The sequence below is a fragment of the Ovis canadensis genome, chromosome 2 (genome assembly GCF_042477335.2).
Source record: "Ovis canadensis isolate MfBH-ARS-UI-01 breed Bighorn chromosome 2, ARS-UI_OviCan_v2, whole genome shotgun sequence".
Lineage (NCBI taxonomy): Eukaryota > Metazoa > Chordata > Mammalia > Artiodactyla > Bovidae > Ovis > Ovis canadensis.
In genome coordinates this window covers 140,755,474-140,886,201 of record NC_091246.1, presented here as the reverse complement: position 1 = coordinate 140,886,201, position 130,728 = coordinate 140,755,474, and the positions used below count along the sequence as shown (strand labels likewise).

General features: G+C 42.2%; 1 protein-coding gene and 1 non-coding gene across 5 annotated transcripts; one reads left to right on the top strand and one right to left on the bottom strand.

Moving 5' to 3' along the window:
* The first annotated feature begins 13,873 nt into the window (after window positions 1-13,873).
* LOC138434833 (U6 spliceosomal RNA) lies at window positions 13,874-13,975 on the top strand. The gene has a single exon (XR_011254910.1). It is a non-coding gene; the product is annotated as a U6 spliceosomal RNA (small nuclear RNA).
* Window positions 13,976-19,138: 5,163 nt separating this feature from the next.
* WIPF1 (WAS/WASL interacting protein family member 1) lies at window positions 19,139-130,437 on the bottom strand. 4 transcript variants are annotated; one of them, XM_069577149.1, is made up of 9 exons: window positions 130,202-130,437; window positions 48,775-48,862; window positions 44,904-45,033; window positions 38,102-38,284; window positions 34,372-35,142; window positions 30,040-30,255; window positions 29,226-29,339; window positions 22,163-22,214; window positions 19,139-21,736 (listed from the first exon to the last, which is right to left on the bottom strand). In XM_069577149.1, exons 2-9 carry the CDS (start codon window positions 48,823-48,825, stop codon window positions 21,670-21,672), a joined length of 1,584 nt encoding a protein of 527 aa, XP_069433250.1. In that variant the 5' UTR covers window positions 48,826-48,862; window positions 130,202-130,437; the 3' UTR covers window positions 19,139-21,669. The 4 variants fall into 4 exon arrangements, with proteins under 4 accessions (XP_069433250.1, XP_069433249.1, XP_069433251.1 ...); XM_069577148.1 differs by lacking the exon at window positions 130,202-130,437 and adding an exon at window positions 101,022-101,565; XM_069577150.1 differs by lacking the exon at window positions 130,202-130,437 and adding an exon at window positions 60,947-61,168.
* Between the last annotated feature and the right edge of the window lie 291 nt (window positions 130,438-130,728).

Sequence of the window (130,728 nt, the reverse complement as noted above, 5' to 3'; positions counted from 1 at the left end):
AGTTGTGGTGCACAGGGTTCTCATTGCAGTGGCTTCTCTTGCTGCAGAGCGCGAGCCCTCCCAGGCTCCAGTAGTGGGAGCACACAAGCTTAGTTGCCCCTTGGAATGTAGAATCTTCCCAGACCAGGGAGGGAACGAGTGTCCCCTGCATTGCAAGGCAGATTCTTAACCCCTGGACCACCAGGGAAGCCCTAATCTTATATTTCTAAAGCCTTCTGCTTGTTGAATTTAAAAATTCTGTATTAAGAGAATAAGTGTTTTGACTCTCATGTCTTGTTAGTGAATTGTGATTTTTATCATCTGGAAATAGCCATCTTTCTTTTTAATTGTAATGGCATATAGCTGGATTTTTAAAAATCCAGATCAAAACTTGGTTTTTTAATATGGGAACTTAACTCATTCACATTTTGTATTACTAATATTTAATATTTAATTTAATTTAATATTTAATTTAATTTAATATTTAATTTAATTTAATATTTAAATATAGTCATATTATCTTGGCTTATGTTTTCTTTTTTTTTTTTCTGTTTCTTCTTGCTGTCTTTTATTAGACTGATCAAGTTTTCTCATGGTTATACATGTTTTTAAAATCAGCATCTAGAATTAATCCATCTTTATGTCTTCCCATTAAATAAGAAATTTTTACTGACTTCCTCCTTCTACCTCTACATGTATAAGTGATTTTACCAAATTAATTTTATTCTAGTCAAGTTTTACTGTTGGTTTTGACTCAGTTTTTTTCTCTTTTATCTCACAGCGTCTGTTTCTTTGGACTATCTTTTGTCATTGTTGTTTTGTTTGAGTGCCTTTTTGAGTACTGTAATTATTTTAGAGATAGCATGATTGTGGCAAAACTTCTGAATCCTTGTATGTTAAAAATGTCTCCAATTTTGCTCTCATATTTGATTGTGAGTTTGCCTTTATAGATTTCTAGGTATGAAATAATTTTCTTTCAGAATTTAGCACCCAAGATTGCTGATGCTAATCTGCCTCTTCTCTGATTATAAGTAACAGAAACTGGCTCTGGCTAATCTGTGTAAAAAACATTTTATTGGCAGGTTATTGGGCAGCTCACAGAATTACCTTGAAGGCTGAAAATCAGGCTTGGAAAACCAGCAGGATCCAAGGGGACGACAAACAAGGATACTCTGTAGGAACAGTCTGGTTAGGTCATTGCTGCCAGTCTTTGTGGTCACTCCAAATTCAGGTCCTGGATGGAACAGTTAGCACTCAAATTGCCAAGCCTGAAAGCAGAGTTATCTGCCAGGCACCCAGTAAACACACGTGAGGGGCAGAAAAATGGCTGGAAAGATGTCTATAGCCTAACGCTTGGAACTGATAAACATGTTCCTTTAAATGGCAAAGAGACTTTGCAAATATGATTAAGTTGGACAATTTGAGAAAGGGTGATTAGCCTGTATTACCCAGGTGGGCCCAAATTACATGATTCCTAAAAAGTAGAGAAGCTCTCCCAGCTGTGATCAGAGGGAGACGTGACTAACACAGAGGGGTCAGAGAGACGCAGTGTTACTGTCTTCGAGGATGGGGGAAGGGGGCCATGAACTAAGGTATGTGGTGGCTGTTGGTAGCTGGAAAACGCAAAAACCAAAGTCTCCCCTAATCTCCAGAAAGGAATGCTGGCACCTTGAGTTTAGTCCTGGACTTTTGATCTACAGAACAGTAAAGTAACAAATTTGTGCTGTTGGAAGCCACTGTGGAAATTCACATAGCAATTTCCTATTTCCTATTTACCAGTGCTATGTGAATTTCTTCTTTAAAAACGCTTTGCACCTGTCATTGTAAGAAAACTGGAGTGCAAGGGAACATGATCTTATGTGTTCACTTCACCATCTTGATCCAACTGATGCCTGTTACTTAGGCTGATTATTCTGAACCTGGGGCTCAGGCAGAATCTGAAGGACTAGAAAGTTCCCTGAAGGGTGGGCCGTGTGGTCAAGTCTCAGCAGGGAGGCACAGGAGGAAGCCAATGGAATACAGGGTTTAGGAGGACCCAGGTGGTGGTCAGGTAAGCCCCCTAACAGGAAAAGACAGAACAGACCTGAGTTCAAACCCCAGTTTTGCCCTTTCCAACCAGGTAAACTTAGGCAAGTTTCACCTCTATGAGCTTCCGTTTTTTCATTTTATAATGGGGTTAACACCATCTATCAGACAAGGTTGCTCAAAGGATTAAATGAGTCAATATTGGCAATATGCTTATCACAGGCTTGGCAGTGCTGGGTATTTACTGAGTGCCTTTACATGGATTAATCTTGTTTAATCCCAACTTTTAAACCTATTACATAGATCAGGAAACTGAGGAATAGGGAATTTAAGTAAGCCGCTTAAGGCTGTAATCATAAAGTGGCAGAGGAGGGATTTTGAACCTGGGCAATCTGGCCATCACGTCTGCGCACACACACACAATCTGCTGCAGATTACCCTATCGGGCTGAGTGCTCTCCTTTGCCTTTCAAAATTTCCTGTGTGGTTTTGGTGGAGGGAGCCAGATTGATTTTAGGAACTAGAAAAGGATTGAGTCAGCAAGAGAGGATTAAGTGGCCCCAGTAACAGGCAAGCTGAAGCTGGTGGACCTTGTAGGTTATTGTTTAGAATCCAAGTTTGTTGGTTTATTTGCTTTTATCATGCACTTATTTTGTGGAGTTAACACTTGTGTGTCAGTAACGTGTACATATCTTAAAGGCACAGCTCAATGAATTTTCACATGTGTTTACACCTGAGTATTTACTATCTGGATCAAGCCAAAGAATGTTTCTAGCTCCCTTGAAGGCTCCCTTGGGCCCCCTCCCAATTGGTACCTGGCCAAGGTAACTATTGTACTAAACTCTATCATTTTGGGTCACTTTTAGTCCGTTTTTGAGCTTTGTATAATCGAATATAGGGTTTGTGTTCTGTCATGTCTGGCTTCTTTTACTCATCTTATTTATTTATTTTGATGAAGAATCAGATACTTAGAATCTGTGAGCAGATGACCACATTCCATGAGCAGGTAGTTAAGGTCTCTGAGTGTGACCCCAGGGGCTCTGTATACAGTATAGCCTTTTGTGCATCTCAGCAGCTAGCTATGGGGGATGGGAAAGAAAAGGGAAACGCCCAGGCAGGGCCACCATTCGCTCCTGAAGGCTCTCAAGGTACCCTGAGCTCGAGGGTGGACGTTCTGGGTATACTGTGTGTGTGAAGTGAATGTTAGCTCCGTTTTTCTTTCTGGGATTCCCCTTTGAGGTGGGACAGCTGCCTGAGTTTGGTTGAGGGTAGAGCGTCCTTTGCCTTTTTGCAGCTGTGGTGGTGCAGTGGAAATCTCTGGCTTGTTCTATACACTTGGGTGCAAGTCATGTCCATGCCTGACTCCAGCCTCTGGGAACCCATTTTCTCAGGGTAGGGGCATAGCTATCTTCCCTGTGAAACGCTTCCTTCCATGTCCTCCCTCTTGAGGATAATTCCAGCTTCTTTTCTGGAAGAGCCAAGAATTCTCAACCATAAAGGAGCTCTTAAAGTTCTTCCGCCTAAAGCATGAGAGAGTCCTGAGCTTCGGAATAAAAAGCCAGGTTTCCTTCCAGAGAGGAAAGGAAGGGAGAAGTCGTTTTTCCCTTCTATCTAGTAAGTCTCCAACAGAGGTGGGAACAGGGTATAAGTGACTACTCCAGTAACCTCTCCTGTCCCACAGTGCTGGGTTCCAGATCTGCTCTCTGCAAACCACGGGGGAAACCAGGCAAAATCGCACTCGAATCATCTCTGCCCCAGGTTTTTCAGCTACAAAATGATGGTGATACCAACCTTGCAAAAATATTTTCATTGGTAAATGAAACTAGCTATTTGTAAAGCTCCATATTTAGAGTCCTAATAAATGTATTATTATTATTATTATTCTACAGGAGGAATCACCTGCTTGCATGGAAGCAGGAATAGCTGAATTGGGCGGCCTGGACTGCTGAGAAGCAAAGCACTTTGTCAGGTAGGTGGAAAGCAGGCTGGGGCTTCTCTGTCTCCTTTATGTTTCTGAGCAGGTAAGTGGCATGACTCAGCAGGTACTGGGAGGTACTATGTGTTCTCAACATAGTACCCAAACCTGACCAATAATAGAATTTCATGGAGAGTTTAAAAACATTCCTACCTCAGCCACTAACTTTCTTTAGCCGCTACTCTGGTTAAGGATCTGATTCAATAGGGCTTCAGGACATGGAGAAAAAAAAAATCCTAGGTGATTCTGATGACCAGTAAGGTTTAGAGACTTGTTCTGGAATATATTCCTGCCCAAAAGTCCGATGGTTTGAAACATTTCCATATTGTTTGAGAGGGGGAGTATAAAATTAGAACTGGGGGTGTCCTAAGTCATCTTAACCACTGTGAAGGAATAACTTTTGTGGAACTGTCTAGATTACATGAACCTTATCACATACATTGTAAAGCCTGCGTCTTGATTTCTGTGACAAAATTTTCATCAAGGTAAAGGAGCAAAGCTCACCAGTACCTTGTTCAAGTAATAGTACGATGCTCCATCCCAAGCACTAACCAAACTGTTCCTTTAACTGGGAATCGTTATTACATTAAATTAAAATGATTAGGCATGCTTTTCTCTTCTTCGTAGCCCCTCCTTAGCTTCTGTTATTGAAGGCATATTAATAACTACCCCTCTAGGATGCAACCTCTGAGCATTCTGATGAGAAAGAACATGAGATGATGGGCCCTTAGGACTGTGAGCTGAGAATGGCCATTAGAATCCTAACATTAAGTCAGCCCGTGGAGAGAATGGGAATTAGAATTCTGATGGGAGATGGCTTGAGGGGATCAACCAAATCTAAGATTCTAGTAGTGATTTATTACATATTACTGTAATTGAAACCTTAATTTTGCAATTTATAATTGAGTTTGGGAGTATTGAAAATTTAGAGAGAGGGAAGAGATGAGAAAGGCTTGGGGAAGCCAGAGGACGTGAGCACAACACAAGCCCAGGTAGAAGATGAAGAGGATGGAGACAGAGAGTAAGAAGGTTGTTAAGGGAGAACAATACCCAAGATAACAATTGTCTCCTTCAGCCGTGTATGGTCCTTGCTGGACAATTCAACGTTTATGGTCCTTGCTGGACAATTCCCACCCCAACGTTTCCCTGCCACTGGTTACTATTTCACCCTGGTAAAAGGGAGAACTAAACTAGTTTCTTGAGGTAGTCTCAAGATGACTTAAGTAGAAGTCTAGGAGATGGCTTAGATTATAGCCGAGAAAATACATACATGTATCAGATCCCAGCTTTGTCCTGTATTACGTAGATGCTTCACTGGGGGCCGAGCTCACGGAACTTTTGCGAACAATCTGGAGTTTAGAGGGTGTCTTCCTCACTCATTTTTGGGAGTTTGAGTCCTGTCTGTGCTGTTTATCGTGTGTGTGTTGCATTTGTTTTTTTGAATTGAGTTCCTGTTGGAGCAAAATTGGCTTATTGCTGTGAAGAGGTTTGATTTTTGGTTTTGCTGCACTTAGAGAAAACAAATGAAACCTAAGAATTAAGCTTCTTGGTTCTAGGTGAACTAGATTTATCTTATACCTTCTCAGAATGAAGAGGCTTTACTGCTAGGGAATAAGTGACTATAAATCCTCCTAGCTTGTCATTCCCCCAACTTTAACCTCCACCCCTACTCCCACTGGGTTATTTTGAGGCATTTGAAGTAAATCTCGGATGTCATTTCATTTCTGCTGTAAGTATTTCAGCATGTGTCTCTAAAAGATATGGATTCTTTTTAAAAACGTAACTTTGGTTTGGATTAAGTGACTAGCAAAGTAAAGAGGTATACTTGCAAAACAAAACATAGCAACAATACCTTAATAGTACTCAAAAGTATTGATAAAGATTCCTTGATATGATCAAATATCTAATCAGGTTTAATTTCCTCCATTTTTTGATTTTGCTGATTAGTTCGCTGAGATGTTGCTGAACAAATTCTTTTATTCCCTGTACATCCTGTAAGCTGGATATTAGCTCTAGAAGTTTAATCTGACTTGGCTTGATTTTTTTGGCAAGACACTTTGTAGGTTATATAATTCCAAGCTTATATAATTCCACTGGAAAGCATATGATGGTAGCAGGCATTGACTAGGAGATTGTTCATTTTTGACTGCCCCTCAACTTAACTATCAAGCTGTACGCACCTTGGTCATACCTCATATACATACCCTCTCCTTTGTACTATTTTAACTGATTAGGAAATGGTTACTTGGTTGTAAGCTTGTCTCACAGAAGGTTCCATTAACCTTCAATATATGTAAGTAACCTTTTCTCAATTCCCACCTGTGGTGATATTGCTAGTTGTCTGTTCAACTACCATCTGTCTCACCTGTTTAATGCACAGACAGAGCTTACTTCCTGTTAAAGAGTCTGGCCACTTTTTCCAAAGTGCGTGGTTTCTGGGAAACTCTTTCCTTCTTTATGAGGATTATTGTCATCTTTGGTTTTTTATATGAGGTGTGAGGTTGTTATTTGGTGTTCAGTGGCCATCTTCTGACCATAGGGAATAAGCTTAAGGATTAACACCAATGTGTCCAGGACGATGGGATGGAAATGTGGGCAACCTTGCAAATGCCATGCCTCCAGACTTCTTATGTGAGATTATATAAAAGGTGTATTTAAACCATTTTCAGTTGATCATTTGCAGCTATAAATAACACACCAAGTATATGCAAATAAATTTCTTTTGTGTTTCTGTTCACTATTTAAAGCCCCGATATAGGGGGGAAAACCCCTATAAACTTTGATCTTGAGTCAAAGTCTTTGTTAACCACACTAATAGAGCTAAAATGATGATACAGATAGCACAAATCATTGAATCATCAAAATTAACTTGTTTTGATGTCATATTTTAAATAAAATCAGTTTTTGATTATATACAAATTGAAAAAGCACATAGCAACTTAAAAGTAGAGATAAAGGGCTAAACCTTCTGTGTTGGTGGTAAGAATTGGAGTTGAAATATTTTCCCAAGTCTCATCCTCAAAGCACATAACCAAGAGTTGACTTTGAATGTTGGCAACAAAGGGAAACTTTTCTCCTATTAACATTATGCTGGACATAATATTCGTATTAAGTGGGAGAATTGGAATTTCTGAATCCCCTCCTTTGCAAGAAGACAATTTCCAGCATTCAAATTGAATGCACAAAGTTAGCAGGCAGTGATGAGGATTTAATTTTTTTAAAAAGGTATGATGTTTGAAATCTAAGAAGCAGCTATAGAACTGAAAAAAGCAAAGGATAGCTGATGATCTGTCTTGTGCTTGTTCCTGGTTCTATTTTTTTTAATTGATAAATAACATGATGCTCCTGCTTGTATTTTGCATTCCCAGACTGTTAGAAGCGAAGTTTTATTGTTTTTCGGTCAGTTGTAGATTGCACCTTTGTCCTTGCGAACAAGGTGGTGACAGTGAGTGGTGTCATGAAACCCTTGGTAACAAACCTCCTTTGTGCTGTGTGAGGAAGCCCTGGCTCATAAGTGGATGACATCAGCAGGCTTCCCACCCATTCCTATGGATCCCTCAAAGTACAGAGACTCATTGTTGATAACTTTCACTCTGAACAGCTGCCGGTCTCACTGGCTTCATTCACTGTGAAGATGGTGATCATACCTCCCAGAATTCAAATAATCTGATTTCAGACCATGTGTCAGGCCATCTGCCCTTGGGTCTGTTTAGGAAAATATGATCACCTTAATTATGGCGCAACCCCTTCCAACTTCTCTGCCTGCTTGGAGGTTTTCCTCACACGTCTCATTGTTTTGGACACGTCTCAGGTGGTGTCCCTTCTCCTTTGCTAAATAAGCAGAATTACCTATGTGTTCAGTGGAAGCATCCTCCCATAGGGATCCTGCCTAGAAGGCATTTCAACATGGTCAATACTTATATACAGTAAGGCAGAGCCTACCTCCCTAGGAAAAACTACCTGATCAGAATTCTGAGTAAGTTAAATGTCCATTAGCACAATAAAATTCAAAGCCTTTAAAACTGCATAATGTGATGCATTTAAGCAGGTGAGCATAGCTTATCTTGGAAAAGTCACTGAAAGGAAGAAGGCAGGGTCAGGGTTCAGCTTTGGAGATAGGTAAGAGCAAAGAGCAACATTTGAGCCCACTGGGGGCAGGCTCGCTGGTTACAAGTGGTGGATCAGGCAGCAGTGCCTGGTGGATGGGCCAGGCACATGAAATGCGCTCAGGAGATACTTGCCAAACTGCATTGACACATAACTTTTACTTGAATCTACTGTTTGCTACCCCGGATACATGCACTTGCAACCATCTTTCTGGTTCCGAGTCTCAAAGCAGTCTGAAATGCCATAAAGAATGTTTGTACTTAAGGATAATTTTTCATGGAGGTAGGACTTTGATCTTCTGAAAATTTTTAAATCTGATTATGTAGCCAGAATATTAGAAATAAAGTTTAGAAGAGGACAGACAGTTCTTGGATATAAGGAGATTGGTAATGGCTTGGGACAGGTGAATAGATATATTTATCTGGTTCTGTGAGCCTTACCCCTTTTTATAACTTCCAGGTATTTTATAGACACATTTTTCTATTCAGTAGTCAAGCTGTAAACAGACTGAATCTTGATAGTCATGTTTCTAAAAAAGGAGGGGAAAAGAGAAAAAAGAATCACTGCCATCATTATCCTAATGGAAATACCTTTTTTGTCTTTGGAAGCACTGGCCCAAAGCTGTGGACCATCACTGGGCCTTCACTCCACTTTCAATCCATCCTGACTCTGGGCTTCCTGTAGGTCTGTCCCTCATATGTAACTGTGGTACTCTCAGAGGAAACTCTACCCATTGTTTCCTTAACTGAATCCCATGGTTTTTTTTTTTTTTTACATAAAATTGTAGGTGCCCAGTAGCTATTTGTTGGGTAAGTAAAACAACAAGTGGTGTTTAGCAATATTGGTGAGTGGTGTAGCTTTTCCTTCACGCTCACAAGTTCCCTGGGCCCAGGATTGAATCTCGCCCACCTAGATGTCTCAGCATACATATGGACACACTAAGTGTTTATGTCTGAGTAAGCAGAGCACGGACCGCGTTCACGAACACCATGGGAGACTGCGCTGTTAACTTTACCCCCGTCACCAGTGTTGCCTACTGAGCAACAGAAATGTTCTCCCAGGTCCTCTCAGGATCTCGCAGGTTCATGGTAATAGGTGGGAAAGGACCAGAGAGGTTTTTAAGCCAAACTCTTCCTTTTATTGGAAAAGCCCCTGATGCTGGAAAAGACTGAAGGAAAAAGAAGGGGATGGCAGAGATTGAGAGGGTTGGATGGCCTCACCGGCTCAGCAGACATCAGTCTGAGCAAACTGTGGGAGACAGTGGAGGACAGAGGAACCTGGCATGCTGTGGTCCACAGGGCCGCAAAGAGTCAGACACGACTTAGAGACCAAACAACAACTTCATTTTATAAGTGAAAAAAACTGGGTCTGGAGAGGTGGAGCAACTTACGCAAGAATCATATATAGCTAGTCTTTGGCAAAACCAGGAAGAATCTGAGTCTCCTTGAAAGTCATTTTTCTTCCAGAAATATTTTAAAGCTTTATGTTAAAGATCCTCATTTTATAGCTATATATATGCCATCAAATAGTTATAATCAATTACTCCTCAAGGAAACTCTAAAAGCTTTTAGCTAATTATTTCCCATTTGACACATTTCAGGATGTCAAATAGTTCTTACATCAAGATAAAATACATGACAAGTTGCAAAGAAGAGCCATAAAAAGATAGAAAACTTTAAAGGAGTTATCCAAAAAACTGGTAACATGACTCCAATCCTTTGGGTACATTCAAGGTAAAAGGATGGGCCTCTGAGGAGGGCTTAATAAATAGTACCTATCTTCCTCACCTGATTCTGAACAAATTGAGAAACAACAGGAAAGGTAGCAGACAGAGGTCAAAATATCACCTTTTTTACTGAAAGAAGCTGAGTGGAAAGCAGAACTTAGCATAGCAGCCAAGTGGGCTGTTAACTGAACCCCACCTTCTGGGGTTCAGGACCACCTTCTGGGCAGAACCAGTAATGCCCGAGGGCAGGACCATTGCTAAGAGGAAGAAGGGCCAGGCTAAGCTTTCCCAGTGAGTGAATAGTGTTGGAAAGTGGTGCCAGGAAGATTCCAGGATGTTACAGCTGGTGCTGGATTCAGCTATTCCCCATAATAAAACGGGGATTGCAGATGGGGAAGGAAAATATGCGATGAGGTTTCTCTGGAGGAAGATAATCTGAAAGCCCCTCCCACTGCAAAGTTGCTTTTTCCTGGAAAAGGCTTCTTTCACAGAGCTTTACATACACCTCGTGCAGCTTGGAGGGTGCTGGTGGCTGGGGTTTGGCTCCCGCTTGTAAACTGAAAAGGAAAGAATTCTAACAGCGGGAACAAAGGAGAAGTGGCTGGACTGAGTGGGCCAGTGTTGGCAGAGAGAGAAGTAGGAGGAGCGAGGCGGGGTGGTGAGGATGAAGAGAGGGAGGGAGACAAGAAACTGTGTTACTGTCCAATAGGGCCACCTAGAGGGGCTTTCAGGCTTTTGAAGGGATAAGCTGGAGTTTTGACCCAGAGCTAAGGAAGTTTTAGCTGATCTAGGAGAAGGCAATGGCACCCCACTCCAGTACTCTCGCCTGGAAAATCCCATGGACAGAGGAGCCTGGTCGGCTGCAGTCCATGCGGTCGCTGAGGGTCGGACACGACTGAGCGACTTCACTTTCACTTTTCACTTTCCTGCATTGGAGAAGGAAATGGCAACCCACTCCAGTGTTCTTGCCTGGAGAATCCCAGGGATGGGGGAGCCTGGTGGGCTGCCGTCTATGGGGTTGCACAGAGTCGCACACGACTGAAGCAACTTAGCGGCAGGGAAGCTCAGGTGAGAAAAGGATGGTGGGTATCTGAAGCTCCCCTTGAGAGCTCCCCACACCACAAAGAGGCAACTTTCAATACACTAGCTTAGCCCCCAAATAGAAAAGCCAGTTAATTAAGAACCCTCACCCCCATCCTCCTTTACTTCTTCCTTTTCCCACTTTGACCCTAAAACAACCATATTTAATGAAATGGGGCAGATAATTGGAAACAGTAGGTAGAAAAAAGGAAAAGATGGACCTTGCCCCTGTCCCTGGCTTCCTGACTGCCTGATGCCCCAGAGAATAAAGGGAAAAGTTTCGCTTTTAAATCTGATTCCGGGATTTGGTTATTACACAGGATTGGTTCTTCTCACTTATTAATTGAGACTGTCAGAGACTTAAAGTGGCTGTAGGACTTGTTACCTAGGAGTGATTTAAAACCAGTCCTAGCATAGGGTTATGGAGGTCTTCATCCAGGGGCAGGGAAAGTACATTCCTTCACTGGAAAATTTTAAAAGTGACAATGGAAATAAAAAAAGTTGCTTTCTCCTTTGAGAAGATTAGTTTCTCCTTCAGACTGAACAGCCTGTTGACCTTACTTTGTTGGTTTTTATTTCTCTTGCCCACCAGCACGGGATTGTGGGTGGTGTCTCTACATTTACCAGGGCGTCCCTGGTGGCTCAGACGGTGAAGCGTCTGAATGCAATGCTGGAAACCTGGGTTGATCCCTGGGTCAGGAAGATCCCCTGGAGAAGGCAATGGCGCCCCACTCCAGTACTCTTGCCTGGAAAATCCCATGGACGGAGGAGCCTGGTAGGCTACAGTCCATGGGGTCGCAGAGAGTCAGAAACTGCTGAGAGACTTCACTTTCCTTTCCTTTCCTACATTTGAAAAAATGCTGCCTAAACCAGTATTTGGGACACTGAGAACCCTGGAAACTCCAGCTAACCAAGGGCCCCCTCCTACTGATGGCACGTACCGCATCTTCCCCAGGTGGCAGGGCACACGCGCGGCAACATGGGGCTACTTCTCTAATGAGTTATGAACTCAAGCAGGAAAATGACCAACGTGTTAGTCAGTAACAGTGGTCTTTCCATGCTCTCTTCTCTTCAGAGCACTCTGCCGGCAAATAGCACTGCTAATTAAATCTGTTGGTGAGTAAACTCAGTCCTGCCCAAAGTCTGGAAGAGGAGGCCAGCTTGAGTTTTTACCACGATCTTCCAACACCCTTTGTTATTTGATCAGAATAGTTTCCCTCTAAGATATTAATGATTCCTAGGATTGCTTTAAAAAGTTTCTTTATTATACATGAAGTGATTGAAAACTGCCAATCATGAATCTGGCAATCCCCTCTCATGAGCTTAAAGACTGTTCTGATTACAATAATTACATTTTTATGAATATCCTACCTAGACAGTAACAATTTTACTGTGTCAGACTATACCACACAAAGATACATCAATTTCATCTGCAAGGAAAAATAGATCCTAATAGCTCAGTTATATTTATATGATAGTCAAACATCAAGATGCAATGTAAGTACTTCAACTGAAAGAATTCTGATCATTATTTAACCTTGAGATGGTGATTAAGGGTAAAGGCTTGTCAGCTTTCATGAATTATTTTTTTCATGATTTTTGCTGTTTTGATTTGATTTTTAAAACTCTGTAATTTAACACTTTTAACATTTGGATTCTACCCCCACCCTCCATGATATGTGGACAAGGCAACAGCAATAAAAGATTAATAGTTATGATTGATGGTCAGAGGATTAGGTAATTGTAAGACGTAATTATGTTTCAGGAACAACAGTGCCATGCCACCTGGTTTTCTTCTTGCCTAAGTTTCTTCAACCATGATGCAAATAATGGACACAGTGTTCAGGTTTGATGCTATAAATACATATTATTTTAATGTAAGGAAAAAACTGTTCCATTATTACAGACAGTCAACAGTGCTGGTCGAAGTGTACTCTGAGAACCAGTAGCATCAAGGGTCACCTAGAAGTCAGTTAGAAATGTAAATTCTCCCGCCCCAGATTTGTTGCGTCAGAATCTTTGGCTGTGGGGCACAGGACTCTGTCTTAACAAGTTCTCCAGGTGATTCTCTGAGGTTCAAGAACTGCTGCTTTAGCATCTTGTAGCTGTTTCCTTTGACTACAGTGAAACACTGCCAGGTATGGAGGGGTGATCCCAGCAGCACCGACAGTGTTCCCTGTTAACTGTGGCCATGTCCATTCCAGGGGAACGTAAGTGAACAAGCTCTTCTGGTCAAATTCCTCTTAAGTGGGTTTTTTCTTCTCTTCAAATCCCCAGATGTCACAAACCATAGGTTCTTCCTGTTACCACTTGTTAGTTCATCCTCCCTGGTAGAGGTATGTTTGTGATCCCTTTCTTACGTCAAAAGCTTTCCGCCACCCTGAACCTCTGCTGATCCTTTTCCCTTTGTTACAAAAATTTAACACCCAACATGATGCTCTTTATATTTCTTATGGCAGTAGCTGCACTATATATTTTTATAGCACTGTTAGTCAAAACTATTTACCAGAACGCACCAGAAAATGCTATGCGGAAAGGCCACACACTGTAAGCACACTTAATTCAAGAAAACACCGAAGAACATGCTTAGTATGAATGCTGATGCAAACTCACCAGGACTGTGCAGGGATGTCAGTAACAGTTTTTCTTTGACTGAGAGATTAAGGAAATGTATTGCAGAGTTTGGTAATAGATGACAGAGGGGGAGGGAGGAAGGGAAAGAGTTTGAGAGAGAGAGAATTTTGTAATAAAAAAGTATTTCCAACACTAATAGTATTCTAATGAATCAACATGCGTGGGGCAGTGTTAAATGGAATAAATGAGTATGACGAAAGTGAATGGCATCTTATGGTTTAATCTTCATATTACTTTATAAAAATACATTCTTATATATATGAGTGTATGCTTTTAAAGACCCAAATCTAAATCCTGAATGTGCATCAGAATGACCCTGAAGCTTGTCAGAACTACAGATTTCCATGCTTGCTATGGCAGCACAAATACTAATATTCAAGCCTACAGAGAAAATTAGCATAGCCCCTGTGCAAGGATGCCATGAAGATTCATGAAGCATTCCATATTTTTAAAAAAATTTTCTGGGTTCCAAGAGACTTTTATTTTGGTCGCCTGGAGTCCAGGAGTCTGTGTATAAAAACCAGTCTAGGTGATTCTAGTGCAGGTGCTCCTTAACTTTCATTTTGAGAAACATTGCAAAGCTCACTCAGAAAGAGGGAAACCTTTTGATTTGTGATTGCGAGGCAGTAAGGCTCAACCAGTGTCACAGTATCTTTGGATCCCCGTGATGCATTAAGTTAAGCTCTTGACTAGCACATGCTTTCTGTCTAGTTCTAGAGTTATTTGTGCACTTGCCTCCACCCCCAAAAAACTGTAAGCTCCCTGAGACACAGGAATTATGTGGTATACTGACATTTGTATCTTCAGCTAGACTCACACCCTGCCTTCTCCTTATTGAGAAGATGCTCAATAATTTGTCAAATGAAGGAAGACACTAAGGGTTAAAATGCAATTCAATAAGTGTGATTGAAACGGATCCTTCCACCCCCAGCTTTTGAGACCTTCGAGTCAGGTCTCTGTGTCTCAGCCGTGCATTTGTTATGTGGGAGGTCAGTTTCTTCTTCCTTCCTAGGGCTGCTTTGGGGTAAAATGATGTGATGTATGTGAAAATTCTTTGAAATTGCAGAGCCCCTTGCTTCAGGTTTTTGGAGTATGACTGTCTTTTTTTCCCTCTAAACTTCATTTTTCCTGTGAACGAGCGCAACTAATATGACTGAGACAAAGAACACAGCATTCACTTCTGGCAATTATGGGAAAGCAAATCCTATTATTTGAAATTTGAAAGAACCACCTGGCTTTTCCAACTTCAATACTAAAAATTGTAATATAAATAGAATAACTACCTCACAAATAATGGGGAATACAAAGGAAGGGAAATATGCTGGGGAGCAAATGAACTATTCACACTGGTGTTTGATTCTGAGACGGGACTTTCAGAATCTGAGTGTAATGAAGTGATCTCTGAACTTTAGTGGCTCCCCTAAGATCACCTTAAAAGGAAACAGTTGTCCGATAAGATAAGCTGAAAAGTACAAGTATGTAACATCTCTTTCAAAACCTTAAGATAGAGATTATGATTACTCCTCAAGCTATAAAGAACCAAAGAGTTGAAAGAAACTAGGCATGGCACCCCACTCCAGTGCTCTGGCCTGCCCTATATATGAGGTCTTGATTCTATGATTTCAAATTGAATCTAATAATTTTTTTGATTACTGAAGCAACAGGAATTTCCATTTCCCAGGCCTGTGAAGTATGATGGACTGACAGCACATGAAGTGACCCCTGTCTAGAGTCTGCTTTACATTTCTGATACAGAAATTCTGCTATAATAATGTATAGTTGTTAATCCCCTTCTGGTCAGTTTGGTTCCAGTTAATTTGGGATTATTATATAAATATCTACTTCTGCTAATAGTGGCTACCACTTATTGAGTACTTAGAATAAGTCAGGCTAAGTATATGGTCTCATTTAATGCATTTATTAATATTATAAGATAGTTTCTCACTTTCTAGATAAGGAAACTGAACCTTAGAGCAATTAAGTGACTTGAAGGAAGAGATGAAAGCAGATTTTCCTAATCTCTTAACCATTATACTATATTAAGGTGTGTATACAAACACACAGCAGATAATTTAAAAAGCTGTCAAAGCTGGAGACAAGATGGCAGGTAGAAGGACTTGAGTTCACCTTCTCTCATGATAACACCAAAGTCACAACTGGCTGCTGAACCACCACTGACAAAAAAAGATTCAAACCTACCAATAAAGACATTCCACCCCAAAGAAGCCACAACAAGATGGTAGGGGGGTACTTTTGTGATATAGTCAAATCCCATATTTGCCAAGTGGGTGATCTACAAACTGTAAAATAATTATATTGCTGAGGATCTCCCACAGGAGTGAGAGTTCTGAGTGTCAGGCTCCCCAGCCTAGAGGTCTGGCACTGGAAAGAGGAGCCCCAGGAGCGCTTGGCTTTGAAATAGGCTAGGCTTGAGTGCACAAGCTCCACAGGACTGAGAGAAACAGAGATTCTACTTAGAGGGCTCACACAAGCTTTCACTCTGGGACCCGGGGCAAAGCAATGACCCCATAGAAGCCTGGACCAGACCTACTTGTGAGTCTCCTGAGGAGGCAGCAGTCAGCTGTGGTTTTCTGCGGAGGCAAGGACACTGGTGGCAGATGTGCCAGGGAATGCTCATCTGCATGAACTCTCCTGGAGGTTGCCATTTTGGCACTGAGATCTGGTCCCACCCAACAGCCTGCAGGCTCCAATGCTGGGACACCTCAGGCTAAACAACCAACAAGGCTGGAACACAGCCCCACCCATCAGCAGACAGGCTGCCTGAAGTCATCCTGAGCCAACAGCTGCCAATAAACACACCCCTTAACATGGCCCTGCCCATCAGAGTGACAAGACCCCGTTCCACCCACCAGTGGACAGGCACCAGTCCCTCCCACCAGGAAGCTCGCACAAGCCCCTGGACCAAATTCACCCATTAGAGGGCAGACTCCACAACTAAAAAGAATGACAATTCTGTAGCATGAAGAATGGAGACCACAAACACAGAAAGTTAGGCAAAATGACACAGTAGAGAAATATGTTCTAGATGAAGGAACAAGATAAAACCCCAGAAGAACTCTAAGTGAAGTGGAAACAGGCAATCTACCTGAAAAAGAATTCAGAGTATTGACAGTAAAGATAACCCAAGATCTCGGAAAAAGAAGGGAGGCACAGACTAAGAGGACACAAGAAATGTTTAATGAAGGGCTAGAAGATTTAAAGAACAAATACAATAACTGAAATGAAAATTATATTGGAAGGAATCAATAACAGGATAAATGAGCAGAAGAATGAATAAGTGAGCTGGAAGATCGGTGGAAATCACAGCAGGTGAACAAAATAACGAAAAAAGACTGAAAAAAAGTGAGGACAATCTAAGAGACGTCTGGGACAACATTAAATTCAGCAATATTCACATTATGGGGGCCCCAGGAAGAGAAGAGAAACAGAAAGGGCCTGAGAAAATATTTGAAAAAGATAATAGTCAAAAACTTCCCTAACATGAGAAAGGAAATAGTCACTCAAGTCCAGGAAGCCCTGAGAGTTCCATATGGGATAAACCCAAGGAGGAATATACTGAGACACATATTAATCAAATTGACCAAAGTTAAAGACAAAGAAAATATTAAAAGCAACAAAGGAAAAGCAAAAGATAATAGACAAAGTAATCTCCATAAGGTTATCAGCTGATTTCCCAGCAGAAATTCTGCAGGCCAGAAGGGAGTGGCTAGATATATTTAAAGTGATGAAAGGGAAAAACCTACAGTCAAGAATACTCTGCCTATCAAGACCCTTGTACGGATTTGACAGAGAAAATCAAAAACTTTACAAATAAGCAAAAGCTAAGAGAATTCAGCACCATCAAACCAGCTTCACAACAAATGCTGCAGAAACTTCTCTAAAAACCTTGCTGGTATCAAGTGTTTATAAAGACATGGAGCAAGAGGATGTCACATGCAGTGCAGCACAGTAGAAATGAGCGCAACACCTATTAAAACTGATCAGTCAATTCTATTCCTACACACTTATGGACACTAGCAAAATTCTTGCCCATGTACACCAGCAGACGAAAATACAGTTTATAATAGCATTATTTGTAACAAATAAAAAGACAAAAACAACCTGAAATTTCCATTAACAGTGAAATAAATAAACAAAATGTGATATAATTTTAGCGTGGACTACCAAATAGCTGTGGACAGCAAGTAGCATGAACAAGTCTCAGTAATGCTGAGGGGGGATAAAGTACATCCCTGAAAAATATATTCCAGCAGTCAGGAAAAGATGAAATTTTGAAAACTGAGGAGTAAGTTAGACAAAGAGAAGAAAGGACATTGCAGTCATGGAGACAAGGAACAGCAAGAGCCATTTAGGAACTGCAGATGCATGACACCTCCACTGACGCATGTGTCCCTGACACGGAATTCTGATATACCTGAATTCACTTCTGGATACTTTTGAACCATGAGAAATTCTATAAGTGAATTAACGGCTTCTTTGGAATAGTTGTAGGAGAAGAGTGAGGTTGGAAAGTCAATAAAAGATAAAGCAGTTAGAAAAGAAATAGAGATGATTACAATTAATTCCTCTCTAGGAACCTAGGTGGGGGAAATTAAATCTTGTGGTTCTGCCTGCCCTCCAGTAGCATCCTAAAGAGGAACAGAGCAAAGGTCAATGTCAGTCATGTTTCGGTGTCAAGATTACCAAGATTAAAGGTAGCTACACTAACCTGGGGGCTTCCCTAGTGGCTCAGATGGTAAAGAATCCACCTGCAATGCAGGAGACCCGGATTCGATCCCTGGGTTGGGAAGATCCTCTGGAGGAGGAAATGGCAACCCACTCCAGTATTCTTGCATGGAGAATTCCATGGACAGAAGAGCCCGTACAGTCCATGGGACCGCAAAGAGTTGGATACGACTGCATGACTAACACACACACACTAACCTGAAGATTGGAAGCTATACTAACCTGGAGATTGAAGAGAGATTTTTAAAGTCAAAGACATCTAAAGCTTTTCTCTGTGCTTTTTCCACCTCAAGCACTTAAGTTATCATGTCTGAGATCACAATGGGAATGATCAATGGTGTTTTTAAAAGAAAATATGTGTGTCCAGAAAGAAAGGTTACTATAGTAACTTAGTACTCAAGTTATTGAAGCTATAAACTCAGAAACTCAGTTTTTACGACTACTTAAATTCAGTTTGTAAATCTTGCTTCTTTTTTCCCCTAAGAAATAGCATAACTGTCCAAAAACAAACAAAAACCAAACAAACAAAACCCCTATTGGGCTTCCTAAATTTCCACTGGCCTTTCCTTATTTATCAGTGTCAGTGATAATCTTTGTAATTACATCTTCCATTCCTTCCACCACCCATTATTTACCTCAGAGTAGAGGCGTTTGCCTCAGGTAAACAGACAACAAATTTTGACTAAGATGCAAGTTCTCAGGAAATACAAGGAGCTTAGAAAGTGGATTGCATTAAATATTTACTTACTCTATGGACCTTCTTCTTTTTTCAGTTTGTCCTTCTTTACCAGAGTATAAAGCAGAAATCAGACACTTGTTTTTTCACTTATATTTACATAGACAGTACTTAAAATAAAACCCACCAGATGACAGTCTTACCATTCTGCTTTTATTTATTGTCTGGCTAATTTACAAAGACGCAGATATCTAGGGTAGGTTCTACCCCACCATATAAGCGATCCTGATGACACAGGTATCAAAATGTGCATGTTTATATAGTGCAGTGGTATGAAAAACATTTTCTTGAAAACATTTACAGTCCCTCACTATAAATAGGGAGAAATTAATTTCATCATGCCAGAAAATTCGGGGCACTTTAACAGTCATCACATTTCTGCTACTAAAATAACAAAATTGGTATTACAAGTTAAAATATAAAGGCCTAACAGTTTTTACAAATATGCAAATAATCTGCTACTTAGACATAAAAAGTCAATTTCTCTCAAATCACCAAGTAAGGCACCATTGGATTAAACATTTTTCTTGGTTTTTACTAAATAAAATGCATACCGAAATAAATACTGAACACTGAACTTTAATACTGTAATACATTTTCATATAAAATGACATGTAAATGTTAAAATACTGTATTGCATCTTGAATACATTTATCTGGAAATTTTATGGGAAAAAAACATACGTAACCTCTGGTTTCAGGAAAGGACATATTAATTTCTGTTCTCTGCTATAGTTAAAGATTTTAGCATAGAATTTACTCATTTGGACACAATTAGGTTTCTAAATTTCAAAGAAAGGGTATACATGTATTAATGGAATATTCACTTAAAAATACATTTAAAAACATCTCTATCCTGGATGAATAGCAACTCTGAGCTGTGACCCTGTTTCACACTTTAGGATGGTACCTGCAAAGTTGGAATATATAGAGAAACTGGCTATTCTTACTATCCCTTACAAAATTCAGACCCATTTGTTTGGAGTCAGACTTTTCTCTGCCGTATTTGCTAGGAGAGTTCAACTCCATCTTTTCTGAAGTGGGTCAACACGCTTTTATCATAGGGATTTTTACCAACTATTGATATCTGATCAGAGAATTCAAAATAAAATGATGCCATATTATCAAAATATTAGAGATTAAAAGCTTTTTTCTGAAAATACTTTACCAAGTTTGTTACACCTTGATTTTTGTTATTCCTTGATTTTCTTTGGGGAAAGGGCCCCAAGTGAATGTATGAAAGACAAACGGAATGGCAGAGGAGAAGTGGGGAAAAACCCAAGTTTTCTAATGTATTAATAAGCCCAGGACTTTGGCAAGGAAAGTTATAAAAATACAATATACTCAAATGGGCAACTTCATAATTTATTAGACATCCCATTTATTAGAATTCTAAGTTCTTTTGATTTTATAAAAATGAAACAATTATTCTATAAATATGAATGCTTCTTTCAAATTTTTCTTTGGATTGATTTCTTGTTAGCATCTCCTAGGAATACATGAACAATACACTGAAACCATGATACAAAGTTTAGGTAGATATACATATACATATATAGCTGTGAACTTTTAAAAAATAAGTAATGGTAATTTTAAACATAATCAACTATATAAAACATCTAAATGGAAATAATTTTTTCCAAGTCTATAGCTAGATTTAAAAGTCCCAGTAAAGTTTTGTAAACAAAATCATACAAAAAAGGCAAGGCTGGCTCATCCCTATGGTCCTCTGGGGGATCTTTATTTGCATAGATCCAAGGCAAATGATTCTCCCAGATAGATTCAAAACAAGTTCCCTCCAATTTCCAGCAGCAATCTCTTTCTCTCAACCCCATAAGCATCAGATTTCGAATTTTAGAGTTTTGCCCATCAATTAAAATCTGTTCCCTTCTTCCACACTTCTGATTTGCTACCTTCCCCTGACTTTCCCCCACAGCTATGGAACCTATGAGCCTCCTGCCCTAAGAAACAAGTTGGGCTGGAGAGGAGTGAAGCCACTTGAAATGCACAAGGCAGGAGGCCAATCAACAGGTGAGCTCAAGGAAGCTGGTTCTCAGCTAGAGAGCCCTAACTGGCTTTCAGTTTCTTTTCAATGGCTTTTATTCCACATGACTGTAAACCCTTTTAGATCAATTTCTGACCTTGGTACTGTGACGCAACACTTGTATACATATTTCTAGGGAAGAGGGAAAATAAGGGAGCAAAATCTAAGGAAAACGATTTGCCAAACAAGGGTCCTAACTTTATTTTTAGCTACCTCTTGAATTGCTATAGCTCATCTGGCCTTTTCTGTTTTTGAAACAAGAGGTGTTTGCACCAGGCTCCATCTTACAGATCTGCACTGTCTAACATGGTAGCCACCAACCATGTGTGGCTACTGAGCACTTGAAATGTGACACATCCAAATGGAGATGTGTTTCAAGTGTAAAGTACACACTGGAGTTTGAAGACTTAGTACCAAAAAATATATATATATAAAATATTTCATTAAAATTGTTATACTGACTGCAAGTTGAAATGATATTTTGGATATTAGGGTTAAATAAAATATATTAAAATTAATTTCACCTATTTTCCTGTTTTATGTTGCTACTAGAAATTTTAAAACTGTATATCTGGTTCACATTATATTTCTATTGAACAGCTCTGTCCCAGGGCTTACCTCAGACTGCCCAAGACTGGACATCTTGTAACTGCAAATATTTTATGTGAGCAACTTGTTTAGGTGGTCTGTGGTTCACAGAAACAGACAGGAGGCCAAACATGCAAAAAAGGCATGGAAACAAACAACTCTCAGGGACCTTAATATTGTGGTTTATAGCAAAAAAGCAGTGAACGTTTGAATTTGGTTGGTTGAAAGCTGGGACACAATTTCATCGCTGCCTACTTGTCACAAAAGCGTGTTGATCCCCAAAGCAGCCAACAGGCTGTAGCTGAAGCAAGCAATAGCTTTAAGGATATACACAATATAAAAAGCGAGGTGCATACCTTTACTGCATACGCACCCTACACACACACATTTCCACATCACCTCGCTTCTTCCCTATTGCCACTAGGAAAGGAACAAGGGAGGACAGAGGAGGAGGGTGCGTGACTTGGACAGCAATGACAGAAGGAGCTCTGGGGCTTGAGTGCAGAAGAGCAGGCGAGGATCACCTCGGGATGGGAGGCAGGGGTGGAGCACCCCTCTCTCTTCGGTTAGATCCACCTTGATGAAAAATTAGACAAAATACAAACTTTGGTTAGGAAACTTATGTTGGCACTGTAAAACTCAAGAATGGCTGCAAAAGTACCCACTATCCACTGCTTACCCATGATCAAGGCTGTAAACAACGAGCGCACATGCGTGAGAAATGAAAGGGAGAAGCGGGTAAGGACCTGGACAAATTTTACTAGAGAAGGAGGACCTGCCACTAAACTTGTGGGAAGTTAAAGTTCTTTAAAAATTACTTTTTTTTTCCTCATCACAAACTTAGTATATGTAATTATACATATATATATTATAGATTGAGAAAATATGGATGAGAAAAACAAAACAAAAATTCATTAATGCTTGTACCACCTGGAGAGAACCTATAATGTTATGTGTATATCTGTTCTTTTTCCTTCCAAAAGCAGGATCATTTGAACATTTTTCAGTCATTCTTTATAAATACAATTATTAATGACATATTGCATTTTATTATAGAAGTATACTATAGTTAATCTAATCAGTTCCCTTTTGTTGGACATTCAGTTATCTTCTCCATTTCTAAATACTGCTTTTTTGATAGCAGCCGTCCTAATGAATGTAAAGTGTATTTCACTGTACTTTGATTTGTGTTTTCTTAACGGTTAGTGGTGGGATGACGCCACGATGGTGGAGTAGACAGACGTGTGCTCATCTTCTCCTGCCAAGAGCTCCAAAATTACAACTCGCTGCTGAATAACCACTGACAGGAGAATGTTGGATCCCCCCCAAAAAAGTTACTTCAGTATTCTTGCCATGATAACCCCATGAACAGTATGAAAAGGCAAAAAGATAGGACACTGAAAGATGAACTCCCCAGGTCTGTAGGTGCCCGATATGCTACTGGAGATCAGTGGAGAAATAACTCCAGAAAGAATGAAGGGATGGAGCCAAAGCAAAAGCAACACCCAGCTGTGGATGTGATTGATGATGGAAATACAGTCCGATGCTGTCAAGAGCAATATTGCATAGGAACGTGGAATGTTAGGTCCATGAATCAAGGTAAATTGGAAATGGTCAAACAAGAGATGGCAAGAGTGAACGTCAACATTTTAGGAATCAGTGAACTAAAATGGACTGGAATGGGTGAATTTAACTCAGGTGACCATTATATCTACTACTGTGGGCAAGAATCCCTTAGAAGAAATGGAATAGCCATCATAGTCAACAAGAGAGTCTGAAATGCAGTATTTGGATGCAATCTCAAATATGACAGAATGATCTCTGTTCATTTCCAAGGCAAACCATTCAATATCACAGTAATCCAAGTCTATACTCCAACCAGTAATGCTGAAGAAGCTGAAGTTGAACAGCTCTACGAAGACATACAAGATTTTCTAGAATTCACAGCTCTATGAAGACCTACAAGACTTTCTAGAATTAACACCCAAAAAAGATGTCCTTTTCATTATAGGGGACTAGAATGCAAAAGTAGGAAGTCAAGAGATACCTGGAGTAACAGGCAAATTTGTCCTTGGAGTATAAAACGAAGCAGGGCAAAGACTAATAGAGTTTTGCCAAGAGAATGCACTGGTCATAGCAAACACCCTCTTTCAACAACACAAGAGAAGACTCTACACATGGACATCACCAGATGGTCAATACTGAAATCAGACTGATTATATTCTTTGCAGCAAAAGATGGAGAAGCTCTATACAGTCAGCAGAAACAAGACCGGGACCTGACTGTGGCTCAGATTATGAACTCCTTATTGCCAAATTCAGACTTAAATTGAAGAAAGTAGGGAAAACCACTAGACCATTCAGTTATGACCTAAATCAAATCCCTTACAATTATACAGTGGAAGTGACAAATAGATTCAAGAGATTAGATATGATAGAATGCCTGAAGAACTATGGATGAGGTTCGTGACGTTGTACAGAAGGCAGTGATCAAGACCATCACCAAGAAAAAGAAATGCAAAAAGGCAAAAGGTTGTTTGAGGAGGCCTTACAAATAGCTGAGAAAAGAAGAGCAAAAGGCAAAGGAGAAAAGGAACAATATACCCATCTGAATGCAAAGTTCCAAAGAATAGCAAGGAGAGATAGGAAAGTCTTCATAAGTAAGCAATGCAAAGAAATAGAGGAAAAACTATAGAATGGGAAAGACTAGAGAGCTCTTCAAGAAAATTAGAGATACCAAGGGAACATTTCATGCAAAGATGGGCTCAATAAAGGACAGAAATGGTATGGACCTAACAGAAGCAGAGGATATTAACAAGACATGGCAAGAATACACAGAAGAACTGTACAAAAAAGATCTTCATGACCCAGATAACCATGATGGTGTGATCACTCATCTATAGCCAGACATCCTGGTATGTGAAGTCAAGTGGGCCTTAGGAAGCATCACTGTGAACAAAGCTAGTGGAGGTGATGGAATTCCAGTTGAGCTATTTCAAATCCTAAAAGATGATGCTGTGAAAGTGCTGCATTCAATATGCCAGCAAATTTGGAATACTCAGTAGTGACCACAGGACTGGAAAAGGTCAGTTTTCATTCCAATCCCAAAGAAAGGCAATGCCAAAGAATGCTCAAATGCGCAAATGCACTCATTTCACATGCTAGTAAAGTAATGCTCAAAATTCTCCAAGCCAGGCTTCAGCAATATACGAACTGTGAACTTCCAGATGTTCAAGCTGGATTTTTTTTTTTTTTTCAAGCTGGATTTAGATGTTCAACCAGAGATCAAATTTCCAACAGCCACTGGATCATAGAATAAGCAAGAGAGTTCCAGAAAAACATCTATTTCTGCTTAATTGACTATGCCTAAGCCTTTGACTGTGTGGATCATAACAACTCTGGAAAATTCTGAAAGAGATGGGAATACCTGACTACCTGACCTGCATCCTGGGAAATCTGTGTGCAGGTCAAGAAGCAACAGTTAGAACTGGACATGGAATAACAGACTGGTTCCAAATTGGGAAAGGAGTATGTCAAAGCTGTATATAGTTATCCTGCTTATTTAACTTATATGCAGAATACATCATGAGAAATGCTGGGTTGGATGAAGCACAGGCTGGAATCAAGAGTGCCGGGAGAAATATCAATAACCGCAGATACGCAGATGACACCACCTTTATGGCAGAAAATGAAGAACTAAGAGCCTCTTGATGAATGTGAAAGAGGAGAGTGAAAAAGTTGGCGTAAAACTCAACATTCAGAAAAGTAAGATCATGGCATCTGGTCCTATCACTTCATGGCAAATAGATGGGGAAATCACAGAAACAGTGAGAGACTTTATTTTGGGGGGCTCCAAAGTCACTGCAGATGGTAACTGCAGCCATGAAATTAAAAGATGTTTGCTCCTTGGAAGAAAAGCTATGACCAACCTATATAGCAAATAAAAAAGCAGAGATATTACTTTGCCAACAAAGGTCTGTCTAGTCAAAGCTATGATTTTTCCAGTAGTCATGTATGGATGTGAGAGTTGGACTATAAAGAAAGCTGACCACCGAAGAATTGATGCTTTGAACTGTGGTGTTGGAGAAGACTCTTGAGAGTCCCTTGGACTGCAAGGAGATCAAATCAATCAATCCTAAAGGAAATCAGTCCTGAATATTTATTGGAAGGACTGATGTTAAAGCTGGAACTCCAATAGTTTGGCCACCTGATGCGAAGAATTGACTCACTGGAAAAGACCCTGATGCTGGGAAAGATTGAAGTCAGGAGGAGAAGGGGACGACAGAGGATGAGATGGTTGGTTGGCATCACTGACTCTATGGACATGAGTTTGGGTAAGCTCCGGGAGTTGGTGATGGACAGGGAAGCCTGGCATGCTGCAGTCCATGGGGTCACAAAGAGTCGGACGCAACTGAGAGACTGAACTGAACTGAATGATTAGTGATGTTGAACATCTTTTCATGTGCTTATTAGCAATCTGTATATCTTCTTTCAAGAAATATCTATTCAAATATTCAACTCATTTTAAAAATTGGGGTTTGTTGTTGAGGTGTAGGAATTCTTTATATATTCTAGACATTAATCTTTTATCAGTATATGATTTGCAAATATTTTATCTAATTTCATGGGTTGTCTCTTCTCTGTCTTGATGGTGTTGTTTTATTTATTTATTTATTTATTGATGGTGTTGTTTTAAAAACTATGCATATCTGTGGCCTATTAGCACACCATAACTTGGTTTAAAATCCATTCAGAACTAAAAAGTTCATTTGTCCCATGCACATTTTTGAGGATCTTACAGGTGTCAGGCATATAGCCAGGTGCTCAGATGCTGTGAGAAGGTCAATCAGGGACTCGTGTCAACTAGGTAGGTCTGCTGCGGCCACTGTTTTTAGACTCAGGTGGGCTGGCACTGACAGATTCCTCAGCAGGCAGCTATTTTTCTGACAGAAACCAAAATAGCCCACTGAGGGATTTCTGAGTTAGGACAAATCTCTGACCAAGGGGAGGAGTTACAGGAAAACACTGGCAGTCCATTACCTCACCTCTTCCTCTTTCTATCCCAATCAGGTCTTTTTTTTGGGCAGGGACCTGAAGAAAGACTGCCTAGATGTAAGCCAGCCATCTGTCACGAAGCCCTGACCATCAATTGAAAACACCACAAATGGTTAGCACATCGAGGGCTGGCCTTGTGCAGAGCTGCAAGTAGGTTGTGCTATTTAGGGCTGTCTGGGTGCCCTACCAGGGCAGCTCTGCTTGGAGGCAGAGGCAGGTTCAGGAGCAGGGTAAAACCACTCCACGGCACTTTGTGTTAGAGATATGATCAGTTATATTATAAAATATTAAACATGCTTAATGCTAGAAATATTAAAGGTACAAGAACATTTTTTTGAAAAATTGGTGAAATTAATTCACCAGTTTAAGACATATTTTTAAATGCCTGCTGTATTTCAAGCTCTGTGCCACTTGCGGAAGATGCAGTAGTGAGCAGGGACATAGTTCCAGTCCTCAAGTTGCAGATAGTCATGAAGACAGGAGGCTGGGGGAAGGAATGTGTTCAGCTATTAAATTAAAAATCTAGAGGGGCTGGAGAGGATGGTTCTGTTACTGACTTAAATATATAAATAGCACAGATAAGGTGGGGTGAGGAGAGAGCAAACTCAATATTTGTCACACGTGAAGACTTTTTTGCCAAAAATTTCAATCACCAACTCCTGCATGATAATTTGATTACAGTTATGCCTCTTTTATTAGGCATTATCTAGAATTCAGTATTCCACATTACTTTTTATAGGACTTAAACTGGTCTTTTCAGTAAAATATTCTGTTTACTTTTGGCATTTTTTCTTAGGGAAAATTTTCTAATTCTTTGAGTTCTTCAACAGAGGCACAAGACAGAATTTGTCCATTTTTAATAACCCACTAGACGTATCTAGCGGGGAAGGCAATGGCACCCCACTCCAGTACTCTTGCCTGGAAAATCCCATGGATGAAGAAGCCTGGTAGGCTGCAGTCCATGGGGTTGCTGAGAGTCGGACACAACTGAGAGACTTCACTTTCACTTTTCACTTTCATGCATTGGAGAAGGAAATGGCAACCCACTCCAGTGTTCTTGCCTGGAGAATCCCAGGGACGGGGGAGCCTGGTGGGCTGCCATCTATGGGGTCACACAGAGTCGGACATGACTGAAGCAACTTAGCAGCAGCAGCAGCAGCAGCAGCAGCAGCAGCAGCAGCAGCAGACATATCTGGTGTTGTCTGGTGATACCTAGCACAGCTCTGTCCCTAGCTCCTCCTTTGACCCAAGACTGCCACCTATCATCTCCCCAAAGTCAGTGATTTTGCTTCTAACCAACCTTGACTTCAGCTGATACTAATCTGCTCTAAGGCTGGGAACCAACCAAACCAAAATTAAGAACTATGTATTAAGAAAGAGTCAGTAGGCTCAGAGTATGTGAAGGAGTTCTGCTGGACAGTAAGCACAAGGCTAGGGATACATGACAGCTGTTTGACATGCTCACACACTTTTTCTCCACACATTTGTGGCTTGGGAGTTTGGTTCTGAAGTTAACATTGTTATAAGACAGAGCCCCATCAAAGATATATGTATATTTCATGCTAATTCTTCCTTAGCGGTATACATTTTTTGTTAAAAAAAATCTAAATGTCCAATAATGGTAAACTAAATTATTATATGCTGAGTTAATGGAATCCTGTAAAATAAAAACCACAGGATAAAATAGGGAAGTATTTACTTAGCTGCTACTAAGTCACTTCAGTTGTGTCCGACTCTGTGCAACTCCATAGACGGCAGCCCACCAGGCTCCCCCGTCCCTGGGATTCTCCAGGCAAGAACACTGGAGTGGGTTGCCATTTCCTTCTCCAATGCAGGAAAGTGAAAAATGAAAGTGAAGTCGCTCAGTCGTATCCGACTCTTAGCAACCCCATGGACTGCAGCCTACCAGGCTCCTCCATCCATGGGATTTTCCAGGCAAGAGTACTGGAGTGGGGTGCCATTGCTTCCATCACTCAAAACCCATATTCTATAATATAATCAGAATTAGATAGATAAAAATTAAAGAGAACCTGGTAAAATGAAAATATCTGTTATGTACAGAGATTATAGGCATACTTAAAATTTTCATGTAATACTCTGTAAATTTATATTTAAAAGATTAAAATAGTTACAGTGAGTTTTTTAAATAACTAACGAGACATTCTGCCAGTCTCAAAACTAGTAGGAATAGAAGAGATTCTAATTGTGCCATATTTAGGAAGATCAAAATGGGGAAAGATTGTCCAAATAAGCAAAATAATAAAATTTAACCTACTGGCAAACTAAAGGTATTTTGAACTTATAATGACACATTAAAATAATCACTTCTCATATGCATTCTGGATGTCTCCATTTTCCTCAGTGAATGTAGAAAAGTTTACTAGAATTTAAATGGTTCCAAATCCAGGAGTAATTTCTCTGAAATCTCCCCACTTCAGACCAGAGACCTGGATTTCCTACACAATCCTCAGTTGCGTATGACCCAGGCTACTCAAGTATGAAGCCATCTAAAAGCCCTTGTAGAAATACTCACTCCGGCTTTCATTTCTCGCCAGTTTACTGGGATAACTTTTGGTTGTTGGTACATATGGCTCTGGAGGTGGCAAATCAGAAATCGGATGGAAGTAGAATCTGCTTTCCCACTCATCTGAGGGAGAGAAACAAACAGTATCTTCAGTAACAGACAATCTGCTCTGAAGACTAATATAATGAAAGACACAGAATGAAATAGAACAGCAGAGATCACATCTGGTTTTACATCTAGAAGTTTAGAGAAAACCCCAAAATGCTACCAATGTCACTGATTACCACAGTGATAAAATGTACTGGTCTGCAAATCAAACCAAAGACAGATCCAAGTGACTTTAACTAGAGTGACTAGGACTCAGCCAGTTCCTCTCAGGAGATGGGGGCTGGGGTTTGGGATACTTTTCTTAATTATTCCTCCACCAGTGGAAGCAGTAACTGATAACAATGGTAGGGATAAGCCGCTCAATACCTGCAGGCCATTAGGCCTCAAACCCACAGCAAACTGTTCAGAAAGGTAGGTAATAAGAAAGCAAGCTACAAAAATGGTTCTTTTCAGAATTCTAGAATCTTTGGAAAGTTAACCAAAATGAGACTCAGACAAGGAACAGAGAATAATGATCTGCCTTTTTGCAAGAAAAAGGTGATTACTGTTTTTCATTTGAAATCATAGTGGGCCCTAGAATGCTTAGATTAGTGCTGTGCAATGTGGTAACAATGGAGGTCACACAAACAAGAAATGTTCATGCAAACATACAAACACACCTGCCACTCAACTGCTGCCCCATTATAGCTTCCCAGGAGCTGGGACCACATCTTACCTTCACATGGAGAATCTTGGAAGCCATTTCTAATTGATGTTGATGGTGGAGGTGGGGGAGGTGCCCCAGTGCCAGGCCTTTCGGGAGGAAGAGGAGGCCGGGGCCCACTTCTGGGACTAGAATCTATTCCACTCCTGGACGGCAACTGAGGGGTGGCAGGCAGGGCCCGAGATGTGCTGCCATTTCTGTTCATTGGAGGAGGTGGTGGGAGAGGGCCTGGAGCCAAAGAAAAATGACATTTAGTGCTATACCTTACATACTATGTTACTATTATCATCAACATGCAGTTACTGAGTGCCTGCTGGATACATGCCCCTTTACTTGAGAAAATAGAGAAATGGTGGAGACTTCCTAGGAGCTTCAGCCAAGAAATGAGGCACATATAAACACAAAAATGCACAAATGTACACACATGTGGAACAAATGCACACTGACGGCTAACTGGCTATTTGGCTTTGAGTCAGTATTGAGATTGGAGATGATGTAGTTGAGAACAGGTAGTCATTTGTTTATACTGACAACTGTGTACTTTAAAAACATTTAAAATTCCTTATAAACAGCTATTGAACTAGTTTCTGTGACATACTACTTATTAAGTAAATGTTTTAAAAACAAGATAGTTATGAACTTATTTTAGGTCTCCAGAGGAATTAACTTTTTAAATGCAGAGTATTATTGCTAATTATACAAGCATGTTTCTGTGATGCTTATGATCTATTTCCAGACAGAAGAGGGATCAGGAAACCAAATATCAGTCATCCTGAGATGAGCAGGAGTTCCTTCTCGGTTCTTCCTCTTAATCTGGGGAGGCAGATTAACACAGTGAGTGACAGTCAGCTAATCAATGTGCATGGTTATCAATGCTACTGCAGGACACTGACCCCACACAGGCTGATTATCCTATGGAACTTGATTTCCTGTCTACAAAAGAGCACCTTTCTCACTGCACTGTTGCCAGAAATAGTCAAAACGCATATAAAAGGAACTTGAGCATTTCTCATGCAAATCAAAATGGCCTTAGTAGTTATGCCTGATTTTCAGCACTGTGTTCCACTAGCATGATGCTGACATTTTATGTAAACACAACATCTTATGGTGCTATAAGTATAAATATCTTTTGTTAACTACAGAGTCAAAATCCAACTAGAGGACCTTATACTGAATGACCCACCCATGGAAGATATTCCTGCCTGGAAGTCTTGGCTCAGATCCTTAATGGAGGTGGGAGGCACACCCAGCCCTGGTTCATCTCAAGGAGTCTTCAGTGCCCCACCTGGCAGGGTTTATTTATTGCCCCATCTGCTTCTCAAAGCTGGAGTCCCAGTCAGTATAAACAGATTCATTGTGGGAAGAAGTGGCTCATATGCTGTGGGTTTAAAAGCAGTGGTAGTACTACCTCATACTGTCACTACGTGCAAACTAGACTTCCAATACTATGGGGCCTGGTACTGCGCAACCTCAGCAACCCCAGTATCTCTCTTTAAAAGTAACTGTTCATGTTCCTAACTGCCCAACCTTTTAGCCCCTAGCTACAAACCTAGGCGAGCATAACAGAAAAGAAAACAGATTTCTATTTCCTGTTGGCAGCATAATAAAAATGATCACTGACTCTTGGGAGTTCCTTGGACTGCAAGGAGATCCAACCAGTCCATCCTAAAGGAAATCAGTCCTGAATATTCATTGGAAGACTGATGCTGAAGCCGCAACTCCAATACTTTGGCCACCTGAGGTGAAGAACTGACTCATCTGAAAAGACCCTGATGCTGGGAAAGACTGAAGGCAGGAGGAGAAGGGGACGTCAGAGGACGAGACGGTTGGATGGCATCACTGACTCAATGGACATGAGTTTGAATAAACTCCAGGAGTTGGAGATGGACAGGAAGGCTTGATGTGCTGCAGTCGATGGGGTCGCAAAGAGTCAGACAAGACTGAGCAACTGAACTGAACTACATGCAGGGAAATAAGAAAACTACTCTATACATTTGTCTCATTTAATTCTGATGATAACCCTGAGGAGTGTCAGGATAGCAGGCAAGGCCTCAGAGATACTGGAAGATTAAAGACCTCAAGTCAGGAGGCTAGTGAGTGGAAGAATAGGATATGACTCCATTCTGTCAAATTCTAAAGCACTCCCTTAACAATGAAGCCAAACCTCCTCTGACAATATAGATGGCCCTTGACGACTTCTCATAGGTTCCCCGTGGAAACGTAAATTGGTGGGAATTTTTAGAGGCCTATTTGGCAATACCTATGAAATCCATAGTTTGCTACGCGTATCCATTGTCCTAGAAATTCCATTCCTAGAAATTTTTCCAAAAGAAATACACAGAGGTGTGCACACATATTTAGCTCTAAGAATGTATCCCTGCATTATCTGCAATAGCAAAACTCTAGAGATGGCCTGTATGATCACATGACTAATAAATAAGCCAAGGTACTCATGTGGGATTTAATATTATGCAGCCATTAAAAGTCAGGTTGTAAAAGAACAGTTAATAATATCAAGAAAATGTTAGTGAGATATTGTTAAAGAAAATTAGCCAACAATGTATGTAGTGTGATACTGATTTTGCAAACTTTTATATACATGCATTTAAAAAAGACAGGGTATCTAAAAAATGTTACATCTAAATGTTGGTGATGGCAGAATTATAGATGATTTTTATTTCCTTTTATTCTTTTATGCATTTCTATAATAAATAGGTATGACTTATGTAATTGAAAGAAACAACAAATATATATCACTGCCTATCCTACTTTGGGGAATATTTAATCTGTTGATTCAGTCATTTGGTAGAAGAAAATAGCTCCTCAACCATGTTGGGGGTTTTGGATAATGAGAAAACAACACACTTCATTCATCTGACTGTTGTTCTTATTTGTTCACTGAAGCATCTGTAATGAGATGACACAGTGTCTAGATTGAATAGACTAGCCACTTTTTGTATCTGTAGCTGACTCTCCCTGGCAAAGTGGTTTGAAGGAGTGGTTCTCAAACTTTGTGACACCTTACAGTCACTGGGGAGCTCCCTCATATCCTGGTGCCCAGTTTTCAACCCAGACAAATGAAACAAGAAACCCTGGGGGTACAAACCCAGGTATCATCAATTTTAAAGCTCACCAGGTGATTCCAGTATGTGGTCAAGTTTGAGGATTACTGGTGAAAAAATGGTGTTTATTAGGTTCTTGACGTCAGAGCATGAAAAGTCAGCTTCTCACAGAGAAAAAGGTACCCCATTTCCAAATGGTTAAATTTAAAAATGAGATAATTCTTTTGAATCTGTCAATAACCAACAGAAAACAAAAAAGCACCTATCACAAGTAGGAGAGAGATACAAACTCCTCATATACTGTGAAGGTTCTGCCCTTAGATCCAGGTTTCTCCACCCTGGGTGTGGGCACAGATGGACTTCAGTAGGTCCTCAACCTATGAAACAGCAGGCAAATTGAGTTTATGCTTATGAGCATTTTTATGGAGAGAAGGCGGCCTTATAGGCCTTATACCTTTATCTAACTCTCCAAGGGATCTCTGTGCCCAAGATATGAACAGATAGCAAAATGGACTCTGCTGCTGCTGCTGCTGCTGCTAAGTCGCTTCAGTGGTGTCCGACTCTGTGCGACCCCAGAGACAGCAGCCCACCAGGCTCCCCCATCCCTGAGATTCTCCGGGCAAGAATACTGGAGTGGGTTGCCATTTCCTTCTCCAATGCATCAAAGTGAAAAGTGAAAGAGAAGTCGCTCAGGTGTGTCCGACTCCTAGCGACCTCATGGACTGCAGCCCACCAGGCTCCTCCGTCCATGGGATTTTCCAGGCAAGAGTACTGGAGTGGGGTGCCATTGCCTTCTCCAAAAATGGACTCTACTATGTGTCTTTACTGAGCATGGAAGTGGCCTCAAAGCTTGACCAATGAAGAGATGTACTACAGAAGTTCACTTGCTCTTAAACAACTGCCCTTCTTGGAATAATGGGCCCTCCTGCTGGAGATGGGAATTTAGTTCCCATTAAGACAGCAGAAATTCCCTTCCAGGAGAGGAGGCAGAACCTCAGATGGAAGGTGAGTTGCCTATTCTTAATTTAACTCACTTGGGATCATTTCACTTCATTAGTTACTCAGTCACCTCACTTAAAACATGGACAGAAATATTGGCCTGCGCCTCAGAGGTTTAGGGGAGGTCAAGAGAAAATCACATGGACTATGTGTCTTCAAAGGTCAGAGCAGTCTGAGGGTTCACTGAAGCCCTTGTCGGGCGCCCCTCCCCTGAGCTTGCTGGTGACGTGTGGGCTGGCTGGGAGGCAGGGGAGCGGCTCACCGCGGTCGGGTCTGGCCATACCTGATCTGCCCGGTGGGTCCCTCACCGGAGGAGGGGGTCTCTCAGCGGGCGGGGGCGGAAGAGGGCCTGACCGTCCTGGTGAAGGTAAGGGAGGCGCCGACGATGACAGGGACAAGTTCCTCTGCGGGAGCCTCGGGATTTCGTCGCCACTGCCGCTGGACACGGGGGGCAGCGGGGGAGGGCCCGGCCGGCTGGGGGGCGGAGGCGGCGGGGCCTGCGAGGAGGAGGAAGGCCGCGGGGTGGACGGCACCGGGGGCTTGCTGTTCTGAGGGGGAGGCGGCGGCACAGACTCCCTGTGGATGGAGGGCCTGTTGCCCACCGGAGGAGGCGGAGGAGGGGGCTTGTCATCCAAGGCCCTGCTCGGAGTAGGAGGCAGGGGAGGCCTAGTGGAGAAAGGCGTGGAGGAGCCTGAGGGGGTGTGACGGATGGAGCCTCCTCCGAAAGCAGCACCGCGGTTTCCGGGGAAAGGGGGAGGGGTCAGCCCAGGACTGGGCTGCCGGGGAGCCCCCGGCACTAGGGGGGTCCCCCGGTTGTGCAGACTTGACTGACTGGGTCTTGGAGTATTAGGCACTGGAGGGGGGATGATATCAGGCTTTGCGCCCACTTCGGGTCTCGGGGGAGGCATTCGGTTCCTCTGAGGATCTGGGGGTCCGCTTCTGTGGCCTGCAGGAGGCACAGGGAACCTCCCTGGGCCGCTTGGGGGTGTGAAAGGTTTGGCGGATGTGGCTCTTCCTCCTGGTGGCAAGATTGGGGGTCGGCTTCCTCCAGAATCTGAAGAACAGGAAAAAAGCCGGAAAGTTAGGAACCTGAAAGGAAATCAGAGAATTAGAGTATATTGCCAGCTACTGGAAGCCCTTTCCCAGATGCTGTAAACTATAGGCAACTATGATTTATATAAATGGGGCTTCAGTGTGTCCTTCCTGGAGGCAGAGGAATAGGTCACAGCTCTCTGTTTTTCTTCTAGTCCCAGATTCTACAACCCATCAACTTTCAAAGGGATTCTGGAGCACTCTCTGGGAATTCTGGATGGACAAAAACCAGGATGATGTTGGTAAGAGTTCTGGAGAGATCACTGTTCATTACAAGAGGTCAAGAACAGAATGGGACTGCTATTGGTGGTTTCTGCTAAGGATTTTCTTTTCTCCCCATCACTATCCCAGTCCCCCAACCCTGTATCTCATGTTTGAAAAATAATTTAGCCATCTTAGGTGAAGTTATCCCAATATAAGTTTCTATATGGGAAGGCTTACCTAGCCCATTTGTTAAAGAAATGTGCAAGAGAGGATGGGAAAAATATAATGGAAAAATTATGGCTGAAATAAGAAACTGTAAAGGAAAAAAGCTGTTAAAGTTTAATTGAAAGAGCTGACACCAGGAAGTGGTCTTAATCTGGAAACAAGTAGGCAATTATACAGTTTTTTCCCTAGTAGGTCGTTCCACTTCAATAATATAGGACAGAACCACCCTACTACATAATTAATGTTCGACTGCTTTGGTTCAGCAAAGGGCAGAACTAAAGAGGAACCAAAGTTATGGAAAAATTCAAATCACTACTGCAGAGTCTCTTGCAACCCAAACTCATTCTTCAAAAAATGCTTAGCCTGGAAACTCCTACCAGTTTAAACATGCACCAATTATTTATTGAGTACCTGCTATACTATAAACCAACCATTATTCTAGATGCTAGAGGCAGAGGAGTAAACAAAATAGAAACAATCCAGTTCTCTTGTAGTTTATGTTCTTACGGAGATGAACAAAAACCCGGTAAACATAAATATTTTCAGATCATTATAAGTACTAAAAATAAACTAAAATAGGCTGATGACATGAAGAGTGCTAGAGAGGCCAGGATAGGTGGACATGGCTGGGGATGGCTCCTCTGGGGATGTGACATTTGAGCTAAGGCCAGCCATGGAAAGGAGGAAGAGAGGTGCTTCAGTTGGAGTGTCAGCAGGTACAGAGACCCTGAGGTGGAAGTAAGCTTAAGTTAAAAAACCAAGGCTCATATGCCAGGGACACAGTGAGCACAGAGGAGAACACTGTCAAATGCAGCCTGAGTGGTCAGCAGAAGCCGGGTGATTAAGAGCCTTGTAGGCCAAAAGGAGTTCAGATTTCACCCAGAAGTCCAATGAGAAACATTTGGCTGGATTTATACAATGGAGTAATGTGAACTCTAGAGAGAATTTTTTGTTTTGACTTTAGCACTAGAAATTAGCTATATTTTCCTTGGCTGTGTGGTATGTTTCTATGTCACCAACTTGTGATAAGTTTTATCTTCAAAGTTTGGATGAAAGTGAAAAAAAGTGAAAGTCGCTCGGTTGTGTCAGACTCTTTGCAACCCATGGACTATACAGTCCAGGGAATTCTCCAGGCCAGAATACAGGAGTGGGTAGCCTTTCCCTTCTCCGAGCGATATTCCCAACCCAGGGATTGAATCCAGGTCTCCCACATTGCAGGTGGATTCTTTACCAGCTGGGCAACAAGGGAAGCCCAAGAATACCAGAGAGAGTGGGTAGCCTATCCTTTCTCCAGCGGATCTTCCCGACCCAGAAATTGAACCAGGGTCTCCTGCACTGCAGGTGGATTCTTTACCCACTGAGCTACCAGGGAAGCCCTAAAGGTACAGTTATTATCCATAGCTACATCTACATGTAGGACCCAATATGCAAATTGTATGCTGTGAAAGTATATACTTCTGGTACACCATTTTGTGCATTAACTTCAATTCCATCTTCATTTAATTATTTTACTTCCAGTTGTCTCTGGCCTAAATTTCCTCACTTACTATTAGAGTACTGAACGTATGCATATGTCTGCTGCCTCAAAACCTTTCAGTAGGTTTTAAATATACAAATTCTAAATGCAGGCCTAGCAAGATAAAATCTCTTATATTAGTGAGTCTCCCTCTAGATTTTGACAATCCAAAACTAACATAGTCAGCTAACTCTGAGGATTCAGTGCCTTTATCTTCATGTGAATGTGAGAATTTCCCAGTGACATTTTAAAAGACCATGGAATTAAAAATAAAATTCTTCTAGCACAGTAAACATTAAAAAATAAAATTTCATGGAAAACTTTCTTGAGTTTCTGTCACAATCAGGGAAGAGCCTCACGCACTCTGTAAGGTTTTTAATTTAGGCATGACCAGGTTCAGTTTTCTTTCTGCCATTCTGTTCACAGACATTACTATAGGACCCATTTCCATGGCTTCCTGCAGAGAATACTAGAATCGCTGGCCCTGAAATGGCAAATGTCTGCCAGGCAAAATGCCCTTCTAGATTTTTGTGAGATATGTAATTATATTCTATAAGACATGCTCCACTGTGTGTTTGAAAAGAGACTCACAAGTATTTACTCCACTAGACAGCTAGGTCAGACTACCTCACAAAGAAAGCTGAATCTGCCATGTCACCAGACAGAGTTTCCATGATTTTTCTCTCATTTGCTCCTTCCTTTTCTTTCCAATCTAGCTCACCCTTTAGAAAAGTACAAAAAAGTACAAGTTTCCCCAAGGACACTGGGCAAATATTTAACAGCTAGATGGAGCTGTCTGATCCTGATTTAAAAAGAAAAAACGATGCTAAATAGAGTCCCTCTTATAAAACGGTGTTAGCGTTTCAAGCAATCTAAAATGTTTTAAAGGGCATAGTGCCTTAGAGGGGATGCCAAATCTCAAACCGCCAGATTGTGCCTTAGTCTTCGGTTACTAAGGGAAGAAAATGCTCTTTACCATTCTCCCTGTTGGCTGTGGATCTCAGCTTCGGCATTCCAGCCTGGAACAGTCCTCCCAAACCGGGTGGTCCACCTCCTCCAAAACTTCCACCACCTCCGCCGCCGCCACCTCCGCCGTAGCCGCCGCCACCTCCGCCATAGCTGCCGCCGCCACCACCACCACCAGCAGCTCCTTTAGGTTCTGTAGAAGGAAGAAGACACATTCTTTTCACATGTATGAAGACACTGCCGGAGAACTTCACCAGTCCTGGCCCAGGTAAACAATAATGATACAGCAGGAAGCTGGCTGACCCTAAGCCCATGGTGGACAACTGCGATTTCATTAGAGGGTAGGATTTTAAGGACTCACCCTATCTCTAGCCAGAAAAGCAGAAGAGGGTTCTTTCTACTCCAGGGCTATCTCAAGCCCTGTGGTGGAAGAATTGGTAATAGATAATGTCTTTCCTCCACGTGGCTCACTGCCATATGAATTAATAATATCTATTTGCTCTGTATCAGAAGATTTGGCAAATAAAAGTATCTTAAAAGAAAGAATGTGTTAAGGGAGGAGAAGATGCAATAAAAGGTGAGAAGAAAGGAACAGGTAAAAATAGAAGAAAGTAAAATATCCCATAATTCTGCTTCATGGAAATACCTGCTGTTTTTGTATATTTTTTCCCCTGCCAGTTTTTTCACTGGATATACTTTTTTTCTTAAAATTAAGACCAAATTCACTACATAGTTTTTAGTCTGCTTTTTTCACTCAATATTGTTAGCATTTCCCATGTTATTAAATATTCTCTGAAAGCATGAGTTTAAAGGATTGCATTGTGTTTTAGAACATGAATGTGCTGTAATTTATTTAACCATTTACTTATTTGATGGCCTTTCAGGTTGATTTCAATTTTTTAATATCATAAAAAGCAACAGTAGACTTTAACATTTTAAAAATTCTTTGCAACTTGAGACAATGTAAAGATTGTTTTAGTTTGCATTTGTTGCCAAAAAAAAAAATTGTGAAAGATTCTGAAATGGGCAGACCAACAAAAAGGGAAAAGAAGAAGAAAGAAAAGGATTACCAAGTATCCAGTTAGCCTTCTGGGTCATTTCCCATTGCCTTTGAGGTAGTCTATAACTCTGTAAGTTGTAGAAAACTGAAAATAATGCGTATTTGTCCACAGAAATGCATATTAGCTGTGTTCAGTGTAATTCAACTGATTATTGACCTATTTTACACCTATTTGCAAATTCATTTCAACACTCACCTGCCTGAATACGTGTGGTACTTATAATTCTCCTTTGAATTGATAATATCATATTGGTTCCCTCATTAAATTAATGAGCTATATAAAATATTTGATATGTTTATTTTATATCCATATTAGAGCCATGATTTTACCCTCTTTAAAAAACTATCTCTTACCAATTTATGTATGTATGTTTTATGAGGCTAAGTACTGTTTAAAGTTCTACCCCTGGAAAACTTTGTTGAGTCTTTGATAAATATTACATGATATCTACAAAATAATCTGAGAGAACTGACACTTTTATGATATTTAGACTTTATGGAAACACACTATGTTTTCCCATGTGTTCTGATTCATTCAGTAAAACTTTATAATTTTCGTAATGAGAGTCACCCATACTTCTTTCAGGGTTACTTCATATACATTTTTGTTGAAATGATGAATGTTTTTGCTACTGTAGTTTGGATATGGTTATTATTGGCATCAGGAAATTTCATTTGATATCTAATAAATCACTTTGCATTTTCAAAATTAAAACTTATTAATTTTTTACCTTGGATTTTCTGAGCTTCTCTGGTGGCTCAAATGGTAAAGATTCTGCCTGCAATGCAGGAGACCTGGGTTCAATCCCTGGATCAAGAAGACCTCCTGGAGAAGGGAATGGCAACCCACTCCAGTATTCTTACCTGGAGAATCCCAGGGACAGAGAAGTCTGGTGGGCACAGTCCATGGGGTCACAAAGAGTCAGACACAGCTGAGTGACTACCACTTTCACTTTGGCTTTTCTAATAGACAAATGGTTTGCAGATCATAAAGGTTTTACCTCCTCTTTTCTAACAGTTGTATATCTTATTTCTCTTTTACATAAGAAATTACTTTGATGACTGAGTTTCCATAATAATGTTATTAATGTTTCATTAATTTAAAGATGATTTATTTTAAAATAATTATAAAGAATAAATATACATTATATATTTATCTTAAAAGTAAATTATTAATGTCACTAGTACTGTAAAACTGAGTAAATAATATTTTGCTTTTAATGAGAATTACTGTAATGTTTCAAAGTTACATATTCACTGTTGGTTTGAAATAACTTTTTTTCTTCTAAATATTCATAGTTAGCAAGGATCATTCTACTCTGGGTTTTTAAGACTATTTTTATAGCATGGAATTTTATCAAATGCCTATTTAGGATTTACTGAGATGGGAATACCAGACCACCTGACCTGCCTCTTGAGAAACCTATGTGCAGGTCAGGAAGCAACAGTTAGAACTGCACATGGAACAACAGACTGGTTCCAAATAGGAAAAGGAGTAACGTCAAGGCTGCATATTGTCACCCTGCTTATTTAACTTACATGCAGAGTACATCATGAGAAATGCTGGGCTGGAAGAAGTACAAGCTGGAATCAAGATTGCCGGGAGAAATATCAATCTTCCTCAGATATGCAGATGACACCACCCTTATGGCAGAAAGTGAAGAGGAACTAAAAAGCCTCTTGATGAAAGTGAAAGTGGAGAGTGAAAAAGTTGGCTTAAAGCTCAACATTCAGAAAACGAAGATCATGGCATCGGGTCCCATCACTTCATGGGAAATAGATGGGGAAACAGTGGAAACAGTGTCAGACTTTATTTTTCTGTGCTCCAAAATCACTGCAGATGGTGACTGCAGCCATGAAATTAAAAGATGGTAACCCCTTAGAAGAAAAGTTATGACCAACCTAGATAGCATATTCAAAAGCAGAGACATTACTTTGCTGACTTTGCCGACTAAGTCAAGGCTATGGTTTTTCCTGTGGTCATGTATGGATGTGAGAGTTGGACTGTGAAGAAGGCTGAGCACCAAAGAATTGATGCTTTTGAACTGTGGTGTTGGAGAAGACTCTTGAGAGTCCCTTGGACTGCAAGGAGATCCAACCAGTCCATTCTAAAGGAGATCAGTCCTGGGTGTTCTTTGGAAGGATGCTAAAGCTGAAACTCCAGTACTTTGGCCACCTCACGTGAAGAGTTGACTCATTGGAAAAGACTCTGATGCTGGGAGGGATTGGGGGCAGGAGGAAGAGGGAACAACAGAGGATGAGATGGCTGGATGGCATCACTGACTCGATAGACGTGAGTTTGAGTGAACTCCGGGAGATGGTGATGGACAGGGAGGCCTGGTGTGCTGTGATTCATGGGGTTGCAAAGAGTCGGACACAACTGAGCAACTGAACTGAACTGAGATCATTATATAGTTTTCCTTATTTGGTATGATGGATATATAGGCTTTCTAACATTAAAAATGAGATAAACCCTGGTCTTGGTAAATTATAAAATTATTACTTTTAATACGGTATACTACTGAACTAGAGTCTTTGGGTTTTTTAGTCAATGATCATATGTGGCCTTTCATCTATGATCATAAGTGGTCTATACGTAGTAAGGTTTCTTAACCTTGGAACTACTGACATTTTGGGTCAGATAATTCTTTGTTGTGGGTTCTCTGTTGTTATTCTCTGTAAATGTTTACAGCATCCCTGGCCTCTGCCCACTAGATGTCAGTAGGAACCCCTCCCTCAAGTTGTAATAACTAAAGATGCCATTAGGCATTGCTACATGTCCCCTGAGACATTGATACACAGCTGCCTTTGTCATGTTTTGATATTAGGATCATGTTAGTCTCATTACACCTATCAGGTAGCTTTCCTGTCTATGTTTAGGGATGATTTATATAGTGTTTGAATTAGCTATGTCTTAAAATCTGAATTTTCTGATAAAAATTATCTGGCTCTAAAGCTTTGTAGAGAAAAAGTAATTTGATAAAGTTTTCAACTTTTCCCTTGTTCATTGAGGCTTCATGAGTGATTTCTGGTAAATCTGTACTTTTCTTAAAAAATTTATTTAAGATTTCAAAATGTTTTAGCATATAACTTCATTGTAGCTTCCTTAATTTTAGAAAATCTGCTTTGAATCATTTATTTAATCTGCTTTCTGAGTTCTGTTTTATTCACTGATGTTTTCTTTTTTTCTAGATTAGATTTATTGTAAGTCTGTGTTGGCTCTGTACCTTTTCTAGGTGTAAGACTTTCTGGGATACTAATGGGAACTCTGCTAATAGAACAAACAATCTGATAATGAGCTCTCAAGAATTACTTCACATAATAAAATATATCAAATTAGAATAAGTTTCTAGAAGTGTGCGTAAAATTGCTTCCATATAAAATTTAAAATTTTTACTAATTTTAATTATTGCCAGTAATATGAATAATGTCCTTGTCATTCAAATGTCATTCACTGATGAAGGATACATTTTGGAATACTACAGTTCATAGGACACCTTTACCTGGAATTGAACAGTCAAAGAGAATGATGTACTGTTCTAACAGACATCATACATTAGCGTTCTTAACTTGGAGCATTTGTGCTGCTTTAAGATAGGGAAACTAAACTAGTTGAGGTTAGCTAACTGGCTCCAGGTCACTTTGCTAGCATTAAATTAAATTGCTGACCTTGAGGACAAGGCTGACCTCAACATGCATAACCATGGTCAACATTTTAACATAGAGCCCAGGGAGGTTCTACCTGCAAACAATACAAAACCATGGATGAACTTTGCCACTTGTGAAGTGCTTGAGACAACAGTATTAGTGTCTAACTAAGTTCATGGACAACAAGGGCATGCATTGGTTGCATCTGGTGTCCACAAAGCACAGTGCATTCTTAAACATCACTCAGCAGCTGAAAGGGAGAACCAACACTTATTTCCATTTTAATGAGAGAAGTGTATCTTGAAGAATATAATGAATTTCCACTAGTGGATTCAGAACTAGGCCCCAGACTGTCCATTCTCCTTCAACATCTAGGGAATTCACGTCTCCAGAGTCTGCGCTCCCTCTCATAGTGAGAGAACCATTGGGCTCTGTTCTGGAGGTTGGCAGTTTGCAGACGGAGTTCCTCTAGCCCCACAGCAGGCACCACGATTCAATGGCATTGGATGTAGGCTCCCCAGACAGAACTGCCCAGGCTGGGCAAGCCCCTGGGAGAACCTCGTGACAAAGATAAGGAACACTAAGGGACTGATTATATAATAACCATACCATTTTGTGAGCATTTTGACCCATTATAGATAAGAGTGTTGAAAGTCAAAGACCCCCTAGTTCCACTGAGGTGTGGTACATTCTGATATGTACCACCCTGCCCAGTAACAGAGCAGCACTCAAAAGCCTTTGTCATGACACTCCTCTTTCTACCTTCTTCCCACACCAGTGTTCTCACCTAACTCTCATCTTTCTCTTCTACCCATTAGGACTCCCTGGTAGCTCAGCTGGTAAATAATCTGCCTGCAATGCAGGAAGACCCCAGTTCAATTCCCAGGTTGAGAAGATCTGCTGGAGAAGGGGTAGGCTACCCACTCCAGTTTTCTTGGGCTTCCCTGGTGGCTCAGCTGGTAAAGAATCCACCTGCAGTGCGGGAGACCTGGGTTTGATCCTGGGGTTGGGAAGATCCCCCAGAGGAGGGAACAGCTACCCAATCCAGTATTCTGGCCTGGAGAGTTCCCTGGACTGTACAGTCCATGGGGTTGCAGAGAGTCAGACAGGACTGAGTGACTTTCACTTTCACATCTCATAATTCTCATCTTTCTCTTCTACTCATTAGACACTTTTCCTAGAAACTCTTCCTAAAGCTCTTCTAATCCTCCAGTCGGCTAAAATCCTACATCATTATTCCCTTGTCTACAAAGCTCCCTCTGGTGATTTTTGGGCAGTCTATTTTCTGTTGAGTCCAAGTGGGATCCATAGTCTAGGACAAATTCTGGGCATAGCTGGCTGGCAATGGAAATGTCTAGGAGTGCAAGGAGATAGTCTTGAGGCCTGATAATTAACTTCTGGTAGATTCTAGTCATCTGTAATGTTTCATTCTGTTGTAAATGTTAATAAGTAGCCCTGTATGGTAGGTGCTTGTTTGTTTATACATATCCTATCTTGTTCCAGAAAGTAGCTTGGATTTATGATGGATATAAGCAAAGTTGTGATCTCATTTCCTCTCTCTCCAACCTCCTAATAATCATATCTGTACACGTGAATTATACATTCCGGGCAACATAACACTCTCAAGCATTGTCTCATTTGATGCTCACAACAAACATGTGTGGGCAGTGAAACAGCTATTATCTCCATTTTACAAATGGAGACAAAAGGTTGAAGATGGTCAGCGCTTAAATCTACATCCTTTGATTCCAAGACTAGGGCTCTTTACATATTTCATGCTGCCTTTTGCTCTCTGGTAAGACAAGGGGTTAATTTCCAGAAAGTGTTGTAAAGTGTTGTGAATAATTCAGAGAATCACTGCTGTATGTGTCTTGGACAAAGAATTATTATACTGGCTTCCTGCAGCATTAGAGGGAACCCAGGCCAGAGCCATGGCCTACAATGAATGATACAGTCCCTTATTCTGCTAGCTTCACAGCTGTTGTTAACCAGAAAAAAAAAAAAAAAACAAAACCACACACAAAACTTTTTTGGTGGGAAGGGTAGGGTTGATTGTTAGGTCATAAACCACTATCTCCGTGGAAAATAACTTTTTTTTACTTACTGTCCAATATTGGTGCACTTCTGTCATTGGTGACTGTCTTCTTTAGTTTCTTTCCTTTGCTGATGTCAGAGAGCAGAGCATTTCTCCCAGCCTGCTCTGACTTACTCAAGGAAGGCTTTTCTGTATTGGCCTGAAAGGAAACCATGCAAACACGTATTCATCTTCTGAATTAACATCATGTACTACAGCACTCAATGGGAACAGCTAGAGTATTGGAAGCTTGTTATTAAGGTTCTTGGCAATAGGCTGTAAATTCTCCACAAGTTTTAGACCCGATGTCATTCTTTTTAAGATCCAGACATTTGGGAGCAGATGCAGCAATAAATTACATTCATTTTTCACGCAGGAAGAGTCAGTCCCTGATCAAAGTCTCTGAAAATTCAGACCACAATCTGGCAGTAACTGACAGAGCCAGGGTTGGGTGGCTAGAGACGAGAAGAGAATTTTAAGTCTGAGAGGAATCTGCAGGATACTGTGAGGCTTCATCCTCTAGAATGTTCTCTGAAGAATATATTCTCTTTCTTGTCTTTTGGAACTAAGCTGGTTTAAGGGGACAAGTGCCTTTAGTAAAAAGGGTCAGCTGTATTTTTTAATGCACCAAAATTTTAGAAAATAATTCCCTCTGGTTTCATTGCCAGATAATTTTTTCTTTTTAATTTAAGGCAGATTGGAGGTATAATACATATAGTTTTTACATTTTAGGTATAGTAAAATTGCTCTTTTAGTGTAAAGTCCTGTGAATTCTGCAAACATATACAATCGTGTAGCCATCAAGATCCACAACATTTCCTTTACCTCCCAAACTCCCTTCACATTCTTCTGGCCTAAGGGGTTCCTCATGTGTAATCCCTTTTTACAAATTATTTGTTTGTTAATTCTTTTCCACTATGGTTTATTACAGGATATTAAATATAGTTAACTGAATCCTTTTGAAAGCTTACCTCACAGAGGCTGCACAGTAGACAAAGGTGCTACTTTAAAACCTTTGGGTATTTTCTATGATTTCAGAATTTTTGGGAAAGCTCCTTACTGTGAAATTACGATCTTGTTTTTCCAGAATTCTTTTGAGGAGCAGGGACAATAAGAGCCCAGCAAATGGACTCAGAAGTAGGCGTGTGCCTGTGTCTGTCACACTTGGAAACTGGCTTGGTCTAGCCTGGTCCAGGCAGAGTCGTCTTCCCCAAACCCAGAGGTGCTTCTGGCAGGCCTGAGAGTCCTTCGAGGGACTCTGAAAGGCTCTGACTTCAGACATGCCAGGAAAGGCCACAGGGAGTAAACCTGGGCAAGTGTAGCTTGATACCTGACCCAGCTGTTTATTATAGTTAGAGGCAGAGGGAGAGCTCAGAAAACCCTGAAGCAGGTTAAACAGAAATCTCTGTGTTAAGCTGAAAGGGTCTTAAAATAATTAAGGTATTACTTGCTCATGATAATAACAGCTAACGTTTGCATAGCTTTTACTGTGGATCAGGAATCGTTTTTAGCATTTTCTGTATATTAGTTCATTCAGTCCTCATCAACTCTGTGAGTTTATAGAGTTAAGGAAACTAAGGCACAGGGAAGTTAAATCATCGCTTGGGTCACCCAGCTCGTAAGAGAAGGAGCTCAGATTAAAAGCCTGGCAGCCTGGCTCCAGAGCCCAAGACCTGACAGAAGGATGAACATGGGGTCCCGAATGCCTCTTCCCCAAATTGGGAAGATATTAAAGAGTGCAAACTTGCAACTAAAAGATGACTAAGCTCTGGAGATCTAACTGTAAGCCATAGTTATTAAAGTTAACAACGCTGCATTATGCACTTCAAAGCTGTTAAGAGACCAGAACTTAAATGTTCTCACCACAAAAAAGAAATAATAATTATGTAATAGAGGCATTAGCTAAAACAACAGTGGCAGTTATATTGTAATACATAACTGTATCGACTCAACATGCTGTACACCTTAAACTTACACAATGTTATATGTCAATTATATCTCAGTTGAAAAAAATAGATAAAATGCCCTTTGCCTACTGACCTCCATCCAACCCTCCTCTGAAGCAAGCCTGTTAAGAGCTTCTCGGCAGTCAGTTCCAGAAAGGCTCTTTGCATATACAGTTCACTTTTGCTAATGGGATCACCCTCTATTGCTGAAACTTGTTTTTATAACTTAACCATGCCTTGGACATCTTGGAAAGAGCTTTCTGAATTACCTATTGTCTTGAACCTAAAGATAAAAAACCTGAGGCCTAAAGAGGGTTAATCGGAGAAGGCAATGGCACCCCACTCCAGTACTCTTGCCTGGCAAATCCCGTGGATGGAGGAGCCTGGTAGGCTGCAGTCCATGGGGTCACTAGGAGTCGGACATGACTGAGCGACTTCACTTTCACTTTTCACTTTCATGCATTGGAGAAGGAAATGGCAACCCACTCCAGTGTTCTTGCCTGGAGAATCCCAGGGATGGGGGAACCTGCTGGGTTGCCGTCTCTGGGGTCACACAGAGTTGGACACGACTGAAGTGACTTAGCAGCAGCAGCAAAGAGGGTTAATAACATGTCCATGTTGGTTTTCTTCATGGTTTTGGGTCAGCAACCCTCCTTGGCCTCCTGTTCTGCCTCAAATTTTATTGATAACTCACTATTAAACCTTGAGTGTGCTAGTTATAATTTTTCAAATACACATTAAAATAAACACATGAGCATTTTTTTTTTTTAAATCAAGGCATGAACTACCCAGCAGTAGTACACAACTATAGTTTTCGGGAAATAAAAGCTAGTTCTTCTATGTTCACCAGATCAGAGCTTTTCAAACTCATTTTAGGGAAGGGTGAATTTTTAAGAAAAAAATTTCCAATCCATCATGGACCGATATTTTGTAAAATAACAATGAATTATTAAACAAAAGAATTAGTTTTAAAAAGATACACAAAATACAATCTTAGAAGAAATAGACACAACACCATTATCAGATTGCTCTAAATTACTCTAAATTTCTGTCTTTATTTTGAGGGGACTGTAACCAGGAGTTGGAGGATTACACTTGGAATAGCAATGAGCTAATTAATGGTCTGTTCTCCCAACTAGGGTCCAGCCTGAGACGGGCTAGAAAGAAGCCTGGAAGCCTGGGCAAAAGACTCTCTCTGAGCTTCAGTTTCCCCGAGTGAAGAGTGAAGGCATCGCATGCTAGGGGGTACTTCTGGGAGCCTTTCCGATGACTGCATGGAGGGCTGATTGGAAGAGGCTTCCTGGAAGAGGGTGCACTAACTTCCAGGACATGTCCATCATGGGGCGGACGGGCCCAGAGAATACATTCCTTCGGAAAGTACGCATGGAAACGTGAGGATGGACTTAAAGGGCAAAATAAGGGTGTGGGGGAGGATGGCATGGGAGATGGGGCTTATTTGTCCAAAACAGAGTGGGAAGAAAGATGGGGAGAGGCAGAGAAAAAGAAATGAGTGAATCTGGAGGACACATTAATGGATGCATTTTCAGATAGATGGGCAGACCTGGGTTTCTGGACTATCCTGCCCAGATGGTAAAGGCCGGAAGCTGAGTCCATTTGAATGGAAAAAGGGCAAACTGGGCATAATTGGTCCTGTGAACCTGTCCTGGGCCAGCATGTTTGAATGAATAGGATATGTCTCCCTTGACAGACGAGGTGGAGCAAACCTAACTAATCCACATTCTGCATGTGTTCTATGCATTGTATGAGACTTCAGACTACAAAACATTTTTTCTGCTGTATCTCAGCATCTGGCTTACTCCAGCACCTGGAGGGCTTACCATATCATTCATATTTAAGCCAGAACATAAACCCACTGAAAACTAACACATGAGTGCCAGGTTTGAGTCTGTTTAGCTTGCTTCACGCATGGATCATAGATGGGGAGAGCCACTCACCAGAGCAAACGTGGGCGGTGGCGGGGGCGCTGGAGGGGGTGGGACGGGCATCTTGAACAGTTAGCTTTCAACAGTCTGGCTGACAAATCTGTAAAACAAAACAGAGAGAAACAAAGCACCGTCACATGTTGGATGTCTCAATAATTCTCTGCCCTAATCTTCCTTCCCCTTTCACCTCAAAGGGACAGTCTGAGTTTCTATAAGAGGCGGGATTCCTTTACAACGTGGCTAGGATGTTACTCTTCTGGAAGGATGCAGCCGGAGAAGATTCTCAGCCAGAGTGCCCGGAGATACTGCGAGCAAAGTGCAGTGCCACAGGCTGCTTAATCTCACCACCACCAAAGCAGGTCGGGGAAGGCTCCTGGCCTGCAGCCCGAGGAAGCCGGGAGGTTATCAGGGAACAATAGTAGTGCATCCCAGCCAAGACTGACTTTCAAGTGGCTCCTCTCCCTCACTTGTCTCCCTGGTGCAGTCCTCTCCTGGGCTTGCCCACTCGGTGCCCCGCAGCGTTTCTTCTCCGTCAAGAGATTCCTGACATCTGTCTAGGTCTGGGTGGCTGCGCAGGAATGTAAAGATAAATCTATTTCTATTCTTGCCCTTGAAGTTCATCCAGTCCTCCAGGGAAAGGAGATGGGGACAAGGTAAGATGGGCAAGGAGGCCAGGTTCCTACCTCTGTACTACTTGGCACTTCCTTACAGGAGCCAGAGGGAAAAAGAGAGGAGGACTCCAACCACTGACTTGCAGCTGTTTACTAGAAACAGGGTTCCTTAGAAAGGCTTTCTGCAGAGTGTGATGCTCAGGGGACAGAGGGAAGGCCAGACTCCAGGCTGTAGGACAGTACAGAGAAGCCATGGTGGGCCGCACCAGTAAAGGGGCAGCCTGGTCAATGTCAGGAGCTAAGCAAAGGGAAGGAAGTGCCCCAAGAGTGATGCTAACCACCAATCCTGGCTTGTTTTCCCCCAGTCCTCAGAGTCCTGTCCCTGGGACAGATGCCCCACCCCTCAGCCACTTTCACACCCTCAGCATCCCAGCTTCTCCCACCTAGACCTTGCTACTTCTGGATCAGCAGGGCTCCTGGATCAGTCTCAGACCATCACCATGAGAAACATCACATCTCAGCCCCGCTGCCCACACTGAATTTTTTTCAGCATTTTGACAAGATCCCTGGGTGATTCATATGCATTAATGTTTGAGAAGCCTGGTCACGGAGCCTTAAACCAAGAGAGCAGCCTGAGACACTGACCACCTGAATAACACTGTTCTTATGTAATGTGTGTCCTGAATTTTAAACAGCGGAATTATCTTTCTTTTATTTTCTCTGAATTGCAGAAAACAGTTTCTTAGAATTTAAAGTATTAATTTAGCTCAATCACTAAAAGTTGAGGGAAACTTACACCTTGAATCAAATATAGATAGCCCTTGAACAATGAGTTTGAACTTCACGGATCCACTTAGAGATGGATGTTTTTCCACAGTAAACATTGCAGTGCGACACCATCTATGGGTGACTGAATCAAAAGATGCAGAATCGGTACAGGGGACCCGTGGATTTGAGGAGCAACTGTGCATGGAGTATCGGTGCCTCTAACCTCCATATCGATGGTTCAAGGGTCAGCTGTACTTTCTATTGAAGTTCTGCTGGATGGCTTGCTTTCTGTGATGTTAACAGAATGGAAAAGCTAACAGGACATGACTAGACTTGTCAAAGCTTCTGGAAGATAGGAATCAAGACAGTTCTGTTTTGAGTGCCTTCTATAAAGTGAAAGTTAGAAACCTCTAGAACAGCAGCAGCTGCTCTCATTTATTGACAGTCAACTGGATAATAAAGGGCACTTTATTTCCATCATCTCAAACACATTTTACAGGGAAGGATGCTGGGACTCAAAAATTAATAACTCATTGAAATGATGTGAAAGTCATTTACATCAAGTCCTTTTGATCTCTGCTCTTTTTAGATAAGCATTTTCAGGCAGGTGAAGGGCTCACTAGTATTACAGCTCACCTTAAACTCGGTCAGAATCTGGTTTTCAAAAAGAGCTTGTCTTAGACAGGGGTCTGTCCCTTACTGTCCCTTACTTCTCTTGACAGAGAAGAAATACTGTGGGCCCCAAGTGGGCAAGCCCAGGAGAGGACTGCGCCACAGAGACAAGTGAGGGAGAGGAGCCACTTGAATGTCAGTCTTGGCTGGGCTGCACTATCCCTTACTTTGATCTTTCCTGGGTAACACCAGTCACCCACAGGGCTGCATGGGCATTGTAAACAGAGTTGGGGGCCTGCATTTGGAGGCTATGAAGGGGGTGCTCCAACTGCAGAGTTGTGTTCCAGGACCAGGAGGAAGAACGAGGGTCTGAAACTGGATTCAGGCCCAACTAACTCAAAGATGCTGCGGCCAAAGCAATGGTATTAACAGAGCTGGAGGAGGCGGCTCATCAAGGAAGAGGGTGGCCGGGTCCACCCAGAGGGTGCGAGAGACAGGTTCCACGGGACAGACCATCCATGAGCTCGGTGGATGAAAGGCCCCTTTATGCTCCAGTTCATCGTGTTGGATTCTGTGCTCACTGACTAGCCTGCCATCTTGTTATCCTAAGACGGAGGAAGAAGTGAATTCTAATCACCACCAGGAACCTCTTCTGGGTTTGGTTCTCATGAGTCAGTTTCTGGTTGCAAAGATCAAATTGAACTTCCGTCCTGTACACCTTAGGGGCCAGGTGATGGAGCAGGGGCGTTCTCAGGAGACTGCCACCCTGCAAGGCCTCTTTAACTCTCTTACAGTTTTCTGTTGCTATTGTGGTTCTCTCTGTGCATTAACTGGCTTATAAATAAACCTCTGGACCACAGAGCCGGGCTTTCCCCTGCCCCCGACCACCTCACATAAACAACAGGGCGAGGATCTGCGGGTGAGCGCGCTTACCTTTCCCAGGCTCAGTTCTCCTTTCTCTCCACTGCTGCAGCTCCCACTGCCCCCCTGCCTCACTCTCCTCCAGAAAAACTACTCCTATGCCTGCCTCCATGCTGAAAGCTGATTCCAGAGGCTGCCATGGTTTCCTGGCTCCTTGCTAGCTGAACAGCTGCTGGTCTGGACTTGTCCAGGCTGGGCCTTGAGGGAGGTTTGTGAGAAGCCCCGGACTCTAAACCTGCCACCCCAGCACATGGGTCAAAGAAGATCAATCTCATGTCCCGCATGCCAGGCCCTTGCTGGATCCCCTTCTTGGCTGTCTTTTCCACCCCACTGTGAATACCAGGTCTCCCCAATACATGGGACATAGTCTCACTGATTATGTGAAAGTGAAAGTGAAGTCACTTAGTCATGTCCAACTCTTTGTGACCCCATGGACTATAGCCCACCCGGCTCCTCCGTCCACGGGATTCTCCAGGCAAGAATACTGGAGTGGGTTGCCATTTCCTTCTCCAGGGCATCTTCCCGACCCAGGGATTGAACCCAGGTCTCCTGCATTGCAGGCAGACGCTTTAACCTCTGAGCCACCAGGGGCTGGCCACTGATTATGTGGGGGGAGTGAAAGAATCAGGTATCACACACACAAGCCATATGCTGGCCACTGAAACAGCTCCCAGCATCAGCCCTGACCACCCTGGAGCCTGGGTAAAGAACCAGTCCCACAGCAGAGGGGCAGGCCAGCTTTTAGTCTGGGCGCTTAGTTTCTTGACTTCACCAGAGAAGTAGAGTCCAAGGCCGCAGGAAAGCCATGTCAGAACCAAGACTGGGCCTGATGGAAGGGCCTCAGTAGCAGCCTAAATCCTAACAGGCAGGCCTTCCTAGCCTGGATCTCCATACCCACAAGGTCTGTGGACAGAATTCAGGGGTTCATGAATGTGGATGAAAAAAGGGACATACTTATTTCTCCTAAATTCTAACTACAATTTAGCATTTCCTTCAATTATAAATGTAGGCCACAAACCACACCTGAAACCTTTTCACCAACAGTTTTTCACTTGATATTTTCACATCATAGTATGCTTGTTGCAGATCTCTTTGGAAGCTGGGGCAATGATCTGCTCCTAGGCCTTGCTGTACCTATTGCACTGCAACTGGTTTCCTTGGTAATCCTCTGTATTTTGTTTTACGCATTTAACAGCAGTCAGGGAAGAAGTTAGAGTTTGGGGGCTTTACCAGATGCCAGTGTGGCCTACGGATGAAAACAGTTAGAATCTCTGTGAGAACATGAGTCCTGGGTCAGGAGAACATAATTGTTAATTTCTGCTCTGTTGCTAATAACCTGGGATAAGACTAAGCTCTCTGTTAAATGGGGTTGTGGAAAGGATGAAGTGAACCAGTACAGCAGGGCTGGGCAGAGTAAGCAGTCAGCAGATAGGTCCAGAGCTGTGGTCCCTGAGGTGAGCACAGGTCCTGCTGGTGTGAGAGCCACTCAAGCACCTGGCAGAGGGTGGCCAGGCTTGGAGACTGAGCTGAGGCCCTGGCTCTGCCCAGAGTCCTGTGTGGGTGTGGCTGCCCCCGTGGGAATGAGGCAGCCTGAGGGCTTGGCCTCCTGCATTTCCATCTTCCCTCAGGAGATGGAATCCCACAGGAAAGGCAGCTCAGTTCCCTGGGTGGGAGGGGCTCTAGAAGAGAAAGAGTGAGTAGGACAAGGGCTCCCAAAGTGTGGGCTGTGAGCTCTCGCATGGGAACCAGGCTCCCTGGAGTTGGAGGACCAATTTAATGATCCTTGCTCTCCCACCCTCTCCAGGCACTGAACTTTTAACAATATACACTTTTGAGAATTAGCTGCTTTTACAGAATCATTTCCCTGTTTTTGTGTGTGTGTGTGTGTGTGTTTTGGCTGCCTCGAGGCATGTGGGATCTCAATTCCCTGACCAGGGATTGAACCTGTGTCCCCTGTAATGGAAGCACTGAATCTTAACCACTGGACCTCCAAGGAAGTCCCTCATTTCACTGATTTTAGTTGTTGTTGTTTGTTTTAAAATTAAGACAATATATTTAGTCCACAAATGATAAATTTAAAGTTTAATATAAAAATAGTCCTTCTATGTTGTAAACATTCAACGCAGCAAACAATACTCTTCATAGTAAAACAATCTATTAAAGAAGAAAATGCTTGAATAAATTAATCCATACGAACATAATTAATTTTCAACAAAGTGATCAAAGCAACTTGATGGGGAGGTCTTTTGAAGGTCTTTTCAATAAATGGTACTGGAACAACTGGATGCGCGTATAAAGGTCTCAGGGCTTCCCTGATGGCTCAAGTGGTAAAGAATCCCCTGCAATGCAGGAGATGGAGGAGATGCGGGCTCGATCCCTGGGTCAGGAAGATCCCCTGGAGCAGGAAATGGCAACCCACTCCAGCGTTCTTGCCTGGGAAATCCCATGGACAGGGCAGCCTGGCGGGCTACAGATCACAAAGAGTTGGACATGACTGAGCATGTGATGGCTTCTGACGTCTCATTTCACTGTTTAAGTAACATTGATCACAGGGAGAAAACCCAGACTTTTCTGTAATGTTCACCTTGTGTGCTGAATTTTATGTGCACAAAGAAAACCACACGGATGGAAATGGGTTTTTTGTTTTCACACACAGTGTTATGGGTTGTTTTATATGTTGAAGCTCTAACCCCTAGTACCTCAGAATATGACTATACTTGGAGAGAGGGCCTTTAAAGAGGTAACTAAGAGGCCCCCATTAGTCTGGGCCCTCATCTAATATGACTAGGGTCCTTGTGAGAAGAGGAAGAAACACTGGGGATGCGTGAGCACAGAGAAAAGGCCGTGTGAGGACATGGGGAGAAGGTGGCCATCTGCAAGCTTAGAAGAGAGCCCCTGGGAGACACCAAACCTGCCGACACCTTGATCTTTGACTTCCAACCTCCAGAAATGTGAGATAAGAAAAGTCTGCTGTTTGAGACACCCAGTCTGAAGTACTTTGTTATGGCAGCCCTAGTAAATGAATAAACACAGTTTTAACAATACGTGTTACCTATCATGTCTGTTATCCACTGTGGAAATTAGAACAGTTTTTGAATAAAATCTGTCCATTGATTTCTCACCCAAACCATCTCTGGATTGTCTGTCAAAAGTTAAAGAAATTAAAAATCAACCTGAACCCTAGGGTATGTGATTGATTACCAAAGTTTTATATGGTCGCTGAATGAATGAGTGATTCAAATTTTGGACCTCCCTTGGTGGTCCATTAGCTAAGAATCCACCTGCCAATGTAGCTGACACAGACTTGATCCCTGGTCTTAGAACTAAGATCCCACATGCTGCACAGTGTGGCCAAAGAACACTTAAAAAAACTGTAAGTCTGAAAAACTGAAATTTTAGGTGGAAACTACTGAGGTGAAAGGAGAGATCTATCAATAAACCTTTTATAAAGGAATTGACTCTGAGGGTTGAGAGAACAGAGTAGAATATTTTATATAAATTATTTCAAAATCCACTAATTCGTTCTTCATTGTCACCAACGCAAATACACACAGTACACATCAATATTTAGAAATTCTGGAATTTCCTAGTTCTGTGGAGAAATGAATGGTTTTGATGGTTTTACTACAGTTCTACTAGGTCAGCATCATGGTTGAACTCACAGTGAACAGCATCACACACTGACCCTAGATAACCAGGGCAGCTTGTGGCCCCAAGCCATTTGCTGTGTAATATTGGTTATGGGGGACACCTGTGAGAACGAGTGACTTGTTCCCCACCGTACAGCCGCATATTCCCCCAACAGCATGGACAACTAGTCACTCACCCAGAGCCCGGAGGTCAGTCCAGAGCTGCCCCAGGAAACTGAGGCTTTCTTCTTCAGTGTGTTCAACTAAGAAAGCAGAATCATCTCTGAATGTGAAATGACCAGGAGAATTGACGAGTTACTTAAATAAACTGTTTCTTAGTTTCTTGCAACCAACGTCAAGTTCATTCCAGATGATGCCACACGAGGCCCATTTTACAGAACAACAGGAAGAGGGGAGAGATTTCCAGCGCTATCCAGTGAAATAACCCAAAGAAGGCCAGCCTCTAATTCTGAGGATGTGTGTGTGTGTGAATCGGCCAAGTTCTAGCAAAGAAGATAAGAAGCAGGTTTATTCAGTTACGTTTTATCACCTTTTTGGGCTATTCAAAATTAAAAAGCATTTTGCTATGCAAATCTTGCCAAAAGTCACCCTTGAATACTATTCTGTAAAATGAATGAGAAAAAAGTAAACTTTTTTTTTTCCCCAAAAAGATTGAATTCATCATTGTGGAGGGGGGCAGGGACAGGGAGTAGACATAATAGATATAATAGAATTGAAAAGATGCTAAGGTCCAAATGTTCTCTTGCCTTCATTACTTTCTATTCTGTATCTTATTTTTGTTTACATTCATTGACATTTTATTTTATATATATGTTCTTAACTCATCTTCATGTATGTATTTCTTGTGTGCTCTTGACTTCTTCAGGTTAGACTTTGAGAATTTTTTTCCTGCTTCCAAAATGATAATGCTACTTACCACTTATCTACTTATTAATTTAGAAAACAATAGATAGGGACTTCCCTGGTGGTGCAGTGGATAGGAATCTGCCTGCCATTTATATATCATTTATATAAAATGCAGGGAGCATGGGTTTGATTCCGGGTCCAGGAAAATTCCACATGCCTTGGAGCAACTAAGCTCACATGCCACAACTACAGAGCCCACGTGCGAGGGCCCACGAGCAGCAATTACTGAGCCTGTGTGCCACAACCACTGAAACCCGTGTGCCTAGAGCCTGTGTCCTGGAACAAGAGAAGCCACTGCAACTAGCGAGAGCCCAAGCAAAGCAATGAATACCCAGACCAGCCAGAAAGAAAGAAAGAAAATAATAGGGAACACTAAAATACAAAGATGAAAATAAAACAGGACACTTGTGTTTAACCACTGAACAAAGCATTTGATGATAATTAAATTTTAGCTGAAAAGGGTTGGAGTTAATAATATTCAGAGATAATTCTTGTCAACATTTTGATATATATTTTCCAGTGTTTATACACACGCACACGTACACCTCTTTGTATCTATATAAATACACACATGCATAACTGTTTCACCAAACAGTAACAGAAGGAAATTTATAATACATATAACTCAGTAGTGTTTTAATAAGGCCCTTAAATTCATAGAGTTACCACAGCCATAAAAAAAAAGTGCAAAGGCACTCATTATAAAGGTAATAAATCCACTCCAAGTTACACTGTAAAAATAAAATCATTTAGCAAAAACCCAAATTGCTGCCAATTATTGTTTTATGATTCCAACTCAGGATTATTTTTGGTTCTATTCTTTGGAGACTCCTCCATGAGGCAAACTTGGTTGGATGTGTTGAAGATCTGAAAACCATCAGAACTAATTAAGATGAAGTCGGCTTTGTTCTTCAACTTCCTGTAAAAATGCTCAACAGGAAAATTGATGCTCACAGCAAACCACAGCCATCCTGTTTCTGTCGCACAGTCGTTCACAGCTGCAGTCGCCCGTAGTTTCTATTTTCTGACACCAGGCCCAGTGCCCCACCCCCAAGCATGGCGTGTCCTTTTGGCCATTTTAGAAACGTTTAATATCTTTGCATAAAGTTTGTTTCTAGTATTGTGACTCTTCCTCTCCTCAGTTCAAGCTCTGAGGGCTGCAGGCAATGAGGCAATCAATAGAGGAGGAGAAACAAAAAAGGCTGCTCAACCAAAGAGGAAGCCAGAGGTACAGAAAAGAAACAAGCGTTCCTTTATAAGCAAAGCAACTGCCTCACCTAGTTCATGATCATTGTTTTTCTCAATCTGAGCTGAATGTGGCACCCACGCTTACTGTACATGGGACCCTTCATTTCTCAGAACGTACTTGCTCTTTTCTCAGCTGGGCATCAATTAAGGCAATAGCTTAAGTGACTGTTGCTTACGGGTTGTGTTCTCAGTGGTAAGGGTTTGTGTCTCTGTGGTACTTGGAGGGTCCTTGGCTATTTCAGAAACACATTTTTTACAGTTCTCTTAGATAAAGAATTGATAATTCGGGGAGTAGAGGGAAGGCATTTTTCAGAGAAGACATTCTGAAGCATCTACGTCATTATGATTAGTTGGGAGCTTGGGCACAAACTCAGTTTTGCTATAAGAATAACTGCTGGGGAAAATAAAGGTTTCTATGAAGTGAAATTATTTTTAGAATACACAGTCCTACATGTTTAATTACATGAAAAGTCAGCATAAATTCACAGATAGCTAAACCCTCTCAAAAATGAGAAAAATGAAGGTAAGTTGAATGACCCACCTGTCCTTGTTTAACTGAGAAAAGAAGGTAAATCTTTTCTACTTTATTCACTTAATTAAAAAGTACTGATTTTCCTCCCACAACTTCCCATCTCTAACAAGTACTTTTTTTGTGTCTTTTTTTTTTTAGTACTCTCTTTAAGGGGCTCAAATTTCAAAGTTAAATCCTCAGCACCACATTTAGTTTTACCAAATCTGCCCCTTCCTATTCCCTACTACACACACATACACACACACACACACACACACTCACACATACACACACACACGCACAACACACAGCATATACGTCAGCATACTCAACATATTTTATTAACTTAATCATTGAAAGTATAGCCTTGTATATATATATATATATATACACACATATATATATGTATGTATATATAAGCAGAAGCGTCACCAAATTTACTTTTAAAAAGGTCAAAAGACTTTAGAAAGGAAATGGTCTTACTTGAGATTATTCACTTAAAGTTATTTACTATCGCTGTGACATTTTAAAACAAAGCATTTGTACAATCCCAGATTCTCAGGATTAGAAAAGGACATCTCGTGGCCTCTAAACTGTACTTATGAAAAAAGCTCTTGAAATTACAGTTAATTGTTAGTGGCCTTGGGCAAACTGCTCAGCCTAAGTCCAGTTCCCACAATAAAATGGGGAGAAGGGTACCTACTTAATAGGACCATTGAGGAATTAAATGAGGTGATTGCTGTCAGCCATTTTTTTAAAAAATAAAATAACCAGAAGTCAAGAACCTAACAAATAGTGAGTGCTCAATAAACATTATCTTTTCCTCTATTTAACCATGAGAAAGAGAAATCACGAGTTGATTTAAAGCCTAGCCCACATGTGCATACCCATGTGATTTCTGCATTACAAAAAAATGGCAAAGGGAGGTGTGTATAAAGTGCATTTAAAATTTCTCAGAAAAGGATACTAAGGCATTTCTTACTCTAGTATTCTTTTCTCCAGTCTTAATTTTCAGAACTGAGGGTTGCCAAATTACAGACAGAGGTATTTAGTACTTATGATAGTCCAAGGGAAATGTTCTTTTCAACAAGAGGTAAATAAGTGACAATTTGGAAAAACAAAAATGAGTCAAACCTTAAGCCAGAAGTGGATCAAAATTTAAATAGCCAGAAACTCCCAACAAAATGACGTGTTTACGAAATGCTAAGCAGACTTCAAAGAGTGTAAACCTTGAAAGGTCCAGGAATTAGGTAGCTCACTTCCTTTTACATTTTAGCACAGGTCGGGGAACCTCTAGCTTATAGGGCATATCTAGAACTTGATTTCAATAAATGATCAGAGTGAAATTGCTGCTGGACCCCAGGGAAAATTCTTCACCCTGGGGAATTCTCTGAATACTGCTGTTCATCCAGAATATGCATGATATTAAGGGTTTAGTGCTAAATCGCTCCAGTCATGTCTCACTCTTTGCGACCCCCCTGGTGGACTGTATAGCCCACCAGGCTCCTTTGCCCATGGAATATTCCAGGCAAGAATACTGAAGCAGGTTGCTATTTCCTTCTCCAGGGGATCTTCCCAACCCAGGCATCGAACCCTTGTCTCTTACATCCCCTGCAATGGCAAGCAAGTTCTTTACTGCTTCCTAGCGCCACCTGGGAAGTCCCTCAAAGTTCAGACATTAAGAGTAGTTGAAGAGCTGTGAGAAATGAACCAATGGATGAAGTTTTCGAAAAGCATTAGGAAACCTGACTCTGATTTTAGATAGATCATTTAAGTGCTTTAGATTATACAAGGGAGAATTTTGACTAAATGTTATTCTAGTTCAGAAACAACATAACTTTATGAAGTTAATGCATAAGATTAGACCCACAATCCAAGTGACCAGAAAGGGTATGGTTTCCACCCTAATGGTCCTCAAAGTCTTTTTCAAGCTTCTCATCTTCCTCTCTCACTATCCTGACTTACTTTCTCCTGCTTCCTCACTTTCTCTCAACCAAGCTATCCTACTTTTTTTAATAAGAATCTTCCTGCAGCCTTTTCTTCATTTTACTACTTGTCCACTTTCTACTGTACACATTAGTTATGCCATTGAATTATTTAAAAGAACTTATTGACCAAAGTTTTATGTACCCTCTTAACTTTTTAAAGCTTTATTTTATACTTCTTCCTGGGGTAAAAGGAATATAAATCAAGTTGCTTTCTCATATATGCTCCAAAGGAAAAAAAGCATTTTTTTTTAAAATACAAAGTTTCCTTAATTCTGCTCTGTAGATATTTGAGTACACTGCTTGGAATATGAAAATTACAATGCTTTGTGTCACAATATTAATTGTATTAAATGTAACTGTTTATAGTGAATGCTGCAGAATTTGATCAGCAATAATTAATTGTGCACTACACTGTATGGATGTTAAGCAGAATGGTTCTAAAAGGCAAACTGTCTTTGTCCTAAAAAACTACTTAGAAATAACTTGGGATTTGAACTTAAGTAACAGGTCTACAGCAACAGACTGGCAAGAGCTGAGTTCCAAGGTACTTTCCTTTGAAGTTTCCAGTGACTCCTTTTGCTTTAAAAGCACTTACTGTTGCTGGCCAAAGTGAGAGTTCAAAGGTAATCATGTGGACAAACTGTACCATCCACTGAAAGGGTACAGTTAGCGACATAAATGCCATTTTAACTGGGAGAAAAAAATTACTGTGGATCCACACTTGTCCAGTGGTCAGGAAAAATTCTGCTGAAAATCTCGCTTACATGTTTGTTCAAAGCCTAAGTTCTAAATTGCCCACAGTCACCACAGTGGTGAAACTAGTCTCATGAGCAACAGGAGGACCACACAGTGCTCTACTGAAAAATTACACAATATTATCTCAGCATACAGTGGTCCACTAAAAGCCGCTTAGTCCTCCCCACTAACTGAATAAAGGAAATACACGGAATTTGAATATAATTTTCTTACCGTTAAGGGATATTGGAGGAAGGCATGATCAGGGACACAAGCAGGCAGGGATCAAACGAGGAATGAGAGAGAAAACCATTGCTGTGAAAGCCATCGTCTTCTAACACAAACAAGGGGTCATTTCTGGACCGCCATTTTGGACAAGCTCTGGCCTCTTGTTAAATGTGACATACTGAGTCAGAGGCAGACGTCCTTCTGTGGTTATTCACTTCCTGTCTGATTAATCTGTTGCTTGTTCCTTCCTCCTTTTCTGCAGAAAAAGGAGCTAGATTGGTTTTACTTAAGAAGCAAGCAAGAAAAAAACCCCTAAATTTGGAAAATTTAATGTTTCTCCTTCTCACCAGGTGTAACATACCTTTTGGTACAGGGACAAGAGGAGATAGCAACTTGAGCTGGTTAACAGCTCAACTTTATTCTAGACACCTCCACAAAAATAACTGCTCATGGAATGTGAGACTCTTTCAGGAAATTTCATTTTAAAGTATCACTCTTGATATTGATGATAACATTTAGGATTAAGGAAAAGAGTCACTCAAGATCTAAAAGCTCCAAATGACACTGATAAATAAGGTAAGTGATTCTTCCTCATCTACAGAGCAGTCAAGTGTGCAGGAAGTAAGTTACAAATGCCGGTGAAGAAAGCCAGTCAGGTGTATGAAGGCAAATGAGTTTTTGAAATGTGATTCTGGTGCCCAAGCCAGAATACATGATATACAGGCTCACATTTTATTGTGCTTTGCAGATATTGCATTTTTTTTTTAAACAAATTGAAGGTCTGTGGCAACCCTGAGATGAGCAAGTCTATTGGTGCCATTTTTCCTTCAGCATTTGCTCACCTTGTGCCTCTGCTTCACATTTTGATAATTCAAGCAATATTCCAAACTTTTTCATTATTATTATATTTGTTATGGTGATCTGTGATTACGGATCTTTGACATCACTACCACAATACCTTGACGGCTCAGACGAAGGTTACCACTTGAATGAAGTTTTTCCAAACTGAGGTATAGTTGGTTTACAAGAGCAATAAAGTAGTTATTAATTTAGGTATGTATGTATATTAACATTTTTTGCTTTTTAATTATTAGTTTTTGTTCTGTTTTGTTTTTAAAATTTTTGTGCACTTTTTTAGACATGAGGCTATTGCACACTTCATAAACTATAGCAGAGTATATGCACTGGAAAACCAAAAAAATTGGTGTGGTTTGCTTTACTGCAATATTTGCTTTATCTTGGTAGCTTGGAGTAGAATTTGCAGTGTCTCCACAGTATGCCTGTACAGGTCAAGTCAGGTGAAGATCAGAGTTTTCCACACCAAAATATTTTGTTTCCATCCTCCACACTTAAATGGGGTGACAATACTCTCCCAGAAGATGCTTAACAGAAAAGCAGTGATGATGAGCAGAAGGAAGAAAGTCAGATTCCTCATTATTAAAGGACTCTGAGAGGTGGGTAGGCAATGGAATATGCATAGAAAATACTATACCAAAACTTGAGGAATGTATAAAAATCTGAAAATGCTCTCAACTTTTTCTCAGTCTGTCTGAATTTATCTATTCAGACATTTTTGTGGCACATGCTGTGTAGCTCTGAGAAAACAGTATCAGCTGAAAAAATGAGAAAGAGGCATATTTTGGAAACTAACATCATTGTAAAATTTGACTCTGGGGTCCTGATTCTGCTGGGTTCAGAGGAAGAAGGTATGAAAAGATCATAAGCTGCCTAATATTCCATTATACATAAAATGATGGGACTGGGTGGATCAGGGGGCTGTTGGAAACGTGTGGAGGCATTTTCCGCTGGGTGGGTTGGAAAGGGGTGAGGAAGATTTGTAGGATTCATGGGTGGAGCCAGGAATATGAAGTTTCCTGTGATGCTTAGGACAGTGTCACTCCCAATACCCGAAGTACTCCTAAAGTGGAGTACTGGGATAGTTGACTAAGTACTAAGTACTGGAAGTTAACTAAGGTTCTTTTAACTCTCAATTCTTTAAGATAGGCTGCACAAGGAGTTTTGTGATGCCAAGTTATGGCAGAATTCTTATAAGTGGAGGTGGTATAGTTGCTAAGTCGTGTATGACTCCTGCGACCCCATGGACTGTAGCTTGCCAGCCTCCTCTGTCCATGGGATTTCCCAGGCAAGAACAGCACAGTTGGTTTTACCACTGAGTCAGTGGGGATTCCCACTCCTAGAAATGGAACTTCCTAGGATTAGTGATCTGGACTCTTCTATTTTGCCCAGTGCCACTGGAAGGCACAGACTTTATTCATCTCACCTAATGTAGGATCTGGAGTCCAAGAGACACTTAATACATGAAAAAATACACACAGACCTGGGGCTGGACAAGAGGGGGAGGCCTGCAGTTATTATCTCCTTCGCCCTCCACTAACCTTGGAAAAACAGAAAACTTGATCAACTACTAAGTAAATGCCTGAATGACTCTTTGGGGAAGTCTAACTATAGTTGGGTCTAAAAAGAGAACATAGGTAATATGGTGATTTTTGCTATGTGTTTACAGAATTACTTTTTAGTTCTCTAATAAGTAATGCCCCTCAAACACACACACACACGCCCCCCACCCCCAGGAAATGATAGATCATGACTATCCCCATCCATTAGGAAAAACTCAACAAGAAGGGAGTCTGTCACTTAGAAGTCTGGGGCCCATGACACATTCAAGGGAGTAGTTGTCTAGGGTTTGCGTCTATTCCACCTTTAATGAGAACTTGTAAGCACAGTCAACTTTGGACACATTTATGAGGTGTCTACTATGCACCACAGGACATAAATCAGATAATGTTCCTCCCTGTTTAAAACCATCTGATGGTTTCTCATTTCACTTTAAAAATCCAAGCTCTGCCTAGCCCACAAGGACTCACAAAATCTGCCCACCCACCTGCCCCCAGCTCTCTGACCTCATTTCAAGTAAACTGTCTTGCTAATTACCTTCCAGCCCTTTCTATTCCTTAAATGCACAGGCTCATTTGCTTCCTGGGTCTGACACTTGTAAGCCCTCTTACCTTACTCCTTCCTGGTTCCTTCTCATTCTCCATTTGTCAGCAAAAATGCCCCCTCTCGTGTCCCATCTCTGCTCCTGTTTCCTTTATCCATTGCACTTGTCACCATCTGGTGTTTTTTTCATTTATTTAATTACTTACTTACTTGCACATCTCTCCCCACTAGAATTCAAGTTCCATAGGACCTTGTTTCCTGTTGTTGCCTTAGTATCTAGAATAGTACCTGGTGGGTGTCAATGAATGTTATTTGTTGAATGAAAGAGAAAATAATTAAAAATAGTACCACAACATAACATTCCTTTAAAAGCCTGAGACTGTTTCCCCTAAAGCAGTGACTGAGAAAAGTTAAGGACAGACTTGAAGCCCCTTCTTGGGAAGGCTTAGGCTAAAGGGAAATCTTCCAGGGAAAGGATACCAGAGACCAGCAGGGAGCCCTTTAGCTCACTGAGGGGCTTGGCAATGCAGGCAGAGTCTCACGAAGTGCAAGTGGTTCATGTCATTGAGCACTGAGGAGAGAAAAATGGGCTGAGAGAGTTGAAGGCTGAGACAAAGGGAAGAGCACGTGGTGGGCGGGGGAGGGTCCGACAGCATCATTGACAAGGCAGACCTGGAGGCCACCCTCTGCAGCAAATGCCTCACAGGCAGATGTGAGACGTGAAAGTGCTTTCCGTCCCTTCCTCTGTGCCCAGGTGTTCCCAGATCAGCGTCGGTTTCTTATAAGGAAGTTTAAGGATGAATGAGACTGCAGAGACCAGAGTCCACACCATCATTCACAGAAGAGGAAATGGGAATCCAGAGAGATTAAGTGGCCTGCCTCTGTCACACAGCGGGCAGCAGCAGAGCTGATGCCAGAAGCCGGTCTCTCTCTCCATGGTCCAGTGTCATTACGGCCTTAAGCTCAGGGGAGGATTCACTTAATTCCTCTGTATAAGCATAAGAAGAGGCGGAAGGAAGAGGGGTGGGGAGAAGGCTGTAACATGGAGGGGAGCAGTTGATGGCAGTATTAGTATTGGTTTTGGGGATGTTTGTATTGATTTTGAGGCTTCCCTGGTGGCTCAGACTATAAAGAATTAGCCTGCAATTCAGGAGGCCTGGGTTTGATCCCTGGGTTGGGAAGATCTCTTGGAGAAGGGCATGGCAACCCACTTTAGTATTCTTGCCTGGAGAATTCCATGGAAAGAAGAGCCTGGTGAGCTACAGTCCATGGAGTCACAAAGAGCTGGACACGACTGAGCGACTAACACTTTCACTTTTTCACTGGGTATGTTAGTATAATGAAAGGCTGAAGAAAAGTGGATTGAGAACCTGAGGCAAATAAAGACAACCATGATTCCAGACTTCAAAGGGAATTTTAAATGCATAGATTACCTTATTCAACACATGGACCAGTCCTAGCATAAAAACAGAGCAGAACAATAATCAACAGTCTCCAGAACAATCAAGTGAAGAATCTTTCATATTAATCTACAGAAACGGAAAATGAAGAGCACACAGAGATTATAGCACAACACTGTGGTTCTCACCTGGAAAAAGCAGTGAAGAATCACAGCCAATGACCCTCCTGTGGAGACCCCAAATCAGCAGAGACTGAGTCGGGCCAACAGTTGCCACGAATGAAATATAAGGACAATTGATTTCTTTTCATTCCAGTTTTTCAAACTGTGTTTCCATGACTACCTGTTATGGTGCAGTATTTCCCCAGTAGTAGAAACATGTTTTGGAGAAGGAAATGGCAACCCACTCCAGTGTTCTTGCCTGGAGAATCCCAGGGACGGGGGAGCCTGGTGGGCTGCCGTCTATGGGGTCGCACAGAGTCGGATACGACTGAAGCAACTTAGCAGCAGCAGCAGAAACATGTTTTAGAATACTGTACTCCTTCCATTCTAAAACACCATTTTCTTCAATAGCAAAACACCCCCCTTATCTTATAGCTTTTTATGGGGAAGAAGAAACAGTACCAGACTAAATGTACGCATTTATTGTAAGAGGAAATCTACTTTCAAAGTATTAAAATATGGGAATCACATGATTTAAAAGAGCAGAAATAAAGGAATTAGCTTCTTGCCCATAAACCTATCAGTAATTATATAGAAGGCTGATCATTTAAAAATAATCTCAGAAACAGAGAAATTGAGAACTAACATCACACTATTCTATGTCCTGCTAATATAAATTGGTATAACCTTACTTGGGGAAAGCTTTGCAACATATTTCCTTGTGTTTTGGCAGCTCAGTATCCACTGACCCTACTTACAATGATGTTCTTCAGTTTTTGTTTGGAGACACATCTCTCCCTCCCTCCCTCCCAGACCCTGTGGGTCCAGAGGAATTTATTCCGATTCCAGATACATGAATTGCTGGTTCATGGGAGCCTTGCATTCACACAGCCCCAGAGACTTTTCTTGGCGATAGCCTGTGGCCTCATCAGAACCAAGGGAATTTGTGTCCAGAAGACAGAATTTTTCCTGAGGGATGGAGCTGGGTCTGTGAGGATGGAGGGGCTGAAACTGACTCACTCATCCTCTGATCACATGGGGTCTGACAATGAGACCAACAAAGTGAGAAACGAGGGATGGAGAAAACCAGCTGCTGATGTTATTGGCAGAATCCTTCTATACCTGAAGCTAGCTCTATTTTGGACTTTTAAATTATACTAGCAAATAAATTATATATTTCATGCAAGTTAGTGTGGTTAGGTTTTCTATTACTGGTAATACAAACACTTATGTGATACAGAAATCAGTACTAGAAGTGAATATTGAATGTGACTAACCCTAAAATGTGCAACTGGCTGATTTAAGGTTGGATGACAGCTAGCGCAGGCTCTCCTGGGCTAGGAAGTTGGCCATCCTGGTTATGTGATGGCATCACTGCTGGTTAGGCTGCCACCTACTGAATCCTGGGTCGAAGACCACAAGCCTACTGAAGGTGCGCCATTAAAGAATTCAGAGAAAAAATTAGAAGGTTGGAGTATGTCGGCTACTTTCAGCCTTCAGTAAGATACACAGGAAAGAGAAACTTAGGATGAAACTTATTGGAAGCCTGGTGGAGAGGGGGGCAGGGAAGAGGTTTGTCAACAGAGGCCTTTTTTTTTCCCCTATGATGTGCAACCAAGATGTTTGAGAGTCAAAGAATCTGGAGCCTTGTGGGGTTAAAAACCCCAGTTCTCTACACTATGCTAACATTAGGCAGAACAGGGCCAAAAGATAACAACAATATCAGGAAAGAAGTCTGACACAAAGAAGAAGCTGAACTTCCCACTGTCTCCTCCAAAGACACTATGGTCTCTCATCTGAGCAGAAGGCTGTTACCTTTTTTGTGATATACTGGGTTCCATCTCAGGAGCAAGGAGTAAATTAACAGTGGCTTCACCACCTCTGGCCACTGTTTCAACACTGTACCTAATCAGAGACTGAGATAAAGGCCACAGAACTTAGGAGCGGAGGGTGGTTCATTTGCTGGGAGACAGAAGTGCCTAGGCTTGGTTCCACCTTCAAAGACTGTGACTCAACACAATTTTGAGTTTTGTTCCCAACATGATTTCGAGTTTTGTTCACTAGTCCATGGAGCTTGGGGATTCTAGAGAATCTTATCATGTTTTTAAATACTAGAGGATAAAACCCTGGAATGGTTGAAAACAGCTTATGATTGCTCAAATCCTAAGGCAATCCCTAGATCCGTGAAGCCAGAGAACAAGGCATAGGCTGTGGAACAGGTGCGACCCTGCCCTAGAGACGGCTCTGGAAGACAACGGCTAAGGAAGACCCTCGAGGAAGAGCAGAAGGAAGTTAAGCCGCTGACTCACCCAAGTTCCATACCATCGCCACACAGGGAGAATCTGCTCACTGGGTTATAAAATGTGCTAGAGTCAGGGGACAAATGACTCCTCTCCTTTCCCAAATGGAAGTTTAGCTGTGAAATTCTTCTACTGTCCCGCCTCCACCATTGTGCACTGGGTGTTTCATTTATAATTGACCGCTGGACCATGATATACGACATTTGGGGCTGACAGACAACATTGTGGAAAGTTCGGTCTTGGCACTGGACTTGGACCTCAACTGTCCACTTTTTGTGGGGAGGAAGGTGAGTGATTTATTCTGTGGGGGCATTTTTGAAACTGTGTGTGTAAGACGTGTGTGTATGCATAGGTGTGTGTGTTGGACAGGTAGACAGAGTACACGCTGGTTGCTTTGGGGCTGCCTACCATTCATTCCCCTAAATTACAGCAGAGCCTCAGACCTGGGTAGAGAGGCATCCACTGACCATTCACTCCTGCTCTTCCAGCTTCAGCAGGAAACTATGTTCAGAATCACGTAATAAACCAAAATGGAAATGAACATAAAAAAGAATATATATATATATATATAAAACAGAATCACTTTTCTGTATATCTGGAACTAACACATTATAAATTACTGTGCTTCAATAAATAAATGAGATAGCTGGAAATCTGAATATTGATATTTAATAATACTAAGATTATTGCTAATTTTAAAGAGTGATAATATTATTGAAGTTATGTTGTTTTTTATAGAGTCTTTAAAGTTTTAGAGGTACACATTGAAATATTTGTATATGGAAAGATATGATGTCTAGGTTTGCCCTGAAATGAAAAAGGGGGAAAATAGGTACAGGTTTAAAGAAAACAAAATTGGCCTGAAATCATCATTCTTGAAGCTGGATGAAGCATACGTGGCAATTCATTATAATGTTCTGACTACTTTTCATATACATTTGAAATATTTCTATAGCAAAAAGTTTAAACAATGATATGAAAAGGACTTGTGGCTCACTCCCAAGAGGCCTCATCCACTAGAGGCTGCTCACTGTTATAATCATGTTCAGACCTGGGAGTTTTACAGAAGTTACCTTTTTCTCCTCAAAATGACCTCTTTGGTTGATGGATGGATGAAACGGAACAGAGACTGAGGGCTCCCTTATACTGATTCAGAACCCAAGTAGTTCTTCCTAGAAAGCATCCAGTTCTCAAACTTGGGGACTGTATTAGAGACAACAAAACAGCAAAAATCTAAATCCCAATATACCAACCAAAGGACAAAAGAAAGCAACCCTTCTCCTAGATTAGAACTGTCCATCAGAAATATAATTTGGTCTATATGTGCAGTTCCATATTTTCTACTAGTGACATTAAAAGGAAAACAATATAAAATAGCAATATTTTATTTCACACCCTGTTTCAAAAATATTATCACTACAACATGTACCCACAATAAAAAGCCTATTAGTTAGGTATTTTGCACTCTTTTTTCCTATTAAGTCTTCAAAAACAGGAGTGTATTTTACTATGAGTGACATTCCAAAGACTCAAGAGCCACTACCACACTGGACAACACAGTCCAGATGGTGAGGGCCTGGTGAGAAGAGGCTTCACCATATTCTAGGTGATTTAATTAAAATGCAAACACTTCACCCCACTCCAGTACTCTTGCCTGGAAAATCCCATGGACAGAGGAGCCTGGTGGGCTGCAGTCCATGGGGTTGCGAAGAGTCGGACACGACTGAGCAACTTCACTTTCACTTTTCACTTTCCTGCACTGGAGAAGGAAATGGCAACCCACTCCAGTGCTCTTGCCTGGAGAATCCCAGGGACGGGGGAGCCTAGTGGGCTGCAGTCTATGGGGTTGCACAGAGTCAGACACGACTGAAGCGACTTAGCAGCAGCAGCAGCAGGAGGCTAACTACTTTACAATATTGTAGTGGTTTTGCCACATTGACATGAATCAGCCATGGGTGTACATGTGTCCCCAGCCTGACCCTCCTCATCTCACCCCTCAGGGTTATCCCAGTGCACTGGTCCTGAGCACCCTGTCTCATGCATCAAACCTGGAATGGTGATCTGTTTCACATATGGGACTTTCCTAATGGTCCAGTGGTTGGTTAAGTCTCTGCATTTCCATTGCTGAGAGTGTGGGTTTGGTCCCTGGTCAGGGAACTGAGGTCCCACTGGCCCCTTGGCACAGCCAAAAAATAAAGAGAAACTAAAAGCAAACACTGTAAGGCTTCCCAGGTGGCACAGTGGTAAAGAATCCACCTGCCAATGCAGGAGAGGCAAGAGATGTGGGTTCAACCCCTGGATCAGAAGATCCCCTGGAGGAGGGCGTGACAACACACCCCAGTATTCCTACCTGGAGAATCCCATGGACAGAGGAGCCTGGCAGGTTACAGTCCATGGGATCGCAAGAGAATCAAACCTAACTGCATGACTGAGCACACTTCTTCACAGCCCCTGCAAAGTGCTCACTTTTATCCAACAATTGCTTGTATCTTGAGTGAAGGAAATGGAGACAGCATTTATGTCCTAGTGATACTTTATAAAGGATAAAACTGTTTTTCTTAAAAATCTTAAAAAAAAATGCAAACACTTTCCAGGTAGTCACCAACATCCAATACATGTGCTCAGACAGTAAAGTGTCTGCTTATAATGTGGGAGAACTGGGTTCAGTCCCTGGGTTGGGATGATCCTCTGGAGAAGGAAATGGCAACCCACTCCAGTACTCTTGCCTGGAAAATCCCATGGACGGAGGAGCGTGGTAGGCTACAGTCCATGGGGTCGCAAAGAGTCGGACACGACTGAGCGACTTCACTTTCACAGAGGGAAAAAACCACGTGAGATGGAAGAAGTTTCTTACAACTTAAGGGGCCAAAGGGAGGAAAGCCCTGTTTTCACATCCTGCCAAGTATTTGCTTGTGCACACACCCAGAGAGAAGCTGCTGGCATACAGATAGTTGTGTGTGCCTTCTGGATGCTAATCTGGTGGCTTCATCAGGTATGAAGCTCAGGATGGGGTCTCTACCATGATTTGTGGAGTGCGAACAATAGCCATATTGCTCCCTATCCGGTCTTCTCTCCAGCCATATAGCTGGTTACTCCATGTCTACTGCCAGAGGATAGAACCACGTGGACAAGAAAGCCCTCCCCCGACTCCTTAGGAAACAAGGGTCTATCCAGCTCTATGCTTTTGGGCCTGAGGCCACGCAACTGAACCCTGCAGAAGGGCTCACTGACCTGAGACTTCCCCGGGGGCCCCTGGACTGCACGGAAGCTGGGCTTGGCTGGTGCAGCTGCTACCTGGAGAGGCAGACCCAACCCTCCTGCATGTGGGCAGGAAATGTGGGTATTTGTGGGTGTCAAAACAATGGGGAGGCCCTCCTGGGATGCAGGCCAAGGATGCTAGTCAATCTGCAATGTACCAGACTGTTCCACTCAATAAAGAATTGACCCACATAACCTTCAAAGGTCCTGGTGGACATTGATGTAGGTGAAAAAACTGTTTAGTAATCTAAGCTGACAATTAAACTCCATTTTACACGTAATTCCAAGTAAATAAATACTATTGTATTAGTCCCCAAGTTTCCTAGTAATGCAACTATCATACACATGAAATAATATTCTTTGCACAGCTCTTTACCAAGAGTTGTTCACCTTGGCTGCAAAATGTGTCCCAATGCATTGCCACTTGTGGGAATGAAGTCTCTCTTACCCAAATCAGTCTGCAGTTGCAATGCCCCACTCACGATAATTAGTGCAACTGCAAAACCCTGACCACTTCATTTTGTTTGCTAATGAGTAGTACCTGATTGCTTACAATTGAAGTTATTTTATAATAAATTACATTCCTTGTATTAATTAATAAATTATAATTGTAATTAATCCTCTCCTTAATTACAGATAAGATTACACAGATTTAGGGAGGAATGATGTGTGAAGTCAGATTATTTCCCTGGTTAAAGTTCACTGACGTTTGTGAAGGGGACATTAGAAAACCCTGTTATTCAAAGTGAGTCCAGGGTCAGACAGGGTTGTGAGCCATTGCTTCTGCACATGCCCCTGACCGACTTCCCTTTGAAGCATCGCTGGGGCGGCTGGAGGAGAGGCCAGAGGCTGGGCAGCTGGCTTCGCGAAGGCTCTCAGCCTGGCTTTGCCATGTCTGCGAGGAAGGCCAGTTCCACCGAGGGGCGGCGAAGGAGGAGCCCAAGAAGGGATGGGCGAGGTTGTCCCCTAAACTGGCTCCCGCAAAAGTGGAAACAAAGCCAAAAAATGTGGCAGGAAAGGATACCTCTTCAGACAAAAAAGTGCAAACAAAAGGGGAAAAGGGGAGTAAAGAGGAAATAGGCTGAAGTGGCCAGAAACTAAAGAAGACTTACCTGTAGAAAACAGAGAAACTAAAAACCGAGGAGAGCCCAGCCTCTGATGAAGCAGGAGAGAAAGAAGCCAAGTACGCTGAGTATTATCACACACCCAATCCAATCAGGGGTCCCGTCTCCCTTCTTGTATGATCCAGAGATCTATTTTTATCAACCGTTTGAAATGCACATTTTCTTTACATGTTTTAAATATAAAATTATTTATTTTAATCAAAGGCTAATTACTTTACAATATTGTACTGGTTTTGCCATACATTGACATGAACATTTTTTAAGCAGCTCTAGAAACTTTTTTTAAAATGAAGGAATCCCACCTCATTCCATTTTTTAAGTGTAAATGCTTTTTCTTTTTTTAAAGAGGCGGAAGCATTTGCTGGTGGTTTGTTTTTTGGTACAATAAGAAAACAAGTGGGATGTTGAGTATCCGAGGCTTTGATTGTCTTGGGTGTCAGTTTATCATTCCATAGATGAGGGGTTCCTTTTATATCCTATCCTATAATACGAAGCATGGCAGTTTTGTATTATACTGCCATATATAAATTGCGGTTTGGAGTCAGTTGTATATTTAATGTCTTGAACACTTTACTTCTCTTCATGTTGTTTTTGGTAGAACTGTTGCCTAAAGCAGACCACTCACTCCTTGATCTTGGCTCTCTGGGACAGAATTTTGCACACTCTATAACATCTTTGGTCTAACCCAGTGATCGACAATTTAAGTATGTTGTGCATATAATTTAAGCTGTGAATTCATGGGACTTGCAGTGTAACAGCATGTCAATATTTGAAGATATTGGTCCTTGATATTCTGTTAAGGAAAATCTGCCTCCAAATTTTAAGCTGGGAAGTTGCTGGAATAACTGTTCAGAAAAGAATCACAACTGCATGATTTTTTAAGATTTTTCATATGTATATTGAGAATTGTGAACAAACTGAAATGTCTGTATACTGATCCTCAAAACAACAACATGAATTTTTAGATCTTTGCTACGTATTTTAAGAAGTATGTGCAAACTGAAATGTCTCTGTACTGATCATAGAATCTCAATTATGAAAGAATTTCTAGAAGCACATGAAAAAAAAAAAAGTCAGGCATGGCAATTTGACGGCTCTGCTCCTCCAGCCTGGGGAATGGGGAGAGAAGCCCGCAGGGACTGTCCCAGCTGCTCACCTACAGTCCTGGGAGGGACTCGCAGACTGTTTCCCAATGGTCACAGCTGCGTCCAGGGCTTCTTCCTGCTCTTCCTTAGCAGCCCCTGCTTCTCTCAGTGGTTTGGCTGAAACAATGTGTTCTACTCGAATGACCCCAGATTCCATCTGATTTTGCCACTTCAAGAACTTTCCGCCTCCCATTTGGCTGCTCTGGAGTCTGAATGACTGACTGGGAAAACAGACTGTTGGAAAAACACCTCCAGGTTGTCTTAAAGGGATGGCTGCCCTCCCCCCAGGCCACTGGAAAGGCAGTGCAAAGTGCCTCCCTCTGGACCAAAGGCATGTACATTGTTCCCCCCAACTCCGAAGACAGGTGGAGGGGCAAGGGATCACAAGAGGTGCGGCTACAAGGTGACCTGCTCTACCACTGTGCGTGTGTGTTGTTTTTGGCTTATTGGGGTTTTTTGTGTGTTTGCTCAGTGCTGACTAAAGGACTCCTCCCCCTGCTGCATGGAAGCTGCTTAATTCAGTCTTGGATCATTTCATCCTGTTGAAACCATTCCAGCAGAATGGACAGAACCATCAGCTGGTGGCTGGTGTAAAAAGCAACTCCATGACTACATTTAAATATTGACTAGTTTGAGAATAGCAAACCACAAAGACGTGAGGTGTAAAAACTACATGTGGTTTATATTTTATAGGACACCCTCAGGAAGGTAAATGGACATAGTTTTAAAAAAAGGCAAAATGGTTTCTCCCTGCTTCACCCCTACCTACCACCATTAAAAAATAATAAACAAAACAAGACTAAGCAACAATTAAACTGAGCCCAACCTGGGTATTAGACTTGGCTTTGGGATGGCAGCTCTGTCCTAGCAAGGCAAATATGTAGCTGTCTGGGTTTCACGGCCAAGGTCAAACATAACCTTGACCTATGGCCTCCCAACTCCAGCCACTGCCCGTCCTGGTCACCACAGCTGCCTTCCTTATTCACTGGCCCATCTGGCCCCACACGCAGCCTCCTGGCCAGTCTTCTGCAGCCAAGAAGAAATACACACAAGGAAGATTATTTTCCAGAAGTAAAATCTTCTAGGAGCTTTTATCTGCTCTCCCTGTGTTCCTGTCTCTAACTACATGGCTGACCAGGAGCGGGAACACTGTGAGGGCTCCCATGCAGTCTCAGCGTCTATGGTGTGCTGAGTGCTGGTTCAGGTGTTAGGGATGCCACCGGGATCGAACGGTGAGATCACACAGTGATCACCACGCTCACAGAGCGTTCATATTGGAGTTGATGATGTGATGGAAGGAAAGCAATTTATCTCTCATTCTGTGCAGCACAGGTGTTACACAGAGTAGCCTTAAGGTCACACCCAGAGGAAGGGCTAACTCAGGCAGACTCTAGTGTACATGTGCAGTGCATCAAAGAATGGCGGTGATCAGTTCTATTTGAGAACCATTTCCATACAAACATACTTGAGGACACCCTGCCAGGCCAGCCCACAAAAGTCTTATTTAATTCACAATCAGTTCAGTTCAGTTCAGTCGCTCAGTCGTGTCCGACTTTGCGACCCCATGAATCGCAGCACGCCAGGCAACCCAAACTTTAGTTTCAGTTCTTCAAGGGAGAGGGCTTCATGGCTCTGCTGTACCAACCTCAGCTTCTGCCCCATCCCCAAGCCAGCCCTATGCTTTCCCTTGACCCCACTCCAGATGTAAGGGGTCCTGTCCCTAAGTACTTCTTACCCAGCAGTCCTAACTCCCCTCCATAGGGTAAGATGATCTCATCAAGATGTCAGGAGGAAACTGACTTGCTGCCTTTTACTTTTAAAGACAGAAGAGTTGTTAACCCAAGTTAGTAGTCTTTTTGTTCAGAGAAAGGAAGACATTCAGGTGGAGGGAAATGCTGTCTGGGGTAAACTTAAGTTTCTCCTACTTTTTATAGTTTTCTTCCTTAAAATAAATACATATTATGAAAAAGTCATATGTGAAAGGTTTAGAAAATATGAATAATATAATTTTAAAATGACCCATTAATACTCAGAGAAAACCAGTTACCATTTTAGAGTTTCCGTCCAATCTTTTTTCCTGTGTATGCATCTGAAATGGGATCATACTATATATATATAGCTTTATATATACTTTACTACTATATATATGTAGTTTTATATTCATCTTTCTCACACTCCCCCATGTTATCAAATATTAGCCTAACATAATTTTAATAGCTGCATGTTTCATTTTTATGGATGTTCTATTACCTATGTAAATATTTTTCATTGGTAGACATTTAAATTACATCCAATTTATTATTATAAATCCTACTATGACTAATATGACAAATATGAAATGTCTGTGATCCTTTCAGATCATTTCCTTAGGGTATATTTATTAGAGTACAACAACTAGAAATGGAATATATGAAGTTTTTCCTTTTTCCTCTTGATACATATTGTTATACTGTTTTCTCAGTTTTACCATTCTTATTCTCACTAGCACCCATCTCATTTCTTTTCAAAATGCACTACTGTCACTTTTCAAAATCTGCTAATTTGATAGACAAAAAAATTGTATGTATGAGCCATTTTAATTTTCATTTATTTAATTATTAATGAGGTTGACAATGTTTTATGTATTTACTATCTTCTCCATTTTTAGAATGTCTTTTCCCATTAGCTGTTATCTGGATATTTTTTTAAATTATAGGCTTTTAAATCTTTTATCTTATTTCTTCTGTTTTTGAATTTGAAGACCATCTAAAGGCTCCATGACTTTTCATAGAGAAAATAAACTGTTTTAACCATTGGGAGACTGGGTGGACAGTGGTGACTATTTCTGTGTGTTTATAAAGCAAATTTCATAAATCAAGAATCACCCCTACTCCCAACAGATAATATGCTTACAAAAGAATCCCCTGAGATTGCAACTGTGGCAACTGTGGAGCCTCTGAGAATGTTCAACTTCTAAGCAATGTTTCCATCCCACGTTGAAAGGAAAGAGCAGGACATCCAGGCACATCTGACCACAGTTCCTCCTGTCTCAAAGGCAGAAGTAGGAGTGCCCTGATTTATGTTATACACGTGCAGACATGTGTAAACTTCTAACGTCTGAGTCCAAAAAACAACCATTATGACCCTGAGTCACCATATTCCATCTTTCACAAGACTGAAGTTCCCAGGAACTAAGGAGTAATTTAGGCTGCCCTAATAAGCATTGGAGAAGGAAATGGCAACCCACTTCAGTATTCTTGCCTGGAAAATCCTATGGATGGAGGAACCTGGTAGGCTACAGTCCATGGGGTCGCAAGGAGTTGGACATGACTGAATGACTTCACTTTCAATAAGCATCCAAGCTTCCATTATCTTTACTATCTTCCTTAGCCATTCTGTAAATATTCTGGAAAAAGTAAAATCTAACTTAGATTTTTTTAAAATTAAAAACTTGGTGATAAAAACCCTTCTGAGCCTACGTCATTCATTCAAAGTAACTACAGTTAGCTATTTGATAATTAACCAGAAGACCTGGGCTGGAATGACACCCTTCTGAGCCTACGTCATTCATTCAAAGTAACTACAGTTAGCTATTTGATGACTAACCAGTAGACCTGGGCTGGAATGACATCCTTTTCACCTGGGTCTTCCCAAGTCAAGAGCTGTTCCTCACTTCATACAGTTTTCTCTCCTGGACTTTGCAGATGTTCAGTGTGTCTCAGTGAGAAAGGTATATGCTTTGGGGTAAAATGCCTAACACAATACTAAACACTCAACAACATCAGCTATCACTATTATTATTAAGTGAGTTCAACTTCTCCCTAGTTATACTTGGTAAAGGAGGGGACACAGCAGGTGAAGTGGCTCCTTTTATTTCTAGAGGGATAATTTGATGTAATTTAAGGATAAGTAATGTATTCCATATCATAGTTAAGAAAGAGCTTCCCAGATGAAACAGTGGTAAAGGATCCTCCTGCAATGCAGGAGGTGCAGGAGATATGAGTTCTGATCCCTGGGTCAGGAAGATCCCCTGGAGGACATGGCAACCCACTCCAGCATTTTTGCCTGGGAAATCCCACGGACAGAGGAGCCTAGGGGGCTACAGCCCACGGGGCTGCAAAGAGTTGGACAAGACTGAGCATGTGTAAAATCATTAAGAAAACCTGGGTACTCATAATTTCAGAGTCTCCATTCTATGTTGGTTCTACAGGTAGTTTTCAGGTCTACTTAGTCCTGTCTCAAAAACTTGGCATCAATCTACACAATTTGTGCTGGTTCCATTCTCATTTACAAATGCCTCTGCATTTCTGTGCAATTTTAAATGTCACTGGACTCAGTGGACACAGACTCAGAAAAAATGCCCCAGAAACTGCCTAAAAAAACAGTTCCTTGTAAAAGTTAAGAAGAAATAGGAACTTGTAAATTGATTTTGTGTTCACTTTTTTGTTTTCGTTTCACCTGGAGAGGCTCCCTGCCAGTTGTCAGTTAAAGTTCCAAGAGGAGGACGGGGACCCCAGATCCGCTGTGCAGAGGCTGGACTTGTCTTCAGTGCGCTATGAAAGGGTCCCAAGGCCCTTTAAGACTGTCTCACCCAACTGGGGAATGAAAGACAGAGGTTCTTATCAAGCCTGCTTTATTCTAGTGGTTGGGAAGTACAGAGAGAATAGAAATGGTCTGTGAATGTTTTCAGACATGGCACACGATGAACTGAAAGAAAACAGGCCTTGAGACAAGATCTAACGTCTGTGAGCAAGTGAGAAAACAAAACCACGATTCCTATCATTATGCCCAAGTTCAGCCACCACAAGCTGAGGGACTCTGACGCGAAAGCCAGTTGTGCCAAGAGTCAAGTGAAGCTTCAGCAAAATTTAATACCATACAGAAAACACTATGAGGATCCAACTCCTGTTGGCAGGGGATTCATGGAAAACCAATATGAATATCACCAATGGGAAATTTTATTTTCCAAGGCACAAAGGCTTCTGAACACAGAATTTTATATTCATCCAAGATTTGCTCCTACCTCGTTGAAAATACTCTCTGGAGGTATATTTTTAATATTCTTCACTAGTGGGGTCTACTGAATTCTCTTCAATCTCTAATTGCACAAACGTGGAGATGAGGTTTTCTTCCCTTGCTTTCCACCTCCTCCCTATATATCTTGTAAATATAGATGGGAATTTCTCAGAAGTGCTGAGAGACACAAAGTTGAGGTATCTCAAAGTCTTTACAGGCATAAGTTGTACAAGGTTGAGCAATGGAGAACAACATATATCATATCCTGGATTCATTAACAATTACTTAAAAACAATGTAAAAGACAGTGAACAGGGCTTCTCAGGTGGCTCAGTGGTAAAGAATCCGCCTGCTAATGCAGGAGACACAAATTCAATCCCTGGTCCAGGAAGATACCACGTGCCACGGAGCAACTAAGCTCGTGGGCCACAACTATTGAGCCTGTGCTCGAAAGCCCAGGAGCCGCCGCTACTGAAGTCTGATTCCCTAGAGCCCAAGGTCTGCAACAAGAGAAGCCGTTGCCGTGAGAAGCCAGTGCACCACGCTAGAGTGGCCCCCACTCGCTGCAACTGAAGAAAACCCCAAACAGTAACGAAAACCAGAGCAGCAGTAAATAAATAAATACATAATTATGAAAGGCAGTATACAGTATACATTGCTCAGGGAAGTAACTGGGACCTGTTGCTGCTTTGCTAGAATTTGAGCTTTTACAAAAATAAAGTCCATAGCAGGGTTGGGTCAATTCAGTGGTGATTTTCCTTAAGTGTAACTCTCCCTATTCCCTCCCCCTATGCAAGAAAGCAGTAACATTTTAAAAAGTATAAAATCAGAATTGGAGGCAAGTCAAATCAGTTTCCTTTAAATCCATAAATCTGGGAATATAAAATCACTATAAACTTATTATGGTTGTATATTTTAAATCTCTAGTCCTATTTTCCTCAGCATAAGCATAAAAGAACTGAAAGGTTTAGAATTTACTTATAAGATACTATAAAATATTACTATCCTCAAAATAAAAGAAATGTATGAATTTATGGAAGAGGAATAATATTTATAAAGCATATTAGTAAAAGCACTATATGTTTGCACATCAACATTCAAGAGCATTCAAAGGTCATTTATTTAAAAATATTTAAAGTATAATAAAAGGAAACTTAAGAATGACTTTACTCACACTTGCAGTTTCTAAAAATTTATCAGAACCAGAGAGCCTGGAAGGATCAAAGATTACATAGAAATCCACAGTCAAGAAGGTTCCATGGCATTCTCAGAGAGAGTAGGCAAAGGGTCATCTGAGGACACTATTTCAGCCTAAACTTTGGGTATCATTCAAACAGGGAGCCAGTGCCTGATGTTAACAAAACGCAGTTTTCTACTGGTAAGGTCAGATGACAGCCCATCCTGTCTGCCAAAATTCGTGGATGAGGAATCATTTCGTGAAGTCATGCACAAACATGAAATACACCGTGAAGGTCTGCTGCCATCCCTCAATCATCGCTTGCTTGGCCAAGCTGATGGCCAGCAGGAGTATCTCCCTCTGCAAAGCTGTTTCAAAGTAATGACTTGGAGGAAGTGGTGTGCTGATACCATGAAAAAAAAAATCCCTCAAACACAAAGATAGTTCAAAAAGCATCTGTATATGCTCAGAGGAAACAAACAGCTCAGCTAATTTCAACTCAAAATAAACCCAAGAGACCAGTTTACCTTGGCCTGAGTCACACACACACACACACACACACGCAGGAAAACTGAGGGTCAGCAATTATCCAGTGATTTCGTTCTGTGTCAAAGGGGATGAAAGGGGGAAGACTATCCATCCTGGGGCAGGATGGAGTGAGGGAAGACACCCTACCCCCACGGCTTCCCACCCAGATTCCCACGTATGTGGGAGGACTGCACACCATTCTCTCCATGAGACCGGTGGGCCCTGGAGTCTGACCTCTCATGCTGAAGCCAGTAGTACATCAGAAGCCATTCTGCGCCTCTAACACCTGGTCTCTCCATCGCTGAAGCCTTGCCATGGGTCATCCTTCCGCAATGTTGTCCTTACAGAGCTAAGAAAGGAGCAGGATATCTAAAAGCTTTTTCCCTTTGGTCAACCTTAGGCTGAAATAGATCTACAGTCTTTTAAACTGACCAATACTGAATTTCCAGCTTTCAAGCATTTATAAATATTCTTCAAATTAAGTGAACAAATTAGCAACAAAGATCACATTATATTTGGTTTTGAAAACCATTTGGAATTTTCTGTAAAATCGGCTACTTTTCTGACAGAATAGGTGGTGACTACTACGAAAATCTTAAAAAGATCCTAATTTTTTTTTTCAAATAACTTTCATTTGAGAAGATCATTAGATATGTCAGCAAAAATCTTTAATTTTTTTTTTTCAGTCCTGATTCTGTATCACTGTTTTGATGTCTTTTCTTGCTGACAGGGTGAAGGAAGTTCCAAAAGCCCTTCAGTTCTGATCATTTGAGGAAATTTTCACAGCTGAAGACATATTTATTTTATTTCACTTCCATTTTTCTGAGAGGAAGACAGAAAAGAGTGATTGACTTTTAATATCAGAAACATGTGTCACTGACAATCAACTGCGTAATAAGATTTTTAGTTTAAAATATTTAGTACCCAGATGACATGTGGGGACAATTAAAGTATTTTAGAGGATGCTTTCCCCTTCCCCTTCATGATATTCAGGTTGGGAGCAGGAAGCAGAGATTTTGTCTCAGCTCAACAGCCCACCCAAGGGCAGCTCCCCCCTGCAGTTTTTGATGTCTGTCCTTCTAGGTGGAACACCAGTCGGCAATCCTCTGCAGCTCATAAAACCCAACATAACCTTTTGAGCTTCTCTGGAAAAAAACACATTGAGTAACAAGGGATAGAATGCTTTCTGTTCAGTGTTTCCATTGCTATTCTCTGGCCAGAAGAAATACCGAATCATAGGCATCTGGAGAAGAGAGATGGCCCAGAAAGAACAATGGTCTCACACAGCTTGCGAGCTCTGACCCCCTAAAAGTGGGCTTCCTGCTGCCTTGCTTCCTGTGGAGCTACAGGCATTGTAGCAAAGAGCCCTTGCTGTCAGACCTGACTCAGGGACCGACTTCTAGAGCGGTGGTGACTTCCAGGGAGCGCAATGTCATTCTGATCACCTTGAAGACACAGGAAGCGGCAAAAAGACGCAGGTCCATGGCAGCGACAGTCAGAAGGAAGTGTGGTCCATGAGGGTGCATACCATGTGATATTAGCTTCTCCCTATGAACTTTCCTAAAGGCATCATTCAGCTTTTGAAAATAATCAGAACACCCATCACCATCTTCGTGTTTAGTTTATACACCACACAGTGCTTTCTTGGCTTGTCCATGGCACGGAAAGAATTGAATAAGGTACCAGGAAGTTGACATGCCACACTGTGAACTGATGCAGAGGTGGAAAGGGCATGACTTAGAAAGGCATAGGTTCAAAAAAGTTCTCTGAGGTTTCATTTCCACAGTTCTTAGTCACATAATTTCCTTTCTGGATCTTAACAGTGACTAACAGGCCTTAGAAAATGAATCGGCGTACTAGGTGGAAAATGCCATAAGTCACTGGATCTCTTCTACAGTGTGAAGTTTTTTTAACCCTTTCTTTATGAGTCCTCTTTTCAGAATAATTTAAAATTCCATAATTACAAGTGTTTCTCTGTGCCTACATTCCCCTTCTGAGACCAAATGCCGCTAGCCTCACCTTGTGAGTGTCTGCCCAGTTGCTCAGTCATGCCCGCCTCTTTGTGACCCCTTGGACTGTAGCCCTCCAGGCTCTTCCATCCATGGGATTCTCCAGGCAAGAATACTGGAGTGGGTTGCCATTTCTTCCTCTAGGGGATCTTCCAGGCCCAGGGACTGAACACACATCTCCTGCATCTCCTGCATTGGCAGGCTGATTCTGAGCCACCAGGGAAGTCCAACCCATGGCCAACTATACAAGAACAGCTCCCAGGCCAGGAATGGCCAGTCTTCAGGGTGGGGAGCACATTGAACTGGCTGGGCATGAAAACCTCCACTCAGATGGGGCAGTCAGGCTCCTCCCAGCCTCAGAATGATGAAGTGGGGGATCAAGGAGAGGGAGGGGCAGTCAGTTGATGCAACCAGACAAGAGACAGAAAGGAACAGCTGAACCAGTTAAGCAGTGGACATGAAGAAAGAAGAGGCGACTGGTCTCCTGGTGCATCATGGTTTTTCAGGTCCTTAAACTGCATCCAAGCCTTCAGTAATTTCAATAGTATTAATACTAACAACACCAACAATAATAGTGAACATTCACTGCACCCTTACTGTGTGCTAAGGAGCATTACAAGTATTGTACAAATATTGATTCAATTGTTTTCTCAATAATTCTATGAAGTAGATGATGACGGCAATGGGACACAGAGAAGTTAAGTAACTTGACCAAGGCTACATAGCTTTTAAGTGGTAGAGACACAGCCCGAACTCAAACGGCCTGGTCCCAGAGTCCATGCTTCCAACCAATATATGCCTCCTTGTGGAGCTAGTCCTGAGTTCCCCCTTACTAACCTTCCTATAATAAACTCCTTTTATTAGTGAGGCCTGACAGAGGGTCTATTTCTTGCTCCCCTACTGTCTCACAATTAGCATTTTCCTTTGCACCACTCAACAAAAATCTTAGTAACTTTAGCACATATTTATTAAATCAAGAATCATTTAATGCTTACTATGTGCCAGGAAATGCTATGAGCTTTGCAAGCTATTCCAGCTTTCTCATGAACTTTTCCTTGATGGAAGGGGACTTGGTCTGCACATTCCACCACACTAGAATGTGTTTCTGATATCTATTTTCTTAGGTCACACTTCCATGACCTTATGCATGATATATACTATGATGCCCTATTTTTGTACATATTGTATTTTCTTTTTGTATAATACTATGTTGTTTCCTGAGCTCATTGATAAAATAATGTCTAAAAAGCACATTTTTAAAAGCAATCAATACTTAAAAAACTAAAAATAGAGTTACCATATAATCCTCCAATCCCATTCCTGGGCGTATAGCAGATAAAACCATAATCCAAAAAGATACATACACTGCCCCTCAATGTTTACTGCAGCACTACTTACAATAGCCAAGACATGGAAGCAACCTACATGTCCACTGACAGATGAATGAAAAGAGATGTGGTATACGTACCACGGACTATTACTCAACCATAAACAAGAATGGAATAATACCATACGCAGCAACATGGATGGACCATATTAAGTGAAGTAAGAGAAAGACAAATATCATATGATATCACTTATCAGTTCAGTTCAGTCACTCAGTCATGTCTGACTCTGCAACCCCATGAACCGCAGCATGCCAAGCCTTCCTGTCCATCACCAACTCCCGGAATCCACCCAAACCCATGCCCATCGAGTCGGTGATGCCATCCATTCATCTCATCCTCTGTCGTCCCCTTCTCCTCCTGTCCTCAATTTTTCCCAGCATCAGGTCTTTTCAAATGAGTCAGCTCTCCACATGAGGTGGCCAAAGTATTGGAGTTTCAGCTTCAGTGTCAGTCCTTTCAATCGACATTCAGGACTGATTTCCTTTAGGATAGACTGGTTGGATCTCCTTGCAGTCCAAGGGACTCTCAAGAGTCAACACCACAGTTCAAAAGCATCAATTCTTCAGCGTTCAGCTTTCTTTATAGTCCAACTCTCACATCCATATATAACCACTAGAAAAACCATAGCCTTGACTAGACAGACCTTTGTTGACAAAGTAATGTCTCTGCTTTTTAATATGTGTCTAGGTTGGTCATAACTTTCCTTCCAAGGAGTAAGCGTCTTTTAATTTCATGGCTGCAATCACCATCTGCAGTGATTTTGGAGCCCCAGAAAATAAAGTCAGTCACTGTCTCCACTGTTTCCCCATCTATTTGCCATGAAGTGATAGGACCGGATGCCATGATCTTAGTTTTCTGAATGTTGAGCTTTCAGCCAACTTTTTCACTCTCTTCTTTCACTTTCATCAGGAGACTCTTTAGTTATTCTTCACTTTCTGCCATAAGGGTGGTGTCATCTGCATATCTGAGGTTATTGATATTTCTCCCCGCTATCTTGATTCCAGCTTGTGCTTCTTCCAGACCAGCATTTCTCATGATGTACTCTGCATAGAAGTTAAATAAGCAGGGTGACAATATACAGCCTTGACGTACTCCTTTTCCTATTTGGAACCAGTCTGTTGTTCCATGTCCAGTTCTAACTGTTGCTTCTTGACCTGCATATAGGTTTCTCAAGAGGCAGGTCAGGTGATCTGGTAGTCCCATCTCTTTCAGAATTTTCCACAGTTTATTGTGATCCACACAGTCAAAGGCTTTGGCACAGTCAATAAAGCAGATATAGATGTTTTTCTGAAACTCTCTGCTTTTTCGATGATCCAGCAGATGTTGGCAATTTGATCTCTGGTTCCTCTGCCTTTTCTAAATCCAGCTTGAACATCTGGAAGTTCATGGTTCACGTATTGCTGAAGCCCGGCTTGGAGAATTTTGAGCATTATTTTACTAGCGTGTGAGATGAGTGCAATTGTGCAGTAGTTTGAGCATTCTTTGGCATTGCCTTTCTTTGGGATTGGAATGAAAACTGACCTTTCCCAGTCCTGTGGCCACTGGTGGGTTTTCCAAATTTGCTGGCATATTGAGTGCAGCACTTTCACAGCATCATCTTTTAGGATTTGAAATAGCTCAACTGGAATTCCATCACGTCCACTAGCTTTGTTCATACTGATGTTTCCCAAGGCCCACTTGACTTCACATTCCAGGATGTCTGGCTCCAGCTGAGTGTGAGTGATCACGCCATTGTGATTATCTGGCTCGTGAAGATCTTTTTTGTACAGTTCTTCTGTGTATTCTTGCCACCTCTTCTTAATATCTTCTGCTTCTGTTAGGTCCATACCATTTCTGTCCTTTATTGAGAACATGCCCATCTTTGCATGAAATGTTCCCTTGGTATCTCTAATTTTCTTGAAGAGATCTCTAGGCTTTCCTTATATGTGGATATAAATGAACTTATTTACAAAACAGAAACAGACTCACAGACATAAAAAAACTTAAGGTTACCAAAGGGGATGGGGGTGGGTAGGGGGCACAAGAAAGATAAGCTAGAAATTTGGAATTAACATATGCACACTATTATATTAAAATAGATAATCAAAAAGGACCTACTGTATAGCACAGGGAACTATACTCAATATCTTATAATAATCTATAATGGAAAATAATCTGCAAAAGCTTATATATATGTACACATATCCATATGTATAACTGAGTCACTTTGATATACACTTGAAACTAAAATAATATCGTAAATTAGCTACAATAAAAAATAAATCACCCAAACAAAAACAGATGTGGTAAAGATGGCTCCCCGCCCTTCCCCAGGGTTTGAAACGTCCTTCCTAAGTTTCAGAGGTCTTCCTTCCTCGGATTCCGGGTCAGAGTGAGGCCACGGGGAGGGCAAGAAGTGAAGCTCCTGCTGGCTGGGCATGGCTTGGAAACAGTACGTGCCTTGAGGTGGTGCTGCTGTGCTCCCCCCAGACGCTGTAGAGCTGCAGTGGTTCTGGCAGGGCCGCTCAGGAGTGTGAACCATGGCCTTTTCTCTGACCTGCCGAAGCTCACGGGCAGCTACTTGCTCACTGTATGGAACCCCATCACCACTAAATGATGCTCATACATGTCTGTAGCACTTGCAAGACGGGAGCTCCCAGACACTGGGGTGTTACACTGTCTCACCTCTACACTCCAACGGCACCCTGCTCTTCCTACTGAGTAGAAGTATACTCTGCTAACCCTTTGGATTATCTCTTTTAGGTCCCTGTTTCTCTCTCTACATGTAAATATAAACATGTGCGTGTGTGTGTATGAAATGTGCATGTGTATAAATCCTAATTAAAATTAGGATTATAATGTATCCAACTCTTGAATCCAGTTTTTCGTTATTCTTTCGTGCCACTAAATATTCTTGGAAAACATGATTTTTAACGACTGCATGATATTCTATGCCAAACTTTATTTAATATTCTTCTGTTGCTGGTCATCTAGTTATCTCTTATTTTGCTTTTATAAATGTGCCAATATCAGGATCATGACATGCAAATTCTTGGGCTCAGCTAGGATTATGCCACAGAATAAATTTCAGAAACAAAAATACTGAATCAAACAGTCTGAACAATTTAAATTCTCTTGAAACACAGTGCGAAGGGCTTACACTTCCTCTGGCATCATAAAGGAGTGCCCTATTCACCATATTCTTTCCAACACTGAATATTACAGTTTTAGAAGAGTTTTATCTTAATCTGCTCTCTTCAATGTGTTAGAACAGAATATATATTGAAACTCTATACTCCTGAGTAAATGTCAGAAGGGTCGCTTACAAACAAGAGTAAAACAAGCCTATGATCAGCAGCCCCATCTTCAAGCCCTTGAAACCTTAAAATGCTTTAGAATTTTAGAAATGGAAATTACTTCAGAGATCACTGAGTAAACTGTTTCGGTTTACAAATAAGGTAACCAAAGCTCCCAGAGGTTATGGACCTGGGAAATGCATTCAAGTTAGAACTAGAATCTAATTGTTTTGCCTTGTGAGTCATTTTTTTAGAATAGGTTGAAACAATTTAACAGAAGCAAAAACCATTGTTACCAGAGTGAAAGCATAAAGGAAAAAAAGCATACAATATTTTTCAAGAAGGAAACCATTTCTGTTCTAGATTCTATTTTATCTTCATCAAGTCAGAATAACTTGTTTTATAGACAAAAGCAAAAGTTCACATCTAAGTAGTACTTTGATCTTGAGATCCTTGCTTAAATCTCCAACAGATTTTTTTCCCCACAAGCATGAAAACATTCAGCATTGATCTATTATTTTCTCATCTAGCCAACATTTGCTAAGAAGATATGCTGGCCAGGGACTGTACTGGTGCTGGGGTAGCAGGGGGAAGTATACCAAGGTAGGAAGAGAGGGGTTTGTTCTTGGGGGATGGGAGGCAGGAAGATATTGTAAGCAGATAATCATAAGCATGTGACTGGGGTGGTGACATGGGACAAAGGTGCCGTAAGGGTGGCAGAGCAGTGGGTATGGAAGGCTTTGCAGAGGAGCTGTGCTTGAAGACAGTCTGCTAAGCAGAGGAGGGAGGGAAGCCTCCCTGGCCATGAGAGAGCAGAGCTGCTCCTGAGACGCAGCTGGCTGGAAAGGTACTCTAGGGTCGGATGGTGTTCAGGAATTTGGACTCCCAAACTGGAGGTGTTGGGGCCCCATGGAAGATGTTTAAGCAGTGGTGCCACAGTCATATCCGTGCTTTATCAGTTCACTTCGACAGCAGTGAGGTGAAAGGCCAGAGTCTTTAAAGGCAGGAGACTCACCTGCACTGGTCCAGCCTTCAGTCTCTGAAGGTGTAAATCAGGGAAGAGGCAGAGGAAATATAAAAGGGGAGATGGATTCAAGTAATACAGCATGTCATTTGAGAAACAGCAAGACACAGAGATTGATTAGACAGGGGGTGCCATTTATGAGATGGGGAAGGCAGAAGGAGGCCCAGGTTTTAGAGGAAGGGCATTGAGCTTGAGGTCTGGCAAGATATCCAGTATATCCAGAAAGCAAATGGAAGCACAGTCTGGAGATCAGGGAGGGACAAGCAGAATCACAGCAGGTTAGCACAATCAGTACAGGGCTAACCACCCCACCCCACCCCCCCACCTCCGCCACCTCCCCGCCTCCGCCACCCCCAAAACCCCCGCCACACACTTGGGTACTTTCTCTCATCTGCAGGCAGGGAGAGCAGCTGCCCATTAGAAATACGCCAGCCACATATGCAATTTACAGTTCTCTACCGGTAGATGAAATTAACTTTAAGAATATGTTTTATTTAATCCCATATATCTAAAATATCATTTCAACGTGAATGAATGTAAAGATTACTAACGAGATATGTTACAGCCTGCCATACTAAGTCTTCAAATCCTGCGTATACTTTACACCTACAGCCCACTCCAATTCTAATCACCCACATTTCAAGTGGTCACCACACGGGACTATGCAGGACTAGATGGTGGACCACAAAGGTGATTCAGGCACCAACATTTTTCTAGGCCTGGAAATTAAGTTACACAGAGCTTGATCTCACAGATGAGAGGACAATGAGGAACCTGTTGGGCCTCCCAAGTCACTCCCCATCCCATCTCCCCCTTCTCATGCTCTGGGGGGCAGCAGCAAAGGGGCAGTGTGACATGTGACTGGAAGTTTGGGAGAGGTGCAGACTACCCCTCTGTTAGGTTATCAAATACCCTGGAAGCAATCTGATTGAACTTACACTCCCCCTTCCTGAACTTGAACTGTTATCTCTTTATCTGTTTATGCGTCTGGCCTCCCAGTAAGTTTCCTAAGGCAGTGGTTCCCAAATGTCAAACATTTGCAAACCAACTTCATAATTCTGGGATGACTGCATACCACCCAAACTAGATCATTCACTCAATATTTTTATTTAAGTCAACTGACCTTAAAAAAATACAAAGCCATAATTTAGCACCATCCTAAGAAACTAGATCCATGAAACCATTAATCTCAGGTGTCATCATGTATTTTTTCTAGCAGACATGATAAGTAGGGGAGACTCTCCTTCCAAGCTCACTCACATGTTCCTCGCCGGCTATGGGTCAAAGGTCTCCCTTGGTTCTGGGCTGTGTGGTTCTCTCTATGGGACAGTTTAGAACATGGTAGTTGACCCTCCTCACAGTGAGCAAGAGAGTGAGAGAAAGCCCCCAAGATGGAAATCATATAATTAAATCTCAGAAGAGACATGCCATCCTCTCTGCTTCATCTTGTTCACCATAAATGAGTCACTAATCTAGCTCACATGAAGGGGAGGGATGTAAAAAAGGGTGTGAATTGCAGGAGGTGGGGAGCCTTGGGGACCATCTTAGAAGCTGCCTACCATTCAGTGATGTAAAATGTCGATGACTTCTATCGGGGATGCGGTCACAAATGCTGCTACAACTCCTGAAGTTTGTGGGCTACGTTCATACTCGAGGGAAATGCAGATTTTTTAGTTAGAGGCTAGCGGAAATAAAGATGTATTATGTCCACTGATTTCAGGTTAACCACCCCCCTCCTCCCCTCCCGCAACCCCATGTTAAAGGACTCAGCACACCTCAAACCACCTAAAAATTAGTCTGACGCTTTGTGGATGGGCACAACAACTCCTCACACACCCCTGGAACCACCATGTGTGGGCATTTGCTGTGTTTGTGAAAGAATCCTTTTTTTTTTTTTTCCCCTTAACCATGTGGTACTGCTAGTCCAACTCAGAAATAAATCTGCTTTGAAAACTGTTCCCACAGCTGCAAAAAGCAAGTGTTTGGCACTAATAAATCAAGATTAGGAGAGCTTGGCTTATAATGAAACTTTCACCTCCTCTGGGCAGGTGGTCAGCAACTGCTCTAGCGGGGCAAACAAGCCATGTTTCACAGAGATAACCATTTTTTTTCATGACAGGTAGGAGAGGAGTAGAAACCAAGTGGAGGAGAGATGTTCTATTCCTAAAAAAATCCAATCTTCTGAAACTGGGGCCCCCTGAAAACACTAGACAAAATTATGTTTCTAGGGGCCCTGCGTGACCTCTACTTATTACCTTCCCAATGACAGCCACTGCAGATGCTTTCCTTCTAGATGATAAAAAAAATAGCCTGGGATGCTAACCACAGGCCCAGAGCAGAGAACCAGTGATTCGGGGAACAATTATAGTTTCAATGTTGCCCTCCTGGGCCCCCATCAAAATAATCAGACTTCCATGATGGTCCAGCGGTTAAGAATCTGCCTGCCAATGCAGGGGACATGGGATCAATCCCTGGTTTGGGAAGATTCCACATGTCAAGGGGCAACTCAGCCCGCATGGCACGACCACTGAAGCCCATGCTCTGGAGCTTGAGCTCTGCAACAAAAGAAGCCACTGCAATGAGAAGCCCACGCTCCTCAACTAGAGAGAGCCTGGGCGCAGCCGTGAAGACCCAACACTGCCAAAATTAAATAAGTAAATAATTTTTAAACATCTGTCATCACCGGCTCAGTGTTCTGTTTTAGTAGGGATGAGACAAGAGTTACAGTGAAAATATCTAACAGCCCATAAGGCACTAACCAATCTAAACAATGTTAGATTCGGGAGCAGGGTCCTGGGGTACCCCGTGCTGTGCCGGGCACGAATCCTTGGTTGCTGAATTATGAGAGAGGTCTTGGGGTGCTGGGAGTGCACTGGGGTGACTAAGGTTGGTAATGAGTCACCAACAGGTTTTGAAGCATCTTAAGTGTTTTAGTAACCAGCCCAGCTGCACCAGGGCAAACAGTCTGACCATCATCTGCTGAGGTGGGGGCTGTTCTTCCCCACAGTCCCCATGGAAGGTTCCAGTGTGGGAACTGACCCTGTTGCCCTTCAGCCCTCCGTCTGGCTTGCACTGGAGGGACAGAGTCCAGCCCTTCTAAGCCTGGAGCTGAGGTCAATGCCTCCAGTTCCTGGACCACTTCCAAGGCTCTCAGAAGCCCCTGTCAGGCCTCCTCAGGGCTGGCTGGCTTCAGACTCCCAGCTCCCAGGCGCCTTCCAGGAGCAGTGTGGACAGCTGCTGTCAGCTGGCTCCAGGGGACTTCTACTCCAGAGAGGGTGGGGCGTTTTCCTGCAGGGCTGATGGAGGGGCATGCTCTTAGCCCACAGCCATCACACCACCCAGGCAGTCCCACCACTGTATGGGGGAGAGATGGAAAAAAGAGAGTTTTTCTCATGTATCTTCTCATTTCAACGACTGCTTTAGCAACTACCTGAAATTTTTGAGAGGAGCCCCCTGTTTTCATTCATGATAAGGAGGTCATTCTATGGTGCCACTCGGTCTACATTATTTTACTGAAATGCTCTGGTTAGTTTATTTTGCTGATGCTTCTGGAAAGCAGAGTAGGGGAGGCTTTGGATACTGGTAGCCCTGGGTCTGAATTCTGGCTCCAGGGACTATAGCCCTGTCCCTTCCCTTCTGAGGCAATGTATTAGATTGGGTAAAAGTTCATTCATGTTTTTTTGTAACATTGTACAGAAAAGATCGGAATGAACTTTTTGGTCATCTCAATAAATCCCACACAACACCTGGTTGAGGGTCTAAAGAGACACAGCACAAGACGGAGAATAGAAACATTTAGTCTCCGTTCCAGGTGGGAACTGCTAGTGTCATTCCCGTGAACCAATTTAGGTCTCTTAAAAATACACCCTTTATTTCACCCAAGCTGACTAAAAAGCAAACAAAGAATGAATTTAGAGGTCAAAATGTTTGTTTTGTACAGACTTCGATCAAACCCATGAGAACTCAGAATTCTCCACACTGAGTGAAGTTAACATATTTCCTTTTTTTCCAGGAAAACAGCTAACATACTTTCACTCATTCATATTTGTGTAACTAGCTAACATTTGCTTAAATTACCATAAATGCAACTTCAATTATCAAGATAATAGTAATGTATACATAAACATTAAAAGATGCAAAGAACCTTACAAGATTTTCTTCAGTTGTCTTGACAGAAACACAAAGATAAACTTGATTTGTTTAAATACTGAGCATCTGAACAAAAATAAACTTTGCTTTTGCCTACTTTGCTAAAAATTTCTTTTCTTAAAATAAGAATGATGGGGACTTTCCTGGCAGTCCAGTAATCAAGACTCTGCATTTCTACTGCAGGGGGAGCAAGTCTGATCTCTGTGGAACTAAGATCCTGCATGTGGTGTGGCCAGGAAAAAAAAAAAAAAAGAAATATGGAATCCCTGAGGCTTAAGCAGTAAAAGGCAAGACCTAAAACAAAAATCCTGATCCTTCCACTCTCATTTACTTAAGTAAACAGTCTCTGATTTCAGTTTCAGAAATCAATGACTAAGTCCTTAAGCAGAGTCCTAGTTCGTGTTTTTGTAGGAGTTGTAGAAGTTGCAGATGTATTTAGAAGTAACATCCAACCATTAAGACCATTAAGGAAGACTAAGTTCCTCTGGAATTCTATCTCCTACGTGTAGACACATATCCAACTGCCTACTCAACACCTCCATGTGTTGTCTATCTAACAGACCTCCATGCTCAGCACAAGCTAACCTCCACAGACCTGCCCTCCACTCCACCCACCTTGCTCTACTTACAGGCTTCCTCATCTCAGTCTGATGGCACTTCGATTCCTCCTAGGCCTAGGGCAAAGTCCTTGGAGTCTTCCTTGATTCCTCTCTTCTACTTACCATCATTCAATCCAACAGTTAATTTTGTTCCACCTTCAAATCAACCAGGCTCTGCAGTATTCACAATAGCCAAGACACGGAAGCAACCTAAATGTCCATCATCAGATGTGCGGACAAAGAAGACGTGGTCCACATATAAATGGAATACTACTCAGCCACAAAAAGGAATGAAATAATGCCACTGGGAGCAACAATGATGGGACCGGGGATTATTATACTAAGCGAAGTTAAGCCAGACTGAGGACAAATACCATATGATGTCACTTAAATGTAGAATCTAAAATGCAGCACAAATGAACATATCTTCAAAGCATTTCTCTATGTCTGTGTCACAGACACAGAGAAGACTTGTGGTCGCCAACAGGAAAGTGGGAAGGGTTAGACTGGGAGTTTGGGACTAGCAGATGCAAACCATTATATATACTATGGAAAAACAACAAGGTCCTATTGTACAGCACAGGAAACTCTATTCAATATCCTGCAATAAACCATAATGGAAAAGCACATAAATAATTATATATATATATATATATATATATATATATATATATATATCTGAATCACTTCGCTGTACACCAGAAACTAATAAACATTGTAAAACAACAATACTTTGACCAAGAAAAACAACAAACAAAAAAGAGACCTTGATTAATCCTCACCATCTCTAGTGTTGCCCCCCTGGTCCACAGCACTGTCATCTCTCACCAGATATTGAAATGGCCTCTCTCTTCAACTCTTGCTCTCCTGTACTGTATTCTCAACATAGGAGCCAGAGGCATCCTCTAAAGAGCAAAGTCAGAGCATCAACTCTCCCTGGCTCAAAGTCCTCCCAAAGCTCCCCCTCACTCTTGAGTGAAAGCTAGCATCCTACATGGGCCTATAAGGCCCTCCAGGACTCCTCCCTACTTCCCTCCTCCTCACTGTGTCCAGTCACACCAGCTCCTCCTCATTCCTTGAATATACCAGATTTGCTCCGCCTCAAGGCCCTAGGTAACTGCAAGGCGAATTCTCTCACCTTTTCCAAGTTCTCACTCCAATGCCACCTTCTCTGTGACAATTACCCTACCTGCCCCAGTTAAATCTGTATGCCCACCAACGCCTTCCCGCCCTTCCTACATTGCTGCATGTCTTCCTCAGCCCTTGTTACTTTCTAACCTTGGAACAGACTATGAAACATCCTATTTTATTAGGTTTACTATTATTATCCACATCTCCCACCCAGAATATAAGAGCTACATGGAAGGTGCTCAAAAAATATTTCTGAATTAAGGGAAAATGCTCCTCGAAAGGCAAACAAAACAAAACAAAAAAAACCCATAAAATATCAAGAGTCCAAAAAGGGCTTGTAATGTTCAATTGCAGGACCTGTATATTACATTTTATTTTCTTTATAATACTTTCGGCAATTTAAAGAAGAGGGACAAAGAAACAGGACTGACACTGAGGAGAGTTTGCTGCTTGCCCAGGAAGACCCTGTGGAGGGGCATTCCCGGGGGCGGCGGGGGGTGGATCACCACACTTCCAGCTCAGGGACTTCACCTAAAGGTCCCCAAATCTTCTTACCTAGAGGCCCCCAAATCTCCTTCTTATTGGGAGCCAGAGGGCTCAGACTCAGAATGACTGACCCATCTTACAAATTTGCGAGAGGCTCCCAGGCACACCAGAATTCACAAATGATGGCATGACTTTCCAGTATGATGGCCACTGTCCAGAATATACTCCTCTGAGATAATGGTATCCAGGAAACTGATGTACTTTTTCTGAAGGGATCTTGGAATCAGGGCTAAGGCTGAGTAAGCCTCTTGAAGGCTACTTAATCTGGGCCATGGTGAGTCCTAATCTTCATCCATGGTACACAGGGACAACCCCCTCTTACTCTACAGTCCTGTCCACAATATTTAGGGTCTCTCTTTTTGGCCACACCTGGGCAACACTGGGGACTTTTCCTTTCTGGGCTGTCTTTTTCTTCGCTCCATGGGAGCCATCATGCATACAAACTTTCTCCAGGTAGGATAGATTAGGCGTCTACTGTCAGGGTTACACCCATATTACTGTGGCTCCTTCCAGAAACACAGGTCACTTAGCTGGCATTTTGTGAGCTCATAAACTCCTCAGTCTCTTGGCCTGCCCCTTTTTAGGCACGGGTCTGGCCTCTGTAGAGCTCAGAGGGGCACTGACATCAATGTCAAGTCCTTGGGAGTTCTCAACACTGCTGCCCATGCCAGAGTCAGGAGGCTTGACCCACGCCCACCACTGTCACTAACTAGCTCTTTCAACCAAGACAAATCTCCCAGCCATTCTGGGCCTCAGTTTCCAAATCTAAAAATGAGGGGATTGAACCTGTGACTTATGTGTGTTCGTCTCTCAGTCCTGTCTGACTCTTTGCGACCCCATGGACTGTAGCCTGCCAGGCTCCTCTGTCCATGGAACTCTCCAGGCAAGAATGCTGGAGTGGGTTGCCATTTCCTTCTCCAGGGGCTCTTCCTGACCCAGGGATGGGACCCTGGTCTGCTGCACTGCAGGCAGATTCTTCACTGTCTGAGCCAGTGATTGAACCCGTGAAGGTTCCTTCTATTTCTAAAAACCCAGGGTTCTGTTTTTTTCACCTATCTCTTTAAGTTTTGAATAGTGACAACAGCATCCAAAATCCTCTTTCTGAAACTTTCCCCAAGGCCAGATGTTCCTGGCACTGAAGTAAGAGAAAAAAATGGTTTTTGAATAACCTAACATTTTTGTCTTTTGGAGCAAATTATCCTCTGGCCTTTTCAATTCCCCTTCCCCTATTGCTACTTCCTTATGAATCCTTAAAAGCAGTTTTTTAAAAGCAAACTGTCTACCCTTCCAGATTCACCACGATCTATCTTATAATAACATTATTTCCTCCCCAATTATTTTCCCTACATAAAACCTCTCAAACACTTTGATTCTGGCAACTGTGCTTATTCATCAGCCTTGATTTGCAGGGAAAAGCATTAAATGCTCCAAGGAAGTAGAACATAAAGCTTAGAGGCAGGGCTGGGGGAGGAAGTAAGCTGTCCATGCAGGTGAGTTCCTTCCAGAGCCTCAGTTTTCAGGAGATGGTGGGCATTTTAGGCGGGAGTGAGTTAAGCACAGAAAGAAGAGGGGCATACAAAAGGAAGGAAGGAAAGAGTGAAGGCACAAGTCTGCTTTGAAAGAGCTTTCAGGCAAAGCCCTGGTGGCAGCCCATCAAGAATGCTCAGTTGGGTAAATGACTTCTGGAACTGAGACTTTCCTAAGAAGCCACACCGCAGTGAGAGGGCGGAGCTGGCGCCCTCTGTGCAGCTGTCTGCGTAGCAAGCTGCTGAGGTATTGGGCAGCCCCTCCACTGGTCCCACACCCAGTTTCGAGGAGGCAGGATCATTCTACAGGTCTCTAAAGCCTTCAAGGAAGACTAGATCTTTTTGTAGCCAGCCTGGAAATAAAAAATGCTCCAAACCACCCCTTAAAAAGTCAGGTATTTATTGAAAGAATAGCAATTCACTAGCAGACCGTCCAAATAAATCTATAGGCATAATACATGAATAACTTCCTAGCTTGAAGTTAGCAGCATATTCTAAATAATTGTAGGTGCCAAGATATCATCTAATGACTTTTAATTGGGGAAGCATCTCCAGGAGATAGTGAAGGATAGGGAAGCCTGGCATGCTGCAGTTCATGGGATCCCAAAGAGTCTGACACAACTTAGCAACAACAACATGTATGTATGGGTGGCTGCATGTGTGTGTGCAAACATGTATCTTAATATTAAAAAAAAACAAAAGACTGTTTGTTTTTAAGTCACACTATGATTACAAACCAATACAATGAGTGAACCTAAAATATGACATATTATTAAAACCCAGACACAAACAAAAGTAGGAAGCAAGCCTAACTCATACCAGAAAGTATCAAAAACAGACACTCTGGTAAGTATCCAGCTAGTTAGTCTCAAAGCAGTAACTTCTAATTAGTATTGAGAAATTACAATGGTGGTGGTGTATGAATACCTCCTGGTGAAACTGGCATAGGACGTCATGTACACCAGGAAGAGTTGCTGCTGAAGTTTGCTCATTTGTTGCATCATAACAGGGTTCCACCTCCAGGATTCACCTTGTTTATTTATTTATTTATTGAGAAAAAGTTTTCTCTCTCACCAACAAACAAATCCAAGCATTTTGGTCATTTTCCAATACCCTTTTGAGACGGGTGGAGAAGAGCACCAATTTTCTAACTGATGAAGACGTGGAGGGAAACTGAAATGGCAGAGGCAAGAATCAGCCAGGTACACAGGCAGTCCGTTCCCTCATCTCAACGGTACTTCATTTAGGAGTCAGTGCCTCCAGCAAAAGCAGTCCTCACAGCAGTATTCCTCTGCCCATCACATCTTCCCTACCAGCTCCTTCCTGAAAGTCTGAACTCGAAACAAACACCATGGCCACAACTCCAGAAGAGTCCCACTGCTCTTGTTCCTTTTCCTGGGACAACAGCTTAATTCCTCTTTGGGTCCTTACTACCCAGAAGCAAAATACCTTTTTTTTTTTTTTTTTTGAGGCATTCATGAAGAAAAATGACAATGGTTTTGTAATCTGAGGTATCTTTGAGTCTGTGCATTTGGAGGGAGGGTGGTATAGGAAGACATAATTACTGGATGATTCTCAGAAAGTATTTTTATCCCAGCACGGAGTTCAGTTTTAGTCAACAGAATTGAGGATAAGGCTTTTTCCTGAAGTTTACATAGCTAAAAAAGTATAAAGTATAGAAAGAATAAAAACCACTACCCTAAGCTCTTCCCTTTCTTTCCCTTCCCTTCACTTTTGTCAGTTTTCAAAAACCAAACTGCTTATAAGCTGAGACTTTGTGTAGCACTCTGAAGAGTTAAGATAAAACTTATACTGTTGAAAAAAAATATTATTGAAATTCAAGCTCTTTCCCAAGGGTGGAGGTCACAGGAGGCAGCTGGTGCCAGTAGACGATACGAAAATTAGAACCTGCACATGTAATACTTTAAAAAATCTATTGTCCTCTAAACATCCAGAATATATAAAGAACCTTAAGGCTCAACAACCAAACACCAAAGAACCTCACTGAAAAACAGGCAAGGGGCTTGAACAGGTATTTCTCCAAAGATGATATACAAATGCCAACAAGCATATAAAAGGATGCTCAATATCACTAATTGTTAGAAAAATGCAAATCAAAACTGAGATATCATCTTACATCCTTTAGGATGGCTGCAATGGGAGGAAAAAAAAAACAGAAATTAACAAGTATTAGCTAGGTTTTGGAGAAAAGGAAGCCCTGGGGCACTGTTGGTGAGAATGTAAAAAGGCACAGCTGCTATGGAAAACAGTATGGCAATTCCTCAAAACATGAAAAATAGAAATACCATATGATTCACCAATACCACTTTGGGGTATATATACAAAAGAACTGAAAGCAGTATCTCAGACAGGTATGCATATACTCCTGCTCACAGCAGCAAATAGCCAAAGGCAGAAGTAAGCTAAATGTCACCCACAGATGAATGAATAAAGAAAATGTGGTATATATAACAGACTACACTATACAGCCTTACAAAGGAAGGAAATTTTGACACATGCTACCACATGGATGAACCTTGAGGGCTTTATGCTAAGTGAAATAAAGCAGTCATAAGAAGACAAATATTGTATGATTTATATGAAGTATCTAGAGTAGTCAAACTCACAGAAACAGAAAGCAGAGTGTGGGTGCCAGGGGCTGGGGGGAGGGGAAACGGAGAGTTGTTTCATGGCTACAGAGTATCCATTTCTCAAAATGAAGAAGCTCCGAAGGTGAGCTGTACAAGGTAAATACAGCTAATGCTACTGAACTACACACTTAATAAAGATGGTAAATTTTATGTGTATTTTACCACAGTTGAAAAACCAAATCTATGCTCCCAGTATGGCAGTGATGATAACAATACCTCTCCCATGCCCAGGAACTTTTCTCTGAAAAAGCCCAGAGCGATAGATGGCCTACAGACCTGCCTGCTGATGCCAGCGCAGAAAGACGGCCAAGGATGAATTCAACTGCAAAGGCTGCACTCATCAGCTTTATTTCCTTCTTCTCTACCAGCATGAATATTTTGTATACCTCACCCTTTCACTCTCTGAAGCCCAAGCCTCTCCAATATCTGTAGATGCTGATTCTGAAGTGTTACCCTGTATTATCTGAGATTCTGGGGAAAAGAGGCCTGCCTTTATGTCAGGGTCCAGGAGAAGAGGGATTGAGAAGTCAGCCCCTTCCTCTTCTTATTTAGAGAATTCAGTGACATGCCCATGTAGTCCCTCCCCATAAAATTCAGCATTTTTCAACTCCAGGTATAAGGTCATCATTTATGTTTCTACTTTTGACCTCCACATTGAAGTGGCGGCACTTCCTGTCTAAGAATTACATGTGAGATTAACATTCCAGGTGTTATCCACCATCCAACAGGATCTAGCACCTTCTGCTCCTCTGAGTCCTTTTTTTTAGAACCACTTTCAGGTTTGGGGATCAGAGACTTTGCTCAATAACAACCCTTTATAAACCTTGTCTTGTATCTCAAACATAAAGGAACACAGGGAATGTGGAAAACTAGAGGAACGGATGGGCAGAGAACAGATGCCCCAAGGAGAAAGGGAAAGAGCTTTCAGAAGGACGCATTCCAAAAAAAGATGTCAAGTCCATCTGGAAAGCATTTAAAGAAATAAAAAACCCTTTTCTGCTATGAGCAGCAGATTAGCAGAATACAAAACTCTCTGAACAATAAACCTCTAGGACCAATTAAAAAATCGAAACAAAACTGAAAGAGCTCCTTCTAGGCATGTCCAGCTACCACGAAGATGTAAGCCTCTTTTTGCTGTTCAGGGGTGCGCCTGGTGCCATATGCAAGAGACCTCCCCACCGCAGTTCCCTTCCATGTGGCTCCTCTAGGCATTTGTTTGTGCAGAGGACTCCAGTAGCAAGAAAGTCCATGGAGACTGGAAACACGGGCTGCCTCCCTCAGAGCCAGTATAGGGTTTCTAAAAGCACTAGGCCTGAGATCTCTAACTTCCAGTCCTCCCACAGTCTGTCAGCTTCCTCCCGTCTTCTTGCACAATGTAGTAGCAAAAAATGAAAAAAATGTGGCAATCTGAGGACATCATCAACAATTTTCTCTTGCCTCATAGTTTTGGTTATTTTGCATTCCTAGGATATAAACAACACGTGAGTCTGCTAACCCCTCACCCCACTGTTGTCGTCTTTCAGCAGACCCTTGTAGAGCCCTCTGGGCTGGAAGGGAGACAGGAAACAGGAAGCTCCCAAACCTGGGCTCTTCTCTGCTTTTCTCTCTCTACCTCTATTAACACATGAACGTAGCTACGAAAGAAGATCAGTCTGTTTTCAAATGGTCCAGAAAAGAAACTCGACACTGGCTAACCTGTTCTAGTGCTTAATAAGAGCCCAAGAAGGTAGTGACTTCCTTCCTGTCACTCAGATTTGAGACATTTTCCTTTTTCATTCGGGTCTGAAAGTGGCAGGCCATTGTGTAAGAGCCTTTTATTGAAAGTTCCTTATTAAACTGCCCCACAAGGGCTATCAGACGAATACTCTTGGGCCGTTTAGGTGTATCTGGGCTCTAATGTCCAATGCTTCAACCATCTCTTGGGTTCTGCCGTAGACGCCTTCCTCCTCTCTGGAGAAGTACAGGCTCAAGACACAAAGCTCTGGTGGCAGGCAGACCTCATGGCTCTGCACACCCAGAACGTGACAGCTCCAAGCCATGTTCGCAGAACCCGGGGTGGGGGCAGGGCAGGCAGGGGACTTCCTCATCCCACATTCAAACTGCCCGCATCCCTTTACTTCTATTTTCAATAAAAGAAGGAAATTTTTAAAACAACAGTAGAAGACAAGTAGGAAGGAAGAGAGTAAAAAAAAAATTTTAAGGGAACTTAAGAATTTATAAAGATATGAGAAACAATTTTAACAGCAACTACAAGCCAAAAGATTCATTCCATCAGAAGAAAAAAGTGCATAAAAGCAGCAGACCTTTGCACAGTCTTGTAGCCTGTCTGTCCACACAATACTGCTGCATTTTCTACTGCCCTCTGAACACCCTGTGACTGCCTGCAAACACAAGCTGATGTGTCCCGGTTTATGCTAACAGGTGAACTTGATGAGAGGCTTAGCTAAATTCCATGAAATAAGTAATTTAAGGACCATGTAAAGGTTTGTTTTTTAGGGCACAGAAGTTCTGAAAAGGGAAGCAAGAGGCTCTGAGAATTTCATTTTCGTGATAAGGGCTTGATGCTTGTTCCTCTGACAGCGCATGGCCACCAGCTACACCCTGGCTCCTACATTCAAAGCTGGAGCAAGTTCTTCATGTCGCAAAAAAGCGTTCACGGCAGTTTAAGGAAAGAGAACCAGTTAGGTATTTTAGAGTGGCTATGAAAGATTTTTCGGGGGGAAAGAAGGAGCACTGACCTGTTCTAATCCGCTGAAAACGGCCAAGTTCTCAAGCTCCCCTGCCGTCCTGCAGTCGGCTTCCTGTAAGTCTTGCATGTGACATCAGACTTCCTCACTGCACCTTCTCTGACTCGTTCAAGGAGCAGTCAGAGACATGTGATAAGTTCGCCTCCCTTCCTACTTCACACTGGGGTAACCCTGTGTCTCAAGAAATGGCTGTGTCCCCACAGGGGTCCCCAGCTGGCCTCAGACATCCCCAGGGCTCAGGTAAAGAGGAGAGAAGCAAGGGGGTGGGGTGGGGGAGGCAGGGGACAGTGGTGTCTGGGCTCCTGGCTCTTCTGATGCCATAAGGAGGGGGAGAAAGGGACAGACCGAGGCTCTTGTAGCCCCACCTTGGGGAAGGGTGGCCCCTGGGAAGGGCAGCCAGCTCACAGTGGAGCCTGGAGCTTGGGCGCCAGCCTGTCACCAGAATGTGCCCAGCGCCATGGCCCTGGGGACTGCTGAGGAAGGGCGGCCATGTGCTGCACCCAGGGCGCCCCCAGGATCCTCTCTGGAGGGCACCAGCACGGACGAGCACACCCAGGGCCTGGCTCACGTTCTTCCGCCTCGTGCAGCCACAAGGGCCACTCAGCCTGAGTACCCTGGGCCAGTCTCAAGTTCACGTCCAGTCTAGTTAGTCCCGCTGTCGGACAGTGTGCCCTAACTTTGGGTTCAGCAAACAAAGCCACGGTACTCTCTGCCTCCCAGGGCTACATAACTGGTACACATTTCCCCCCTCGCTAGTCTCCAAAATCTGCCAGCCTTTTGGTTTCCCCTGAAAGGGTTGACTTCATCTTCCTGTGGGAGGGATGGGGTTCCAGGTGGCATGTGAGCCCTGGCTGTGGGGGGCCCTGATGCTGGCCTGCCAAGAGCACCAGGGAGAGTGCCCCTCTGTGCTCCGAGCAGCGGCGAGGCCTGGAGCACAGCCGAGGCAGGACCAAGCAGGAAGCTCAAGGGTGCCATTCTAGCCTGCTTGTTCCTGTGGTGAGTCCCCTCCTGTCTCCTTTTATAATTCCTCGAGCTCTCTGGAGGGCCAACACACTGGAATTTATGGATGTAGGCAGTGGTGTGTGGAAGTAAAACAATGTCCTGGAGCAAGGGGAAAATAGTCTGTAATTTATACAACCTGACTCAGTGCAGAAACCCCAGTGACTGTTTCTATTTGGCTACCCTGGCGTAATTTTTTTTTTTTTAATGATTTTAAAGGGATTTTTTTTCTTTTAGTTGTTTTTTTATAAAGGTAACTGTAGACAAACCTACTGTTCCAAGTCTTGAAAATATGACCCTATAATTCCCCAAAGAAGTTTTCCATGTGAGAACACCAAGTGAGGAAATGGATCCTGGGAGTCAGGACTTCGGATAACACGAAACTCTGCAGTCTCACCACATGAGTGCCTTTCTGGCTTTGAAAAAACACATAACTGTTTTTACCATTCTGACAGCTGATGGCTGGTTTTCTGACTGAACTGTACAGTTAGATTAGCCATCTGAGTCAACATGGCTAAAAGCACAGCCATCACTTTAAAATAAGAATAATGGTAAAACTTGGCCATCTTGGAAAAACAAAATACTCCATGGATGATAAATAATAATGAATCAACTTGAATATATTTAGAAGTGTCATATTCTGGGCTAAGCTGCCAGTTCCATTTTTTTTTAACTAAGCAGTTACATATGTTCTACTTCAATCATGCTCTGTGTGGAATTTTCAATGGTCTCAACAAAATACATTCTAATTTCCCTTAAAATTCCCTAACCTGGCCTCCTGTCCATGATTTTTGTTTTTTCTGTTTAGGCATTAAAAGAATTTTAACAACTTTGTCTTTTAAAGCAGTTGTAGATTTACAGAAAAATCAAGAAGACAGTTGGGTTCTCATTCTGTACCCAAGCTCCCTGATGTTAAAATCTTACATTTAATATGACAGATAAATAGCAATTAAGAAACCAAAACTGATACATTATTAACTAAGGACCATAGGTTATTTTAGTTCAGTTCAGTCACTCAGTCGTGTCCGACTCTTTGCGACCCCATGAATCGCTGCATGCCAGGCCTCCCTGTCCATCACCAACTTCCGGAGTCCACCCAAACCCATGTCCATTGTGTCAGTGATGCCATCCAACCATCTTATCCTCTGTCGTCCCCTTCTCCTCCTGCCCTCAATCTTTCCCAGCATCATGGTCTTTTCCAATGAGTCAGCTCTGCGCATCAGGTGGCCAAAGTACTGCAGTTTCAGCTTCAACATCAGTCCCTCCAATGAACACCCAGGACTGATCTCCTTTAGAATGGACTGGTTGGATCTCCTTGCAGTCCAAGGGACTCTCAAGAGTTCTCCAACACCACAGTTCAAAAGCATCAATTCTTCGGCACTCAGCTTTCTTCACAGTCCAACTCTCACATCCATACATGACCACTGGAAAAACCACAGCCTTGACTAGACGGACCTTTGTTGGCAAAGTAATGCCTCTGCTTTTTAATATGTTGTCTAGGTTGGTCATAACTTTCCTTCCAAGGAGTAAGCGTCTTTTAATTTCAGTGCTGCAATCACCATCTGCAGTGATTTTGGAGCCCAGAAAAATAAAGTCAGCCACTGTTTCCACTGTTTCCCAACTATCTGCCATGAAGTGATGGGACCAGATGCCATGATCTTAGGTCTTCTTAATTTTTCCCCATGTCCTTCGTCTGTCCCAGAAATCCCATCCAGGATGCAACGTTACACTCAGTCATCGAGCTTACTTAGGCTCCTCTTAGCTGTGGCAGTTTCTCAGACTTTCCCTGATTTTGATGGCCTCGACAGTTCTGAGGAGTGCTGGTCAGGCATTTTGTAGAAGGTTCCACAATTGGGATCTGTTTGATGTTTTTCTCATCATCAGACAGGATGATTGGGTTGTTTAGAGAAAGACCACAGAGGTAACATGCCATTTTAATCACATTACATCATGCATATTTCCTGTCAATGTAATTTAACACTGTTGATTACGGCCTTGATCACCCAGCGTAATGTTTGTCATGATTCTCCATGGAAGGTTGCTCCTCACCCTCTTCTATACTATTACACTTTGGAGAGGAAAGCTTAAGGGTGGAGTATCTATATAAATTATTTTGAATTTTTCTGCACAGAAGACTTATCACTTCTCCCCATATATTTTCAGTCATTTTTTTATATCAGTATGGTCTCACAGATATTCATTTCATACTTTGGGTTATAATTCAACACAATTTTACTAACTTTGTTGCTCAGATTAATCACCTTTGGCTGGTGGGAGCTCTTTCAGGGGGCTCTTTGTTCCTTTGACATTCTCCTATCAATATTCTGTTTCTTGGTTTTTGTTTTCAAGCACTTCATTATTTTCTGGCACTAAAATACACTCCATGCTTATCAAATATAGTACCTCCCCAGCTGTCCATGACACAAATGAATGAAAGGAAATATATCTATGGGCCTGAGAAAACTTTTATGTGCCTTCAAGTTTCATTAGTTCGGTCCTGTGTATTAGTAAACACTTTTTGAATTTTTGAAGACTTTTTTTCATATGTACCATTTTTAAAGTCCTTATTGAATTTGTCACAATATTGCTTGTTTTATATTTTGTTTTTTTTGCCACGAGGCATGTGGACCCTTAGCTCCTGGAGCAGGTATCTGACCCACACCCTGTGCATTAGGGAAGGCAATGTCTTAACCACTGGACCACCAGGGAAGTCTCTAGTAAATATTTTAAAAATTGCTTTTATAAACTTAGTCCTATCTTCTATCAGCAAGAAAATACCAAAACACCAACTGAGTGAGATTCTGCATTTCCTTAATTCCAAGACACATGTTTCTTTTTTTCTTTCATATTCTAACATTTCTGGAAACAAAGTGTACATTTAATACCATATCCTTGCCCCTACCTCACCTGTCATAAATTTAATGGTATACCTTACAGCTGATGGTGTCTTGGGAATGGAGGGAATACAACAGTTAAGTAGTTATTTAGACTATAGACATTATTTAACTACTTTCACTGATTTTTCTTCCCCCCACTGAACAAATACTTTGACTAAAGTGGTTTGATGTGTAGCATCTACAGATTTTTACCTATTTCCAGATCCAATCTAACTTTACCCCAAATCCCAAATTCCCATCAAGTGTTAAATTCTTTTCAACTTTTTATGGATTTAATATCTGACTCCTTTTATGTCTACCATGTCACTTTTTCAAGATCTTGGAATCCATCATCATGCCTGAGGGGCCTGACAGTGACGCTAAGTGGCTGCAGGAGTGATGTCTCACTCCTGTGGATGAGGGCTAAACGTGCTTACTGGTCAGAAGCAGATCAGAAAGCCCTCCTTAGTTCCACCTTTCCACTCAGGGAAGCCACCCAACTACAGAATGGCAAAACTGGCTATTCTGTTCTCTGTGCCCGAGAACTCATGAACTGCTGCTGCTTTGGGAGTGTCACGCTTTATAGTTTTTTTGTTTCTTTTAATGGACAGAAACTTGTTGACCCTATCGCCATGGCCATATCTCAGTCTCAGATAAAATGCCCAATCTTTTCATCCAGGCAGTAGAACTTGGATACTCTAAATACTATTTTCTGTCCTGTGCTATGCTAAGTCACTTCAGTCGTGTTTGATTCTTTGTGACCCTATGAATCGTAGTCCGTCAGGCTCCTCTGTCCGTGGGAATCCTCCAGGCAAGAATACTGAAGTGGGTTGCCACGCTCTCTTCCAGGGGATCTTCCCCACCCAGGGACTGAACTCGGGTCTCCTGCATTGGCAGGCAGATTCTTTACCATCTGAGACACATGTGTAAAATGTACTAAGATTCTGATAGTGCCCTAGTCATCTCACTAGCATTCAGAAGAGGTTGGAAGAGTTGCCACACGGACTTTTTAGGCAGCTCTTACCACACACAGTTGTCCCTTGGTATCTGTAGGGGATTGGTTCCAGGACTAACCCCCGCCCCCACCCTACCTCCACAAATCCGAGGATGCTCAAGTCCCTTAAGTCAGCCCTATGTATCCATGGTTCCACATTGGTGCATAGAGAGGGCCTAGTGTACTTTGATTTAATTCTCACAGCAATCCTGTGATCCCCACTTCACAGAGAAGTAGCTAAATTAGAGGGGCTAAACAACTACTCAGGGGCCACTGATAAGTTTGAAGCTGGAGACTCAGAGCTGAATGCTATTCTTAGCTGTAGTTTACCATCTATAACTCACAAACAGGCACTCTACTGAATGCAGTCCTATTCTCTAATTTTTACACATGCTTTTCATCTCAGCCAAAGCTAAGTGACAGTGAGGACAGAAGCAATGTCTTTTGCTTGTTTTGGCCACATTATGCAGCATGTGGGATCTTAGTTCCCCAACCAAAGATCGAACCTGTGTCCCCTGCATTGCAAGGCAGATTCTTAACCACTAGACCACCAGGGAAGGCCCTGGGACACTGTCTTTTACCCCATTAACCCTCATTCCAGCAACTGTCCTGTTAACTCTGCACCTCTGCCTTACTGCTAGTCAAATTTGTTATTAGAAAAAATTCAGTTTTTCTAATAAAAGTAAATAATTAAGCTTCATAATTTCCCGCCCCACTACCTTACTGTTTTATTTTTCAGTTATTAGCTTCTTAAATTTTAAACTTATTTTATTACTTTTCAGTCCTTTAAATAAAAGGCTTAACTTTTTATCCAACTATATATTTAGTATAATCCCCCATAATTCAATGTACTCTATTTATATTGTTAATTTTAAAATAGTCTATAGTTGCAGTAGTGATTTCCTTTTTGATCCAAAAATTATTTCAAAGGATCGTATCTCAGTTTCCAAGTTCTCAGATAGAGGTGGAGGTAACAGCCATCTTGTCTAACTTTCAATGCCATGTTTTTGTTATATGTCTACTTTTTGGTTAGTTTAAGTTGCTTTGTGGTGTAGTATTTCATCAATTCTTGAAATTATCCATGGTCTTTTGAAAAACTGCATATATTTCCTATTTGTTGGGTTAGGTTAATAACTGTTATGTAGATCTTTTGTTCTGGACTTAATTTTGTTTGCTTGATCAAATTCTGAAAGTATTCTGTTAAAGTCTCCCACTATGATTATGGAAAACTTTATTTGTATTTTTAAATTTTTATTTCATGTATAGTTTTAATTTGCGTTATTTTGCTTGTATCTTTTAACAAGTTTTGCTTTATCTAATTCAGTGTTAAATGTTCAGTTTCATTGTTATTGAAGCTTCTTGTTTAATATCTTTTGTTTTATATCCTGTTCAATATCTGTTTTACATTTAATCCTATACTTTTTAGAGTTAATATTAATACTCCTATTTTTGTTTGTTAGAATTCATCAACCTATCCCTTTATTTTCTGCCTTTCTGTATAATTTTGGTATATAAACACTTCCAAAGACAGCATTTAGCTAGACTATCTTTTTAATCAATCTTATTTTAATAGAGGGATTTAAACGTGACTGAATCACATTCACTGTTGTATGCTTATCTTATGCTTGCCATTTTATCATATATATTCTGTCATATTGTTTTTTGGTTCCCTTTTTCATGATCTTTGCTGACTGACTATGCTTTATATTATGTAGCACCCCTGTCTCTGTAGGTGTATTTTAATATCTAATGGTTTAGAAATCCTCCCTGTTATACTTTTTTCTACAGGTTAAAATATATGTAACCTTTCTTGGTGAACATCAGAGAACTGCATAGTAAGACCCTGTTAATCGTAAGGTCAATCCATTGTTTGGGGAAATTTAATGGTAGGTTCATGTCAAAAACAATAATACATTTTGTGTATATGGGAATGATACTAGACAGGCATTAGAAACTCTTCTAAAGAGTATGTGGCCAGGTCTCCATTCACTTCCATCCCTGCTTCCAACAACAAGAACTGGCTATAGCTTTCACACATCATGTGGATGAATGTGGGTAGAGGGGCAGTCAAGAACCTAGTGGCTGGGACGTAGCCAGGAACATCCTGAGGAATGCTTGTGCAAATTTGGGACTCAGATATGCAGGCACTTTGGAGATCTGTAGAAGGGAGGCTCTCAAGGTGAACTTCCTGCTGTCTCACTTCCAATCACTAGAAGTCACCATCAGCTGAGAAATCTAATCTAGAATTAGGTAAGAGCACCAAAGTAAGACCACAAGAACATAAACATATCCTTGAAAGACATGAAAAATCCAAATTGAGGAAATAATGTTGCTAGACCTGCTCAAGAGGCTAGAATTCTGTTTCTTAGTGTCTAGTTAAAAAAAACTCAGTATTCAACAAGAATCCACCACTTTTCCCCTAAAAATAAAGTGTTTTCCACTTTTTAAAAACTTTGATGTAGGTGAAAGGGTGATGGGGAAAATTCTGGCCATAAAATACCTAAGCAGGTATTCTTTGTACGTGTTTCTATTTGTGCATGTGTTTGAATAAAGGTTAACATTAAGATCCCATATTTAATTTTTTATGGAGAGTCCCAGTGGGAGGACAGCAATAAGTATAAAGGTGAAACAACTTTTTGAAGACCTGCCATTATTAACTCTCAATTTACTGGACTGAGATCCTGGTTTGAATCACAAGTGAGTAAATACCTTAAAAGAGCATTTCTGTTCTAACATAACATATTTAAAAAATTAATTTAGCCACATAAAATTTTATGAAGCAAATCTTTTTTAAGTATTCTCATAATACAAAAGGGGAGACTATGGGATTCCAAGAGTTGAAGGGATTTGTTCAAACAAGTAAGTACGTGATAGAACTGGGATTTAAACCCAAAGCTTCTGACTGCAAGACCAGTGTCATTTCCAATATACACCAAAACTTTTTTTTTTGGTTGGCATGTGGCATTGTAGCTCCCTGACCAAAGATTGAACTCATGCCTGCTGCATTGAGAGTGTAGAATCCACCACTGGACCAGCAGGGAAGTCTTACATCAAAACTTCTGTCTCAGAGAAAGCTAAACCTGTGCACACCACACACATGTTGTACAGAGAGAAACTGCAGCGAGGTACACCCTTGGTAGTCAATGCTTCACGATGTAGGTCAAACAATTCAGCTGGACCTAGAACAACTGTTTCTGCACTGACCCTGAGTGACTTCTGGAGCATTATGTCATGCCAAAGGCTTTCCTCATTAGCAATCAAGCAAAAAAAACACCATGCACCACATTTCCGAGTCCTAGGAACAGCTACAAAGAAGAAGAAAGGTCAAAAAAGTTCTCTTGCTGATGCACCGCGCTTGGTACATTTGATTATGTCCTTGTAATGTAAACGAAGAGTCATACTATAGGGCCTGATATCGACAAACTGACCCTTTCCAATATCATGCAGTTTAATTCCAAATAACTAGGCCCCTCACTCATCTTTGTTATTGATCAAAACATCGAAAAGATATGGCAAACTCCCTTACTCATAAAAAGACTGGCTAGGGACACAAAGAAAGCCTTGCCATTCACCTAGGATGAGTTTTAAGAAGCCTACAAATACAGAACTCCAGAGGTGGTAGACAGTATTGAGAACCAAGACCCTCTCACACATCTGTTGCTCCATTCTTTTAGGTGGAAGAGTGAAAAAAAAGAATGCAAGGCAATTTAAAATTCAAAAGTGAACCAAGGTTATCAGGAGAGATTATGAGTGGGTATTATGCAGATTTGTAGCCCCAATTCAGGATTTGAGTATGGGTACACATTCCCTACACATATCTATAACATAGGACCAGGAGAACAGTTAATTGCCTATTTGTACAATCTTCCTACTCAGATGTAACCCTCTCTTCCACATTTAACAGCATATAGAATAGGGGAGAATTGGTAAACATGCTCATGTCACTCCTAAAAGGAAGGATTCTGGAAACAAACTACCTGGGCTCAAATCCCAGATCCATTACTTACTAGTTGCAGAGAATTACTTTATTGTTTGGGGCCCAGTTTACTCATCTGTAACATGGAGATAACTTTCTGAATACTGAGTATGACAATGCATTCAAAGAGCTTAGCCAGTGCAGTGCATAAATTGTGGCTACTATTACTGTTAGTAGGTGGAAATCTTATTAGGAAATTCTACATTAAAACTTCTCATAAGAAATGTAATCAGAGTCAAGCAATGGGCTTTATCTCTGGGTACTGTGTAAGCAGGAAATAAAAGATCTTCAGAAATCAGGGGCAGTGGAGTTACAAGTCCTCCAGTCATCCTAGAGAGGCACAGTCCAGCCAGGAAGTAGAATAGGAAGCCTGGAAGTGGAGTAGCATTTATGCTTCTAAATTTGGAAGAGATGGATATATTTGTGTCTGATCAAAAAATGAGGAAAATGGTTTGTGAATTATATCTCCATTAATTTTTTTTAAAATGATGAAGGTTTCGTAACCACTGAAAAACTATGTGGATGAGAAAGAGATGTTTAGAAATGGCCGTGAGTGTAGGGAGAGGAACAGATGGCTACACAGGATTTGGAAGACACTGTTTACGTGGTGCAAAGTGTAACACTTTTAAGCCATGCCTTTGGGAAAAACTTAGATGAAACAGATATGTCACTCTTCAAGGCTATCTGGCTTTTTGATGTTTTCTGTGAATGAGACTCTAAGCAGGATCTGCACCACGTAGGGCCTCAGGATTTATTAAAGTGTGGGTCATATCCAGCTGAGCAACATCAAACCCAACCACATCTGTTTATCACATATTTTCTGGATTATGATTTGGATTTTGAAGTGGCTACAGACCGGCTGAATTACATAATTCTATAAGTGAAGTAACCTTTCCAATGATAAATATCTCTCAAGATTGTATTAATATTTACAGGCATTCTGAATAACAATACATTGTATATACCATTATCTATTATTTTGTCTAGAAATAAAGCTGGTGCTTTGGGAAGTACCTAAAATAAAAACAAGGTGCTTTTTGAACTGGGCTTCCCTGGTGACTCAGTGGTAAAGAATTTGCCTGTCAATGCAGGAGATGTGGGTTTGATCCCTGGGTCGGGAAGATCCCCTGGAGGAGGAAGTGGTAACCCACTCCAGTATTCTTGCCTGGATAACCCCATGGACAGAGGAGCCTGGTGGGTTATAGTTCATGGAGTCGCAAAGGGTTGGACATTTGCTGAATTACTGTTGCACATCTCTCAATGATATACTTCCTGCACTGAAAGCCACATAGCAACTACTAATTAACTTCCAAGCACAAACTGATGTACAACAATGATCAAACATCTCTTTATCTAATAACAGTAGTGTGTTTATTGAAATGTTTCCTGAACATCTTATATAAACTGCATTTTAACCTTAGGGCACAGTGGATCATTAATAACACTGAAGGAAGTGGAGGCAGAATAGGAATTCATGGAATATCACAATGAACTGATTATACTTTTTGTTTTAATAAATTATACTTCCCTTTTTATTGAAAAAATGACCACCATGAACTGTAATACTCATTAAAATACATTGAGATTTTTAGTAAATAGGTGTAAAACCTTCCTAAGCAATAAGGAATATGCAGGGGGCAGATAAGTTGTGACCAGCAGTGTGCTACCAAATGTACCACTAAATGTATAAATTCAGGTTAAAAATAATTCATTTAGCTTGTTCAAGACAAGCATGTAAGGTTACAAAAATAAAAACAAATAAAGCAAGGCAACACCAACACCACCCTGGGCTGTCATTAATGATAAACTGTGTTGCTATCCAAATTGTAAAGGGAAAAAAATCCAGGAATCCACTACCAAACTGTGCTAACAGTGCACTGACACATCTTGGGGTTATGTTTCTCATCTGCAAAGTTGCAATAACAGATATATTTTATTTACAGAAGTCCAACTCTTTATGCTTGAAAGAGAAAGAATAAATACATACACAGTGGCAGCCATTTCACTCACCATTCTGTACAATCTCTCTTGAGATGAAAGCTGCGAAGCTATGGTTGTCACTGGCATGCCATGCTGGGTATAGTACCAGTCTTCAAAAATACGTATCATTCATATTCCAGGGCTCATAAATGGCAGCCGGCCGCTTCATGTGGAAGTCAACCCCCAGTGACCAAGAGTAATTCCCAATAGAGGGAATTTCTACCTTAGCCACGACTGTAAACTTCACTGAACTCTGCTGGACCACAGATGTCTTGATCTCACCGTGGTTCCTCATCCTGACAATGGCAGCTCAGAAACTCTGCTGCTGCAGGGACTCCAAGGCTCAGTTATAAGCCACATGCCTTCCCTCGTGTTCTCCTTACACCAAATGATGAAGTAAAGACTTGAGACAGAGTTTAAAAAAAAACAAAAAAACAACCTTTTATTGTGGCCCAGTACCTGTGATAATTTCATGTCTTTTAAAAGGAAGTTTGGAACATCATTGCTCCTTTTAAAGGAAAAGAGGAGCAGGTAGGCTCACGGAGAGATGAACGACTATCCTAACACATGAAAATGTCCTAATGAAATGCTCCCCACCAGAGTCTTAAAAAAACATGGAACAATATGTACTGAAATAAAGAAATGACGTTCCACGTCTCAGTATGTCTCTGCAGTAAAGACTGACACTTCAGGCAATAAGCACCTGAGAGAAAGGTGTTCTGTCTCCTGCAAAGCCAATCTTGGCCTTGGTTCAAGGTTAGCCTCTTCCTTCCAGACCCTCCCAGTAGAGGCTTGCCCGCTCCCTGCACTGGACCAGGGGTTCCCTTGACCCCTCCTACCAGTCCACCTGGGGGTCGGGGGAGAGAAACGGGTTTGGCACCTTGCTGGGGTTTACTGAATGAATGAAAGATCACTGCTTCCCAACAACAGAGAAGAGAGGAAATCCCTCATTCTCAAATACACAGTCCAGTTTACTAGTTTCATAAACGGTCTACTTCATGTATGCACAGAGTATGAAAACTTCAAAATGAAAAATGCTGATGCCAATTCTAAGTTAACCTGCCTAGTAACTTATATATCTTAAGGCAAAACTGGACTTAAAAACTCCCTCTGTCCCTCCTTCCGTGACCTCCTGTACTTGCGCTTCTTGGACCTTTTACTTTTACTGAATCATAATACAATCTCAACTGTTCTTCTCAAAAAAGAATTAAACTCCTTAGCTTCTCAGTTTTTTTTCTAGGATTAAACATAAGCAGTACACCTCCTGACAATATTTTTAACAGAGAAACAGGAAGCCAAACAAGATAGAAAGTCTATGACAAACAGAAGGCAACCAATCTATCTTCAGCCATCCTGTGCTGGTGACCACTATTCTGGTTCAAGGTGCCCATGGGCTACCTTCAGAAGGGTGGACAATGAGGAATGGCCAGGCAGGGGCCTGCCGTGAGATGGCCAAACAGCATGGATGAGATAAGCACTATGGTGAACTTACATGTATATGGACAGCCTAGTTTCCTGGCATCTCATGTGCTGTGAATTGGCTCCCTCTGATCTAGAAACATGAGTTCTGACCCACAAGGAGCACTGAATTTCTCTGTTGCTGGCTGGCTAAAAAGACAACAATTAGAAAAAATAAAGATTTCTCCACACAGCCTCTCAGAAGGGATCTGTCCTGTGATCTGCCATACCCTGATTTTCAAAATTCAAATGGATTTATCTGTTTATGAAAAGACCACTAAACTGATTATAAATCTAAGTACTATTATTACAGTTCAGCTGCTTCTGAAGCAGTAGCTACCTCGGGCCCTAATAGCCTAATTTTCCTGTATATGCTCAGATTGCTTTGTAAATGCTCTTAATAGCACAAACTACTAGCATTATCCATTAACCTAAAATATAATAATTATGACATTAAGTGTTTATGTGTATCAACAGTGTTACCTTAAAAAAAAAAAGAAATCCTAAGTGCTTTCTAATGCACTGCCTAATTCATCATCATTGAAGAAAGCTGCTATTTCTACTTGGAGGTGGTGACATGAACTTATTGCTAAATGAAAAATAGTAACATATTCTCCCGAGCAAACTATTAAATTGCACACATATCTGTTAACTGATTAGCTCACTCTCCCATGTTTTTCTTATATGGAAAAAAGCTAGCAGCAACATGGTACATTTTGATGGGACCAGGTGGTTCTTACAATCAAGATCCTATAAACACAATGGTGTGATACAGTAACTCCCCAAGCTATATAGCCAGGCCACCTTAGTGGGTGAGCGCTCTAGTTATCTACTGCTGTGTAAGAAATGAGCCCAAAACTCAGCTTCATAAAACAATCATTTCATTATCCTCATGAATTTCCAAAAGGCATGATGGAGACAACGCTTCTCTGTTTCATAACATCTGTAGTCTTAGATGGGATCACTGATAGACAGGGCAAGAGAAGACTGGGGCTAGAGAATCCACTTCCATTACGGTTTCACTTATCTCTGTTGCAAGGCTGGGAAAGCTAAAGGGTGGGCTCACCAAGGCTTATATCTGGCCTTTCTAGCATCTAGCTGGACTTCTTACTTGGTGGCTCAAGCCTCCAAAAGCAAGTGTTCCCAATAAGGCCAAAGTACAGCCTTTTATGATCTAACCTTGAAAGTCACATGGGACAACTCTGTCTTACTCTCTTAGTCAAAGAAGTACAATCCCCTTTCCCCACCAGAGTCAAAGGAAAGGACACAGATGTATCTCTCACTGGAAGAAGCATCAACATACCTGTAGCCATGATTTCAATATCTACAATGAGTCCAGTTTCCTGTGACTGGTGCAACAACATTTGGGACTTGAACTTTTATTCATCAGCAAGTGTGTTTTCAGAATTAAAACCACAAATGATTGCAATTATATTTCTAAATAATCAGTTTCTCGATTGTAATATAATGCCAACTTGGGTGTTCAGTTCTGTCAGTTCAGTCGCTCAGTTGTATCCGACTCTTTGCAATCCCATGAATTGTAGCACACCAGGCCTCCCTGTCCATCACCATCTCCCGGAGTTCACCCAAACTCATGTCCATCGAGTCGGTGATGCCATCCAGCCATCTTATCCTCTGTCATCCCCTTTCCCTCCTGCCCCCAATCCCTCCCAGCATCAGAGTCTTTTCCAATGAGTCAACTCTTCGCATGAGGTGGCCAAAGTACTGGAGTTTCAGCTTTAGCTTCATTCCTTCCAATGAACACCCAGGACTGATCCCCTTTAGGATGGAATGGTTGGATCTCCTTGCAGTCCAAGGGACTCTCAAGAGTCTTCTCCAACACCACAATTCAAAAGCATCAATTCTTCGGCACTCAGCTTTCTTCACAGTCCAATTCTCACATCCATACATGACCAGTGGAAAAACCATAGCCTTGACGAGACGGACCTTTGTTGGCAAAGTAATGTCTCTGCTTTTCAATATGCTGTCTAGGTTGGTCATAACTTTCCTTCCAAAGAGTAAGCATCTTTTAATTTCATGGCAGCAATCACAATCTGCAGTGATTTTGGAGCCCCCCAAAATAAAGTCTGACACTGTTTCCACTCTTTCCCCATCTATTTCTATGAAGTGATGGGACTAGATGACATGATCTTCATTTTCTGAATGTTGAGTTTTAAGCCAACTTTTTCACTCTCCACTTTCACTTTCACAAGAGGCTTTTTAGTTCCTCTTTACTTTCTGCTATAAGCGTGGTGTCATCTGCATATCTGAGGTTATTGATATTTCTCCCCGCAATCTTGATTCCAGCTTGTGCTTCTTCCAGACCAGCATTTCTCATGATGTACTCTGCATATAAGGTAAATAAGCAGGGTGACAATATACAGCCTTGACGTACTCCTTTTCCTATTTGGAACCAGTCTGTTGTTCCATGTCCAGTTCTAACTGTTGCTTCCTGACCTGCATATAGGCTTCTCAAGAGGCAGGTCAGGTGGTCTGGTATGCCCATCTCTTTCAGAATTTTCCACAGTTCATTGTGATCCACACAGTCAAAGGCTTTGGCATAGTCAATAAAGCAGAAATAGATGTTTTTCTGGAACTCTTGCTTTTTTGCTGACCCAGCAGATGTTGGCAATTTGATCTCTGGTTCCTCTGCCTTTTCTAAATCCAGCTCTAACATCTGGAAGTTCACGGTTCATGTATTGCTAAAGCCTGGCTTGGAGAATTTTGAGCATTACTTTACCAGCGTGTGAGATGGGTGCAACTGTGCGGTAGTTTGAGCATTTTTTGGCATTGCCTTTCTTTGGGATTGGAATGAAAACTGACCTTTTCCAGTCCTGAAGCCACTGCTGAGTTTTCCAAATTTGCTGGCATATTGAGTACAGCACTTTCACAGCATCATCTTTCAGGATTTGAAATAGCTCAACTGGAATTCCATCACCTCCACTAGCTTTGTTCGTAGTGATGCTTTCTAAGGCCCACTTGACTTCACATTCCAGGATGTCTAGCTCTAGGGAAGGGATCACACCATCATGATTATCTGGGTCATGAAGATCTTTTTTGTACAGTTCTTCTCTGTATTCTTGCCACCTCTTCTTAATATCTTCTGCTTCTGTTAGGTCCATACCATTTCTGTCCTTTATTGAGCCCATCTTTGCACGAAATGTTCTCTTGGTATCTCTAATTTTCTTGAAGAGATCTCTAGTCTTTCCCATTCTGTTGTTTTCATCTATTTCTCTGCATTGATTGCTGAGGAAGGCTTTCTTATTTCTCCTTGCTATTCTTTGGAACTCTGCATTCTGATGCTTATATCTTTCCTTTTCTCCTTTGCTTTTTGCTTCTCTTCTTTTCACAGCTATTTGTAAGGCTTCCCCAGACAGCCATTTTGCTTTTTTGCATTTTTTTTCCATGGGGATGGTCCTGATCCCTGACCCCTGTACCATGTCAAGAACCTCCGTCCACAGTTCATCAGGCACTCTACCTATCAGATCTAGTCCCTTAAATCTATTTCTCACTGGTGTTAGGTAAATATTAATTTGGAATAGCAACAAAGTATTATTGGAATAATAACAATGAATAACAACAGGCAGATTTGTTGGCTTGTTTTGCCTTTAATTTTATAAAAATTATTCAGTTGGATCAAAAACATTTTCCCCTATTTCCATAAAGGTTTTATAGCAATCAGATGACCCAAGTTATATCAGAACACTTATGGAAACTAAGTTAAAACCAATTTAACTTTATAGAACTAACTTTTCAGCTTGAGGTGGCAAGTCTAAATTTCTATCCGAGCAGGCAGAGAAGTAAACGCCGACGGTAATACTGCAGACTGGGGTTAACTGGAGCACATGTCCTTAAGACATCTGAGTTCAATTGTTTTAGAAAATACTGCACTTTTCAGAAATGGCTCTTAGACCACAACTTATGATCTTTGATTCAGATTAGGTGCAGATATTTGTTAAGTTTACAGTTTTTTGTCCTGGTTCTATTGGTCTATTTCACACTCCTCTGAGACTGGAAAACAAACACTCAATACACAATTCGCTAGTTAATAATAAACACGTATTGAGCATTTAGCATGTTGCAGACACTGAGCTAAGCTATTGACATTTGTATCTCATTTAATGTGCCACAGTCCTTTGGGGGTATTACTGAACCCATTTTACAAATAGAGAAATTAAGCTTCAGGGAGGTTAATTAACCAGACAAAGGTGAAACAGCTTGTGAGTAGCAGAGGGGGGTTCACACCCAGATGGGGTTTGATCCTAATACCTCTGCTCTCAGGCACTGCATGGTATAATATGGTGCTTTTGGTGAATGTGGCTCCCCTAAACCATAGATGAGTGGTACATGAGAAGGGGGATGTGTAAACACTTGGTTAACACTTCTTTGGCTAGAAGCCATCCAGTTACACTAATTTGGGGATGGAAATGGAAGTTTACCACTCAGAATCCTGTAAGACTGTGTAAAGGTCACTGTACTCCAGCACCCAGACCACATCTCTCTGGACACCTGGAAAGAGATCTGAAGTCTCAGGCTTCTAGAAGATGGACAGTGCCTCCACCACTGATCAGCCTGATAGAATACAATCCACTAGCAAGGCACAACTCACGTATTTATCAAATGAGCACAAGATACAGGATCAAGGAAATCAGCACTTCTGTGCTTAACACCATCTCCTGGCAGATCGTCACTTGATTTTCCCTTTAAAAAAAAGAATCCTCCTCTATTTCCTTGAAGAGAAAATTCAGAGAGTTCTCATACATCAAACAAATGACAGAGGCAGTTTTTAATCATTTAAATTATTTATCCTTCATTGTTTAATGCTTTATACCACTCCCCCATGCATAATTTACTACACCATTTGTGTTTATTAAAAATTGATCACAAGTACATGCTCTCTTCCCATCCTCTCAGGCTACAGATATTTCTCTGTCAGATCACTTGAGAATAGACAACAATTTTTTTTTTTAATTGACTCTAATGGTTTGTATGCAGGTCCTTTTCTAAAATTCCTTTTCTTCCACAAAAGGACTAGACGTTACCTTTATGAATTAATACTCGTTTCCCTTTTTATATAACGAGAATGTTTACCTGAAGACCCACCGAGGCTTTCAGGAAAAAGGTTTATGTTGCTTTTCTAACTTTTAGAATACAGATGTGAAAAGGACGCATGAAGGAACAGGATTCTAAAGTCTTCTGTGACAGAGGTCACAGCTGTGGAGCCGTCTGTTTCTCTTTGCTTTTTCTATTCTGTTCTGTATTTCCTCCACAAATGACTAATTTTCCTTGCCTTAACTGGAGAGGTTTTTTTCTCTTCTCCTTTTCCAATTTCATCCCCAATCCCCTTGCCTTTGCACTTCTCAACTCATGATTTGTATTGTTCCCAGCAAGTCACCCACCCCACTCCAGTACTCTTGCCTGGAAAATCCCATCGACGGAGAAGCCTGGTGGGCTGCAGTCCATGGGGTCGCTGAGAGTTGGACACAACTGAGTGACTTCACTTTCATGCATTGGAGAAGGAAATGGCAACCCACTCCAGTGTTCTTGCCTGGAGAATCCCAGGGACAGTGGAGCCTAACAGGCTACCGTCTATGGGATCACACAGAGTCGGACATGACTGAAGCGACTTAGCAGCAGCAGCAGCAGCAAGTCACCAACTGTAAATCCTCTAACTCCCCATCACCAGTGTTTCCAACCCACTGCCCTAAGAATGAAATGTTCAAGAAGGTGACATCCTTGGACACTCCTGCCTCACACCTGGTCATTCCCCATAGGAGGACAAGAGAGAAGCAGAAAGCAATGAGGAGGGTGAGAGGTGGGGAGGAAGGAAGAAGAAGCAAGGTTCTCACAATGTATTAGTCTGAAAAAGGTTCGCAGTGGACTAAACCCCAAAGTAATCAAACTTGGTACATTCCAGCTGGCTCTCCTTGGTTCTTCCAGCCCACCCCAATGGGATCCAGCCCTGTCCCTCTTCCAGGGATCCCTGCTGAAGCAGATGGCTGGCCACCCAAGCCAAAAACCTAAAGGTAACCCTCACCTCTGCCCTTTCATTCACTCCTATAACCAATGAACCAGTTACCCAGACTTGTAGATTCTCCTTTTCAGTATCCCTGGAGTCATCCCCTGAGCCATCCACCACTCTCCCCCGCCTGGCCCCAGAAGTTTCTTGAGGTCTCTAGGCCCAGGTCCTTCCATTCTCAGCATGATGTAGCTATGATCTCTCTGAAAGGCAGATCTGCTTACAGTTCTCTTCCTATCACAACTAAAGCCAAGTCTAACCCTAATATGGCTTATCAGGCTTTCAATATGTGATGAGGCTCCTGCTTAGCTCATGGGCCTTTTGTTTCACAAACCCTAGGTGTGACTCCTCCTCACCCCCACAAACACACCCAGGCAGCTCTACTCTCTACACCCCATTCTCCAGCCACACAGAACTTCTCCAGTTCACAGAGGAGCCATGTTTCCTCTTGTCTCCGGCCTGGGGAGTGCACCTCCAGTGAATGGTGTAGGAGGGCGCCTCCAGTGAATGGTGTAGGAGGGCGCCTCCAGTGAATGGTGCACGGAGGGCGCCTCCAGTGAATGGTATATGGAGTGTGCCTCCAGTGAATGGTGTATGGAGTGTGCCTCCAGTGAATTGTGGCCTCCAACGAAGCTTGGCTCCCGGTATTCACACCTTGTATTGTCCCCTCTTGGAACTGGGCTGTACTTGTGACTTGCTTTTTTTGAAAAAAGAAAGTGCAGAACCTACTAGTCATGGTCTGAGACTTAAGAAGGCCTGGAAGCTTCTGCTTTTGTGCTCCTAACTACCATGGAAAAGGTCCAGCAATCCTGCTGAAGAGGCCACATGGAAAGACCACATGAAGAGGCCCCTGGGAAAGTAAGAGGTCCTGACATTTCCTGGAGAAGAAAGCCCAGCTCAGTTCTGCCCCAGCTAACCTGCCATCTGAACGCAGCCCCCGTCTGACCATAAGCAAGAACAGCAGAAGAGCTGCCCAGGTGAGCCCAGCCAGACTGCAGAATTGCAAGCAATGAAATGATCGATGTTTTCAGCCACTAAGTTTCGGGGAGGTTTGTTACATACCGGGATATAACTGTAATAAACTCAATGTATAAATGAAAGGGAATACAAAATTATTTCACAGAATAAATTTGATGCAATGACCAAGTCAATATTTCCAACAGGCAGATCCAAAAACAAGAGCAGAATATTAAAAGGATATAGAGGAACTCACACCACCAGCTTCCATTTAGAATATATCACAATTTTATTCTGTCATTTTCTTTGGTTTTAAAGACATTTTCCAAAGAAAAATTTTCCTACTTTATTTTTTTTAAGGATTCCAGGTCTGACATTAAAGCTAAGGAGTCCAACCAAGGCTGTGATGTGAACATTAAGACACAAATGGAAACTAGCATGTGGCCAACCCATCCTGCTCTTCCATTTTCTCTTACTTACCAGTAGTGTAGCTCCAAAGCTATGGATGAAGGCATGGAGATTGCTGTGTTCAGGGCAGACTAGAACATTGTGGGGGTTCCCAGCTTAGCTGGACTGAACATCAGTCCAATTTCAGCAACAGTTCAGCTCAGCGTGAAAAATCACCCAAAGAACAAAATGGCCAATTTTGACTCATAACTAAAATGATCACTAGAAATAAAACAGCTACCCATAACTTCAGCCCAGGCATCCAATCAATTACATACACACACATACTCACACACTATACTGATGCCCCATGGAGACAGCTGAGGCACTGTTACATAACCCAGGATATGGCTAGATTATTTTCAAAAGCTCTGTAGCTATGAAGAAAGAAGAGAAAGAGTGCTAACTTTGTAGCAGCTTGGTGGAACTTTGGATTGCTGCTTCTAATAATTACTGCTCTTTCAGAAAGAAAAAGGATCATTATATAAGAAATAGGATCTAAGCCAAGTATCTGTCTTTCATAAAAATCAAAAAGCAGAATGTCAAAAATATTTTCTAACAGTTTATACTGGACTGATGCTTTGATGTTTCTGAATGATCTCTTGTAGGTAAAATTATTGATGTATGTTTTGCAATGTATCACATCTTTCAAAACTATCTCCAATTAATAAATCTTACATGGTAGAGAATGAAGAAGTAGGTTTAAGAAAAATCTGGTGGCCTAAATGTCACATGTTTAGAAAGAGAAGGATCAGTTCTCAGTGATTGCAAAGCTGCAGATACTAAGCAGGAGAAACAGAACCTTAAGCATAAACACAAACCTTCAGCATTTATTAAATGTTCTGTCAGCTGATGAAACTGAGCATGAGCCCCTTTTAAACACTGCTGAGAGAGTGCAAAATCTAGACTTAAAAATGGGAACTATTTCCCACTCTCTTTTTTTTTTCCCTAGATAAGGGGGCTCAGTGAATAGATGCCACTTGGCTGCTCCCTGTGACTCAGCAACCCCAGAGAATGGAAAGCTTGTTCTCTAACTTTCCCTCTTCTGTGGAGTAACTTCTGGGGGGAGATAGACTTGTGCTTTGACTATGGAGAGAGGACAGGATACGCAGGCAGTGAAAATGAGCCAAGAACTCATTTTTACCTTCAGGGTAAGAGAAAAGGCTGGCTTAAGAGCAATAGACTTCCCTGGTGGCTCAGACAGTAAAGCATCTGCCGACAATGCGGGAGACCCAGGTTCGATCCCTGGGTTGGGAAGATCCTCTGGAGAAGGAAATGGCAACCTACTCCAGTACTCTGGCCTGGAAAATCCCACGGACGGAGAAGCGCGGTAGGCTACAGTCCATGGGCTTGCAAAGAGTCAGACACAACTGAGCCACTTCATTTTCCTTTCCTTAAGAGCAATAGGGTCTCTCAAGAGAAGGGACCTGGGAGATTGTCATGGGGAAGGCAGTCATCTCAGACACAAAGAAAGAAGGGGTACTATGCTTTGTAGTAGGGATGGAAACTCATTTTCCTTACGTGCCAGTTGCTAGGCTGGGCTTGTTCACGTGATTTTATTTACTAGGTAGTTAATAAGTGTTTATTGGTGGGTGGAAGAATGACGAAGACAGGCAAGTCATATCCAGAAAGGACACGTGAGTCTGTAAATGGTACAGGTGGGGCTGGGATTCAGCAGAGCAAAGTGGAAAAACAAGGTGGGGAGGGCCATAACTGAGCCTTGGAGGGTTAGGGGAGTGTGTGGATGGGGTGGGGAAGGAGGGAGTCAAATCTCCTAGCAAAGACTGTGTCCACACAGCTGACACAAGTCCCACGAATGTCTGATCAAATGACTTAGAACCACAGGTAAGCTTATTAAATGCAACACATTCATGTACAACAAAATTGTGCAGGATCCCATGAGCATTCTACATGCTTGCAAAGGGCCAAACAGTGTGAGGCACCTGGGAAAAGTGCAAGGTTGTTCAAACCATGTTCGGTGGGAGCTTGGGGTTCCATAGATCCCCTCACAGAACACCATGCAAGACACCAGAGAAGCTTCCCTTCTGCTTGAGAAAAATGAGTTCTCTGCTAAGAAAATGCAAACATACTGAAAACTACTGGTGCAGCACAAAGACTGTGTGTGCTGCACGTGGGATAAGGACCCCGGGGATGTAAATCTGAGTTGCAGCCCCACTACTACTAACCAGCTGAGTGTCTTCAGACAAGTCATTTTGTATCCTTGAGCCTCTGTTCCAACATCCAGAAAACTAAGGTGACACCTATCTTACACGGCCATTTGAGCATCTAATGGGATAAATTATGTCAAAACACTTGGCAATTATTTCGGAGACACAGGTTTTAGGAAACATAACATGTAAATTTTTTTTTTTTTAATAAATTTCTCAGTAAGTCAACAGGCACTTTCTATGGAGGTCATTTTCTGTCTCCTATATTTCTATCAAAAAAATCCACTGCTCTAGAAGGAAAAGAAAACAGTGCTCGCCACAACTTCACTGACGGCCCCAAAGCAGACAAGGTGATCTTACTCTCAAAATCTACCCTTGGGGTTTGGCTAATACGCTGGGAAAAGAGCTAAAAATGTCACATTCTATGTTCACGGCTTCAAACACTTTCACTTGCATAGGGAAGATTGACATGGGATCAGAGTTTTAGAACTAGAAAGGACTTCCAGATTATCAACCTCTATTTTACAGATTAGAAAACGGTGAGCCCGGGGTTGGAGGTGACTCATCCAGGGTCACAGGAGCAATGTTGGGACTTGACCTCATACCCAACACTGTTCCATCAAGAAGTCTGACTAATGGCAGGCTCCTGAAACCTGATTTCCCATCAGTAGTGTATCTGTGTAAGCTCAACTTCTCCATAATCCACTTGAACAGACTGCTCAGATGGCACGCCAAGTGGCGGCATTGCTGCTGTGGCCTGGGGGTAGGGTAAACCACTTCCTGGCTTGCCCAGGACAGTCCACATTTATGCCTGTTGTCCCAGCATAATTATTAACTGTACTCCCTTGCCTCTCCCAAGTATCTGGATTTGGATGGAGAATTATAAAGCGCTCTTTGTGCTTTTCTGGGAGGAAGAGGGGGACTCAGAGTAGAACTGCTCCTTGGAAGCTTGGTGTGGTGGTTTGGAACCAAAAGAGATGTGACAACTGTCTTCAAATATTGACAGGTCTGTCCTATGTTAATAAAATCAGACCACTCTGTGGCTGCAAGGGATAGATTATGGACCACCATGTGGAAACCACAGGGATGGGAATTCTTCAGTGTAAAGAAGTATATACTCTAAAGGGTCTCCAGAGCCAACCCGCCTGGGTCCAAATTCTGGTTCTACCATTTACTAGCTTTGTGACCTCAAGCAAGTTGTGCTTTAGTTTCTCCATCAGTAAAATAAGAATGAAAAAGAAAGCCAGGTCCATAGGAAGTGTTTCATAAACACTTGCTCCTACTATTATTACTGCCTGTTATTTGGCAGGTGGTGGACGTGCCCAGAGTGGAGGTTTTCACAGATGGACTCAGAAAGGACTGTGTGGGGCTCATCCTGGAGAGGAGTGAGCACCAGCTTAGCTGGTGTTGGAGATGCCACCTTAACTTGGTGAACTCAACAGGCCTGTTCATTGCTTGAAGTCAAGTGTGCCAGCAGGGAGCGACTGGTGAGGGCTGCACCCTGGGCTGGCCACTGCGGAAGAGGATGTCGTTCAGGACTGCCAGGTGGTGGGAAGGAACAGCCCTGCCCACTGCATGCAGCAGTAGAATGCAGTGATTTAAGAGCACGGGGCTATCAGGCCATCCACTGTGAACCTGGGCTCAACCACACATGCTAGCTGGGACTCTGGAAAAGTTACTTAACCTCTCTGCGCCTCAGTTTCCTCCACTGTACAATGGGGATGGCAACAGAGCCAATCTCAGAGGAGTGAGTGTGATACATTTTAAGCCCGACACAAAGCAAGTACCTAACAGATGTTGCTGCTGCCACAGTGCTGCTGGCCACTGAGGCTGACAGCTGGAGAGCAGCTGAAAGAGGGGGGACTGAAGGCAGGAGGGGTGGCAAGTCTGTCCAGGGTCTCACAGCCTGTGAGCACCTCGCTCTCTTCTCTGCCCAGCGCTCAGTCCGGCTCAGGGCAGACTGACTCACCCATCCTCTGAATCCCCAGGCATGGCTGGTCAGTTGGTCCTGGGACTGCCTGAAGTCGGGCACAGACACGGTGAGGGTGGGGGGGCAGTGCACAGAGCAGGGCCAGAGTGCAATGGGCAAAACTGAGGGCACCCTATCCAACAAGTGGGGTGAGTCAGGATGTCAAGCCAGGAGCTCCAAGGCAGGTGGAGATGGGATGGAAGCAAGAATGATTTTACTGAAACACACATCAGGTGGTATCACTCCCTGGGCTAAAACCATATGAGATTCGAGCCTTTAGAGTACCTGGCTGGGCCTGCGTCTCTGACTTCCTCCTCCCCCCTCTCCTCACAGCTCTCTTTCTTTCCCTGGGACCTGTCTAGCTCGTCCTCACCTCAGGGCCTTTGCACTTAGCCTTGCCTGACGCATGCTTCTCCCCAGATACTCAGTCTGGCTCCTTGTCATGCATATCTCAACTCTCATAAAGTTCCCTGAACAGCTGTACCTCAGGGAGCGTTCCTACCATTCCATCCCATCAATCTGTCAGCCTCTTCCATAACCCCTATCACTACTAATTAATCTAAGTATTAATTAATTACTGAAGCATTCACTAGTCTATCTAAGTAGTTGCTTGTTTGCTGTTTCTCCCTTCTAGAACACACATTCCACAGGGACCCTGCCTTCAGCAAGCTTCAACAGTGAGTACAAATGAGAACAAATGCTTGGTGAGTGATGAGATGAAGCAAAAAACAGGCTGCAGAGGAGTGAGGAGGTTTGGGGGTGACCGACCTGGAGGGGGGTTCAACTGTATTGATCAGTGGGAGCCTGGGGTGTGGGTGGGTGTGGCTGCAGCTGCATTAAAGATAAGAGGCCACCCTAGGTGGGGAAGGAGTCCCTGGAAAGAAAGGACAAGTGAACTGAATGGTCTTCGTCTTCTCAGCAGAGCAGGAGGTGGCATCACCCTGGCTGGCACAGGGCACCTTCCTGGCCCCAAGCTAACACTGTACACGGGGGTGGCAGGAACAAGCCTATGCTCAGAACTCTTCTCCTGGAACGTGGTTTCAGACTTTTAGCACCTGGTGGACAGGAGGTGGGTCAGCTGAAGTTCTCTGAATAGTGCTGAAGAGAATCTAGCACCTACAGAGATGGGCTTAAACATTCCTGATTATGGTTCTACAGAGAAGCAAAGTTTAGCTGCTTTAAAACAGGCAGGAAACTCCACAGGGTAGGAAATGTATGTGTGGAATTACAACCCTAGTTTCTGAGTGTCCTGAAACAGGGCGGCCAGGCATGTGAGGTTCCCAGAAGTGTTTCTTTCTTTATGTCATGCTTGATTTCTGACCCTCCACGGCAACAATCCCAGATGAAGTAAACCAGAGCCGTAAACATGCTCCCCCCTGAAGGGGAAAAAAGGGCTGCTCTGACAAGAAGGCTCCGTGCTTGGAGACCCAGCAAGAGCAACAAAAGAGAATGAGGTCCCCAAACGAGTTTCAGCATGCACCAGCCTATGTCTCGATTTTGAGAGTTTTTTTCCAAAAAAATTACCTGTGATAATTTTAGTGATAAAATTAGGAATTTAGTGATGAATTTAGGAAGTGATAACCTTAGACAGTTATGAGAACATTGATGCCACAGTTTTAACAAGCATTGGTAAATGTTCATAGAGCTTTAATTACTCAGATTTCATTTCTAGGAAGAATAACATTAATAGAATTAATATGCTTTACAGATTAATTTTTAAATGTTAACATTGATGGGGGATTAGGCAGTAGAGAAGTTAAGAGACAGACGGAAAGGGGAACAAAAAGCATTTCTCTATAAACATGTCCTTCTCAGTAACCTTCTTTCCCAAGAACTGAGGTTAAGGGTGGCGAGAAAGAAGGAGGAAATAAGGACCTTAGGACCATTTATGGGGACCAGGACCACAGATGAGGTTTTCTCAGTAAGGTCATGTTCTAGGAAAAGTCGCTCTCCTAACCGCTCCTAACCAAAATTTAGGAGTAAGTGTTTCGTGCCTCCAGTTTACAAGTGACAAGATCTACCACTCAACCGCTACCAAAACCCCCGAGGAGCTCAGAAGAGGAACGTCAGTAAAGGGTTGCTTGGCAGAGAAGGAACTAATAAAACATTTTCCCCTTCAAAGCACTTGGCTAATGTTTCCCAATTCAACTTCACAGAGAATCTTGAAAGCAGCCATTAATAGTCCTCATTTTAACAGACCGGAGAGAAAGATTACAATAAATGTGGGAACAAAACTCTGGAATTTGCACTCCTCCCCAGCCTCCAGCCAGAAGCTTGCAGGGGGAAAAGGCAGGGGCCTTCAGCCTCCAGGGAGAAGCAGTGAGCTCAGCCCTCTCTCGATCTTTATCAGGATTTTATCTGTGGAATGCCCCAAAGCCACTGGCACATCCCCAGACAGCACGGAAAGGCAAATGGCATGAGGGGATTTCAGATGCAAGAGTGCACGTTAAGAGAACGCACACAGGCTTTTTCTTTTCCCATTTTCCACCGCCGCGCTCCTCTGTTTCAGTTGAGCTCAGCAGCACAAGTGCCTTGGATCATCTAGAAATTGCTTCCATATGTGGGCACAGGAAAGAATGTACTCATTGGCTGCCTGAGAAGGAAGCTCCGGGCAGCCTCTCTTTCCTGCCAGAAAACGTTCCCTGGGCTGCGGACAGCCACGGGGTGTTTGAGCTGAGGGAGACCAGGGGGAGCATCTCCAACACCCCCACTCCTTAGCCCCCCAATTTGCCAATGAGGACACTGAGTGGGCCAGGGCCACATAGACGGGGACAGAGCTGGAGTTAGAACCTGGGGCTCCAGGCCCATCTTTCGTACTTTGAATGCTCTTGTGCATTTAGATTTGATCTTATCCCAAAATTAAAAATAGGTGTAAATAAAGGCTTTGCCTGCAATGCAGGAGACACAGGAGATGCGGGTCTGATCCCTGGGTCAGGAAGAACACAGGAGACTCGAATTTGATCCCTAGGTCAGGAAGATCCCTTGGAGGAGGAAATGGCAACCTACTCCATTATTCTTGCCTGAAAAAACCCACGGACAGAGTAGTCTGGCCGGCTACAGTCCAAAGGGTCACAAAGAGCTGGATACCACTGAGAGACTAGGCACACACAGGTGTAAATAACTACGCAAATTATCAAACCCAGACAGAGTTTGCAAGGTGGACCTGCCATCCTGCGAAGCCTTTCACACATCTAAGGTCCCAAGCCCGTATTCAAGCTCCTGAGCCAAAGGGGAAGCCGTTCTTTGTGACTGGATCCCAGTTCCCAGTCAACCCGCACTATTCTCTCTGGGGCTGGGCCATGGAAAACTTGAAAAAATGTCTAAGATGAACAGCAATCACCCTGAGGTTGAATTTGTCCACTACTTTCCAGGGTATCTCCTTAGTCCAAGCTCTTCAACTGAGGGGACCTCATTTGGAGGGAAATCATCCTATCCGAGTATTTTTCTCAGGTCACCTGTCATCCTTCCCTCCCTTCTCCTCACACCCCTGCTTCCCTGCCTACTCCCCACTCCCCCACCCTTCACCCCACAACTGCATGGAAGAAGGTCCTGTACCTAATTCAGTTAGCAGCTGGTGGCAGGTTGGGGTCCAGCCCGCCAGGTCTCGCTGGGCACTAACAGGAAGTCCAGCTCAGAGAGCACCAGGGAGCTCCTCTCACTCTGCTGTGGGACCCACACCAGGGTCTCCACAGCCCCTAAACGCTTCTGTCTTAACGCCCAGCTAGTCCAGAACTTCAAACACACACTCTATTTATGACCTGACACACAGTGGTCTGCAAGCACCTTCCTCTCTCCAGAAACCTACCACCCAGGACCCTGGGTGATTCAAGCCTCAGCTACATCCTCTTGAACTGCCCAACCCGAGTGGGTAAACTCAGCAGCTTCAGATGCTCAGGGGTGGAAAGTCAGAATGCACTCCTGCCTGTGGTCCCTGCTCAGCCAGGGCCAGTGACCCCTCACCACTGAGACGTCTCACCTCCAGGCTTGTCCCAAGGTCCACCTATGAGACAGACACTCAGATGTACAAGTCAGGCAGACAAATCACAGCATCTTAAAGGCTTGCCATGTGGAGAACCCAAAGCCCGGTGGGGTTCAGCAGTTCTGCTCTTTAATTTCAACTTTTGGGGGACTTTCTTAACTGTCCTATCCCTTGTGATGCTCGAGTGTGTTAAAGTGCCCTATGAAAATGTTTTCTTTATACTATCAAAGATAATTAGAATTATGACTAGTTTAATTGCAAATATTAATTAGCTAACATGGTCTTTATTGGGTTTCCCTGGTGACTCAGATGGTAAAGAATCTGCCTGCAATGCAGGAGACCTAGGTTCTATCCTTGGGTCAGGAAGATCCCTTGGAGAAGGGAATGGCAACCCACTCCAGTGAGGATGAGATGGTTGGATGGCATCACTGACTCGACGGACATGAGTTTGAGCAAGCTCAGGGAGTTGGTGATGGACAGGGAAGCTTGGCGTGCTGCAGTACACCGGGTCACAAAGAGTCGAACACGACTGAACGACTGAACTGAACTGATGGTCTTTATATCAAACATTATTGAATACTTATTCTATGTGAGACATAAAACTAGAGATATAACACTGAACATACTCTTGCCTGAAACATGGCTCCTGCTTTTAGGAAACTCAGAATGAAGGGGCTTTGGCTACCATGGAGAATCCAGTTTACACTTCCATTTTACTGCAAATCTGTTGGAGCGTGATGAGTGCACGCTCATTCAACTGTGAGCACCCTTGCATGATGAACAGGGTTTGTCTTATCTGTGCCAGGACAAGGCATCACGGACACTCAGTGTCCTCTGCACAAGCAGAAATAAAACTCCACTTCCTCTTCTTCCATCAACCATTGCCCCTCCCCCCTTCCCTGGTTCTCCAGCTCCAACACCACCTCACTAACACCCAGGGATCGGAAGAGCGAGGAAAACCTCTTCTAGGAGCACAAAGCCTGCGTTACTGCATCACCTTCTGCAGAGATCTGACCAGAGCAACAATGACAATTGGTTTCTACATGCCTGACACATTTTTGTTTAAATCAGTTATTTCTCAAACTGCAAGTTGCTGCCTATTCTCTGGCAGTCAAATCGATATTAAATCAATTTGCAATGAGCTGCTGCTCCTTTTTCTTAAAAAAATATAATAAAAATGTATTGCATTTGGTAAAGATGGGAATTGTTTCATGACACTTCTGTTTCTATTATCCATCTATCTATCTATACTAGATATCAAAGAAGAACGCATTTCTTACTGTGGGTTATAATCAAAAAAGGTTTCAAAACGCTAGTCTGGATAATGCTTCTTTATATGGAGTACTCACTGTTCACAGAGATTCCTTTTCCAATACTGCCAGATGCAGTCTTCCCTTCACATCTGATATTCAGGGATCAGGGCACTCCAAGCACGCTTCTTGTTGTTGTTTTTTAAACTCTAAATCACGTGTAGTCTCCAATTCCCAGACCCCAGAATCTACACAGTACGGGGTTCCTGCCTGTGGGCTCTGCACCAAGACCGAGTTTTGTCGTGCAGCTTTCGTGGCTTGGGTCCTTCTGAGGTGCCTCATGGGGGGGAAAGGAGGAACTCACTGGGCTGACTTACGTAACCGGGTCCATTACAGCACACCCTGCCCTCCAGTTCCTCCTGGCAAGCAGGCCATTGCTGGTTTCATGAGAGTTCCTGAGTTCACGCTGGAGCTGGGATGGTAAATTCAGGAGAAGGTGGGGCTGCTTATACCCGTGGGGGCTAGCCCACAGCAGTCCCCTCCGTACCTAGGACCAGACAGAAGGGGCCGGGAAGCCACCTTCCTACTCTGCATACCATCCAGGTGTAAGGAGGGGTGAGGAGCAA

Excerpts from the sequence above, each read along its gene's own strand:
- WIPF1 (XM_069577149.1), bottom strand. The coding sequence starts at position 48,825 with ATGCCCGTCCCACCCCCTCCAGCGCCCCCGCCACCGCCCACGTTTGCT. Across the intron at positions 38,285-44,903 it reads AAGTGCACCAATATTGGACA|AACCTAAAGGAGCTGCTGGT; the intron begins GTAAGTAAAAAA and ends TTCCTTCTACAG. Across the intron at positions 35,143-38,101 it reads CACAGCCAACAGGGAGAATG|ATTCTGGAGGAAGCCGACCC; the intron begins GTAAAGAGCATT and ends CCTGTTCTTCAG.